General features: G+C 42.5%; 8 protein-coding genes and 1 long non-coding RNA gene across 11 annotated transcripts; 5 read left to right on the plus strand and 4 right to left on the minus strand.

The window, feature by feature from the left end:
• Nucleotides 1-542: 542 nt before the first annotated feature.
• On the minus strand, nucleotides 543-1,159 carry LOC128449289 (stathmin-like; the record flags this gene model as incomplete). The annotated part of the gene is made up of 3 exons (XM_053432365.1): nucleotides 543-563; nucleotides 665-856; nucleotides 977-1,159. Coding segments are annotated over 3 exons (396 nt in total), but the record flags the coding sequence as incomplete, so codon positions are not given.
• A 2,642-nt stretch (nucleotides 1,160-3,801) lies between these two features.
• On the minus strand, nucleotides 3,802-5,879 carry LOC128449290 (eukaryotic translation initiation factor 4 gamma 3). The gene is made up of 2 exons (XM_053432366.1): nucleotides 5,769-5,879; nucleotides 3,802-4,850 (listed from the first exon to the last, which is right to left on the minus strand). The coding sequence occupies exons 1-2, from the start codon at nucleotides 5,877-5,879 to the stop codon at nucleotides 4,311-4,313; spliced, it is 651 nt and encodes a 216-aa protein (XP_053288341.1). The 3' UTR covers nucleotides 3,802-4,310.
• A 6,428-nt stretch (nucleotides 5,880-12,307) lies between these two features.
• LOC128449917 (uncharacterized) lies at nucleotides 12,308-18,005 on the minus strand. Its single transcript, XR_008339924.1, has 3 exons — nucleotides 17,836-18,005; nucleotides 16,507-16,550; nucleotides 12,308-13,254 (listed from the first exon to the last, which is right to left on the minus strand). It is a non-coding gene; the product is annotated as an uncharacterized LOC128449917 (long non-coding RNA).
• Nucleotides 18,006-19,517: 1,512 nt separating this feature from the next.
• Nucleotides 19,518-23,055, minus strand: LOC128449918 (stathmin). Its single transcript, XM_053433274.1, has 5 exons — nucleotides 22,939-23,055; nucleotides 21,905-21,948; nucleotides 20,813-20,985; nucleotides 20,489-20,680; nucleotides 19,518-20,395 (listed from the first exon to the last, which is right to left on the minus strand). The coding sequence occupies exons 2-5, from the start codon at nucleotides 21,918-21,920 to the stop codon at nucleotides 20,336-20,338; spliced, it is 441 nt and encodes a 146-aa protein (XP_053289249.1). The 5' UTR covers nucleotides 21,921-21,948; nucleotides 22,939-23,055; the 3' UTR covers nucleotides 19,518-20,335.
• Nucleotides 23,056-28,077: 5,022 nt separating this feature from the next.
• Nucleotides 28,078-34,971, plus strand: serinc2l (serine incorporator 2, like). Its single transcript, XM_053433291.1, has 10 exons — nucleotides 28,078-28,214; nucleotides 29,541-29,702; nucleotides 29,944-30,131; nucleotides 30,216-30,295; nucleotides 30,459-30,596; nucleotides 30,767-30,936; nucleotides 31,934-32,024; nucleotides 32,352-32,502; nucleotides 32,625-32,834; nucleotides 33,256-34,971. The coding sequence occupies exons 1-10, from the start codon at nucleotides 28,176-28,178 to the stop codon at nucleotides 33,392-33,394; spliced, it is 1,368 nt and encodes a 455-aa protein (XP_053289266.1). The 5' UTR covers nucleotides 28,078-28,175; the 3' UTR covers nucleotides 33,395-34,971.
• Nucleotides 34,972-38,815: 3,844 nt separating this feature from the next.
• LOC128449932 (transcription factor HIVEP3) lies at nucleotides 38,816-80,163 on the plus strand. 3 transcript variants are annotated; one of them, XM_053433294.1, is made up of 10 exons: nucleotides 42,355-42,420; nucleotides 42,545-42,622; nucleotides 65,339-67,712; nucleotides 68,298-68,599; nucleotides 68,720-70,726; nucleotides 71,546-71,691; nucleotides 75,768-75,943; nucleotides 76,112-76,213; nucleotides 77,057-77,721; nucleotides 77,890-80,163. In XM_053433294.1, the coding sequence occupies exons 3-10, from the start codon at nucleotides 65,690-65,692 to the stop codon at nucleotides 78,550-78,552; spliced, it is 6,084 nt and encodes a 2,027-aa protein (XP_053289269.1). In that variant the 5' UTR covers nucleotides 42,355-42,420; nucleotides 42,545-42,622; nucleotides 65,339-65,689; the 3' UTR covers nucleotides 78,553-80,163. The 3 variants fall into 3 exon arrangements, with proteins under 3 accessions (XP_053289267.1, XP_053289269.1, XP_053289270.1); XM_053433292.1 differs by lacking the exons at nucleotides 42,355-42,420; nucleotides 42,545-42,622 and adding an exon at nucleotides 38,816-39,049; XM_053433295.1 differs by lacking the exons at nucleotides 42,355-42,420; nucleotides 42,545-42,622 and adding an exon at nucleotides 58,954-59,051.
• A 3,743-nt stretch (nucleotides 80,164-83,906) lies between these two features.
• On the plus strand, nucleotides 83,907-87,739 carry LOC128449763 (endothelin-2). Its single transcript, XM_053433060.1, has 5 exons — nucleotides 83,907-84,022; nucleotides 84,956-85,112; nucleotides 85,338-85,451; nucleotides 86,104-86,160; nucleotides 87,154-87,739. Exons 1-5 carry the CDS (start codon nucleotides 83,965-83,967, stop codon nucleotides 87,236-87,238), a joined length of 471 nt encoding a protein of 156 aa, XP_053289035.1. The 5' UTR covers nucleotides 83,907-83,964; the 3' UTR covers nucleotides 87,239-87,739.
• A 20,971-nt stretch (nucleotides 87,740-108,710) lies between these two features.
• phactr4b (phosphatase and actin regulator 4b) lies at nucleotides 108,711-124,466 on the plus strand. The gene is made up of 14 exons (XM_053433411.1): nucleotides 108,711-108,936; nucleotides 112,141-112,311; nucleotides 113,185-113,265; nucleotides 113,986-114,507; nucleotides 115,729-116,067; nucleotides 117,558-117,689; nucleotides 119,259-119,784; nucleotides 120,055-120,341; nucleotides 120,460-120,658; nucleotides 121,531-121,586; nucleotides 121,966-122,027; nucleotides 122,122-122,259; nucleotides 122,408-122,484; nucleotides 122,917-124,466. Exons 1-14 carry the CDS (start codon nucleotides 108,876-108,878, stop codon nucleotides 122,930-122,932), a joined length of 2,667 nt encoding a protein of 888 aa, XP_053289386.1. The 5' UTR covers nucleotides 108,711-108,875; the 3' UTR covers nucleotides 122,933-124,466.
• A 1,481-nt stretch (nucleotides 124,467-125,947) lies between these two features.
• Nucleotides 125,948-132,368, plus strand: rcc1 (regulator of chromosome condensation 1). The gene is made up of 10 exons (XM_053432441.1): nucleotides 125,948-126,048; nucleotides 127,429-127,514; nucleotides 127,811-127,998; nucleotides 128,105-128,284; nucleotides 130,000-130,096; nucleotides 130,189-130,311; nucleotides 130,474-130,614; nucleotides 130,795-130,914; nucleotides 131,165-131,317; nucleotides 131,608-132,368. The coding sequence occupies exons 2-10, from the start codon at nucleotides 127,439-127,441 to the stop codon at nucleotides 131,781-131,783; spliced, it is 1,254 nt and encodes a 417-aa protein (XP_053288416.1). The 5' UTR covers nucleotides 125,948-126,048; nucleotides 127,429-127,438; the 3' UTR covers nucleotides 131,784-132,368.
• The last annotated feature ends 10,719 nt before the right edge of the window (nucleotides 132,369-143,087 follow it).

Raw genomic sequence — 143,087 nt, forward strand, 5'->3', positions numbered from 1 at the left:
AGAGATTAATAAAGCCAGTAGACGTAATGATGATCATGAGAAAATAATCCAAAAGTCTAATGCAGGCTGGGAAAAGTGTCCTGGAGTCGGGCTGGTCTTTGTCCCCTGTGGCGTCAGAACTCTGCACAACAGGACGAGAGTCTTGTGGGCTTGTGAGCCAGCACTTTCCTCCAAGCACATGACAAGGAAAGGATTGTGCAGCTCTGTGGGTGGGTGTGACTGCAGAGCAATACAGACTCACACACAAGCGGCTGTGTACATTTCTACATGCCACGAATCATCAAATGTTATTTCACTGTAGCCACGAAGTATTCAACTACTGAGATAAGTCATGACATTAATACAATCTTGAAAATTGTGTCAGATTCGTTCTTTTAGTGGTTTTTGATGCAAACTGAGGGAAAAGGTTGATCCATGAGTTTAAGAGAGATGAGAAAGAATAGTAGTGAAAGCATCCGATAAAAAAATATCTTTGGAGAAATAAAGACTGTTTTCTAGGTTATATCAGATGAAAAGTCCTTCCTGCGCCTGCTTGTTCTTCTTCACTCATCCAGCGTCTTGTTCTGTTTTAGGTTTAAAAGACAAAATTATCATTATGTTGTTTTTTTCCAGACATTTAACATGAAGCTGGAATATGTTGGTAAACAGTAGGAGCTTCAGTTACTTTCTCATTGGACTTCTCTAGAAGAGCTGCCAGCCATGCGTTGCAGTTCTCATGATATGCCTCCACCTGCTGATTCATTTTCTCTCTCATCATCTTGTTGAAGTTGCAGTTTCCCTCGATGGCCTTCTGGACGACTTCCTTCCCGTGCTCTCGTTTCCCAGCCAAGTGGTTCAGCACTGCAGCGTCGCAGCTCTGACGAGTTACAAAAGTGAACCTCTCTAGTAAGTTAACAGAACCTGAACAATAATCCATGTTACACTTCAAACCCCATTTGGTGTTTTATTTTAAGTTTCATGTTACTTGGGCAGATACCTTGCGTCTCTTTTCAACAGCCTCCAGCTTCTTCTTAATATCAACCATTGGCGTTTCCTTCCTTTCAAGAAGGGATAGTGGAAAGTCCACCTTGGCGTCGGGAGTTGAAAGGCTCCGCATGACCTCAAACGCCTCACCTGGATTACGTTTCTTCAGCTCTTTCATTTCAATGTCTGTAAAACAGGAGATTTAAGTACACACTTGTATAAATGACCAACAATAGCAGTTTGTTTTTCCTTTTTGATTTCACAATACACTGAAAATCAACTGTTTGTTCAGTTAATGTGCAGTGGACAGAGACAGCTGATGAACCATATCTGCATGTGACTGTCATCCTAACATAGAACCTTTGGCTTGTTGTCTGTCAATCTGGAAATTAAATGGGGTTGAGTTGTTCTCAAATCCCGGTCTGGATGTGGATATAGGGGCAGGGGTGGACTGGCCATCTGGCATACCGGGCATCGTCCCGGTGGGCCGTTGACCCAATGTGGGACGGTCTTGTCCGCTCTGTTTTTTTTTTTCTCTTCTTCCTCTCTAAATTCCCTCCAATTGGGCCGGCCAATTGGCTACAGAGGGCTAGCAGTGTGTTGCAAACATCGACACATATTATTGGTCTATTGTTTGTCATTGTCAATCAATCATGGGCTGACAGGCTCAGAGAGCCCTGACAGTGCTGTCAATCACAACACAAACCAGGGTGGGGCGGGACCTCATGGCATTGGCGGGGGGAGTCGCGGGACGGGCTGCTGCTGAGACAGAAACTTAAAATGGATAATAAGAGTAAAAAGCGCCCGGGTGGCGCTGAGAAGCAACGAAAAGCTGAAGTCTCTGTGGGTGGAGGCTGCTAAATGTGCCAAACTGACGGAGCTATTTGGTGCCGGGTTCACCAGCCCAGCAGCAGCAGGTGCGCCGGGAGACGAGCGAGGAGGACTCGACAATGATGAGCGAGTGGAGGCAGACATGGTAAGTAACGTTGGCCTGGGGCTGGCTAGGCTACATTTTTGAGACATGTCCAAAACAAAGTAGAAAACGTTTTTGATTTTGTTTTAATATGCTAAATTGTGATATTATGGGTTATTATTGTTCAGATGATTTAGCTAAGCTAGCTAAGAGCTGCTAACGTCGTTTACTGTTGCCATAGCAACAGTAAACTTTCTGAGCTGTAAATAGAGATGCAGAATCAAGCTAATTCTTTTCAGAAGTTTTATTGTGCTTATGTGTTGATCCTTAATGGTGTGATCATGTACACTAAATGATCAATTATTCTCCATTACAGGTTGTTGTGATATATTTGAGGAGTCGTTCTCCCTCTGTTTTATATGTGGACATTTGGGACCACTGTTAGAATTTGGTAAGTTTATCATGTATTTTTTAATGTATAAATTCAAAATTATAATAATTTTCAAAAGGTTTTAAAAGAGACATACATCCAAAAAGTTCTCAACTCTAGGTTCAGGACAGAGGAAAACATTTTCTTTATTTTTCAGACATTATAATGTATCCATGTCCTTCTCCAGTTGACCACTTGACATGTGAGAGCCTGAGGAGTTGTTCACCCTCTGTCCATGTTCGAGGACTTGCTCTCTGTCTGCCTCCACTCCAGGGGCGTTTCTAGGATTGAAAGAAAGGGGGGACTTAGCCCCTAAGGATGCTGAACATTCAGAGGCTCATTTGGGGCTGCGGATATCCATGTTTCATACAGTTCATAGATTGGTTCAATCAGAAAGAGTGTGATTTTTCTCTGTATCTTTGCTTGCATTCATCCAGTATAAGATAACAGAAAAGACAGAATTTCAGGGTCATTGTGAAATTTGAAAACACAAATATGAACTGATTATAAACAACAACATTCTATAGGCACTGATATTATTGTTTTAAAATACTAGAGATAGATATTAATGCAAAGAATAGAGAGCTGTCGATAGTTATTTATTACATTTCAAATTTGCTCGTTCACACTCTTGCTCACTGGAGACATTTTCTAACAAAATAGCTAGCTAGCTAGCTTAGTGTTAACATAGCTCATTACAATATTCCCTTTCATTTGCCTCAAGTAAACCTAAATTGAAGCAGGTAACAATCATTAACAACTACAGATAGCCACATTCTGTAACTACCTGTACTTATCATTTCACTCCGTGCATCATTTACTATGAGCTAAACTCCTTGGCTGTAATCCTGCTGTCTTAACGAGAGACGTTACTTGGCAGAGTGAGAAAGCCAGCGCAGCAGCGATGCGGGCCCCAAGGTCCTAGTGCCTGGTATTTTATTGTTAAGTATGATGAGAGGCTAGCCTGGATGCCAGATGAACTTAGCCCCGCCCACAACATTTTAGGTCGGGCAGTTCGGTCTGGAGTCGCTCCGTTGAGGAAAAATTATGGCCTGACCGGGCCAATCAGATTGTCAGGGCGGGCTTTATACGATGATTGACAGATGATCAACGGTAACGTAATCAACCACGTCATCAAAGTGCCCTTGGGTTGAATTCGTTTTCAACAAACATGCCTGCCGCTGGCGAGCTGAGATGTGTAGATGCTGCCATTGAGTCTGTTTTAGAAGACATCGACAGCGCATTCATTTTGAAAGAGGAACACAGAACGTGGAGGCGACGCCAAAGCACCGCGCTAATCCCTATCGCCCCGGCGCTTGGCTGTTCACAACGGACACTGAAGCGACGCTGAACCGACGGGCAGCGCTAATAATATCACCCGTTGATCCAGTAGATCGCTGCACGGCTTTGTGCCAGTCACACCGGAGGCTGGAGCCCCGCGCTGCGCCAAGGCTGCCTCGCGGTGCTCCAGCCTCCGGTGTGACCGGCACAAAGTTTTAACATAGGAGTGGATGGGAGCCAGCTGTTATTTAAGGCTTGGCGCTGCGCTGAATCGTCCAGTGTGAACCCGGCGTTAGTAAATAACTCACAATGCATTGCTTAGCATACGTCACATACTACGTTGCTCTGATTGGTTGTAGGTCTATCCAATTGAGCGAAGAAGAATTTTACTTCCTGGTCAGTTGAAACAGGCCCCATAATCACAGCCCAATGGAGCGGTCTCAGACTCACATTCTGACTAGAATTGTGAGTCTGACAACGTCAGGCTAATGAGAGGCTATTGGATTGTAATTTGAAGGGGGAGAAAACATACAAACCAGAAACGCACTTACATATGTAGCATGTTAGAGTTATATATAACTTGTCCATGTGTAAAACAATAGTTTAATTAAAAAATTACAAATTACAAAAAAAATCCAAAAAAATCCCAATAATTATTTTGGGGGGCTGAAGAACATTTTAGGGGGGCCCTAAAAACAGGCCTAACGACGCCCCTGCTATCTATTATAGTATATTATATTCTAATTGTATTTTTAAATTGTTTTTATATTTCATTGCATTAGTAGAAAGTATTACATGTTCACTTATTATTACTTTTCTGGTGTCTATTTCTGACTGCCCCCTTTGCTGCTTTATCAAGGCAGAGGGTGTCGCTCCTTGTACAGGTTGTTGAGCCCTAAGAGGCAAAATGTGATTGATGAGCTGGAGGAGCTCACAGAGGCTCTCGAGAGACAGCCCGTCTCCATTTTGCAGCAGCCTCCTGATGCAGCAGTGCATGGCTTTCTCATCCAGAACCTTGGAGAGGAACAGCTCCCCAATAAACCGGATGGTATGTATGGAGCAACAGGAGGGTTTGGCGTTGTTTTTCTCTTCCCTCAGTCGATCAATAACCCTCACGTCCCTGACTGGCTCTAGGCAGGACCCCCCCTTCTGTGAAATGTCCTCCCTTTCAAAGTTCTTCTTAAACTCTGCCTGGCAGTGTTTGACCAGCAGGGACCTGAAGGAGACGCTGGCCGACCAGTCGGACAAGGATTGGAATTCCACCTGAAGAGTAGAAAACCATAAGGAAATATTAACACAAATATAACTCACATACTTAGGAATACATTGTGATTATTTATGTGTAAAGAATCAGTTTATACAGCAAACACCAAATGCAGTCAACAGTGATCAGTGTGTGCTGATTTTTATCCTCAACTCTAAATTAACTTATTATTTGATTAACCAAAGTTACGATTCATTTTGATTAATTTAGTATTTCAGGTATTCCTCAACTAACTTGTTTATGATCATCACAAATCCTTATTTTAATTTTTCCTTTCTTACTATTTGAAAAAAAAGTACTTTTTGTATCGCTACCCTTCTAATTCACAACATGGGTCAAAAATGACCTGTTTTAATTTCCTATGTTATTTCATGCATGGCATGAATGTTTCTTCGCTATATCTCTGAAATCCATTTATTTCTTCATTTAATATTCCAGACATCATTAGTTAACTTATTATTTGATTAACCAAAGTGACGATTCATTTTGATTAATTTAGTATTTCAGGTATTCCTCAATTATCTTGTTTTTGATTAACACAAATCATTATTTTCTTTTTTCCTTTCTTACCTTATGAACAAATGTAAATTATTATAAAGAGTTTCTTCACAATCCAATACTAGTGAGAAAGAGTAATATGTCCATTACAAAATATATGTTTGTTCATAAAGTAATAAAGGAAAAATAAAGATCAATATTTCTGGTAATCAAAAACTGGATATTTAATGAATACCTGGAATATTAAATGAAACGATACATTTATCTCAAAGATATGACCCATGGTGTGCATTAAGGGGTTAGCATAGCTTGTTTATCAAAGTGTTAAATGAATGTTACAACCTGGAAAAAAAGATCAACTTCTCAACTAAGTAAGAAACAGGATAAAAGTAGCTTCCAGTCATAGATGCATCACTTACTGTTGAGAGGCGCTGACACAGCTCCGCGAAGACTGCAGCAGAGTCTGGTTTCTGCACGGCCCTCTTGAAGACGAGCTCAACCGTTTCCTGCAGGCTCTCCTCACCGTCCATCTCCTCGTGACTTATGAACGCTTGAAAGTTGTCCGTGACACAGCTGCCGGTCTCCTCAGGCCGGACTTGCCCCTTCCTCACAGCTTCCTCCTCTGTCTTCTCGGTCCTCTGGATGGATGGAAAGCCAAAGGCGATGTTCACCTGCGGCTGATGCTCGTAGGAGGCAGCGTGGAGAAAGCCCACGGGCTTGGATGGAACGTGTCGAGCCCGGTCCCATCCGGACCGGACAGCGTTGTGTTCGTTGATTCGAGGTTCAGATGGGAAAGGCAATGATTAGACAAATTCAATGTTCAAAAGTTTCACAGTAACAAGTTTATTGTATAAGAACAATACTTACAGAGAGTCTCTGGGGTTCTGCCGGACACGTCACCAGGTTCACTGGATCATGTCGAGAAGAAGCCTCGTTCAATCCTAAGTCCACAGTATATATAATCAGACACAGGGTGGGCACAGAGGCGGTTCTTTTTCTTTGAGGGAATTCAGTTATTGGCCAGATGAATACTGTTTCCTCAAAATGCAGTTTTTTGCAAGCACATCACTTTCAGCTGACCAGGTGTCCCACCACTGTGGCCTTGGCAAACAGGGAGCTTGCTACAGTGGAGAGACCCAGCAGATTAGACATTTCAGGAGGATTTCATATCTTTTTCTCACCATGTTTCATGAAGCACCTCATTGTATTAGTTCTGGCACGTCCTCTCTCTTTTCTGAGCATCCGTGCTTTCATTATTTCAAATCTCAAGATGAACCTCCATCACACACTTTTCTCCGAATTATATTTTGGGTCAGATTGACATTCAGGTTGACACCAGAGTTCAAATAGATCTTAGTTGACTTCAAGTCAAATCCAAAGAACAGAGTTCAGGTGCAACCAGCCAAGTAGTCAGACGAGAACTGAGCGAAAAGTGAGAACTGGCGGTTTCTTAAGTAATCACAGACTTCAAAGGTACGACAGTCTTCAAAGGTATATACCTTTGAAGACTGTCGTCACTTGACTGTTGAGCTGTGGGGGGGGGGGGGGTACACATATACACACATAAATATACACACATACATACATCATACATACATACATACTCAAACACACATGTATGAATCTATTCACCTTATGTCTTCTGACCCTGATCAGAGAAGATTAGTGCAGTCACAAGGACAACAAGTCTATCTATCAGGGGCGTTTCTAGGATTGAAAGAAAGGGGGGGCTTAGCCCCTAAGGATGCTGAATGTTTGCGCGCGCAGCGGATATCCATGTTTCATACAGTTCATAGATTGGCTCAATCAGAAAGAGTGTGATTTTTCTCTGTATCTTTGCTTGCATTCATTCAGTATAAGATAACAGAAAAGACAGAATTTCAGGGTCATTGTGAAATTTGACAACACAAATATGAACTGATTATAAACAACATTCTATAGGCACTGATATTATTGTTTGAAAATACTAGAGATAGATATTAATTAGAGCTGTGAAAAATAACGCGTTAACGCGTTATGATTAAATTACAGGATTAATTCATTTTTTTTTTTAACGCATTTAACGCATGCGCAGAAGGACCTTCCAATTCCGCCGCCTCTGCACTAGTTGCCGCTCTAACGCCGGGTTCACACCGGACGCGGAAGCGACGCCAAAGCGAGGCGTAAGCGCAGCGCCAATCCTCTGGCTCCCATCCACTCCCATGTTAAACCGCAGCGCTGAACACACCGGAGGCTGAAGCGTAGCGTTGTGCCGCGGCTGCCTAGCGCCGTGAAGCGATCGTTTCGGCGTCGAGTCTATTTTTTCCGCTTGACACGAGCGTATCGCGACAGGAAACGCACTGAAAAATGATTTAAAACGATATAGATGACATATTTTATATGATATAAATGATCAAATATGCATCCCATACTTTGTATTCACGTTCTGTTGTCTGGGAGTTTTAATTTTACCACTTTTACCAACCACATTATTTAATGTCCCCCTCTGCCCATCCACTACAGCCACACAAGCAGTCATAAAGATAAAAAGAGAGAGGGGGGGGGGGGGGGGGGGGGGCTACGTATTCTCCACATAGGCTTGAGTGTTCAAGTGGAATGCGCCAAACCAGACTCACTCGCAGGACACATTGTGCAAAAGAAGCGGTCAGCTTTACTGTCAGAGAATTTGAACAAGTTAGTTTGCCTCACCAACTGGCTAAAGAACGAGTAGCTAAGAGGGCCTTTAGAGGCATTAGATTGTATCATGGTGTGGTTAATGGTTGTGTGACAAAAAATATAAAAAATGTCAACCATCCTATGGCTAAGAAGCTCAACTAATTTCTGTTTGATTTAAAAAAAAAAAGTTTTATTCAACCACACAATGGCTAAGGAGCCCGAATATTGTTTAGGATGAAGATTATATTAATGTTCCATATGGAAAAGCAATGATAACTGCTGAAGAACTGCTGAGTTGCAGCACAAAAGAAAAGTTAAATGTCATAAATCTTGTTTTCACAAAAATATTCCAAGAAAATCGGTAATGTGATTAATCATGATTAATCCATAGAAACCTGTGATTAATTTGATTAAAATTTTTAATCATTTCACAGCCCTAATATTAATGCAAAGAATAGAGAGCTGTCGATAGTTATTTCTTACATTTCAAATTTGCTCGTTCACACTCTTGCTCACTGGAGACATTTTCTAACAAAATAGCTAGCTAGCTAGCTTAGTGTTAACATAGATCATTACAATATTCCCTTTCATTTGCCTCAAGTAAACCTAAATTTAAGCAGGTAGCAATCGTTAACAACTACAGATAGCCACATTCTGTAACTACCTGTACTTACAATTTCACTCCGTGCATCATTTACTATGAGCTAAACTCCTTGGCTGTAATCCTGCTGTCTTAACGAGAGACGTTACTTGGCAGAGTGACGCCCCTGCTCCACTCTCTGCCTTCACTGTACCAAAGTTTGTCTGTTGAGTCTCCTCTAGTCTGGTGAGTTTATCATTTTTTATGTTTTATGAAATCATACTTAATTGTGATGACTAGAGACATTATAATGTATCCATGTCCTTCTCAGGTTGACCACTTGACATGTGAGAGCCTGAGGAGTTGTTTTCCAGACACAGGTAGAGCTGGCAAGGGCGTCGCCCTTTTGGGCTGGGCTTCAGCTGCAGATCTAAAGGCTGCTTCCAGGGGCATGGGGCCCTCAGCCTTTGTTTTTCTTTGCTTCTGCACCTTACAACATACATCACACCTTATTTTCACACATCCAAACACTGTTAACACCACTGACGCGTAACATATTTTACACATCCCACTACGTAGTTAGAGCTATCTTGATTTGGAGTTAAATAAATTTACTTTTGGCTTGAGAGGTTTGTGTGTGGCCTCCCTTCTTGTTGCCATCTTTGAGCTAGGTGGTAACAGTAGTATGCATGAGAGAAGACGCCGCGAGATTTGTGGACTTCTATGTGGTGTCCGCTGATAATGTAGTGGGCTGGTCTGGACAGACAATGCCAGGGCTGAATTTTTGTCCCAATCCACCCCTGATTCTGTGTATGTCTGAAGTGTAGTGTCGCTGTATGAAGAGATAAAACACATTGTTTAGCAGAGTTTCCAGACTGCCTGAAAATCTGTTCGATTAGAGCCTTAACACAGACTGAGTTTATGTGGAGCCGTGTATTGTGTGTTCTGGTTTAACATAAAGCCGATGGTAACGTCGCTCCTATATCTATGACGCCACAAGCCTCTGTTTCTACTTTGTTTTATTGGCGGGTGGCAACCAACGTCAAGGTGAATTACCGCCACCTACTGTTTAAATCATGTTTCACAAATATCTACATAGGCATATTAAAGGCAATAACAGACAGAATGTAGGCAAATATGGCTATGATCTAATTTGGCATCAAAGCCGGGGGTTCATTAAGATGTTTAGTGATATAGACACACACAAATCATTTCAGTCACATCAACCTATTGTGAGGAGCACTTGGTCAAAATCTTGCATAATTTCAGACATTTAACACTGTTTTTAAAGATTTTGACTTCTTACTCAAACAGCATCCTTGGATCAACCCTTTGGTAAGTAGATTATTTTCCACCTGACACTTGTTGAATTAAGCAGATTAAGTATGTTATTAATTATTAAAAAATATGTTGTTACAATTTGAGCTTGGGATAAAAGGTTGGGAAAAGATATTTGTATGTGCCATTAGTAGTTTTATCTTCATATATATATCTTATTTAGTATATAGTGTGGTCTTATTTTTATTGCGCACAATAAATATATTCATAGGAGTAGTATTAGTGATTGAAATAAGCAATATTTATTGGTCTGTAATGTATCTTAGTTTGAAGCAGTAGTTTTAGCCTTGGTGGATTTTCAAGATTAAATGACTGAGCTTGATGAAACTTCTGTAAACCTTTCTGCTACATCCCTGGGAACTGGCTGTGTGAGGGCATATGTGGCTTTTTGTCTAAATCCTGTCTTTCCTATTCTTCTGACAGATGCTAGAAATCAGTATGCCTGAAAATGAGTTTGAAATCATTGAAGGGGAACTGATCAATTCCCCCACTACAACATACGAGGCACAGAAATTCCTGGGCTGTGGGACCAATGGACTGGTCATCCAATGCAGGGATGTGAGAACCAATGACACAGTGGCAATAAAAATGTTTAAAAGGAAGACAGACATTGAGTTTGCGAAGGAAGAGGAGGAAATCTTAAGAGCCTTGGAGGACCTCCACTCAGAATGGTTCAACGTTGTCAGATTGAACAGCTCATTCACCTACAAGAGCCATTATTGTCTAGTGTTTGAGCTCCTAGACATGGATCTGCTGAAATTCATGAAGATCAATCCGGGTAAACGCCTTCAGCTGAAGGAAATCCGCCCCATTCTGCAGCAGGTTTGTTTTTTAAACTGAAGTTCTTCCACTGACTGCTTTGTAGGGTGAAGGCTGAACGAAAAGGTGTCTGTTACAGTATTTTATTTAAATAATGATAATTACAAAGATAAGTTAAATAATGTCCTTAAAGTCTAGAGATGGTGACTTGTGGAGGACACAAGGACACCTTCAGTTCTTCCAATCATCACATTTAGTGTGTACAATCACTAGTGCTATGTATGTTGGTCTATCTCCAAAAAAAATCGTATTAACCTGATCCTATAGTCGACTGTACGACTTTGGAATATCTGACTAATACTCAGTTGTTTCGTTTTTGGCTGCCATCAATGAATATATGTTGTTGATGAAATGAACTCAGTACTTCATGATTGTTATCATGTTATTCGTGATTTCAGCTGGCTACATCATTGGACTTTCTGAAAAGCGCAGGGGTCGTCCATTCAGATTTAAAGCCTGAAAACATTATGATGGTGGATCATATCAGGCAGCCACTGAAGGTGCAAGTCATTGACTTTGGCTTAGCCTGCAACAATCCTGAGGAAAAGATAGGACACACCCTCCAGACCTTGTATTACAGGTATGTAACTGACAGTACAGCTGTATACCTGGGACAGCTGTGTTTGCTAAACTAAACAATTACAATTAAAAAAGACCTGAAGTACTATATTTGTGTTTCTCGTCTTCTTCTAAGATCTCCTGAGATTCTGCAATGTGCACCTTTCGACGAGGCCATCGACGTTTGGTCGCTAGGCTGCATTGCTGCAGAATTGCTTATGGGCATGCCACTGTTCCCTGCCCAGGATGAGGACAGCTTGGTCAGTATCACCTCACTGCACTGCAAATACAACAAACAGGCCTATTTCTGCCGTGATGTTGATATATATCTATATACATATATATATAGATATATATTTATTCATTTTTAATCGTTGCACACTTGATTAGAATAGGGAGAGAGTTTTCAGTAGAAGATCACTACTTTCTACTGTTTTTTTAATGAGACAAACTAGAGACACTTCATCCATATGTCTCAGTAATATAAGGGCACTTGATGTACCTGATCAACACTGATGAGTTTGCAAACTTGAACTAAACTAATTCTCCCGACATTGTGTTTTCTCCACAGATGAGGCTAATTAGGTTAAGGAAGGATCTGCATGAGAGATACCTCACTCCATACTGGTTCTGGCCAATACACTTGATGGAAAGCAGATTTATGGTAAGAAATTAGTTAGCAGCACTTAGCTGTGTCTATAGCTCACTATTATAGTGTCTTTCCTTCAGTCTGTGTTTCTTTTCCCTTTTCATCCACTGCCTCGGGAGCAAACGATCTCAATGAAACTATTCTTCATTTCAGTCAATAGTTTCAATTCTCGTTTGGGATCAACAGCCTGGATGAATTTATAATGGCACAACATACCTTTTGAATAACATTTGGCTTCATAATCCAAACACATGTAACAAACAATGTTTTTTTCTCATCCTGTTAAAGCAGATTAATCAGTCCTCGGGAGAAGATGCCAAAGCTGAGAACTGTGACCTGGAGAGCTTTAACGATCTACTGGCACAGATGCTTATGACAAATCAGTTTGAAAGAATTGACCCAAGACTAATTCTCCAGCATCCATTCCTGTCGATGAGCCACCTTCAGGGACGGTTCAAAAACAGCCTCTAGTGAGTGTGTGCTTAAACGGTCTGTTTAAATCTGTGCTGACAGATAAAGGTAAAACAAACAAATTTGATGAAAGGAGACTAAGGTGTTTGGCCCAGCAACTTAATTTGTCTTCCAGTACGAAATCGTCTGAGGGTCTGATGGACATCTGCGAGGAACAGAGCTATGGCGATGGACCACATGTAGACAACATGGTCCTGCAAATGTCCCCGAAGGAGGACTCCTCAAGCAGCCCAGCCATGGAGGGCAGCCCTGCTGGGATGGGAGCGGAGAAGCATTCCTATTCCTTCTTGCAGAATTTCATCAGCAGTCGGAAAAAAGAAGAAATGAATGCAAAACTGAAAGCCGGGCAAAAGGTGGGTGTTTGAAATATCTCCCCGTCTTGAGCATTTTATATGGTAGAAGAAAAATTTAGCATTTTGGTAAATATTCTCTATTTTTGCCCAGATTTCAATGGGAAGAATGATAAAACTCTCATTAACTGTAGAGCTGCCGCCAAGAGCATTTTACAATGTGCATTTTTGTCAAATGTCAAACCGCTGCTTTGAGATCAAGAGTTAAAAAAAAATTATCCACTTCACAGACCAGTCAACTCCAATCCCAGATAAAAGGGCCCAAGTGGGAAAACGGGGCCACCACAGTCCCCAAGAAGAAGAAGAGGGACGACCCGACATCCTACTGCAACCCCGCAAAAAAGAGAAAAAGATGACCTTCAAAAAGAGCTGACGGACTGTCAGAGGCAGAACCATTTAGAAGCTGCCACCTCCAAATCAACCCAGGTGCATTCCCTTAAGAGCATGAAGAGGGACGAAGAAGAGTTGCCAGTGTTGGACAAAACCTGCCCAGAAAAGACAAAGAAATTGGTTGAAACGCGGTTAAAACAAGTCATCTGACAAACTAAACGCCAAAGCGTTTCCAGATAAGTTAGCACTTTCTGGTTGGAGGACGACTGTTCTCTTGTCATATATTGTAAAAATGTGGTGGTTTTGTTTGCCTATGTGGGATATGACAAGAAATAAAAATTGCTATACCTAAAAAAAATTGAAGAATTTAGTTTTTATAGCAGAGCAAATACTGTCCTGATGCTGCTAATACTGTCCTGAATGAGAAGTAAACCTACATACTCCTATAATCGATATTTATAAATTGATATACTTTATATCATATTTTTATAATTTAAGATTTTTAGATTTTTAGAAAAACAATAGTACTTCTGTCTTTAAGACTTAATCCTCTAGTTGATTCAGAAACCAGGGCGGATTTTTTTTAATTAAGAAAAATTATCTCGTCAATTCAGAAAAAAACTGGATTCATTTTGGTGGTGGTGGGGGTGGGGGGGGGGGCTTAAGGCCAATGTATGCTTCTCCGTTTTGACGGACACGGACAGATAGGACCGCCCTCTCCAACGTGGAACGCCCTCTCCGAGCTTTTCGTGCAGCTCTCATAAGGCCTCAAGGCCTCAGTATGCTTCTCCGAGTCCGTTTCGGAATGACGGACGGACGGATCGGACGGACCCTTTTTGATTTATAGTTCTACGAGCCTTTTTGTTGTGAAAACAATTCACCGCCAGAACAGTAGATGGCGAAACGGAAGTCAAGCTTAGACAAGCCTACCTCATGAGGTATATAGAAGAAGTCCACGCTGGTTTATTTACGTCCTCCCGGCTCCTCACACACAGTGAACGATGGTAACAGAAAAAGGATGTTGATGACGCGACAGTTTTTGCTGAATAAAGTGACACCCAGCGGGTCAAAATGCTTTTGTTTTCGTGTCTTAGCGCAGCGGTTCCCCGGTCTTGTTTCCAAACTGCGTTGCTAATACAACAGCTGCAACAGCTTGAAGCTACACGGAGGCAGCTAGCTCCCCCCAACTTCCACACACAGTCAGAACGGACACCCGATACTAGCTACTACCAAGTGTTTGCTTCTAACCTGACGGTGTTTGAGAAACAGTGTCATGAGCCGTGGGATTAAAGTCAGCGGGTTTTTGCGCTGTTCCCACCGCAGTTAGCATGGTGGCTAGCCCGCTACCCCCGTTATCAAAGTTCGTTATAACCGTATGTGACCGTACACACATGCTGTAAGTGCTCTAACCAGCCACCGTCAGCCGGACACACTTGTCACATTAATCATAGAGTCGTAGTTGTGATTTTGGTTTATTGTGATGTAGGGAATGGAACAGGAAGTTTCCATTCCGAAATGCTGGCGTTAGCGGACCAATCACAGCCAAGTGCTATCCGTGGGCTGTCCGTCATTTCGACGTGTAGTTAGAAAAATGAGAGCTGCACGAAAAGCTCTCCGAGGAGCCTCGGAGAGGCACGGAGAGGGCGTTCCACGTTGGAGAGGGCGGTCCTATCTGTCCGTGTCCGTCAAAACGGAGAAGCATACATTGGCCTTTACTCGTTAAACAGAGAATTTTGTTTCTCAACTGGATGCAATACGCTTCCGTAGAAGTGTCTTTTAATAAATATTAAAGCTCGGTAGTCACGTGTCTTCAGACTTTAGGGAAGTGCAGTGACCACTCCCCTGGATGCTTTTGTCTATTTAATAATGTTTTAACAACGAGGATGTCCCGTGAAGGCGGGGCCGTCGCTCGTCCAATCGCACGTCTCCGCTCGGCGTACCCCGCGTTGCAAAACTCCCCTCATATATTTTTTCATCAACTCATGCTGCATCGCATGTGGTTAGCTAACACACTGTCACTGGTGTGTATGGAAAGAGGGGGACCAGAGAATATCTGCTTCTTACATAATATAAAAATCAATGTTCAGGTTTCTTCAATAAGCTTCTTCAGCCAGGGAAAAATTTACATTACCAGATATTGGTGTGTTTGTGTTTTTCATTAAACAAGCTAGTAAAGCAATTGTTTTCAAAGCAATTCAAAAATTGAATTTTTGTTCAAGTAGTCCCTTAATCTATCAACTATTTTTCAGTTTCTTTTTTGAAATAATTTTTGGTTAGTGGATTAATCCGTCGTTATCCTAGCAATCAAAAACCATAACTTCCACAGTTAATGTTTTAATCGGGTTAAATGCCTGAAAAAGTTATGGGCCATTATTTCGAGATCTTGAATCAGCATATATGCGGGTACCTGGGACTGCGCACCTGCTATATTAAACTGCAGTACTGAGCTGTACCTAATAAATTGGTAACTAAGTGTATTCTGTGCAGGGGTGGACTGGCCCACTTTCTTTAACATTGGAGCATGGAGCATCGTGAATTCTGTTTTTAAGAATCAATGCTTATTTAGAGCTCTGAGATTTATGAGTGAGCATCACTAAGTTTTCTAGAAAGAATGATGATTCTGTGTTGATGATTTCATGACCATTTTTACGACCTAAATGTTTGATTCGTTTGTGTTAATAAATAAATAACTAGTTTTAATAGTATATGATACTATTTTGAGTTTACAATACTGTGTTAAGTTTACATCTATCGACCAGATACATATAGTCAAGAGTAAAATATGTCAAACCAATTTCATAATCACTGTTTATTTATTTAGGTTATCAGATTACTTTTATATTTTGGAGGTTACATGCACTGTACTGAGTGCCGTTCTAGTTTTAAAGGTCTTGAATTTACCTGTCAGGGTTTGGTTATAGTCGTGCAGTTGTGGTGTCCTGTCATTTTAGTTTGTTAATTTCAGTCTCCTCAGTGTATTTTCTGTTTCCTGTTTTATTTTGTAGTATCTGTCCCTTGTGTGTGGTTTCCATCTTCACTTCCTTTCGGTGATTGTCTTCCCAGTCCTCATGTGTTTCACCTGGGGTTAATTGTTCCTGCCTTCCCTCTGTGTCTTCTTAAGCCTCTGTGTTCCCCAAGCCCGGGGTCGGTTTGTACTAGTTGTTTTCTCCCCACGTCGTGAGAGATGGTTTGTTTGGTCCTGCTGTTTCGTCCAGCTTCTCCTGCTTCCTCGTTCCTTGTTCTCAGTGCGCCTTGTCGCCAGTGTTACTTTTGTTAGTGTTCTTGTTTTGTTTTTGTCTTGTTTAAACCCTTTTTATTAGATTAAATACCTTTTGTTTATAACCTCTGCATCCTGGGTCCATCACCTCCCGTCAAACCGTAACAGCAGTAACTGTTTCATAACTTACCACCAAAGTTTTCCATTTCAGCAGAAGTGTGGTCTTTAATACCACTATAGAAAAAAAGAGAAAAACATTTATCAATCAAAAGTCTTTGTTCAAATTAGAGGATGTGGTAGGTTTCATGGCAGCGGTAGCTCGTATAGATAGGCACTTTTTTTTGTCAACAGAAACTTTTTCTGATATGTGAAGGAACTGCCTTTGAGGCCACAGAGTTTGGGGGCAACTAGAGCCGTTCTGTCCTCTATTCAATAAGATATATATTGGTTTATGAAAGTACCATAGAGAGCACCATAGTAACCATTGGTCAAGCATGAAGCATGACTTCAAAGGAATAACAGTTTCCCCCAGCTTTCCCTCCTGTTTGAGCAATACAGAACCAAACCAGATATAATGTTGAGGTCACAAACACAAGTTAACCCAATTTAACTCAATATGCTGGACTAATAGGATGAGTGACCACACATGGCTGGATGCCATAGTTCACCTTCTCTGCAGGAATAAGAATTGCACAGCTATGGGTGGCTGCTCCATAATTGTACATTATACAATCACAACATTATATAACAGTGTGCTGTTACAGTTACAACGTGACATGACATGTACAGGTACAACAGGTTTTTTTCACCTCTCAGCTACAGAGGGAGGGTCTGAGATGAGATGAAGTGGGCGGGGCGTGGGTCACACATTCATGAAGGGGGTAATAAAAATGCTGCTGCACAACACATCATTAAAAACACACACAACTGAAAACAGAGGAAGAATCAATGAGGAAAGTGAATAGTCAATGTTTATAAAAATTGATGCCGACTGAGGGAAAACTTTGACCTTTGAATGTCTGAAAATGTTTTACATTGTGCTTCATCTAGACAGTTCAATTATCAGTATTTTTCAAATGATGAATGATACATGACAATCGAATACCTCTGCAGTTGTCACTTTAAATCATCAATCCTTTATGAAAAATGAACTGTTTATTATCAAATGTTACAATTTCTAATATATAAACCTGAAAATGTCATATCAGCATCCATTCAATACAATAACCATAAAAAAGTTAAAATTCTGATACTCAGAAATAAAAATAAGAACTATATGCTGAATGAGTGGACTCACAAGAAGAGAAAAACTTCATATGCTATATAATCAAACATGTCGAGCAGGCTTTGGAAAATTCAATGAGCGCATCCACACAACCCCTCTGCACTTGGCTGCGTGAGACATTTGGCTCTGTGTGACATTTCCAGCAGGGGCGACAGGATAGACATGGACTGCAAGCCTGTGCAAGATGTAAGCAAGTGCAAACAAACCCAGAAGTGCTGACAGGATAATACTTACACAAAACCACTGCAACACAACCGTGAGAACATGTCTGCGATCCTTAGCCTCTGCTGCAACAACTGAGAGTATTCAACACAGGCAACAGGTTTGTGTAAAAGAGCTGAAGAGGACTTGGGTTTGTGCTGCCATGCTCAAACTCTCCAGACTCATGTTCACTGCAAGAGTTGCTGACGACAACAGAGTTGCTGTGACAGCTTGTATCACTGAGTGCAGGGATCATGAGCTGCCTGTGCATGATGATATGATATCACTGCATGCAGGTGTAGTGTTACAGCTTTGTCTCCTGATACTCTTCTTGTGCTGAATAGAGCTGAATCGAGTCCAAATATATGGTGAATCTGAAACTGCATAATTTCCACAGGTGTACATGTGAGTGTTTATGGTGTTTCCCTGCATTTCCATTCATCTATGTTGGTTTATAGAACACAAAAATCCTTCCCGGCTATTTTCCTTTTCACACATGGCCGCACCCCTTGAGGTAAACTAATACCTACTTGTGTACTTCTTTAATACTGTTCTACAATAGCTTGGTTATATCAGTACACATACACACCCTTTTTAATATCCTATATCCTGTCTTCCACATATTTAATCCTTGTATTGCTTCAAAACTACCTCTTCCTATAAAGTTCCATGGGAACCATTTAAATAATGGTTAAAATGCTTTGCCTCTAGGTGTGACCATTCATGTATACAAATAAAAAGCTGGAAATTACTCACAAAAGTGAAAATAAACAGTAGTTTAATTATTAGAAGTTTAAGATTTGATTTTTCTTTTCATCATAAATTGGTCTAACTTGTACGATTTTATAGATCTGAACAGATACAGAATCAGCATATATCTTATATATAGTCATATTTATAAGAAAAATAAGAAAATTAAATGTATCACAGGTCCTTGGGCTTTTACATCATAAAAGCAGATCACCTTACTGCCACTAGGTGTCAGGAGTGTTTAATACACCCATTTTTATGATTTCAGAAACTTTATTTTATTTCTCTCCTGAACAAAAGCATTAAACATTTTTTTTTTTTTATCTTACTGCAAAATTTAGATTGTTTTTGACCCAGGTAATTATTAAAACCTAACACTACTGTAATTGCCTCTTTGTACTGGATTATCTGTTTAGTCTAAGAGAAATACAGCTTGCTCAAAGTGAACCCACTGCTTTAGACATGTTGTGACTATTGGATCGGGTTTTTCAGGCATTTTACTTGTGTATAAAACTTAACAGAGGTTTGTACCAGAGATGTTCTTTCATTTTATTGCTCCACAACATTTCTACAGTCCTCTACTACTTTCTTTTAAATGCTCTCGTGTACCAGTGAACCCACTTTTAGTTTGTATGCCTCCTAAACTGTGGAACAGACTGCTTCTGGATACTGGAACGATCATAATCTTAAAATATGTTCAAAAAGGAATTAAATGCGTAGAGTTAGAGTAATGTTAATATGGATTCATTCTAAATTAATTCTTTCACTTTATCTATAACTCTTTTTTTTTACCACTGACTGATGTCTATTCGTTTTATTCCATTAATCTAATATTGTGAACGTTTACTCATCATTTGACTTTTGTAGTGTTAATCTCGTGTGTTCAACTCTAATTGGACGAGAGGATGTGTCGGGTGAGGACTTTGTGTTCGATCTTCAATTACAACAATTGTGTTTTCAACAAATGCTACAAAAACAGCTTTTTATTTAAAAGAATAAAGAATAAACACATTCAATTGTGAAGGACAGAAACAGAATTTTAGGGAACAAACTTTAATGCTAAAGTCATGGTAACATACAGTATATTCCAACTAAAAGACTTTATCAACAGCTCAGAACAGTTGAAACCTTGATGCATTTTAACAGCATGAAGCATCAGGACCAATCAATGGCAATGAAAAGCCTGCTCATGAAAAAACGAAGTTCTTCTACAAGATAATATGAAATCAGCTGCCCAAGAGAAGTCTACAGGTAGAGAAAAAACCAGCTATTAGGGTTGCTTGATTAATCGAAATTTAATCGTGATTACGATTATGGGGTCAAACGATCTCCAAACTACTATAAATCGAGTTGAAACGATTATTTAGCATTTTTTTCGAAAGAGACGCGCATGCGCATTTCAGTCCTTCCCCCAAAGCATTCAGCTGCGCAGCTGACTGGTTTCACGGAGGAATAAGACACGCAGCCGTCCTTGGTGTTTACCGGAACCGGAAGTGATTAAAAAAATAAAGCATAGACTTCAGAATAAGGGCACATATTAATAATCGTTTGAATAATCGTGATTTTGATATTGTCCAAAATAATCGTGATTATGATTTTTTCCATAATCGAGCAGCCCTACCAGCTATATCCACACAAAACCTAAACTATGACCAACTAACAGTGTAACAGCATCAGTATCAACAGTGTATTCAAATCCAACAAAGAATAGTTGTGAAAGTATCAGATAAAAAAATATAGCAAAATCTTTGGAGAAGTCAAAACGGTTCTCGGTTATATCAAACTAAATTTCAACTTCTTTCTGCGCCCCCTTGTTCTTCCTCACTTCTTCCAGCTTCTTCTCCTGTTTGTGTTTAAAAGACAAAGTGATCATTATTGTTTTTTTTACCCCAACATTTAACACATATGTTAGAAAAACATGAGGAGCTTCAGTTACCTTCTCCTTGAACTTCTCGTTGAGAGCTGCCATCCGGGCGCTGCGGTTCTCCTCATAAGTTTCCATCTGTTGATTCAGTTTCTCTTCCACCATCTTGCTAAAGTTGCAGCTTCCCTCGATGGCCTTCTGGACAACTTCCTTTCCGTGCTCTCGTTTCTCAGCCAACTGTTTCAGCACTCCAGCCTCGTAGCTCTGCGGAGGGACAAAAGAGAACCTCTGTAGTGAGTTAACCGAACCTGAACACTAATCCATTTTACACTTCATACCACATTTGGTGTTTTTTTTTAAGGTTGATTATCAGTTCATGTTTTTTTATGCAGATACCTTGCGTCTCTCTTCAGCAGCCTCCAGCTTCTTCTTAATATCATCGATGGACATGTCTTTCTTTTTAAGAGGGGACAGTGGACATTCCACCTTGGCGTCGGGAGTTGAAGGGCTCAGGATGACTTCAAACGCCTGACCTGAATTACGCTTGTTCAGCTGTTTCACTTGGATATCTGTAAAACAGGAGATTTAAGTATATACAATATAAATTAACAATCATATCTGCACTTGACTGTCACCCTAACATAGAGCCTCTGGCTTGTATGTCTGTCCGTCTGGAAGATTAAAGGGGGTCGAGTTGGCCTCCCACTAACATTTCAGGGGTCACTGCTTTGTCAGAGAGGTCAAAGACGGACAATAACCCTGCTGCGAGGCACCACTGCTGTATTGTTAATTAAGTGTGTCATTCTGCAGAGACACAGCTGCTATTCTCTGCCCTACTTTTTCAAGCCCTTTTATGCAATTATAGATTAAAGTAAGCAATTACTTTGGAGGCTTATGCTGGCATGAAAGTCACATTAAGTTTATTACCTCCGTCTAGCGGGTTATGTTTATACCCAAGACTGTTTGTTTGTTGGTTTATTTGTCAGCAGATTTATACAATAACCCCAACTCCATCAAACTTGGTGGAGGAATGAGGGCTAGGTCTAGGAGGAACCAAATCAAATTCTGGTGTGGATGTGGATTTAGGGGTGGATGTTTTCCCATTTTCTTTAACATTGGATCACGGAGCATCATGAATCCTGTTTTAAAGAATCACGCATATTTAGAGTTCTGAGATGTATGAGTGAGCAGCCAGCACTAAGTTTTCTAGAAAGAATGATGATTCTGTGTTGATGATTTAAATGGGTTTCATATTTTAAGGACCTAAAGTTTTTTATTTGTTTGTTTCAATAAACATCTTACTAGTTTTAATAGTATATAATACTGTGTTGTTTACATCTATTGACCAGATACAAATAATCAAGAGGAAAATATCTCACATTGATTTCATAGAGTGCCACTCTAGTTTTCAAAGTTTTGAATTTAACTTTCAGGGCGAAGCCCTGAAAGTTAAATTGCACGAGTTGCAGTAACATTCTCATAACTTACCTCCACAGATTTCCATTTCAGCAGAAGTGTCGTCTTTAATACCACTGTAGAAAAAAGAGAAAGAAAATTAGTGACAAGCAATGCACGTCTCACAGTGGGAACGTGTCAAATGAGAGGATGTGGTAGGTTTTACAGTAAGGGCAAGCTCAACATAGGCATGTCCCTGCTATCCCTCAGGAGGAGGAGCAGTGCACCATAGTAGCAGCTCATGTTATGACAAGTTATTGGTCAAGCATGCAGCATGACTACAAAGGAATAACAGCTTTTCCCAACTTTCCCTCCTGTTTGAGCAATACAGAACCAAACTAGGTATTACTTTGAGGTCACAAACACTCAGTTAACCCAATTTAACTTAATATGTTGGACTAATATATTAGGATGAGGGATCACACACCGGTGGATCCCTCCACAGCCTTTAAATGTCTTCAGTAGCAGTCGTAACGTGACACAGCATGTACAGGTACAAGTTTTTCCACCTCTGAACTAAATAGAGAGGGGTCTAAGATGAGATGAAGTGGGTGGTGGGGGAGGGGGGGCAATAAAAATGCTGCTGCACAAAAATTCATTAAAAACACACACACAACTGAACACAGAGGAAGACTCAATGAGGAAAGTGAATAATCAGTATCATAAACAAGATTAACAATTATGTGAAGTATGTGTTTGCAAGGTCTGAAGCAAACATTGGGGGGGGGGGGGGGGGGGGGGGGGCTGCACAACTCGTTAAAAACAACCGCAACTGAAAAATGCACTTGGTGTATATCGGCTTCTTGGCTTACAGATTTTAAGATGTTAAAAAAATCAATATGCCTAAATGCAAAGCGCTTTCCAAAGATTTGTGCATTTTTATGTTTTGCAAACAGCTTCTGCCGAAGAGCCGCCACAACAACAAAGTCCCATAAACTATCATTAACTCCCGCAGTTGACTTCAGGGAGGAGGAGAAAGTTTAACAATGGCGAAGAAAGAGCCTGAGACTCCAGCAGCTCTCTGTCTGAAGCCTGATTAAACATTTACACAAAAGCTTTGTCCTCACCGTCAAGTGCTTCAGCGTGTAGATCCTCCTTCAGCTCTCCTTCTGTTTCAGACCTTCAGACCCACAGACCGCCAACATCTGCACCTTCGCGCAAAAACGACTGACATCACACAGGATGTTTGCATTCATTGGTCCGAGTCCACCAATCACAGCCAGCCTAGAGGCTGTGCGCGCCAGAAGCTGCGGATCAAATGACCAGAAAGAAACACACATGAGGCACGAGCTCATGGTGGTTAGAGGGAAAACAAGCATGTTCAACGACGGTTATGTAACTGGACTACTGCCAACTACTCACCAGACCGATGCGTGGTCATAGATATGTTATACAGGGCACTTTACCGTGAGACTGAGTGCAATGATAAAACAATAATAACACGAATGATTATAGTATAAACCTTATCCAGACCACTATACTGAACTTTTCAAAACACAGTTACAAAAATAGATAGATAGATAGATAGATAGATATGAATATAACTCCAATACTACCATTTATGTTAAGGTTTATTAACCTTATCCATACATTATGGATAAACCTTATCCATAATCATTACAAACAAAATAACACACAATTGTTGACAAAAACATGAAAGAACCAACAACAGGACCTTTTGCTGGGTTCAGTCAGGCTCAGCAGTTGAGGCCTCCATGCCTCACTAGCTTGCAGCAAACATGTCACCAGCTGGTTTGTGAAGAATGCTCACAATGCCTGTGGAGGGTTTTACAGTTAAGGTAAAATTGAGTTGAATTAGCATTTTCATTGACAGATATTACTCTCAGTTATGCAAAGACTTTTAGATTTTACTTGAATTTAACTTCCCTTCCCTGGATCCAGCAACCAGATTACATTTCATTTAGCTGACGCTTTTATCCAAAGCGACTTACAATAAGTTACAGATGCTTCTGTTGAACTATTGTAATGAGAATAACTCATAAACAGCTCATCTAGATTATGCTGCTGCTGCTGTTGCTGCTGCTGTGGTGGAAGATTGTCCTTCATGTTAAGACATGCAACATCAAATCAAATAGGGACTGTGTCCCAAAATGTCCCCTGTAATTGCGGTTTCTCCATTTCATGCTGTTGATATTACTTGTTGGCTACTTTAAAATGACCAGGTTGTGTGACCAGTATTTCTTCTGTGTCAAGAGTATGTTATATAATAACTATTACGTTTTTGTGTCACACCCATGAATAACACCGAGCCTAAACTCTCCTTCTTTTGTTGTAAAATTGTTCAAATGTGAACGTTTAGTGTATAAAAGCTCATAAATGCTGGTTCAATGCTGCGACCTAGTGGAGGACTGAGGAATTAGCATGACAACAACCACTTGATGTCTTTTTAATCAACATAAATATTGCAATTAAAAGTGAAATGTGATACATTGACAATATCATACAAATACTGTCACTTGTGATGAACAATATGTTGCAGAGATATATTTGTGTTTTATGGTTATATATAGAATGCCCAATATTCTAAGAGAAGGGACAAGAACTAGATGTTCTGATGTACTTGCCACCACCAAATATAATATTGTTTTTGAACTGAATGTGTTTAACATTGCATGACTCAGTGATATATCATGTGTGACCCAATTAATGGGTATAAATCACTGATGTACCTTCTTCAATTTTGGTTTCACTTTATCGTTTTGTGAATTGATCTGCAAGTATTGGATTACATCTCAGAGAGAGATACCTTGTTGGTGGCTTTTCTTTTCGTAATATATAAACACAATAAAACTTTGACTTATACAACAGTCCTACCTCCGGTTATATTAAATGAGTATTTGGCATTGAAATATTCAGGTTAAGTTTAAAAGGGTACTATTAATAGCCCAATCTCTGTTGGCTCCCTGCCATGTTGGTGCACTCCAACTGCAGGGGCTTTGAAGAGGCTCGTTCCAGCACCTGGCAGAGCCTCTCTCTTCATATCCCTGTAGTTTTAGACAACGGACAATGAAATCCTGAGATGCTGAATGAGCAGATGGTCCCCATATTTATCCATTGTATGCTGAGTACCAGTGTTGTGCAAGTTCACACCTCTTATGAACTAGTTCAAAGTTCAGTTCATACAAGTAAACATGAATAGTTAACGTTCATAGTTCACCATTTAAATTCTGAACTAGTTCATAGTTCAGTTCATTTCATAGTTTTAAGGTGGAAAGTGAGAATGAAAGACTTAACTTGTTAAAGAAAACCTTATCCATCACTACCCCTTGCCTTTAATGTCGGAATCTTTATCAGAGTGTGTGTAGAAATCCCTCAGATAATAATAAGGTGCATCGGATCTCGGATGTAGTTGCTGGGTCTGCGTCTCTGCTTTCTCTTGCCATCTGTATATGAGACCGAGAGCTGTTGTGGTGCAGGTATGGCCTGCCCCTTTAAGGAAAGTTTTTAGTATGTGACGTAGTGCACCTGGGTATTGTGGGTAAAGACGCTAAAAGTGTATGTATAACGAAAAGTGACGGACCAACTGGAGGTGATGCCAGTGTTGCTCCTGCTGTATATCCGAGAAATAGAGTGGCCGCATTCCAAGTAAAGAAACATCTCCTCCTCCTTATTCACGGAGGTGTCCGGACGGCTGGTTACCGGCCAGACAGCGAGCGAAGATAACCAGTGACAGGGGCGGCTCCTGGTACAGGCGACATAGGAGACGGATTTATTATGACGTGACACATGTAAAACAATACATTAACGTCAGACCATCATCCTCCAACCCCGGGACGCACCGGAGGTAGAAGCGCTGCGAAAAGCGGTCCGCTTCCTTTCCTCGCCCATGTTAAATACTTGGGCTGTTCGCACCGGCAGCGTAGTGCCGGGAAGAACCGGGAAGCTCCGCGGCCACACACACGCACATAATCTCCTGTTAAGACCAGCATCATTTACCCCTGAACCAGCGCGGAGAAATGATGATGATGATGAAAAATTAAATATAAAAAAATTAAATATAAAATTAAATATAAGCAAATTTAATTAAAATTAAATAAAATTAAATAAAAAATTTAAAAAATAAAACTGCGCGCGCACATCCTGCGCAGAAGCCCATTGCGCGCATGCTGCGCAGAAGCCTACTGCGCACATCCTGCGCAGAAACGCAGAAGCCTATTGCGCAGAAATTGCCCGCGCAGCTTTTTTTATTTTATTTTTTTCAATTAAATTTTTACCCTGTATTTATATTTAATTAAGTTAAATTTACATATTGTAAGATATTTTGCAATTAATAAGTGAAATCCTATGTAATTTAAGAGTTTTATATATTTCCAGCTTAAAGATGGGAAGGAGTGGGATTTGACCCCGGGTACTGCTTACTTAAGAACAGACGCTCTACCAACTAGGCCATACTGACTGATTACTACTGTAGGGAACTAAGCACAGTAACACGAGGGACAAATTATCATGTGTGTGTGTCCGTGTCATTTTATGCTGCTTTTGATAAACACTTCAGAGAAAATAGTTTGTACTTTACTACATATATTTGACAGCCTTACTTAAAAGTTACTTTTATATTTTTGCCTTTTAGATACTGGATGATTGTTAGAGAATAACCCAGTACGTTTTCCAACCTTGTCTTTGAAGCCTTACAAGAATCACAGTCTGCTGTGATGTCCTGAGGCTGCCCCCTGCTGGCTGCTGGGTTCCTCTGCTGCTCTAGCTCGGTTTGTGCAGCTTGTGATTAACTAAAGTTGTCCATAAAAGAAAATCTTTAATATCCTTCAAGGGCAATTTGATGTACAACCAGCAATCAGTGCACGACAAAAATAAACAAATATAAACAATGTAAATAAAACACAATATAAAGCCCCTATAGACTAAGTAGCAGGGGGAAATTAGCTTTTAAAAAATGAATTGATAAGTCGACCATCAGAATATTACCCGTCAACTATTTAGATATTCTCGAAACATTCTACTTTTAATTTCCGGTTGTGCTTCTAATAATTATTAATGTTGGTGACATTTCCTTGATAAATGACTGGAGGTTTTATTACCTCTGCTAAGGAGGTTATATTTTCATCTCTGATTTGTCAGTCAACAGGTTTATGTAATAAACTACTGGACCAATAACCACACAACTTGGTAGAAGCAAGCTGCATGTATCAGAGATGAACCTATACGGCTCTGTTGAGCTCTACTGAGTGCCAGTCTAGTGAATGAATCTGGAGTCTTCTTTAAAAAAACATTCCCCCCCATAGGGTTTGTAGTAGTGTAGAGTTTAATTTCACTTCACAATAGTTCCTCATAGCAGCATGATGCATACAAAGAGATGTGTAAAAACCTACTCATTTTGGCAGCATAGTAGAGGCATTTGCTGATGTCAACACCCGAGGCTCCGTGGACAGGCAAGCCAGCATCTAAAACATCCTCCAGGATGGCTCCCTGCCTGTGTTTGCATCTGTTTACAGTCCAAAAGTTATTGGGTAGGAGTGTCGGAGTTACGAACAAGAAGTGTGTCGTGTTCGCTGGACTTTAATAAAGTTACACATAAATAGAGAAGTTTCCTGTCGTCTACGCGAGGACGCTACAATATGAACGAGTTGCGTTCAGTTCATCGTTCTCATAAAAGTGAACGTGTTCAATGAACGCGTTCTTTTGCGTTCGTTCATGCACAACACTGCCGAGAACACACCAAGACCTCTTTTTTTAATTGAACAATGCGAGACAAGTTGAATCCATTTCCCTGACAAGGATGTACTATCATACTTAAAATGCAGCATGCTTTTATGTTCAATTCGATTTCATTTGCATAGCGCCAAATCAATACATACTGTACATTATCCCAAGTCACTTTACATATAAGGGAGAAACCTACGGAAGTTATAGTGAATCCCAACACTTCTCACATCAACTATCAGCACATTGCCGACTGTGGAAAGAGAAAAGACTCCCTTATTAACGGAAGATTTCCTACTGCGCAGGAGGTAAATAAAATAAAATAAAATAATAAAATAAAAAAAAATATATATATAATAGCAAAAAGACAATTAATTTGCCTGAAAAAATAAATAATAATAATAACCAGGATGCTCAACCCTTTGTTGTTTTCTTAATTTTCACGTGTTTTTATTCCCCCATTGTTTTCTAAATTGGCAGTGCGTTGAGTTTTATTTTGAAAACTCCTCCACCTGCCTCCTGTTTCTTGTGTTTCCTGTGTAGACAAACGATTTCCTCATTGTGTTTACCAGGACAGCGAAAGGCGTCTGTACATTTACACCGAATTCAACATTTAAATTTCAAAATGGGGGCTTGTATGGCCTTGTGCTCTTTGGCCAGCTGTGTAAGTACCTTTAATTAATACAAGTGTTACACGACACCGGAAGGCTGTAGTTTATTATTGTTGCCTTCACGTTAGCTGTTAGCTGTGGATGGGACGGCTAACCTGAGAGATAGTTGGGTTTTGCGACAACTAGGTGACAGCTAACCGGAGCTACTGTTATAACAACTAGCTGCGAAGCTAACCAGACAGGGTTATAAAGCTAGAAAACGTCAATAAAGGTGGTTTGGCTAGCAGGTGACTCACCGAGCTAAATAAAGAGGAAGTGTCAAAATAGACCAACGTCATAAATTTAGGGTTGTTTAGCAGGTGTAGTTACACCAACGCTGCTGAGCTATTGACACAACGCAACACACAAACAACAGTAGCGTTATTCTAGCATTAAATTGTTTAGCGTGTCACTGTAACACCCATATTAGTCAGAGGGCAGTTGTTCTCCACATTTACGTACTGGGATACCAATATAACATATAACAGTAGGTCTGTGTTAGTTTAGATTGTGTGATGCAAATAAGAGTCAGGTGATACTCATCCATTTGAATCCAGTAATGGAAAAGCACTTTAATAAATAATCATCTTTCCAATCCAGTATGCGTAATGGAGCCGTGAACATATGTGTGATTGTCAAAACAACTAGGGCAGGGCAATAATACATTATCATCAATAGCGATACGGTAGTAGTCCAGTAGCATACTTTGTTATTGCTTGTGCAGCGAGGAGGTTTGGACACATAAATGATCGACTGTCAGTGGTCATTCAACGTTTTTATGTTTAACAAGTGTTTTTTAGTCCCTGTCCTTAAAGAAGAGTTTAAAACCAAAACCTTGACTCAAGCCAAGTTACATTTTATTTATATAGCACGTCTAAAACTAATACCATAAACCAAAGTGCTTAAACAGGCTGAAAACGAGATAAAAATAATATTAAAGTATATATATAAAACTGAAAATATACAGAAAATAAAAAAGCATTAAAGCCTTAGACGTCATAAATAGTTGAATAGTAATCGAATTGAAAGCCACTGAGAAGAAGTGGATCTGAAACATTGACTTAAAGGTTTCAAGGGTCAGAGGGGTTGTAATATGAATAGTTAAGCTCTACATTCTCTGAAAATACCCCTACAACTTAAATGAAATATCAATGTGACATTTATGGTGATAATTATCGATATTGACTGACATGGAATTTTCTATCTTGATATTATTTTTGCCATATTGACTTATCCTAAAATCATGGGCCTAGATCCATTTAAACATTGCCTCATTTTTAAGTCTGTCTTGTGAAAAGCTGTTTCTTTGTTTTTCTCTCCCCCTCTGCACTTTCTCACAGGCCTCCTGTCTGTGTGGCTCAGCACCGTGTCTTCTGTGTGGCTGCTGTCCCTCCTCCAATAACTCCACCATCACACGGCTGGTTTTCTCCTTGTTTTTGCTGATGGGGACCATGGTGTCTGTCATCATGATTCTTCCTGGAATGGAAACCGAGCTCCGCAAAGTGAGATCACTGTAGATCAGTATGCAAATATAATTCACAAACATTTGATAGGAAGTAGAGGCATTGACATTTCTACGTTATTTTATTATACAGCTATGATAGATTCTGCTACTGCTCTCACTTTACATTTTAATATTTGCTTACAAAACCTGCTCTCATATAACTTTTGAGTATTTATACATGTTCTTGATTAAGGTTAGTTAGAAATTAATTTCATCTGACATGTTTTTCCTATTCATAGATCCCAGGATTTTGTCAAGGAGGCGCATCTATAACTGGTATCGATAACTTAGCTGACTGTGATGTCCTTGTGGGCTACAAGTCTGTGTACCGGATGTGCTTCGCTATGACCTGCTTCTTCTTTCTGTTCTGCCTCATAATGATTTGTGTCCGTAGCAGCAAAGACCCGCGTGCAGCTATTCAAAATGGGTAAGTGCTTGATGGAACACATTATTCAGGGATGGAGGCAGGTCTGCCTTACTGATGGTGCATTTGGAACTGTTTCTTTTCCAGGTTCTGGTTCTTTAAGTTTCTGATCCTGGTTGGGATAACAGTGGGAGCTTTTTTCATCCCCGATGGAACATTTCCTACTGGTACTAACATGCTCTGATCATTCTACAATTAAGGATAAAATGCTTCCTCAGGCTCTTAAGCATCACAAAGCTTTTATTTAGCATGATTTAATAGTGTTTAGGGTATGGTTATGAGTTTTGAAGAAGTACTATGACCTTTGTCTGTTTCCTTTTCTCTTTTCAGTGTGGTTTTACTTTGGATTGGTGGGATCCTTCATCTTCATCATCATCCAACTTATTCTCCTAATCGACTTTGCCCATTCCTGGAACAAGGTGTGGGTAGGAAATGGTGAAGATAGTGACAACAAGTGCTGGTATGCAGGTAAAGCATTTACTTGAAGAGATGCATTATCTTGTCATTATTTGTCAAATAGCTAATTGTCATAGATGGTTAGAAGGTAGATCGTCTTTGCCTTCCATGTCAATAAGTCATTTTTGTTATTACTTTGGTTTGAACATATTCCTGTTAATGTATAATTGTCTTAATTACAGGCCTGTTGACATTCACCTTACTCTTCTACACCTTGGCTTTTGCTGCTGTGGTACTTTTCTACGTGTACTACACACAGCCCGATGACTGCACCGAGCACAAGGTCTTTATCAGCCTCAACCTCATCTTCTGCATCATCATCTCCGTTGTCTCCATCCTTCCCAAGATACAGGTACTGTATCATGAACACAATAATTCAAATACATTCGAAAACTTATTTTTTCCCTGTTTGTTGTTTCAATCCAATAGTAGGCTCCTTTTTTTTATATATATATTCCCGATAATGCCTCTTGAATAGTCACCAGAATTTATATATCTAATAGCAATGAAGGGAAAACTTCAAGGGTCACCTTTCCTTATCTACAACTCACTTGTAATTTATTATAATAATTCAAATTAATAGGTAATGTCATCAATTTGTATTTATGTGGTAAGAAAGCTTTGCTGTAAATTATCTAGCTCTCATATATGTTTGCATTTAGCTGTACTGTGGTAAAAGGATAGTTCATCGGAAAAAGGAAAAAGCACTCATTATCTACACATCACTATGTCGAAAGAGGGGTGGGTGAAATGTTTGAGCCCACAAAACACTTTAGGAGTTTCAGGGGTAATCAGCGTTGCAGCCAAATCCAATACAATTGAAGTAACTGGTGACTCCCTCTGCAGACGCACTTAAATAATAACATAACATGCCTCCATACTGCTCAGGTGGTGTCATCCAAGTGTCTTTTAGCTCCGACATTCAAAATCAACTCGAGCTAGCATTGAGTACAGGGTTCTTAACTCTGTTACATTTACACCATGTTTAGAGCTCCAAGATCTCTAGCACTTCGTCCACCCCTCCACCGGCATATAAGTGAGTAGATAATCAGTGACCTATCCCCCCAACACAAAAACAGCCACAGGAATTAAATGTTATGCCACGATCTGACAACAAGGGGGCAGTGCATGCACATGATATAGTAATAGAGCAGGCTTTGACAAATAGCAGGTCACTTGACGTGTATGATACTGAGTAATGCTCTAATGATGCGCTACTCTCAGCAAGGTGACAGATACAGGCTAAATCAAAACTCAACATTTCACTAAGCAACAGGCACTAATATAATATAATATTACTGCATGAAACGTGTTGAATAGTGTGTAATTGTTTGACCTGTTTGTTGCAGGAAGCTCAGCCCCACTCTGGTTTGCTCCAGGCTTCTCTCATCTCCCTCTACACAATGTATGTCACCTGGTCTGCAATGACCAACAACCCAAGTGAGTCTCCTGTCTTGTGTTATTCCTCTGTAGCTTCTGGTATGTGCTCAGTCGAGATGCACTGATTTCTTCACATACATGTACTTGCTTTTTTAACTGCCTCAGCATTTTCATACAGGTGAGTTTTTTATGGCATTCTATAGGAAGAAAAATTTGCTGTTTCTGCTATTAGTTAGCACACCTCCTTGTCTTATTAGCTTTTGAGTATCCTGCTGACAGACAAACAAACAAACCTCCTTAACACAGGCAATAATATATTTTCTACATTTTTTAATAAATGTAATATATTGTCTAATGCTGTGTGTGTGTATTTGTATTTTGGTTTAGATCGGAAGTGTAACCCCAGCTTGTTGAGTCTCCTGTCGAACGTTAGCACCACTGAACCATCTGGTGACGGCACTCAGGAGCATGTGCAGTTGTGGGATGCTCAGAGCATTGTTGGTTTAGTCATCTTCCTCTTCTGCACTATCTATGCCAGGTAGGTTTAGCAGTTCCGAAAGTTTCATAAAATAATATTTTCTGCTCTTTTTATGTATTATTAAATTGTTTTATATACTTTTTTTACAACGTGTTTAAACTGTCCCTCTGTCTCTCCCCTAGTATTCGTTCGTCCAGTAACACCCAGGTAAACAAGCTGATGCAGACAGAAGAGGGCAGAGGGTCGGGTGGAGAAGGTGTGGTGGGAGAGGACGGCATACGCAGAGCCTTGGACAATGAGGAGGAGGGAGTCACTTACAACTACTCCTTCTTCCACTTCCACCTCTGTCTGGCTTCTCTGTACATCATGATGACTCTCACCAACTGGTACCAGTAAGTGTCTGTTGGCTGGTTTATTTGTTTGTAAGCATGATTAGGGGCAGGAGGCAGATCCATTTTCAAAATTAGGTTTGTGATTGAAGTGTATAGTCCCAATTATCATTTTGTTATCTGAATTTGTCAAAAGTCTGTTACTTGCTTCTAAGATACCCATATGTTTTGAAAAACACTAGGTTTTTAGGCATTGTAGGCCTCAGCTATGGACACTAGAGGGCACATTACTTCATCTTAAAGTTCTCTCACTGTTTTAGTTCAGCTTGAAAATCAGCTCATTTTATAAATAGATTAAAAAAACATCTACCACAGTTCTCTCATTAAAGATCTTTAGATGTAAGATATTGATAGATTAAGATTAATACCTATGTTATGTGGAGTTGGTTTTAAATTGCACTTCTCCCTCTGCGTCCTCCCTCAGACCCGACACCTCCACCCAGGCAATGCAGAGCACTATGCCGGCTGTGTGGGTGAAGATGTGTTCCAGCTGGCTGGGTCTTGGGCTTTACCTCTGGACCCTCATTGCCCCTCTCGTCTTCCCTGAGAGGGATTTCAACTGAGCACGGTTCGTCTTTGGGCTGTGTGGTTCCTTTTTTTGTTTGTTTATTCGATTTGATTATCTTATCCAGTACATCGAGCCGTGTAAAGGATGTTATAAAGGAAAACGGAAGGATATTATAAATGAAGGACTTAACATTTCTTTTAATTTGTATTTGAAGTAATTGTTAAATTAATAGATTTTGTGTTGCCACGGTTTCCCTGTGCATGTAATCACAATGTTTTAAAGTTTGGGTGGATTTTAAGTTAGTCTGTTTTGATGATTTTAACCACATAAGCCACTTTGATAGGCTAACCAGACTCTTCTTATCCTGTTGTGGTATGATTGGATAAGCTTCCTTATAATTTTGCTGAATCTAAGTTACTGAACTTTCCCAAAGACTTAGCAACAAGGCACTTTCTCAATACCTCAGATGTTTCCTTTACAGATTCCCTTTTTCGAGGCCTTTGAGTTCTCTGATTGGCCAAGTCTGAAGACCTCCTGATTAGCAGGACTCCTACAGTACTGGGACAACCAGGTTAGCCCTCCACAGGAGCCCCCAAGTGAGGCTGAGTGTGAGCGTAAGATAAGACTAGTAGGACACACCCCACAGATCATAACAGGGTTTCCCCTTTGCTGCTACGCTGTACTCAAAGCCATGTCACTGCACCTTGTGCCAGAGAGCCCTAATAATAAAACGGTCTAATCTCAGCTCTTCCTTGCCGACTACAGTCTAAGGTCATTTTTCTGCGGTGCTCTGCCTCTCCATGTCTGACAGTGTTCAGCCCTGTGCAGCCAAGGCATCAATCTGTTCATGTGTAGCTGCCTGTTTGCAGGAGAGAGACACGTATTGATCCAAAGCAGTCAGCATCATGCAATGTGCAGCGAAACGGTTGAGGAGGTGATGGCGTGAACTCCACATCACCTGTGCTCTCACGGATGCCATTATATCCAGAGTGCTGCTGAGCATGAGTTCAGAGACAAGAGATTTTTAATGTTGCAATGTAAAAAAACAACAACAAGAAAACATTTCAGAAATAATAAGTTGCTGTTAAATGGTATTGACCTTCATAATATGCTAATGGTTGTAATGGTGGTACGGTCATTTCATGCATTGTATAGTAGTAACCTCAATTTCAATATGAATGTACTGAAATAATTATTTGGTACGATCCTGAAAGTAGTAATCCTTTGTTTATGTAAAGTTGGTTTTCAACATTTCTACTCCCACACACACACACACACAAATGAGATTTCCTGTTTCTCTGGCTGCATGTGATTGTGCAAAGTGTTGTGATTAGTTCCTTTTTATGTTAATTTTGTTAATATGTATTGACAAGTATTTCACATTTTATATTATTGCCCCACTAAGAAATGTATTTGTGTCAGTTCATGACATATTTCAAAACACTATTAAGTGCCTTTTTGTAGTCCTGCATTCAAAAAACGAATATCACTAATGCTGATGTGTTTGTTTATGCCTTGCCTTATACATTGTGGTTAATCATTATATTGTATGCTGTAAGGAGGCATGAATTATTGCTACATTAATAAATGTATAATTATCTTTTTTAAATAAAGATGGCATCTTTCACTCAATCATTGTATTGATTTATTTTATCATTTTTGCATGAAAAATGTTAAATAAATGAATGAGGATAAAACCTACAAAATGAATTATTAAAAACATAAAAGTTACACTTGATCACATTTGACCAAATATATGATGAAATATTAATGTTTGTTTAAGGTGTTTTGAGTTTATTATACCAAACATCATCTTATTGGTCAATACAGATTACTATTAGACACTAAACCTGTACACTAAACCTGTAAAGCAGTAAATGGACATGTCCTGGCCCTTGTGCTGCTCCTGCAACAGACTTTACTAGTGCTTACAGCCTCCACTGTGTTATTTCCTTCTTGCCTGGCTGGTGCACACGACACGTTGATTTTGGCTCCTGAAGTCACTCAGTCCAGTTGGCACTGTCTGTAACCGTTCAGCACACACTGCCTCCTGTCGACTTCCACTCCCCCACAGCCCCCCCCCCCCCCCCCCCCCCTCTTTGCCTGTCTGTGACAAGCCTGATTCGATGGATTGTCTCACAGTGGAGTTGTGAAGCTGAAAAGGAAGACTTAGAAAAACACTAAATATTTGCCAGTAATGCACAATGTTGTGTCTCGAAAAAGGCTCCACTTAAAGAGGCAAAGCACTGATCAGAACATAATGAAACAGTCAGGTGTGCCATTACAAGCACTACTTATGTTTCGCCAATGAAAAGTTCGAGCCCAGTCTCTGTATAAACACTCGCACCGGACCTGTTGTGTAGCAAACACTCCACATCGCCGGAATGTTTTCGCAGAGATGAAGTTCTGGCTTGTGTCTTTGCACCAGTGACACTTGGTTTCACTTCACAGGGTCAGAGTCTTACAGAGGAAAAAGGGGGGGGGGGATCTTTAAATCTGTGCTGTTTTGTTATAGATTCTTATAATAAGTGTCCATCTTTACTCCTGAGAGAACTGTCCCTACTGTTGTAAATTCACCTCTCATTCCATCAAATCTCTACAATTGTTGTCAGCACTAAACCGAGTTTTAAGAGACTGAGGAACTCCTCTTTCAATATCTGAAATTTAACAGCCTCTGAACGCCGAGAACAAATTAGCCAAGAGTCATAAATCCCAACTGTATATTTCTCCTGTGGTGGATTTCAAACAGCCTCCATCTTTAGCTGGTCTTGGCCATTGGCTCAGGTGTCATAAATCCCACCTTCATTTCCTCTGTTATCAACAGATGCAATTTGTAGCTGTAATAAGAGATCAGAGGCTGTTATGTTCTGATTATGAACGGCTTAATGTGGCTCTACAGGTCAGACATCCCGAGATTTTTGATTGCAGAGTGACTGAAACCATAATTATCACTCCCAGTGTTTTATCCCTGATCGTAATCTCCACCTCACTTCCACCAGGTTAGCAGGGAAATGTCAGCACTTGGCTTCGTTCCATTGTCAAGAATAAGGTCACTCTCTTCATAGGTCATCACAATATTTCAGCTTTGACTTCATTGTGACAACAAAATGAATTGGAATGTTGCTGCTGTGGAGTCAGAACTGCTCCTGATGCCGATTTGGATCATTCTTTTTTTCCGGAGAGGATTGTTTGTTCATCCTTGGCCACCTATTTTAAAGAATGACTGGAAATGCCTGTCTGAGGTGTAATTGGGTTTTAGAAGTGGGATCCAGGCCCATTAAATTATGTGCTGCATGCAGGGGGAGCTAATTGAGTTTAGGCCCTGCTGGTATACTACACGTGCGCTGAAAAACTTTACCCAACATTAAGCCCCACTTAGGCATTTCAGGATGGGGGACTTGTTGCTGGATGATGGGAGGAGAAGACGCTGATGCCCGTCAGTCCCACATTCCTTATAGTCTCCGCATTTCTAAATAAACTGCTGAACTTCAACTGGACTTTTTCTCATTTCGCTCCACCCTGTCTCTTGCTGCAGTGCAATGCAGTCAGACTGTCCTAAGCTGAGAAAGTCTTAAAGTGTGTGTTTGTGAGTGTGTGAGGTGGTGGTTGTGGTGGTGGAGGGGGGTGCTGTCTTGTGCGCATGCTCTCGCCCAGCTCAGAGGAGCAGCTAATGCAGTTATATAACAGTCAGTGCAGCCCGGCGTCTGCTCTGAGCCAGGCCAGTCTGGTTACATAAGCCTGTCAGAGTCATATTGTGGCAGCACGGAGCGCTCACACCACAGCTTGTCCCTGCACTCCCTCCACCATGTCTCTCACTTCCTCCCACTGTCACTCCCCGCTCTCCTATCCTCTCCTCACCTTCCTCCCCTCGCACTTTCCCTTCCCTTCCTTTTCCTCCTTGCTGCGTCGCTGTTCTCAACACAGGGAACAAAGACTTATCGTGCTGGATGCAGATGCAGGCCTTAAAGTACGAGACACACAACAAAAGGTGGGAGTAGCTGTATGCTCATATGCAAGGAGGACAAAATGGCAATTATTACACAGAGGGGTTTCATCTGTAAAATATACAGAAAAATGGAATTCAGTAGCTGGCTGTTACAGTGTCCGGAGAGCTCTCTTCCTCCATGGGCTACCTGTGTGCCACGACAGTGATGTGAGCTGGAAAGAGGAGGCGTGCTGACAGTCGGCCACCACCTTCCAGCTCTGATGTCCACTGGCCTTTCGAGCCCCATTTGATCTCCAGGGTACTGAGGCCCACAGCAGCCCCGGCCACAATCCCAGCCACAGCCCGGCTCCTCTCGCTGACCTTTACTGCGTCTGACCCTCATCACTCAGGTGTGACGAGGTCAGACGGACAGGTTCGCTGGGTCAACAGGGAAATGTACTGAAACGTGTGCAAAAGAAAGATTGCAAAAACCCGGCGTGCGTCGGTTCACATGGTCATCCGGGGAAGTTAATAGATGTGTGGCCTCGGATCCTGACCTCCATTATATTTCTCCTGTATGTGACGCAATGTCAGCATCACCTTAAGGCTATGTTGTTCGGGTACAACAGGAGCAGAAGGGTGTTTGCTGGTAGAATACTTTAATAATAATAATAATAAACTTGATTTATATAGCACCTTTTAGAACATCCTTTACAAAGTGTTTCACATAGGGGACAAAGGAAAACAACAACAAACATTTAAACAAGCAAATTAATACTTCGAAGACAGCAAATTATATAACACAATATTATATACAATACTATTGTGAATTTACTATACAGTATATATAATTTTACTAAACATATAATATGCTATCATTAAGTGTAATATGGGGAATTTATATACATACATAAACATTTACACACACAAACATATATATATATATATATATATATATATATATACAAAGCTTTTTCTAGCCATATTATGGATACATCTATTTCAATAGCTCCTTTTACTAATGGACAAAAACAGTATACATCCTGTGCCATCGCACTTTCTCGACATACATTATATCTGCAGTGAAATGTGTATACAATATACACATTCTCTGTATTTATATTTCATGTATTTTTATTTTATTCTATTGGCTTTTTTATTCTCTTGTCTACCTGCTGCTGCTGTAACAAGTGTGGGATCAATTGAAGTTTCATCTTATCTCTTGTTTTGTCCTAAGATGTAAAAATGTAAAACACTGCTGCTTTAGTATTTGGAGTAACTCAGCTCATTGGCCTCATCACTCCTCTTCATTTAAGTCCCTGCATGAGGTTCCCTGGCTAATTGCGAACCAGCAGCATTAACCAGGAACTGATGACTCCAGCCAATCGCCGGCTCCGGCACCTCATGAATATTCACGCTGGGACTCGGCGCGTCACCCCACTGGTGGAGGCCGGGAGGAGGGGGGCGGCGCCCGGCGGGAGCTTTCGGTGCGGGGTGGTGCGGGGCGGCGGAGTGTGGCTTGCGTAGGGCGAGATGTTGTTGTGTTGTGGCGATCAGCTGAATGTGGCATCGCGGTCCGGTCTGACACAGCAGCGGGAAGCTCCCCGGGCCCCTCCGGCTCTCCTCCTCCCCGCCTCCAACACCTCCTCTCCGGCAGGAGCGCGGGCACCGAGGAGAGCGGCTCCATCCAGCAGCAGATCACCAGCACCATCCAGGAAATGCGGACTTCTTCTGGCCCTCTCGCTTCGGGATAAATGGCTGCAGCGGCCGCGGCGTATCAGGCTGGTAATTGTGCTTATTGATGGGACTGTTATTGTGTGTTTGCGGGTCGGTGTGTTGCGGTGGCTGTCAGAGCAGCTGAGCCGCGGCGTGAAGTTGAGCGCAGGAACGCAGCTCGCGTTTTCCCCACGAGAGCGAGTCGGGAAGTTCGGCTGCCTCCTCGTGTGATATCGTGATAAATGTAAATAAAGGAGGTGTAGATGGTCTCGTACAGATCCCAGTTACAGGTCGGAGGGGTGGGGGTGGTGTTGTCTCGCTGTAAACGACTGTATCTGACATCTGGAGGCTGCGCGTCCAGCTGACAGCGTAAGCTCCATCATCATGTAGCTCCATTCAGCCCGTGTGTCCTCAGCGACCAACCCGGGCAGAGGGGAGCAACAGTGCGGACTCGCACATGCTCGGATCCACGGTCAGGGCCCGGATGTGAAACTTTGAAATGTGACGGGCTACACCTACGCTATCACTTGCAGGATTGTTAGAGGATGACATCATGTCTCATTGTGCTCAGTAGCTCCTCTGATACGTGGTAGATGTTGGTGAAGTTGCTGTGAAACAGGTTTGTTTTCAGGTCAGCTACAATAGCAGGTATATATATTATATCTGCAGTGAAAGGTGTTTACACACATAATGGATCTGGCACGTATATAATGCAAATTATATGTGCTATATATAGATTCCATACCTACTTAACAACACAATAACAGGAAGTCCCCTTGAGTAAGTAGCTGGAGATTTTACTTTTCTATCTATCTTTCTATCTATCTATCTATCTATCTATCTATCTATCTATCTATCAATCTATCTATAAATCTATTTATCTATAATTTGCTTTTAAGTGTTGCCTATTGTTTGCCTTCATTTACAAAACACATTGTAACTGTGTTTTGTAAATTGCTATGAAAATAATTGTATTATTATTTTATATTTATTGAAAATTGTGTTCGTATAGATCACAACATACAGTAATATCAACACAATACATCTATCTATCTATCTATCTATCTATCTATCTTTGTAGAGTGATTAGGATCGTTCAGGTTGAAACAGCTTTCTACTCTATATATACACATGTGCACATATATATATACATATGCAGACATCAGTTGAGAGTCAATATGCAGATAAGTGCTACTCCCATCCAGTCCTGAGGAATGTGGATGTTTAACAATAGCAGCAGTGCTGCAGTGTCCTTCCCCCAGTTCTGGGTCTGTAAGCGTAACTTACAGCACAGGAGCACAGAAATACAGTGAAGTGTCAGACCATGGTGGTAAAAGGGGGGATGAATGGAGAGAGGCCAATATGCAATTATTTCTTATTGAATCAGCACAAAGTGGAAGCCCTACAGTGCTGCGCTCTGGCCTGGATCAAGACCACTTGTGGTGCTGGCTGAAGAAAAGGCTCTCGCTCAGCAGGCACCCAAGGAGAGAGAGCGCAGCTCCGTTTCCTTGCAAATTTCCGAGATAGTTTGACATCATGAAGCATTTGATTGTTGAGAAGAAAGAAACAGGTTTAAGGATTACTGCCATTTATGGTTTCAACACGGATTGGGATAAATTCTGCTAGTCAGACTCACTTTGATATTTTTTTACCATTGTAAGTTGACAGAAAGGTTAGAAGGTGGCTTGTTAAGAACTATGAACTATTAATTACTATGTTTTAGGGCTGCAAGTGAATGTGCTATTATCTGTTAAGCTGTAGAACCTGTTTTCATACCAGTCAACAGTTTAAGCAATACCAGCCCTTTGCAAAAAGCTTTGGTATTCGGTATCATGGATGAAGACTTATGCAATGGGTTTGTTGAGTTAAAATAAAAAGCCAACTTAACTGACTAATACTGATTACTGGAGGCCTCAGACAGTCAGTCTGGCAGGTCTGTGTGTGTTTATATCTCTGCCGCGCACAAGCAACACTCAGGATGGAAAAGGGCATTCTTCTGCCAATTAACACAGATTCACTCAACACCCCATACAACACTCTCTCTCTCTCTCTCTCTCTAACACACACATACACACTCACACACACACACTGAACCGACATACCCTCTTCACTTCTCCATAGCTCACAGATTGAGTCAGCCTTGCAGGTGGCAACGTGTTGATCTTAAACCATGAAATGCCATCGGCAGAGGGTCGTGTGGAGTTCCTACTAGGACCTTCAGACACGCCTCTGGTTTGATAACCATGGCAGCACTGGGAGCGGAGGCTCAGGTGATGATCTGCGGTTCTTTCTCTCGCAAGAGGGACAGCTTAGTCTGATCGCTTGATGTGAGAGCGGGAGGTGTTGCATGGACGGTGGGACGCCTGTGAGGCTGCAGAAAAAAACCAACAAGCATGTTTGTTTGCATTCTGTTCGGCTTTCACACATGACTACAACAACAGATCACACCAAGTATAACATGGCAAGTATGAGCATATTCAAGTTTTTTTTTTTCGTTGAGAGAGCATGTCAAAAAGATGGCATTATCAAAAAAAAAAAAACATTCACGTATGCACATAGTGAAACACACACACACACACATACACACACACACACACACACACACACACACACACACACACACACAGGCTGTAAAATCGTGGTGGCTGGTGGACACAACCTTTTCATGTCCCTGCTGCTGGTCATTAATCCTGTTCTCTGGAGCACCAGAGAAGAATAGATTCACTGTAGTGCTTGGAGACCAGAATGAACCAGGAAAAAGACCTTGGATACACATTCGCACAAATGCACTAACAAACACACACGGTAAAATGGAGGCCAGGAGTGCCAGTCTGGCAACTTCACAAATACCCCACTAGCCTAATAACCTTATAACATAATTGCGTTGCAATGCATTCTGAGTTGATATTTCAAGAGGACATTTTAACAGTTATTTAGTGTCACAGCCTTGTTTGTGTATTTGTGTTGTTTGGGTCAGCGTGTATGATAAGTGTGTGTGCGTGAGTGTGTTCGTCAGAGGGGGCGAGGTTGTCTATCAGTGTCTGGCTTCGACTCAACCTCTCACCCAGGACAGTGTGTTGGCTGCACCTTCAAATGGAGATCGAGTTTCCTTGTTTGCGAGTGAGCAAAGAGCCTGTACTGTGTGTTTGTGTGTGTGTGTGTGTGTTTGTGTGTGTGTGTGTGTGTGTGTGTGTGTGTGTCAGAGCGGCCGCCTGGTCTACTCTCATGCCCAGGTTATGTAACAGTGTATGTGGACATATGATGATGTTCACACGTACATGTTCAGCCGGGCAGGTTGTGCAGGGAGAGGATTTGCTCATTCAAACACTCCCTTCATACGAGTTAATCATTACCCACTTCGGCCCAGTTGGTGGCCAAGTGGAATGTCGAAGGGGGTTTCGCGGTTTGCAATGGAAATCCTCCCTCAGAAGAAGCCACAGGTTTATTATTACATCACAACAAACTCACCTTTTCATCAGACCATAATGTTAAATTTTTTTATGCGGTTGCTTCTCTAACATGTTTTGTTCTCTTATCAACACTGAGGGAATTTTTTGTCCACAGGTTCACTTTCCACAGTGGCCACCGTTGTGTAATAGCGATTGTTGTTGTGAGATTGTAAGCTCACCACAGGCATGTCTGGTAAGTTTGGTCAGAATGTCATTGCTGAGATTTGCAGAAACATTTGTGAGAAGCTGATGACTGCTTGAAAAAAATGAAGGATAATACTCATCGTGCAGTATACTCATCAATGATCGGATGTTTCGATTTGAATGATCGAATTTAAACCTCACCCTGCGTAGGTCAGGCACATGCATAACTCTCTGGTGAGGACTCTTTGTTGCGTTGAAAGATTAGCCGTGGATGCATGCTAGGGGTGTGTGGGTGTGTGGGTGTGTGGGTGTGTGTGTGTGTGTGTGTGTGTGTGTGTGTGTGTGTGTGTGTGTGTGTGTGTGTGTGTGTGTGTGTGTGTGTGTGTGTGTGTGCATTGATGGGTGGTGCATGTATCATATTACACGACTAAATATCTCTCCGCCTCTTCTAAATTTCTCGCTTTTCCCCAGGTCCCATGATACCTTACTGACCACACCCCATACCCCTCATCACATCCCAGTGTGTGTGTGTGTGTTTGTGAAGAGGCCTCCCTTTTCATTTCTCAGATATTAAGAACCAATTCTCGTTTAATTTTAGTGCTGGGCAATAAACCAAATATCAATAATAATATAAATTAAATTTCTATCAAAAGCAATATACATAAAGTCCAATATTTATTGGTGTATTTCTTATGCATTGCCCAGTGAAGGTTTGATCTACCTCAGCCAAAACCTTCCCCCAGGAACAAAAATCTTTTTTATACAAAGAAATAATAATGTGACGTTATCGTGATATTATCAACTGATATAGAAATTGTTATCTTGACATAATTTCTGGCAATATCGCCCAGCCTTATTTGGTCTCCTCTCCTCTCCTCTCCTCTCCTCTCCTCTCCTCTCTGTCCTTTGTCTCAGTATGTAAGTCATCCTTGCAGTAGCTGCGAGTGAGGATTTGAGGGGATTTCTGCTCGGTGGGAGGGTAAGAGGGCTTTGGCAGTGAGGGAAATCCTTCCAACACTGCCGTGGATCTGCTGAGCAAATCAAGGCAGCAGGCGTTGCTCCAGCACGTGTCACTGTCGCTGAGTGGTTGAGCTATAACCGCTGGACCCCGTCATTTAGCAGCACACTTTAACAACCCAGTGAAAGCTTTCAGTAGAATCCAGATGTGCTTGTCTCTCTCCGGGTGCTGTCAGTCTGCATTGTGTCATGTTCAGCCCTGAGAAACCCTCTTTCACCTGACGTGCCTTAATGGTATGAAGTGTGCTGACTCATGCAGACCTCTGGAGCATGCTCTTTTAGGTTGGAGCCTTTAGGGCAGGCACCCTCCATCACCCCGTATATTCTCCCGAAATTATCCAGAAGAGCTGTATGTGAGAACGCATATGTCAGTATTATGTCTGAAGAATTCATCGCGAGCGAGTTATTGACGTTTCTAACACGTGACGGATTCAAAACTGAAAAAGACGAAAATAATTGAAATATCTCTGGATGAGTAAGAGCCCATATACATAAAAAAAACACAGAGGTAGATGGCGACTTGCTGATGCTGGTGTGGATGTGCTGTAGACACAAACACGGGATCTCCACAGCAGAATGTCCACATCATGTCCCGCCTCCTTCTGCTATCCTGCAGCTGCCACCCCTCAGCAAAATGTTCCGGACATTTTCCTGTTGTTGTGAACGCTTCTGATCTGGAAAAATTCCGGCTACGCTCTTCATATGTAAAGTCAAAATCTGGAGACATTTTTTCGAGTTGATCTGTGAAAACGGCCTTCGTGCGCTGTGTGTTGCACACATGCCGAGTCCCTGTAGGCAAGCTGTGCCCTGACATTGTCAGGTAAGGTCATATAAAGAACACCTCATTTTAGATGCTGTTAATTATGCAGGAGTGTGGTCGACTGCCATCACTTGGGGAAGGTCATTTGCTCCTCACCCTATCAAAGAGCACAAAACTCCTCTGTTGTGTGTTTGTGTGTGTTATGTGAAGATATGACTGTTCATGTTTTTGTTGTGGTTTTGAGATGATGCTGCGCTGACATCCTGTTTGGGGCGGATCTGCCTCTTAAAGGGTTTTGCAGTTGTCTTCCATTTGATGTCAGTTGCAAATATAGGTGTATTTACACAAGATGTGTTTGTGCGCACTGTGCAGGTACGTCTCTGCATGTTGATGTATATTCTGAGGATGTTTATGTGTACAATATCTTTGCTGATGCCTCAATATTGCGGCCCCTAAGCGAGGGCGTCTGTTTCGTCTAATTGAAGGTCAATATTTGTGTGAGCATTCCTACAGACAACTTTCCTAGCTTGGCCTCAACAGGACACAGGTGACCACTGTACTTTATTAAAATCTGAGAGCCTGTCATATTCTAGTCCACCACTGCCAGACCTATCTCTCTGCACAACGTTTGTACTGGGCCAAAGCAGTGGGTAGGTCTCTCATAGCCTGCAATTATTCTGCAAGAGATGGGGAAAAAAAGCTTCCTTGTTTGATTTTGTTAAGTAATCAAAAGTTTGCAAAGCTCACAGACTCTCTAGATAAATACTGCTGGGGTCTGGTTCTGAGAAACATTTTCCCCGTGGCTAATTAAATTCAGCAAATGTGAGAATTTCCCTATTGGATTGAAAACGTTCAGATTTTATTACAGAGACAAGAGAAGAGTTTGAAAAGAGCAACGTTGACTGAACAGAAAGAAGAGGATGACAAACGGAGTAAACAGCCAGTGAGGTTCATTCCAGTCGTCCACATCTGTTGACTCGTCATAGTCTGGGTAGTTTGGCTCGACTGTGAGTCGCAATGGAGAGAGAGGAGTGTACTGTCACAGAAGGAAATTAATGAACCAATATCAGGACCATACTAGTGATTCGGCACATTTTCTCCAAACCAGCTATATTTGTAGTCGGTCATTTCTCACTGGTTTGCAGTACATGCACTTCTCTTTGCTGTGCCACTACTTCTTGCTGGTGCTCTATCCAGTCCTGTCCATATCAGGTCTCCCTGGTTTATCCATAATGTCCCTAGATAAACTGCATTACCCAAAGGGGCACTGTGTGAGGCTCACCTGTTCCCTGCTTTTCTCTGTTGGCGACGGGTTTATGTAACCTGACAGAGGGACAACTGGACAGAGAGCATATAGGGAGGGAGAGGTGTTCGGAAGTAACCGGGAATTTCAGTTGTCCTGTGGTAACACTGGGTGCAGCTTTTTCTCTGAAACTGTAAAAGGGACCTGCAGTAATTGAGCTAGGTAAAGTAAAGACCTGCTGCTGCACAGAGAGAATTTCACCTCTTTGTTTAAAGTTCGGCAAAGCTTGTCCAATACACAGAACACTGAAGTGGAGAGTCTGTTGTCGTGGATGTCACACACTGTTGTTGTGCTGCTACAGAGAGCTGGTCACCTGTTTATTCAAAGTTTATTTATAGTGATTGTATCATGTGTCCAAATCGCTCCAAATTCAACACTGCATTTCCTTGGACACTTAACAATACAAGTGTCAAGGCAATGAGATGATCGGTTTTCGAGAACGATGGATTGATAAGAAACTAAAGATTTCATTTAACATCATTTACTTTTACCACAAATTACTTTGTACCCTAATAATGATTTCAAATGATTAGCATAACAACAATTACTCTAACGTTATACAATGTGGTCGAAATAGTTTTCTCATCAAGCTCCACGATGGACTGCAGCCTCAGTGACAGAACCTCATGTCACATTTGTCTGTCTGCGATCATCAGCTGAAGATGAAGGATCAGCGACCGTGTTGCTCAGCATCACCGTGAGGAAGGTTGTGGATTGAAGGAGGAGAGAAGAGTTTGGGAGGTGTTCTGTCACACAGCATCTCTCTCTCCTCCTGCCTTGCTTCACTTCTTCATCATACAGGGTTGTTTCTTTTTCCAGCGGCATTCACATCATCTGTGACACGCTTTCCTCTAAAAACAGCAAAGGGCGCTCCGCTCCATCTCTCCATCACCTCCTGTCTCGTCTTGCCAGAGCAAAACGCCAAAGTCGCTGACACAGACTCAACAAATGTAATTGAGAAAATAAACATTGGTCACAGGGCTGCATGTTTATCCTCTGCTGCTGGATGTTAAGCCCAATGTTTTCATCACTTTCTGTGGAGCGGGGATGGATGACACGGGACGGACTGTGGGTGAAGTTGAGGAAAGAGGCAGAGGAAAGTGAAACGCATGAAAGTTAGATCCATTGCATCATTCCATTTTCCATACAGTAGCTGCTTATTCACCATATCCCAGCACATCTCGGGCGTGAGCCACTTAACATTAAATTTGAACTAAATTAAATATAACAGAGTTAACCTGACAGCCAATACTAAGACGCTAAAAGCTCTAAAAACAACTATACCCTGGTGTAAACTGACTTAATAATGTAACCATTCGAGAAATGGGATGTTGAAATATGATACATACATCACATACTATTCTTGTACGTTTTCCTTTCAAAATTCATCAACCCTGTTATGGAGCTGCTGGACTGGCAGACACGGAGATGTTCGTAAACGGAGATGTAGCCACTCACAACCCCTCGTTGATTGGAGGTCGCCTTTAGCTGATTCGTCGGGCGTCTACCACATGACCCTCTTCCAGAAGAGACATGGATAATCAATTACAAGCGTTTCTTTGCTAACAGCTGTTGTGCGGTTAAATTCTCAGACAATGATGAAACTGCTTACATGTGTAAGAGACAAACTATTGTTTCGAGCAATCTGTGACAATTCCGCAGCTAGCAACCGAAACCTTCCTGTGTTCACGTGCATGCCCAGTGTACCTGAGGGGTCATGTATATGTCTTTTCAAGTCAGTATTTGTGGACAGGGACAGTCGTGTGGACAGAGATCATTGGAAAACATAGTATTATGGATGTAGCCTGAGAGAGAAAAGCCGTGGATGCAGATGTTTTAGTTGAGAGGACAGAGAGTGCAGTAGGAAGCTCTTCCTCATTCTGAGGTGTTACAGATTTGTACTTTTTATCATTATGTAATCTTCCCGTCCTCAACAGCCTCAAACAGTCAGCAGGCCCAGTGCTTGCACCCAGGTAGTCCCCTGCTCCCCCCCCCCCCCCCCCCCTTCAGTTTTGCACTGTCAGCATAGTGTGCGGGAGCGACCACAGCTTAGCCACCTCAGACTTGGATTTTTCATCCACACTCTGCACCTCTGAAACAGAGGTCCCCCCCCCCCCAACCAACCAACCACTCCCCACCTGCGCTCTCCCAGGTGTCGATTGATTGACAGGTCGCCACCAACAAGGACTAAGCCGGAGGGGAGGAGAGAGAAAACGGGAAGGGTACGGCAGCCACATGGTGTATCCCTGGCCGACGGCGATAAGTCGTATTTCACGCTGACACCCACGCCCACAGGGAGACCGGGAGCTGCCCAGCTGGTAGCATGTGACCACGCCGAGGAGACAGAGGGATCGCCTTGTTCTCCAGGACCCTCTCTCTCTCTCTCGCTCTCTGCCTCGCTACCAAAAAACAGCAACACCGGGTTGTGGTAGTATGAGGGCGGCTGTATGAGAGGCTGATTGGGATTCTTTGTGAGTACAGTAGCTGGAGCCGCGGGGCTGCTTTCCCACTTAATGCCCCCAGAGTAGGGTGTCCATTACTGTGGGAGTGCATGAAATTACAGAGAAGAGGGAGATCAGGAGAAACCCCAGTGAGAGTTTTGGAGAGAGACGAGGAGGAGGAGGTGGAGGAGGGGTGGAGGGTGTAGAGTGGAGAAATCAATTTGTCTCTGAGCGAAGGAGCATGAGACACACACACACACACACACACACACACACACACACACACACACACACACACACGTAGTACCAGGGGGTAAAACAAGAATAAAGAAAGATGCCCTGTGTGTGTTAGATGGTTTTAAAATGAATGACAAAAACATGTTAAGAGATTTGTAAATTAATGTCCTGAGCGGGATTCCATGGGAGATTCTTTTGTCATGCGTGCGACACAATAACGTTTCTTGGTCGGTCGGTGGACGGACGGTCTCTGTGGTCTTGTGAGAGCGAGCTGTCCTGGTTGCTAGGCCAGCAACAGTCTGTCTTTCATTGGTCATAGTGTAGTTTTATTACTCGCATCATTGGCTCATTGTTGTTACTGGCATCACAGAGACACAAGTCGGAGGCTCGGTTGTTTGTTGTTGAGCAGGTCGGGAGCAGGCGAGGACGGAGAGAGAGAGAGCGCGCTTTCCCTGGACTCCGGCTTCAAACGTTTATTTCTCTTCTTGCTCAGGGGCCGCAGCAAAACTCACAGGCTGCAGTTTGCTTTGCAGAGAGTATCAAGGTTTCATCACATCAATCTATGTAATTCACTGTTTATTGCTTTTCTGTGTAACTAGGGTGTTATCGGATTATGGTCGGTGCAGTTTTTCATGGCAAACAGTGTGTTATATTGTATTCTGCCTCTCGTCTGCCAACTCGTTACTATCTTCTTCTGTGCCCTAAAAAAATAAGCTAAGATGTAGAGAAATGTTATCCTCTAGGCCAGTTGGACCTTAACCTTTTTTTTAGATAGATAAACTGGGTTTATCTATGTATTTATTCTTTATTAGTCATTGTGAGCTTTGGCACCTTGATTCTGTTGGCCCATCGCTTTGGCCCTGACTGAATTAGCCTTCAAATAATCTTTCTGGTTTAGTTGATACCTGGACCTTTCGTCCAGTGCCATCACGAGGTTGGCATTTAATTGCCTCCACACCGACACGATATCTCAAGAGCCCCACAGAATTTCCTCAAATTTGGTACAAACATTCATTTGGAGTCAAAGATGAATTGATTTGATTTTCGTGGTCAAAGGTCAAAGTCGCTGTGACCTTTTTTGCTTTGTGAACACGACATCTCAGGAACACCTCGAGGGGATTCCTTTCAGTATTGGTACAGATGTTCACTTAGACTCACGGATGAACTGATTTGAATCTGGTTGAAGGTCAAGGTAACGGTGTCATCACAATCCATGTTCTTGGCTTCTAACACATGATATCTCAAGACTTCTTAAAATTGCTATCGCTTGGAGTCAAAGATGACCGTGTTACATTTCAGTGCTCATGGTGACGTCATATGAGTCTGGTCGCCGGAGACACAGCCGAAGGACAATAATTCTAGTTGTCAATGTAATATAATACAGATCATGGAATTCTCCTAACCCAGATTATTGTGGGACATATGAATTCATTCTGAAAACTGAGAGAGGGTTTATGTTTATGTGCTGGTGAAGACGAGACCTGTCAGGCCTCCTTTGTACAGCCTATGTGAAATGGCGTCTTGCAACCAAACACCTGTTGAGCAAAATGAAAACCTGGGCTGGTAGGACCGGGTCTGCCAGGACCTGTTTGTGGCAGTTTGTTTTTGTAGTTTTTGCCAGTGTATTCATATATGTATCTGTTGTGCTTTAAAATCATAAAATCCACAGAGCGCTCTCATTGAATCTGATCCACACGTCCCCCTCTTCATCCTTAATCACAATCCTCAGCAGAGGATCTCACTCTTCATCCCACCTCTTTCACTCTGTGCGTTCATGCAGATGCTGTAAACTTGGTCTTCAGATTAGATTGAGGTTTTGGTCTAACAGCTCACTGGAGGCCTGCTGACCCCTGAAACTCTCCACGTTTCTCTTATATATTAGCTCTTTATGTAGTAAATCTACTCTTGTCTTGTTGGGGATCTTATTTAGTGTGAATGTAAAGTTCCAATTTTTTTTTTATTCTGAAGGAAATAAGACAAACTCTGACGCCTGAATAAAATTAAACCCTTTTACATTTTGATAAGCAAACTTTTTTTGTGTTCTCCTATAGGTGGGCAAACATTAGCGTTGTGTCCCTACCAATCAAAAAGCTGGTATTGAATTGAAGTTGTAAGTAATGTGAGTAAATTATGCTGTAAGTTGTAAAAGTTATATTATAAATTATATTTCAAAACCGACAAATATTTCTATTTGGTCATATAAGGAGTATATTTATTGTGTTTTGACTGATATCATAACAAGAGGCACAGCTGTAACAGCTGGTTCCCTGAGGAAACCTGGACGCTGCTGACAAAAGAGGAGGTGAATTCAAAGCATGTAAACTACTGAAATAAAATGACATAAAAAATTAAACCATATCATAAAACCTGGCCTGGGCTTCACAACAGGTTGTTCCTGTAAGCTGAATGTCTCCATGGTACAGAGAAGTAAATAACATGATGTTACATGAACTAGAGCTTTGTGCAACTTTACAGTTTTAGTTTCACTTTCCTGTGTCGAATTACATTATTGAGCATCACCTTGTCTTGCGAACTAAATGGTTTGATCCATTGTTTTAGTTCCACAGAAACTAATCAACTTTCCTTACTAGTCGTGTCATGTTGGTGAGTTTAGCAATTTTTTTGTAGATTTTCAGTGACAGTCTGTATTTAAACAATTAGATATCAGAGGCTGCGTGATACCTGACGATTGTGCTTTAGATTAAAGGTTTTGATCTGTAGCCAGTAACCTACAGACCCTCAAGTGTCTTGTGTCGGCGTAATATTCAATTTGTGGGTGTTCGGTACAGGTGTGCATTTCACTGGATAAATCAGAACCATTTCCAACATGTATCAACCAATCAGAACAGATCGTTAGAGCTTTTTCCTCTATAAAGGCCAATTCATCAGTAAACAGCTCGATAAGCCAATCTGCCGTCCCCGCGTGCCTGAGGTCACGCTGATATCGCAGAGTGATCTCGTAACCTGACATGACGGAGGGCTCTTACAGTACACATTCACTGAGGTAACATAATGATCCAGTGTGTGGGTGTATATATCCATACAGAGAAGGTTGTATATCCCACTTTAGAGCACGTTCGGGGACAGCGCTTCAACCTGTATTGGATGACAAGTCAACTGAGCGTAACCGAGCGAGAACTAACAGGAAATCAATGAATCCAGCCACCTGTCCCACATCGATGCAGCGTCTCACTTTCTCCACAGAAGTGCACTCATCCTGCCGTCTGTCTCCTTGGTCTGTCTCTCACTCTCTTTTTTTTTTTTTCTCTCTCTCAGCTTTCTGCTCAGTCTCTGCAGTGAGCTTCTTTGAAAGCCACCGCATCTCTATTTTAAGGACTCCTTTTGTTTCCCCTTCCTTGTTTTCAAATGATCGGCCCTCGCTGAGATTGAGGATGCGGCTCAGAGGATGAGAGGGACGCTGGGAGAGAGGAGGGACGAGAGGTGGCGAGCGGGCCCCGTGGGGTCCGGTTTCTCCCTAACCAGATCTTTTACGAGGCGATGACAGCTGGAGGAATGCACCGCTAATACCCCCTAATGTGGGTCACGTGACCTCCGGGCTTGGTTTCAGTCCAGAGCAATCTGAACGGTCTGGGTGGTCAGGGGAGAGAAAGAGGTGCATCCATAACGTGTGTGCGTCATATACTGTATATGCACTCACTGTGAGTTGATCTCATTCAGATGCAATGCGTGTTTGCAGGAATACAGGATTGCTATCGTGGAGACAGACTGCGTGGCTGTGTGTGGCCTTGCTTAGCGGACAGACTATAGACTGTACCACACAGTCAGTGACACATTTCTGCCTGTCTCATTACAAAGGTTGATTTGCATTAAAGTCGGCCCTGTTTGACTTTACCTTGTCATAGCGAGACGTTTTTTTCCCCAAGAGTTGTGGTAAAGAAATTGGACGCCAGCGAGTGTTTGCTTGTCACTGGCGCTTTGTTACCGAGCAGCGTGCAGGTATTGACATTGATCTTTTTTTATCCTTGCAGAAAGTTTAGGTTTTATTTGCCCGGGTTTTATGCCGCAAGTTTAACACAGTGGTTGTGAAGGAAATTATGTGTGTGGTGCCCAAAGCATCAGAATGCTACAGAGACCACTTTCAGCTGTGTCCCGATTCAGTTGTGCCTCTTTCGGAGGCTGCATTTGAAGACCACAGTCGAATGTCACAGTGGAATGACTAGGCTGCCTCATTTTCGAAGTCTCCTTCAAAAGCATCCTTCCGAAGCAGTGAAGGTTCCAACGGGGGGATCCTTCTAAGGCCGACATATCCCAGGATTCATTGCGCTTTGGTGACCAACCCTTTTTCAGAAAGATGATAATGGTGGCAAGTAAAGAGACCAAATATTTACACTAAATCTGAGTATCAGGCTTCAACTCAACCAAATGTTACACATGTTAAAAAATAAACAAAGGCCGTTAAAACTGTCCTTTGTTGTCCAACTGCAAGGGAACACACTGTCAGCAGTTTTAATGGGTACTTTTTTCTTTCTTTTTTTTCAGAAAGGACTTCTATGGATTATCCAGAGTAACTTTGATATTGTATCTGGACATATAGATTTTGATGTTGTTGATATATTTCGGTAACGTTTTTCATGAGAATGCCATTTACTTCCATTGATTTGGAGTGGAGGCAAAGTTGATATCCCAAAACTTTACCAATTGCGCTAAAACTATCAGCGAGACCAGAAACATCTGTGAGAAATGTGTTTCTTTTCACTGAAATGATCTGTTACGAGTCGGTTCAGAGGAAATGTTGGGAGAATTTTGGCATTTAGTGTTCTGAAATGAGGTACTGCGACAAAAGTCCCTCTTTTGTCAAGATGTCCATAATTATTTTGGAAAACACAAACACCTACAGCGTCTGTATGCACAAAGTGAGATTAATGGCTGACATGTATTTATGCATTCTGTATATTCAGCGTTTCACAGATCCTCACATGCACACACAGATTTACCAAGGGACTGTTTAAGCTGCACTTGATTGTCGTGTATGATTGATGTGATGTCTCATTCAGCCCCGGAGCTGCAGGCTCAAGATATAGAGGCTCGCACACCGCAAACACATTCGATAGCCTTTTATAAGATTGTCTCAGATGGCTGATAGAGTCACTCCCGTAGGTTGAAGCTCTGTTCTGAGGGACACAAGATAACAGTTTACAAGAGCTCTCTCTCTCCCTCTCTCTGTCTCTCTCCTACGCATTTGCGCCCCTGCCTCTGTCCTGTTATTCTTTGTCTTGCACTCTTTTGCCTCTCTCTCCCTGTCACAAACGCTCACAGACACACGCACACATTCAGAGATACAAACGCACTAACAGACATGGCACATGGCGTTTGCACACATGCATTGGGCTTGAAGTAGGCGTTGATGGAGAGGAGAGTCTCTGTCGACAGGCCACTGTAAGGCACCGTGGCACCGGGCAGCATGGGCAGCGGGGGCGCATAGGAGGCAGCATAAACTGCAATCCGACTCCGAGGCTGAATGGAGTTGTTTGTCACTGTGGGTAGCAATTACTCGGACTGGCCTGGCTTTGAGTAAACTCCCTGATCAGAAGGGTGCCCCTCTGCCAGGGCCGGGATATGAAGGCCGTGGGACGGAGGATGTGTTGCTACATTCTGCGGCCGGGTCCTTGTGTTTGAACACACTCAGGCTGAGCTTCCACCTGTTGACTCTTCCCCGTGTCTGTGTTTGTGCAGGCAGCTCCGAAAGCACCAGCAGCTCCCGCTTAACAGCTCAGATTAACACGGTCACAGGTTACTGAGATGCAGAGATAAGACATGGCACCGGGTCACGCATGGTGCTGCGGCCGTGCAGGATGCAGCTCAGCAGCTGCAGAGAGAGGAACGAGCACAGACTGAGGGGGAGTACACATGGGTGACTTGATAGAGAATGTAATAACGTCAGGAAAACAGATGTCATGGTTCCGTCATTGAGCAGCGTGTGGACGCAGATCTCTAATCCTGTGCTGAAGAAAATTGAAGAATATAAAATAAACTTTATTTTTTTCCTTTACGTACCATAAAAAAGAAAAAAGATATAGTGTTAATTTACTTAATGAAAGGTCCAGACCCTCAGGTGGATAATCATTTTTTTAACATGATAATGAGTATTTTCATGTGTTAGATTTATTACCAGCGAGCCGTGGGTTTGCCTCTGCAGTCAATTAGCTGAAGACGTTGCGTCTTATCGCAGGTTTGCCTCGATCACATTCTTTCTCGGCTGCACCGCGACTGAGAGCAAACACAGAGCAGTCGACTGTGAACGACGGGTACAGTAAGCTGCGTGGGAGAATGTGCACTGTGATCTTGACATCCACGCATCACTGAAACTTGTGGGCGCAGGGAGGGCAGCTTTTGAAAATGTCAGTTCCTCTTTCTATATTTATCTCACCCTCCCCACACCCTCCTCCTCCTCCTCCTCATCTCCCCCCGTGCTTTGTCACTCTTTTATTATTTTATTGATTTAAGACGGTAAATCAAACCTAATTCTTAAAACTCAAGAAAGGTATGAATACTGAATAACTACAATAGCTCAGTGTACGCTCCCATCGCAAATTGAAAATGACATATCTGCTCTGTATAATATATCACTAGCGAATCAGGGCCTTTACTCAGGGCCATAATCTTAATCCATAATCACCACCCAGAGAAACCTTGAATCGTGGTTTCCTGAAAGTCTTCCTCATAATGTATATATAATGTTTATTCTAACACACATAAAGACGATGGTGCTCATAAATGCTTCAGCACCGTGGAAAAGGAAAAGATAATGAGAGAGTGTCGCGAGGCTGAAATTGGGAACTGAGTGGAGAGAGAGAGTTGAGTGATGCTGTGTGGATCCGAAAGTGATGGATGGAAATAGAAAAAAAAACGACAGAGGCCAGTGCTCAGTGTGTCAGTGTCTCACAGGATCACATATCACATCTGCTGAGGATACTTATCGATTGGCATTAACAAAAGACTTGCATGCTGGACTCCATTAGCTGGCTGTTTGGTTGCGTGTCTAACACCACGCTCTATTCGCTGTTTTGTATCTGTTATTCTGAAAATAATAAAACACAGATATATTAGGGCTGTCACTTATTCCTAAATATTCAAAGTTCAAACAAAGTGCTCTTACCCCTCGTCCCGCATATTTTTACATATATATAACTGGTGACATTTTACGAGCTTAACTTTTCCCCCACGTTTTAACAAATAGTTGAATATGTGTAATTAATGCAGAATTTAAATTTGTACCCTATTTTACCTCATTATGCTAATTGGGATAATACAAAGGCATTTCCAGACCTGGTTGTTGATCCTACATACTTTAGATTTCCAAATAAATTGTCTATACTTAGATATTTTCTGATACAAACCATCTTTTTGGATCTTAACTCTAACCTAATTTCATCCCAAGTCTTGTATATTCAGTGACATTTTCTGAATTAAATTTGGTATATTCTGTTACTTTGAAAAAGGACTAAGAGTTCAATCTATGGCACCGTCATGAGAAAGACGATGATATAATATAGCCCAGTACCGGCACAGCCATAACAAGCATAAATTCTAGTCTGTGGATCCACATCATTATTGTAGACTGAGCATAAATGTCACAAAATGTAAGGATATCTACAGTTCGCTTGAAAAGTAATTAACAGATCTCTTCAGGATCAATAACAATATTAAACTTTCAGATGGGTCACTGTTGTATGGGTGTGAAATGCTTTATATGTTGAATACTCCTTTAAACACAGCAGCGCTTTGAGCTAAATGCTAACGTCAGCAGACACCAATGGGATTAAATGTGAATCAATAGTCTGAATAAGTAACTACCATGTAAACAGCATTACCTTAGCACAAATAAGTTCATACTCATAAACAATAATTTAATTAAGACATATCTGGTTATTGCTGTGTAACATGTAAACAGAATTATAAATAAAATATAAGTGACTCGTGTACATATCATAATCAAAATAGGGTCTTATTCAGAATGAGGTCAATAGTAAAATACCCTTTATAGATAAGTCACTAGTTATTATCTAATCAGCTTTGAATACAATTTACAGCTGAATTTGTGTACCAAACTTTATGTAAATACATTTAATAGTTGCTGAGATTCTTCTATCAGGACCAAAGGGTGAACCACCTGACCAACATCCAGAGAGCCGAATCAGAGATTCCTCAGCTCCACAGTTTACAGTTTATAACATCAGCTGCATCAGTGAGCACTTCAATACCTCAATAACACACACTCGTTGGTGTCTGTTCACTGGTGCCACTAACAGATGTTCCACTTCTCACTGGGATTCTTCAAACCACGTGTAGTAGCTGCACCACCCCACCACGGGTTGGACCTCATGTTACAGGGATAAGATGTGTTTAAGTTTTATGTGAGTTTTATTTTGAGGTGGAGGGTGAGAACGAAGTGATGAAGTGATGAAGTGGCTTTTATACACTAGGTGGGCTCCCCCCTTTTTAAATAGATCTTGTTTCTATCAAAACACCACAGTCATGTGTCCAGCGGGGGGGAGGTCAGTTTACAAGACCACACGTCTGGCATCGTCTGCCCTCAGAACAGAGACCCTCTCTGAGAACGCCCATATTTGCCCGTCTGACTGCCTGTGTCTGCAGTTTACGTGGGTGAAAGTCCAAAAATATTTCATGTGCATGGTTGTCTGTAAATGCTCAAACCGCTCGTTTGGTCTAAATTATAGTCTGTGGCTGCTGCAAAACAACTCAAAGTTTCTTATAAAGCTCAATGTTTGCATTTTAGGTGTTGCTGGCCTCTGCAACATATTGTATCGGTCGGTGTGTCATATATGTGAAATTGCCTCATGTGACCACCACACCACAGGAGAGCCCTTGTTTCCATTTACTGTAACTGAGAGCAGCTTTGCATAATTTGAGCCTGACAAGCTCATGGCCAGTGAGCAGCATATGGTTACAGGAAATCTCGCTTTCACACCATCACTGCTCTTCCCCTATTGATCCCAGTCTTCAAAATTAATATCGTCTCTGTTGTCGCTTGCAAAGCTGTTTGACTTAGCACCTCGCAGCTCCCTATAGCTTTCTAACCAGTGTGTCTGCGGTGTCCGGCCACGCTAATCATTGCGTCTGTGCAGCGCAACTTTCCTGTCAATCATCGGCACAGTGGCAGTCTTGTTCCCGAGCCTCCGCTGCCCTCGCCACCTTCCCGTCCGAACCCCTCAGTCTGAGGAACAGAGGACAAAGGGATGACGGATGGGCGAAGGTCCCTCGCAGGGAAGTACAGTATAGAAGGTGCGCGCTGTGAAGGGCGACAATGAGCGCATTCAGGCAGACACAATGCAGGGCCTCGGTCAGAGAAGCCAGCAGCCTGTGAGAGAAGCCCAGCATCAGGCCGCCGCAATCCCCTACAGCAGCCGGCCGGCCAGCAGCCACAGAGAGCCGGGGGTAATCACCAAGTCCTGAACAACACTCCTATTGAGTGGAAGCAAATAAACTAAGAGAGGAAACGCAGAGCAGAGGAACAAGGGGAAATCTACAGGAGGAGGACACGGGAAGAGGAAAACACAGAGTTGATTTTGAGATCGAATAAGTGGGTGAATGAGGAGAAAAACAAAACAGTGTAGTGAATGGAAGCAATTAGAGAGGGAGAGCCACATCTTCTCCTTTTGAGTCCACGCGTCCCACCAGGCCACCACGTGTCGCTGGCCTGTGAGGATCCCTGTTCCCTCTGCGTATCTTCTGATCGGCAGCCCAGCCATCCGCTCCGTTCTGTGTGCCGGCTTGTCACTGTGCGAGTGTGTTTATTTAGAGTGTGTGACTCACACTTCCTGTGCTCTGCCAGTGAGGCAAAGCTCTATGGAACAGCAGGACCTCCGCTCATTCTGAATTCTCTCTTTCTCTTTTTGTTTCTGTTTCTCTCCACCTCGCACTCCTTCTCGCTCGCTCGCGTTGCACTGCTGATTGGCCGAGCCCGAGTTCTGAGTAATGCGTGGGCTTGCTTGAATGGATGCAACTCTGGAATCCATTTACAGATGCGGCACGGTGGCAACCCGGCTGGAAGTGGAAGGTTTACGTAAAGAGACGTCCTCGTGTAGGTAGAGAGTTTGCCTTATAGGAACGAGGCTGCTGGGCTACTACAGTGAGATAACTTCGCTGATAAGGAGGTGATAGCTGCGAGGTATTGCCTTCCGGGTTCTGTGTTGTCGGGGAAAACCCGGTGTTAGACCTGTTTGTAATCCTATCCATCAGCAGGATGCCACCGCCGCTGAACGTGTGTGAGTGAGAGGAGCAGCAGCAGATGTTGACCGTCCTGCATGTGTATAGGTGCATGTCTTGGTTGGGCAGCATCCGTAATGAGAGACTTGGCGCTTGATGCTGTTACTTTGGTTTCACAGACGATGATGTGATTTTTTATAAAGATGTTACTCAGGCTCTCAGATTATGAGTCGCTTTTAGTTTCCACACCTCCCCCCCTCATCCCTCCCTTACTGTACATTTGTGCTGTGGAAACGTTCATTTAGCTCGTTCCCCTCTCTCTACTTCTCTCTCCATGATTCCTCTTTTTTTGCCTCACCTCCAGCCCCTCTCTCTCTCTCTCTTTCTCTCTCTGTTTCTCTCTCTCCATCCCTCTGTCTCTGCAACACACCCACTCAAACAGTCATATCCGCTCTCGCTCTCTGGCTCTCCCTGCTTGTCTCACAGTGCCTGTGAAGCGTCTCTAAGGGGGAAGACCAGACTGCTCTGTCAGGTAATCTAAACTCTGCCTGTTTCTCACTCCCTCTGCGCCTCCCTCGCCTCCTCCTGTCTCACTCTCTCCTCCCCCTCTTTCTCTCTTCTCTGTCCCTCATTGTATTTACTTTGCTTGTCCGGTACAGCAAGCTAGTCATTAAGTTACTTTGTATTTTGTGAAAACATTTTATATATCTTCATCATAAATTTGCTATTTGGTACCTTATAATCTAGCACCTTAGTACATAGAGGAGTATGTTGTTGGCTTAAGAGTTTAAGCTTGTCTTTTCTTCACTGCAGGATAATGTGCCTGAGATGTTTCAGTATGTGACAGTGCTCTTATGATCCGTATGGATATTATAGATTCAAATTCACTGGTTATATAAAAGTTGGGAAACATCAGCAGGGTCAACTGGGCGACACTTATTGTATTGTATTGTTGCTCTCTAATCAGAGTTAAAAACCTTCTGCTGTATATTGCACATGTAATTCAAATTGACAATCTAAGTGGCTACAATAATGATAATTTCCAACTGCAAAGTTTTCGGCCAGAAATAAAATGACAACCTGCACTTTAGTCCAGGTTGTGGCCAGTTTGTTTTTAGTTCATTATGTCACCGCAGGATCAGATTTCCCTCTGGCAGGGGTATTATTAAAAAACTCCTGAGTGCAATCCCTCTCCTGTCATGGAGGTGCGCATTACCCCAGCTTTGCCTCGCCACTCGCCTCTGATTCAAAGGCCAGTTATTGACCCGCGGTTCACTGGCTCGTGTTTAATCAAAGTGAACAACAGTGCAACAGACGTGAGCTGCCAATCTTATCACAGCCCTGTGAAATCTCTCTGTCTCGCCTCAGAGGTGCAACGATCCCTGCACGCATCCCGCACAGAGCCGAGGGAGCGAGTGAGTGAGGGCTGTGGTATGTGGTGTTTTTGCAGACAGCGTCCTCCTTAGCGCGCTGCTCCGGCTGACAGCAGAGGTATTCCTGGGTGAGTGTGAGTCTTGATGACTCGAGGTCTTATGCTCTGTTGTCTGGTTTCCCCCCCCGCCGCCCAGTCTTTCGAGCAAACCGTTGTGTTTCACCTCTTGGTTCTGTGATTGCTTTAGGTTCATCCTTATGATTTGAGGCCCGAGTCTGACTGACAGCGTTGTTTATTTGCTGGTGCTGTCTGAAAGTGTGTGAGCTAACTTACACTCTGATAATACTGCAGAGCTTCTTCCACAGCATCAAACATTTGTTCATTGTGTTACTTCGTTGAAATTCTGAGCTGTCAGGTGTCCCAGTGTGTATTTATCTGCTGTGACATCAACCCCTCGTCACTCAAAGGAGGTTAGATATCAAGGGTCATGCCAGCTTGTCAACACAAGCAGAAACCAAGCATTTCCCCTCTTCACTTCCTGCTGCCAGTGTGCGTCTGTAGTCAGAGAGGATGCTGGGAGATAAATTTAGACCTCCAGCTCCCTCTCCATCTGCTGTTGCTCAGAGTAGGCTGGTTTCCATAGGAACCTGCACCGGGCTACAGCCAGTGAGAAAAAATTGGGGATGTGTGTCTGTGTGAGTGTGTGTGTGTGTGCATGTGTGTGCATGCATTTGGAGGGGCGGTACAGTATGACAGCAGATTTTTTTTTAAACACTTAAGAGGGTTTATCTATTCTCAGGGCACAAAGTAATTTAATGTTTAGCCCATATTTGTATCCGTCATTACCAGCTGCACCTCCACTTCTTGGTATTGATGAGGAAATGAAAACTGACTCTGCCGGCTGAACCCTCCTGTGCATGATAATGAAGCTTTAACTGTAAGAGTGCCGCCGAGCTCCCGAGCCGCTTATTGAGCTGGAGATGAGCTAAATGTTTGTTTTATAGGATTTACACACTTTTGGAAGTGCAGAAACAACAGAGATGATGGAAGCAGAGAGAGAGAGAGACGGAGCGAGACAGAGAGAGAAAGAGAGTGGGTGTGTGTGTTTTTGTGGTCCAGGTATTACTCATGTTGTGAGGACCTAAATTTGTTTACACAGTCACATTATGGGAACTCATCTTCCTTATGGGGACAAACAATAAATTCCCATAATGTTGATTGTTAAATTTAAGGTGAAGACGTCTTAATGTTATACGTACCTTTGGTTTAGCTTATGGTTATTGTTAGGCAAGTAGTAACTATGGTTAAGGTTATTTTATGTCTAAAGGTTTAAATAAAGGTTATTTTATTTTATGTTATTTTAAGGAAATAAAAGACAATGTAATGCCCTGTGAAGACATAGAGACACAACTGTGTGTGTGGGTGTGTGGGTGTGTGTGTGGGTATGTGTGTGAGTGGGTGTGTGGGTGTGGGTGTGTGTGTGGACATCGTGTGAGCTCTTCCGTGTGTCAGGGCTCCCATGGGAGCAGAAACATCAGTGCCTGCTTCTGCTGACAAAGCCCCTTTGCGTGTCCATACACACACACACACACACACTCATGTGTCTTGTCCGCACACATTCCTCACTCATCCTGTCTTCTCCTCTCACAGAACCAGTCGTTAATCACATTTTCCTCACAGACACCAGAACGAAGTTCACACAACAAATCACTGCATGCACCACACGAGGCTGTTGTGTGAATTATCATACGGTGGCTTGAGTCAGACTGGAACTGGGCAACACGCTCCTGTGCTCACTGTTTGCCGTTTAGCAAACTGCTACTAATATTAGCTTTGTGGTTTTGAACCGACGCCTGCAGTCAAAAGAACATTACACTGTATAACAGCTGCATCAGTGGCTTCCTGCTCGCACCTCAGCCTAAAAATAGCACTGAGGGAAGAACGCCCTTTCCCCGCCCTCATCAATGAGGTTAGACAAATTCACACGTCCTGTGTGTTTTATCTTATATGACTGTAATATCCTCATGCTACAGTCAAATCATTGTGTCCCCTGGTGCACTGAAGTGTTGCGTGTCATAGGCAACACTGATAGCAAGTCATCCCCGTGGAATGAGGATGATGAGAAAGGAAAACCCCTCGTCGAACAGCAGGAGGATCGGCTGAGTACTACCAGGGCAGGTCACCTCAGGGCGCTGCAGCTGATTGGCTGGTCAGAGCTGTCAGAGCAGATTTGGCTTTGCTTTGCGCTGTTGGGTATTTCTCTGGAGAGAGTTGTACTGTACGCTGTATGTGTGCTGTAGGGTGTGCGCGTGTGTGTTTTGGCTCAACGTAGCCTCGACGCTGGCATTCCTTCCCCTCATCTTCCTGGCCAGGCCCTGACTGTGTGTTTCCCCCTTCTCAGAGCTGGCAGTCTAGACGGCCATGAATAATGTAGGCAGTGCTCTTCCTCAACCTTAAACCCTTCTAATCGCCCTGTTTAAGGGCTGCATCAACAGCCATGCCAGAGATCATTAAAACTTACACACTCTTAAACGACCACACGAACAACGACATTCATTACAGGGAGGTCGAGGCAGACGATTTGTCGAGCTTAACTCCCTCTCTAGTTCTGTTTTTCTATGCACAGCATCATCCTGCTTCACACCCGGTCCCTCTCGTATCTTACCGGTCCTTACCCACACCCACCCCTCATGCATCTGTTTTTATTGTCACGTCACTTTTCTCTGTGTGTGAGGAGCTGCACTCCTCTCTTCGGTAAGCTCCATTCCCCCCTGATCTAACTTCTCCACATGGACCTCCAGAGAGTAATGTGTCCCTCGCAACAGATCAAGACAGACAAATCTTTGGCTGTCACCACATACGCGAGTCCTCCCTCTGCAGCCGAGACTGAAGAAGTGAATTTTAATGGTGTTGATTCGGTTTGTTATGCTGCCTAATTGCCAAGCGCTGATGGTATAAGTCTGCTGTAATCAAAGCGTTGGTCTGCTCGGAGAAAACGCACACTAAACAGATGATCGGCCCTAACAGATGTGTGTGTGTGAGTGTGTGTGTGTGTGTGTGTGTGTGGGGGGATATGGAGCCGAGAATCTGTCAAGTTGTTTCCAATAGGAAGAGTGATTCTCTTTCCTTGTTTTTCCACTGTAAACTGACTGTAATGAAGGCTGACTGTGCCGTGTGTGTTTTTTAGACATATGAATGGAGCGAGTGTGGCTCATTAAAAAAAGAAACTGTCACTGCCGCCTCGCCACCTTAAGCTGCAGTCGTCAGCTGAGCCTGTTTATTCAGCCACTGCATCGCTGCTTCAGTCAATTCTCTCTCCCCCACGTCATATAACTTTCTCTTTCTTACTCCCACTTCAAATGCATTTAGATATAATGTTATAGAACATCTGTGCATTTTCTGTATCTCACCCCTTTAAAGTCAGTTTCTGCATTTGTTCCGCATCGGTGCAAAGCCTTTTCTTGCTGTCCTCTTTCCTGGTATGTTCCTCGAGCTGTCAGAGGTGGTGCACACTGCCTGCACCATCACAGAGCGCTACGACTGTGAGGTGAACATACACAGTGTCCTCCTTCTGCAAGCAGTGATCTCCAGAGTCTGACAGAGTCAGGGGGTGGGGGGGATCGCGAGCAGCATCAACCTCCTCGACGATGATTGATACCCTGGATGAGCCTGTGCTGGGACTGTCAGTGGTCAGGCATGGCTGCTCAGTGAAAATGTTATGATTGGCCCCATCCATTCCCAGAAAGTGTTTTGATTGGCTGCGGCACAAGAATCCTGTGTCTCCAGTTGAGACAGAGTGCAGGATTTGTAGTAAGTGGGAAGTATTACAGAACATACATCTTGATAAAAGAGGAGATTTCATTGTAGCCTCATCTCTTAGTCCTCATGATCATCTATACTCATAAACGCAGCCTTCCAGCGGGGTGTGAGCAGGCACTATTTCAATAGATCCATTTTAATAAAAGCTTATCACGCAACCCTTTTACAACAGATGAGCAACCGCTCCCGTCATGGCCCCTCATAAACACTGCACCCTGCTGGTTGAGGTAGAGGCTGAGACCTAGTTACTGTCAAGTCCTCTTATCTACTAGAAAACAGCCCCCCTCCATATACCCCCTTTAGCTCCAGTGCCAGATCAGATAAGCACAGGCTATATTTCCCATGTTTGTTTTGACTCTCTGCCCTGACAATGGTTCTAGTCTGTTGGTGCATGTGCTGTGGCTGTTGTCTGGTTGGTCCAGCTCTGACTCCTGCAGAGCATGGGCCAGTTGTGGGTAGTGATGAAACGGTATGACAGTATTGCAACCAAAATTAGCAGTAGCTTGCTTACCCACCCACAACTTCACATTCACACAGTCTATCTTTGTATGCTGTATTTGAATGTATTCAGCGTCCCCATGCACAACTTACATCCACACAAATGGTGATTGCCATCATTTCTTATTTTGGAGTCTATAGTGTTTCTCCCATAGTCTGTATATAAAGATGGACCACATTAATGCTCCCCAAAAGTGAAGCCAAAGTGTGTTGATCACCACCGGATGGCTGACTCAAGTATACGTCATAACACCTATCCGATACATGTTATGTAATCTCCTACATGTTAGTGGATGGGACATGGACCAAACTAAAAGTCAAAATACAGATGGTACACTCATTGAAGGAGGCTAAAATATGTCCATTGTCCTCACTGCCTTCTGCCATGTTTTCATTGATGCAAATCAAACCCATGTTGCATGGTGGACCTGCATCTAGGATTTTGTTGCTAATTTTGTATTTCATCATGAAGTGTGCGTCTGATTTGAGTGGAGGTGGAAAGAGATCACAACTGTTGAATCAAGAGAGTCACGATTATTATGCCTTTTAAAAGTATTACTATAGCAAATATATCTGTACCTAACATTTCTTAATAGATTTACACTAGGTGTGTCCCTGTCTCAAGAATCACTGCACACTGTTCATAATGAGGTGAAGTCAGGACAGATGAGAGCAATAACATGTTGCTGATGCAGTTACCTCGCTGATGTTCTCATTACAGCACTGACCTCAGTCAACATTACTCCAGGAAACTTAACGCTGTTTGTCAATAACGATATGAGGGAGCAATTTTCAATTAAGTATTTGATAATATGACACTACGATTTTTCCCACCCTCACTTTTCTAGGCAGTATGGCAGACCCTATGAAATCCCTTTGGATATCATCTTGTGTTTGTTCTATTTCTGAGTGTGTAGTAATGAGCCCCGACTTTGACTGAAGTCAACAGAGCAGGACCTTACTTTATCATGGTTTTAATTGTGTTTCTGGTTTCTTTTGCAAAGGGAAAAGGAAAACTTGGGGATGTTTATTATAATTTTAATGCAGAGACAAAACCTTGTTTAGATAATCTAACACATAAGATGTCAACACTTTTGTGACTCGAACCTTCTTTTTCTGTTGTCCCTTAGACCCCGTCAGAAGCTGAACGACTGACACACTCGTCATCCAACAAAGAAGATGCAGAGAAGACCTTGCGATTGCTGTTAGAATGGCTGAGGCTGGATGGAAGCAGAGCTCCTTTGTACAGAGAAATGGTCCAAGTTTACCTGCATCCATGCAGCTCCAGGGCACATTTTAATGATGCCTCATTTGGTCATCTGGAATAACTTTTGGCCCACATTGAGAAAGGCCCTCCGTTTTGATTTACAACTCAGTCTGTCAATGTTCCCCGGCCTTTGACCTTTCTGCTGCCTGGCGGTGAGCCCCATGAGGCTCCAAGAGCCCTTCCTTGCGTGTCTGTAAGGCCTCCTGCCCACTCTATGGAGGCTGAGCCCAGCCGTCCGGCTGATGGGCAGCGCTCTGGAGGGCAAGAGCAGCAGCATGTGACAGCTGAATCCTCAGTAGGATCTTGTCCACCTCAGCAGCCCCAGCAGCCTCCTAATCCTCGTCCTGTGCACAGAGCCTTGGGCCGCCTGCAAAATCGCCAACCCAAACGCACTGACCTTCGGCTACAGCAGCAGCAAGCGCTAGCATGGCAGCTTTCAGACAACCCAGGTCCCTCAGGAGGCAGCTTCTTCTCTCCAACGTCCCCTTCAACCTCAACCCTCCATTCTACTTCCTCCACCCGGGGTGAGCATGGTCATGGGGTCCCATCTCAGTCCAGCCAAGAGGGCCAAGAAGGGGTCAGCTCTCCCAGAAAAGGGGAGAAGAAACCCCAGAAACCAGGGAAATATGTGTGCACTTACTGTGGCCGTCCATGTGCCAAGCCAAGCGTTCTTCAGAAACACATTCGCTCCCATACAGGAGAAAGACCCTACCCTTGTGCTCCCTGTGGCTTTTCTTTCAAGACCAAGAGCAACCTGTACAAGCACCGCAAGTCCCATGCCCATCGCATTAAAGCAGGATTGGCATCCAGTCGTGATGAGCCCAGTTTGAGTGGACCAGAGGGCAGTGGTGCCGGAGAAGACCCAGAGGAACACACAGAAGGAGAAAGCACTGAGTCAGAGGAAGAGACAGGCCAACACAGGCTTCAGGGTAAGGTTTCCTCGAAAGTGATGTTGGGACAGCAGAGGAAAGGTGGTAAGGAAGTGCTGGTAGGCTCAGAGGAGAGCCAGAGGCCTGAAGACTCCCAGGCTGTCAAGCAAAGGTTGGCACTGAGACTAAGTGAAAGGAAGCGTGGACCCAAGGCTTCTTCGGATGACCCTTCCTCTTCCTCCCTCTCCACCTCATCTTCCTCTCAAGGCCCTGGCAGTAAAGGCAGCACAGAGTCTGGCTACTTTTCCGGATCAGGCAGCACTGACCTGTCTCAAGTTAGTCCCCCCAGTGCTAGTGCCAAAACCTATGCAGAAATTATTCTGGGGAAATATGGACGACTGGGGGGGCAGCAGCGCAGTCCCCATCATCAGCAACCTCATTCCTCACTCTCCTCATCCTCAGGAACAGAGGAAAAGAGCATTCCCTTCACTGTACCCAAAACCCAAGTAATAGAACACATTACAAAGCTCATCACTATCAATGAAGCAGTAGTAGACACTAGTGAGATTGACAGCGTGAAGCCCAGACGCTCCTCTCTGTCCAGGAAGAGCAGCATGGAGTCACCTAAATTTACTGCTCCTAAAGATCCCAGCACATTTGATCCCAAATCAGAAACCCCCGGACCCAGTGGTTTGAGGTATCTCCACAATCCTGAGGCAGATCCACCTGGTACCCAGGAGCTGTCATCAGTGCCTATGATTAGAAGCCACTCCATGCCTTCCTCCACCAGCCAAAAGGAGCCCTCAACCTCTGGCCCCATGTCTCCCAGGCGTTACCGTCTCTGCCAATCATTTGATGAGCAGCAAGCTGTGGTAGCGGAGATGAGGGCTGGTCATGTTCAGCGTATGCTCAAGCGCCAACCTGCCATAGAGGTGCCCCTGGGAGCTGAGGTGATGCTGGATGGGGCCAGTCCCACCACCAGCTTAGCCAGAGGTAGGGAACTAGCCAGGCAGCCGCAGCCGCAGCCGCAGCAACAGCAACAGAAAAAGAGTCCCAGCCTGTTTGAATGTGAAGCATGTGGCACTCACTTCCAATACAGGGAAGGCTATGAGGCCCACATAGGCGTCTGCCCAGGACACCAGACGCTGGAACAAGAGAGCAGGGATGTGAGAAAAACATGCAGGGAGGATCGCCCCCCGATGATGATGCACTATAAGTTCCGGGCACTGGCTATGGCTGTGAGAAAGAGGAGGAAAGAGGAGAGCCTGGAGGAGGACCCTCCCAGCCCTGGATCTGTAGCTGTGTCAGGCAGCTCTGCAGGCCTCATTCCAGTGCCAAGCGGACAGGAACACGGCCAGGCCCTCTCAGGTCTGTTTATGTATTCCAGCTGATAAAAATTATAACCCTTATCCTGTATGAGTAATAATTTCCTATTCAGCCAGCTCTTTCTATCCTCTTTTAACAACTGAGTAACCCAAATAGGTTTGATTTGACAATATCTACATTCACATAATTCATGTAAAGCAAAGAAAACAGAATTTAACTAGAATGGAACTAGCGCATACCTTTTCAGCAAGATCCATTCATTATTCTTTGGAAATTAACGTAAATGTTAATAAAACATGCTTTGTTACTATGTTAAATAAAGTAAATAGATCTAGATCTGCCCCCTGATTCAGATCCACACCAAAATTGTATATTCTTCCCTGAGCATCCTTCCACTAAGTTTTGTAGCAATCTGTCTGGTAGTTTTTGCGTAATCCTGCTAAGTGAGACACAAACAAGTGCAGATGAAAACATAAGCTCCTTGGAGGAGGTACAAATTACTGCATTAAATAAAAACTACAGATTAGGCCCAGAAATTCACTAAATAGTAAATATCATAATTCAAAAAGCAGTACATCAGTATGATATAATGACAGTTTTTATGTTGTTTATGCTATATGTGTTTAGGTGTTTCTTTAGCGACAGAGCCAAAAGAACAGCAGCAGCAACAGCAGCAGCAGGACAGGAAGGGTGTGTCCGTCATCCAACACACAAGCTCTTTTGAGAAGCAGGAGAGTATATCCATGGAAAGTCAGGAACCAGACCTCAGAGAGAGTCAGCAAACACAACAACCCGAGCCAAAACCATCACCCTCTACATCTCGCCTTATCCGTCAGTCAAACATCCAAGTGCCAGAGATACTTGTAACTGTGGAGCCTGATGCTGACATGCCACCTGTGTCACCGCCAGTGATAGCATCCTCATCCAAGGTACATGATTATTTAAAGGAGTACTGTGTTTTTTTATGTATTTATGTATTTATGTATGACTGACTGCCTTTCTTGCCAACTCTTTCTATATGATAAATTAATAAACTCTATCTGTCCTAGGAGACAGAGAGAATAGAGGAGTTCCAGTGGCCCCAGCGTAGCCAGAGTCTGGCCCAGCTCCCTGCAGAGAAGCTGCCACCAAAGAAGAAGAGACTTCGTCTCGCAGAAGCAGCCCAGTCGTCTGGGGAGTCCAGCTTTGAATCTGTGTCTCTGTCTCGCACCCCCAGTCAAGAGAGCAACATCTCCCACACGTCAAGCCTTTCTGCTTCTTGTGAAGACACATTGAGATCAGAGCCTGTTGTCTGGGCTGTCAGTAGCCAAAGCTCCCAGATGTTGATGGTGCCATCTCTTTCCCACCAACACCATCAAAGCCACAAGGAGATGAGGCGTTCTGCCTCAGAGCAGACCCCAGCCAGCCCCCAGCAAACTGAGCAGATCTCAGACACCAGAAGCAAATCTTTTGACTATGGGTCTCTGTCCACTCAGCAGTCAACGTCCTCCTGGAAAGAAAGAAGAAAGTGTCTGCTGGTGAAGCACGCCACCTTAGGGGAACCTGAACAAGAGGAAGGGGCCAGCATGAGTCAGTTGTCTCGAGTAGAGAGTTCAAAGCCTGGGCCATCCTCCTCCGTCCTCCCTCCACTCTGTTCAACTGAGTCAAACCCCCGGTTCAATCTGGAGGCCACAGGGAAGGCTGTGCAGCTGTTCCAGCCGCGAATCTTCCCACCCCATAAGGATGTGCTGCCTCTGCAGCCTGGAAGCCAACAGGCCTTTCCCCCAGGATCGCTATCTCAGCTACTCCCTTGCACCACAGCCATCTCTGAAGTGCTGTCCACCCAGATCATCCACAGAGCCTTCTTACATTCACAGTCAGGACCTCCACACATACCAATACACCCAACACAGATCCACATGTCAGAACATTTGGGTATACCACTGCATCAGCTTCCATTAGGTCCTCTCCAGTTCTCTTCCAGTACCAGACCTAGTCAGTCTATATACTTACCTGTTCCTCCAAGACTTACCATACATGTTCCAGTAGACAGCAGACCCTCTATGTCTTCTGACCTCATCCGTCAATCCCTTGTAACAATCTCCCACCGTCCCATGCAGCCAGTCATTGCCACATGCCTGGCACAGCTTACACCAGTCGTGTCCCTTGTGGTTCCAGTGCGCCTCCAGACACAAATGCCTACCTATGCCAGTGCCATGTATACCACCCTATCCCAGATCCTGGCCTGCACACGCTCACAGGAACCCATCTCTTGCACAGCTATGGTCATCATGGGTCAGGTTGAGCGAGAAAAGCTGCAGCGGTCCTACCTGAAGGTCCCTTCTCCAGACATCGTTCTTCCTCTGTCCCTGCCTCCCGAGCTGGCCTCAGGGTCTGGGGAGGGATACAGTCCTCTGGGGGCTGGAGGAAGTAAACGGATGCTTTCTCCTGCAGCCAGTCTTGAACTCAGCACAGAGGCTCAGCGTCACCAGAAAAGGGTAAAAGAGGAAGAGGAGGGTGAGCATAAGGCAGGAGATGAGGAGGAGGAAGATGAAGAACAGAAAGTAAGAGAGGAGGAAGAAAGTAAAGCTACTGGGAGAAAACTGGATGAGGGAGAGAAGAATCAACCGGAGAGGGTGGAGGTGACAACTGTGAAAGTGGAGAGAGAGCAGGAGAAGGTGTCCAGGAAACATAACAGGGAGGAAGCGAAGGAGGAGGAGTCGACTGTCAAGACAGGTCAAAAAAAGGAAGAGGTGCCGGTTGTGGAGGAGGAAGTGGCGAGAGGGAGCACCCCATCATACCCCAGCCTCCACACCACCACCTCTGTCAACTGGTGCTACCTGAATTATGTCAAACCCAACCCATCTGTCCAGAGGGATGCCCGCACCTCAGTTTACTCTACCTGGAGCATAAGTGCTCACAACCCCAACCTGCCGGGCATCAGCACTAAGATGGTCTTGTCTCTGCTGTGCTCCAAACAAAAGCACAGCGCAGAGACGTACACCATGGCCACAGCATCAAGTCCGGCCAAAGGCAAACTGGCCACTGCCAATAGCAGGACCCCGCTTGTGTCAGAGGTAAACATAACCACAATACATCCTCACTGAATGTTTATGTAGATCAGTCTGACAAACACTGAACAGACTGTTTTGCTGTTATCTTTTTATATGTCCGTTTTACATAAAACCACATTAAGGGGAAGTTAAAGGGAAGCTGCTCTTATACACTGTTTTCAGGTTTTGAGCATATATTGTATATAAAGATGATATGACAGCTCCCCAAAAGCCAAAGCGTCTTGCATGCCACCTGGTGGCTGGATGCAGTATAGATCATAAACCCTACTTCCTCCATGTTGATCAATTGGACATAGACTAAAAAACGTTTCTGTCATTTTAGTTAGTTCTCATTACTGTGATGTTTGGTTTTGATTAGTAATTTGATGCTATAAAAACAGGGTGAATCGTCATGATTGACAGCTGAGACTGATACAAATATTGATTTTGTGTGAGTATCAGTGAGACTTCGCTACCACGGCTCCATTCCCCATCGCTACAGACTCTCGCTCAAAATGCGCAAGATGGCGACGTTGGTATCTCTGATATTTTGGCTTCATTTCTGCTTAGTGAGAGGAAGTAGAAACATGTCATCCATCCTCATACACAGCCTATGGTCTTGTCAAGAAACTACTTCTGTATTTTTGAAATAAGTTAATTTAGGAACTTTCCAAAATCAGAACTAAGGCCTACAAATTAGCAAAGTAGCTTGAATTACAAGTTTGAAAATGATAAATAGGGAATGTTGATTTAGGCTGTTTCGGTTGATCTAGTTTGATTTTGGAAACAGTCAAGATTTTATTTTAAATTGTTTTGAATATTTCTGTGTGTCTTTGAGTGTAGCTACATGCCACCCCAGCCAGCACCGTCACTGAAGTAAAGGATCAGCAGCAGCATGAGAAGGATGAGCCTAAAGAGATGAGAGAAGAGGAGGAACCCTCCACTTCCAAACAGAGTGAGCCCCCTCGTGTTCGCATCTTCGAAGGCGGGTAAGAGCTACAAGAGCGACACTGTCAAAATGCACATCATGTTATTCAATATTAATATTTAGGAATAATGGCACCGCCTCATTACACATGTAATCTGTTATTCAGTCACAAACCAATGCTTGGTGACAGTGAAACAGCAACTATGAGAAGCTGATGAGAGCGTGCAGAGAACGACAGTAACAGATGGGAGGCAGCAGAGCCAGCAGGGACTTCATTTGAACCTGCAGCCAAGCTTTTTCCTTGTGCTGTTGGCATGAAAGTCTACATTTAGAAGTGCTAATTTGGAGAGATAGAAGCATGTGTGTGTGTTAGTGCGCGCGTGTGTGTGTGTGTTTGTGTGTGTGTGTGTGTTATGTTTTTACTTCACTACATTCACATATTTGTGCTTTCCATAAATTTCTGATTGATTTTTACCAGTGCAGCCTGTCCTCTTTCCCAGGTTTATTGTGCTGGGAACAGAATTTCGAAATTCTGCATTGTCTGTAACATTCAAAGTGTCTCGATCGCCTCCTGGTGGATGGCTGCAGTTAAAGGTCATAAGTGCTGCCCCCTCTATGTTAGTGCATGGGATGTGGACCAAACTATCAAATCATTCTGTCATTTTCTGTATTTCAAACACTGATGTATGTGTTAGGTTTGGTTTTTGATGCTTCGAAAATAGGATAAAACGTCATGATTGATAGCTGAGACTTACTTATGATTGGTCGAGCCCAAATATCAACGAGACCTCGCTGCTGCTGAGCCATCCCTGGTCGCTACTTTGCAGAATCTGGCTCCAACTGTGCAAGATGGAGTTTGTATCTGGACATTTTGGGTTTTATTTCTGGATAGTGGGAGGAAGTGAAGACGCGTCAACCATCTTTATATCGAGTCTATGGTCTGTATAGTTCAGTTTATACAGATACAAATTGTTGTAATAGATAATTAATAGACAATTAACTAAAAGAACATACTGGTTTTCCTTTTGATGGGCATTTTTATAAAATGTTTAGAGGTGATGTTAGAGATTTGTGTGTGTGTTTTTTCTGTTTGTGTATGACAACACTTGCACTTAAAGGCACACACATTGAGCCTGAATGAATTGTGTGCTTAACCATAGATAAGGCACTAATTACCAGTCAAATTATCATTTGCAGGCACACATTACACACATTCAAGAAGTGTGTTTTTGTTAAAGCCCACAGCTTTCCTCCTTCTACACCCTGTCTGTCTCCATTATCCTTCTCCCTCTACTGGCTCTGCCTGTTTCACTTTGGGAGGTCCTCCAGTTTTACTTTTCCATGTATTATATTCTGGTCATTCACTGTCAACCTCCCATGTCTCCTCTCTGGGTGTATTTACACCCCTTGATGTCCGGCTGTATTTTTACCGTGCATGCAAATACACTGCAGCTACTCACTCAACATCACAGGTGAGTGTTTTGCACGCTGACTCTGTTAGGACTCATTACGCCTTCATGCCTTTTGTCAACACTTTGAAATCATGACTGTGCACCTCTCATTTTATCTCACAGAATTACACTGTTTTTAGGAAAATGCATCATGCAGCTTTGTTTTCATTCCAATGACTTGAACAATTTCATTTTGATCCGACGTCAGAGATCCTTTAAGGAAAGAGAAGTGACACGGTTTAGTTTATTAACATCACAGACCTAAGAAACATATTTGGGATGAGGCAGCTTTCTCTTATTAACACATCTCTTCAATTAAGTAAACATAAGCTGCTTTCAGATGAGCAATGAACTCTGGAAATATTCCCCCAAAATTCCAGAGGGTCTAAATGTGAGGATGAAAATGACCATGTCAGTTGCTCCAGCCATTTTCTGGAACTTTACCTGCTAGCCCCATAGTAAAATGACCAGGAAATATCTAGTGAGCCTGAATGAGAATACGGCAGAAAAATGTCAACACGAAATGGATGCAAAACACAGATGAAAATTTCAACTTGGAAAGACATTTGTGACGACATTCTTGGCTCTTTAGTGATAAGGGCTGATGTCGATGTGCTGTGAACGAAAACAAGCAAATTTTGCAGCAGAATGTAAATGTTGTTTCCTTCCTCCTGCATGCTCCATGACGCCATCCCTCACCTGATTATTCCAGACATTATCCTGCTGAGTTCTTCATGAATGAAAGACAAATACAATTTCTGAAAAATTGGGTACAGACATTTTCATGTCTGAAAATAGCTCTAGTTGTTCCTTCTTGTTGGCAGTGGAAGTCTCCGGTATGTGAGCTTCAATTCCTGTTAGTGCGCTCAAGCTGTTTCCTTCTGCTTGTCTAAAGATGCAGATTGATTTCGGTGGTGGAAGCGGTCACGCTGCCGATTTGCCTTGACACTGGTGACCACACTGGGGACATGGTCATTATTATTTCTGAGTAGAGTTTGTGTCAGAAAGCTTCAGATTGTCACTGAAGAATGTTTTATTGTTTGCTGTGTTGAAATTCACATTCGGCCTCATCAATTAATCACAACCTCCACCGATCTAGCTACGGCAAGAGCAGGAACGGATTGACGGTCGACTTTACTGAGAGACGTGCTGCTGATTTAACGTTCGATGCGTGAAGTGCAACTGCCTGCCTTGTGGGTGTTTATTTTTAGCAGTAGGAAGAAATGCTGCGTGCCAGTAAACAGTAGCCAGCCACTGAATGAAGACAACATAATGCTACTGCTGAGACTGTTTTACAGATTTGTTATAAATTGCAGTGGCTGGTTCTGTTATACAACAAGGAGCATTCACACTGCCTGGGTTCTTGTCGATGAGCTGCATATCCAGTAATTAAACACACTGGATATTCACCAATAGGAAAGAATTGTGCGTCTCTTCATGAGTGGCGAGAGCGGATGAGTATTTCATAGAGGACAATTCATTCCGGTTGAGAACGTCTGCGGTCCAATGTGCACATAAATAACCTCTCGGTAAACACCAAGATGGAGTATAAACAATGTTTTTATAGACTAGAACTAAATGTGTAACTAGATTTTTATATATAGCATCTATTTTAGCTTTTTGGCCAGAGCCCGGCCTCCCTTCAACCTCTGTAGCTGCTGCTGTTGTTGGCAGGGCCACCTGATCGCAGCAGAATAGCTGCTATTTTCTTGTGTGCCCAGGGTGTAGCAGAAGAAACAGCCCAGGGTGCTACTGGGGTTTTGGTGGGGCTTTCCCAAACTGCCTCCATAAAGAAAGCCTTGTAATGTATGTGTGTGTGTGTGTGTGTGTGTGTGTGTGTGTTGTGTGTTGTGTGCATGTACGTGTACGCTGCACAAACACTGCTACAGCTACATTCACAATCAACATTAAAGCTGCAATAATCAGTAGTTTTTGCTTGAACAGCTCAAACGACTGTGTCAGCCAGAGATTAATCACACAACTCTGAAGTTCGTCCACAGCCCCTTTTTGGGTGTTTAACGTCTTTAAGAACATTGTTTTGTTACTTTAAGACGCAAATTTATCAACCTTGTTTCTTCCAGCTGCAAGTTTGCATTTAATTCATAGACTGGATATAAAGATGTATGTCATGACGGCTCCCCAAAAGTTGAAGCCAAAGCATCTTGATCGCCCTCTGGTGGCTGGCTACATTATAGGTCATAGATCCTGCCTCCTCCATGTTCGTGGACCAAACTAAAAAGTAAATGCCAAATAAAAAATGTCTCAAAGATGGATTATTTCATTTATGATAGTTCTTATCGCAGTGATGTTGTGTTTATTTTCTGTTAAGTTTGATATTTGATCCTTTACAAATGGGTTGAAACGTCATGATTGACAGCTTAGTCTGGCTTGTGATTGGTCGAGCATGTGTATCGACGGCACCTTACTGTTGTGGCTCCTGCACAGTGCCACTCATCTACTTCTCATCACTGCACAGACTCTGGCATTTGTGATTAGTGGGAAGAAGTGGAACCCAATCGTTCATGTTTAAGTCTATAATGTAACTGGTCAACAGAGTGTAAGGTGTTGTGCTATGGTGTTGGTATTTTTGGTGGTGTGCACCAAAAAGCTGCTAATGCATTGAGTGGTTTTATATGAAGTTAATCCCAAATTGTGACTTTCTGTTTCTCTTTCTTTTGTCTCTTAGGTATAAGTCCATTGAAGACTATGTTTACGTGCGAGGTCGCGGCAGGGGGAAGTACATATGTGGAGAGTGCGGCATCCGCTGCAAGAAGCCCAGTATGCTTAAAAAGCACATCCGAACGCACACCGATGTCCGTCCGTACACTTGCAAACACTGCAACTTTGCCTTCAAAACCAAAGGTAAGGAAAAGTATGAAGTTGCTTCGATAACACAAACGGGGCTTCTGTTGTTGTTACATCATGTTATGCCTGGTGATCACATTTTACCTTTGCTGCTGAAACGTCCTCGCTTTGCCCTGTGCAAGTCGAGGGCAATTCTCTAATGCGCTTTCCTTGTTCCTTTCCCAGGAAACCTTACCAAACACATGAAGTCAAAGGCTCATGGGAAAAAATGCCAGGCGATGGGGGTATCTGAGTCATCACTGGACGAGCCAGAGAGCGAGGAAACAGGTACTTAAGAGGGGATGGGGGGAGGCATCTTGCATGTTTCCCCACCGCTGTAGAGAAATATTGGTACACAGCTGGATGAGCGCCCGTGAAGAATTATAGTCGCTCCGACAGCTTACGTAACACCATGTTTTATTCTCCACCATTCGGCCTTGCATAAGAAATAGTATGAAAAAGTATCCGATAAATAAATAAGCTGGCAGCAGTCTTCCAAGCATACTTTGTTCTCATCCACGTGTCCCTAGAATATGATGATAACCACTCCCCCAATTCTGACATCTGCCCCTGTCAACGCCACCTCATTGTTTCCTTCCTAACCTTCCTCTGCTACCCCTCGTGATGACGTCTCCTTCTAGCTGACAGACTCCACTCAACACAGCCAAGGACGCGCCATTTCAACCGCCTTTCCATTCAAAAGACTTTTTGAGATATTTTGTGAATAGAAGCATATTCATTTAGACTCCGGTCTTTTCATCCTGAGTTGATTTATGAAATTGGTTCAATGGGTGGTGGTTGAGGTTTGTCAGAAAGATGCAGTATGATGTCCTGTAAATGCTCACGTTTCTTTCTCTCTTATACTTCTTTTACACCGAAATTAGTGGGTATACGCACGTTCACCCTGGTGTCACATTTCAATCACTTGACCAAACTCGCGTCTACTGCAGACCAATTTGACCCGGAGGAGTGAGGGCCGATTGTATCCATTCCCATTGCAAAAGCCAGTTTTAGCGGAAGTTAGTGAGATGAATAACTGTGTAAATTCAGTGCATTAAGTTTAGAGTTCAGTGGTTCTAAACAGATACGACACTAACAATGTGTATGTTTTGTATGTGTCTGCACAAACAGCTGGAAGTGAGGAACGTGTTTGTGGCTCAGAGGATAAGGAGACACATCAGTTTTCCGACGTGGAGGACTCTGACTCTGACGACGACGACGACAATGACGATGAGGAAGAGGAGTCCGTGTCCCATGATGACCAACCGTCCTCCTGTTCCTCGGACACACACCAATCAACAGGAGGGCGCTCCAGCAGCAGTAGGCCCTCTCAACAGGGTACCCCCGACCCCGAGGCCCCCGCAGGCCCCAGCCCCAGCCCCAGCCCCAGTCAGGAGCACTCGCCGAGGGGAGTGTGGCTCCGCAGACGAGCCGCCTCACCCGGGAGCAGGAGAGCTCTGTTCTCCCGGCGGGGCTGGAAGGCATCACCGAGAGCCTTCTCCCCCAGGAGTGAGAGCTGCTCCCCCAGCCGCAGCCTCTCCCCCCGTCTGGAGCTGTCCTCACCCATCCACAGCCTCTCCCCCAGGACTGAGCTGTCCTCACCCAGCCGACATGTCTCACCTTCACCTGAAAGGGGACCATCTCCCATCAGACCCCTCTCTCCGCTTCGTCCCATTTCGACCAGCTGCTACAGGTCACGAGCCCGGACCCCTCCTTGGCCGCTCTGGTTACAGCACAGGACTCCTGGATACCTGCCGTGGGAGAGTCCCAGCACACAGGGTAGTCAGGTCCAACTGGTGAGTCTCTTTTTTTTTTTAAATAGGTGTGCCTTGAAATTTGAACTGAGAAATCGGCCACTGTGTATTTCCTCTGCACTTTTCCTCTTCCTATGTCAGATTAAGCACCTGTGTAAAAGCAGAGCAAGTGCATGAAGTATAATGATGAATTGTTTGCTCCCTCTACAGGATAAAAGAGTTACAGCAGTTGGTGGAGCGACACCATCACCTGAAACCAGCTTATTTCCTGCTGCTTTTCGTCTTTCTACATGTGAAAGTTATCCCGCCCTCCAAGCAGCAGACAACATCTTCAGCCATCTTCCCATGCACTCCCAACAAGCCAAGGTCCCCTATCTGATGATCTCCATCGGAGGAATCCAAATGGTACAGGCCAGACCCAGGTCCCACCCGACCACCCCCTCATCCCCAACATCTCCCCCCATGGAGGGGATGTCACTGGCCAGGTTCGAATCACACTGGGGCGGGAACCCCAGAACTCAAGGGCTTAGGACTCCTGGAGACCACTGGTCAGAGCACCAGGCAGCAGGAACCAGCCAGTCCGGGCGGTGCGGTCTCAGCTCAGCTCCGGCACGTTCCAAACCGGAGTTGGAGACCACAGACTCAAAGCAATATGGCAGCTCACACAGCTCCGCCCACACTCGCCGGTCTGCCACTGAGACCAAGGAACCCGGTCTCAGAGACAGTCGTTTGATGACACCCTTCAGTCCAGCAGCCGCCGTAGCCTCGCGTCTCATTAGACAGCAGCCAGAGGGGGAGGAGCCACCATCCAGTAGTGATCCAGTTGAGGGAGGAGCTAAAGGAGGCTCTGCCAGAACAGACCAGAGCACTTAACAGTGTCGACATCTTGATGCATCATGCATCCCATTTTGCTTTATTGGTTGCTACACTAGTCTTGTTTTTTTATTGCTTTGTTTTTATACAGTTTTCAATACTATTGTTAACTTAAATGTTTGTTCCTTGGCAACATTCAGGTTTGTTATAAACAACTGCACTTTTTTCTTTGTGAAAATGTTTCTGTAAATCTATATATAAATTATATATATATATAAATATATATGTATATATGGTCAAAAGTTTTATAACACCTGCATTTTTCCAGTTGTTACTGAAATTTACAGTGTGATGTCTCAGTGTCTCTGAAATTAAAGCACAGAACAATTAAAATAAAGATTAAAAAGGATTAATGGAATCACAAATCTTAAATTGAATCCACATTTTCTGACTCTTTCAGCAACTGAACTGACTCGTGATATTTTTCTTACAGTGATAATGAAATATTGTTCATCTCGACATCTGTGTCTTTGCTTTCCACTTCAGTTCAGTTCATCATAAACCATCATTCTTTTCTGATATTCCAGCTCATTATGTCGCTGTAGGATGAACCTCTGACCAACTCTGTCTTCCTCTGTTACCTGTTTGTTTTCCAATCTGATGGAAATATACAGTTCTTCCTCCTGCAGCACACTGTTGTTGTCGTAATGTATCAGACGGTGTAGCTTGTTCCAACACTGCCTTTCTATAGACAGGGTTTTAAGACATCAACAAAAAATCGAGAAACTTGTTAGAATATTCAAATTCATCTTAATTTATTTCATAACTGTCAACCATGGAATTTACAAAATTTTTAATGTTGTGTGAGGTTAAATAGCTGGATGTGACCTGGTTACATTTCAATAAAAACTGGAAAAATTTGGGTTTATACACATTTGTTTTGACATTCACATATATATATATATGCAGTTAATATCCTTCCTTTATCTCTTGATACTGGTAATTTGCTTAATATCTGTTTAAGTATATGACAAAGGAACATGAATACATTTGTAAATGACCAAAATCTTGAAAGACAAATAATTTTTTTTCTGTTTGTCCAGTATTACTCAAACTATAGTTACTTGTGCCTTTTCTGTCCAGGTTTGTATTTTTGACATGTACAGTACAGCCACACAAAGAGGAGGCTGTGAAATTTTATATATTTTTTGTGTTGTTCAGGAGGGTTCATATTTGATTGTTTTTTGTTCTAAAGGCCATTGCTTTAACGCCAGGGTAACCAAGAATAACACAGTGGAAATATTTGAAGGAGCATCAAAAAAACGTGTCAGAGGAAATGCACTGAAGATCTATTTTTTATTACAAAAGATTTTAGATTAAGATATATCTCTGTACAGGGAAGAGAGCTCTTTATTTATTGTTATTTGATGATAAGGATGATCATTGTTTCAAGGTCTTTTTTTGGTTTTGTTTTGTTTTTTACTTTTTTTTAACGGAAAAAAATGACTTTGTTATTCATCTGTGTGTTTTTCATGATGCTCTTGTGTCTTGAATTGGTGATAAAGAAGCAAGATGGAGTGGCTGGTGCCGGAGGATCAAGTGCCCTGCAGATTTCCCACACAGCAAAATTTCTAGTCATTGAGGAAATAAAAAAATACACCAAAAGCCCTATAGGTTGTGTCTTTCTTTCATTTTACCACAGCTACAAAGTTTGAACCAATTCCCTTTAAATACAGTGCAGGGGAAGTATAGGACAAAATACATTTCTTTGAACTATATCGAAGTCATGAAGTTGGAAGATGAAGAAAGAACACATCAAAACTACATAATGAAAAGCCGTGATAGTGTCGAACTGAGACTTCATTTTAGAAGAACAGCAGCAGTTGTTGCTCAGAGTGTGGCTGCGGTTGGAGAAAAAAAAATACATTTTCATACAGCATTGTTTGTGGTACTTGTTTGATGAGGTTGCCTTTGATATCATGTACCAGCTTGTTTTACAACTTGTGGCTCTATGTGCTTCTTTGTGGCTTTGTCTTGTTGCTTGTGATGTTTGTGATGCTAGGCCCTGTGAAGGGAAATATGGCGGAAGAGGGAATGGAGTTTTTTCTGGAGGCCTAAAAATAAGACAATGCATTTTAAGAGAAAGGGAATAAACTGAATCCACAAAAAAGCCCTAAACCATAAAAAAAAAGTCTTAACAAGCCTAATTTTCTAGTTTGAGGTGATACGTAGCTACCGTCACTTTAAAGTATATTTGCCCTGTCTTAAAGAAACTTGCATTTTTGTTTGTTCGATAACAAGATGTTTTTGTGAGAATTTCAAATTTGACTTTTCTGTAATATTTCTAGGAAATACAGTTTACTTGAAGGTCAGAGAAAATCTCTGAAGAGAGATAATATAAAATCCATTGTGGCAGAGATGCAGTCTGTTGGGCTGCCACAAGTTGCCAGACCAATAGATATTCCAATTGATTTTCTTCTACATAACATTTCGCCCCTGGTTGTTCAGCTGGGTTGAGTTCTGGTGAGTGTTACAGCCTTCAATCGTCAATTTCCTACCGATCTCTAAACCTTCTCTACATTATAATCATACTGAAATACTGACTTTCTTGTGGGAGCAACAATTGTGTATACTCTGCCTATGACCACTAGGGGTCATTACTGTGTCAGGTTTCGATGAACAGTTAATTTCTCATCTACACTATTAAGATGTTAGAAATAATGCGTTCTCAAGACAGAGTCTCTAGATGTTACCTAACAGAGGACACACACACCTTTCAGAGGGGATCACTTTATCACCTGTGACGCAACAACAACATCTAACAAAAATGACATGCCTGTGAATTCCAGGAGCTGTGGTTACATGTGTGCGTTAACAGTGGATTAATTCTGTAACTCTGCTGCCTGAACACACACACACACACCTTTATTCTGCAGGCAGATCATTAATCAGCTCTAAAGGTTTACTCTGATTGGACAGGGATTACTCTGTAGTTTATTATCGCATCTCATGCTAATCAATAGAGGCCTTGTTTTCTTGGTCAATTCGAAGGCTCCAGTCGTGTTGCAACACTTGTTGGAGCATAAAACATTATCTGCACATAAAACTATCTTCACATAAAGTGAATCCTTACGCTTACGTCAGTGCTTCTCTTTCATCCTCACATGTTCTTGGCTCAACAATATTTAACTGCACAGCGAGACGTGGATTATGTAAAGCCCTCTTAGGCGCAGCAGGCCGAGTGTGTTGTTGTGACTCGACCTTCCATAGAAAACTTTTCAAAAGGAGGCACAAAGTAGTTTTAGACGGGGTCTGTGGATCTAAGTAGTTTGCAGTGAGTGATTCTTTCCCCTCCAGAGCCAAGAACACGCTGACAACAACAGAGCCAGAAGGGTTTGTCGGAAATGATATGTTTTTAAGGAGGCATCTGAGGAGGAGACGTTGCTAATTAAAAAGAAACATGCGGAGAGAAGTCAGCAAAGACATTGAGGTGTAGCTGATTAGAAAGAGATGCTCTGGCTTTTCCTACCACGTGCATCCGTCACTGTCACTTTCTAATAATTTGTGCTGAAGATCATCAGAGTCGTGTGATGTGATGCAATGCCTGTGCAGAGGGACACATCTGTGCTCCTGAGGGAACTGAACTTATACCCTCTTGTGCAAGAATGTTTAAAAAATCTGTTGGTGCGGCGTGTGTGCACATTCCACACGTCTTTACATGTGAAGGCAGTGTTGTCGCCCTCACCTACAGAAGTCTGGGAGATGAGAATTAGAAATGGAAAAATCCAAAGTGGCTGATTGTTTTCCATATGTTCAGGTCTCATGGAAAACGCATTAGAGGAACTCAAAGTCAACACCTTCTGTTGATGGATTCATCAACAGATTCAATTTCAGTAAAATTTTTAAAAAATTGATCATGTCCAAGTGTCAGGTTTCATGGAAAATGCATAAAAAAGGTATTATAAACAAATGGGTGGAAAAAAATTTTTATTTTATAAATTGATCTGCCCTTATGTAATCACATAAATCATTTAAAAGTGATTACAAATGTATCCATAATGGATAATGTTCCCCGATACATTGCCTGCTTTACATGGCTTGGACGGGAAGTCATTAAAGGTTAGAGAGGTGAAAAACAGACATGATACTCCACATTTTCCTACTCCATTGTCCAATGCTGACAGCAGTGAAGATACTGTGCATGCTACTCATCTGAACCTACTGTATTTACATGGGTGAAGGCTGGCATTTGGTTATCTGCATGACACTGGCATGGCTGACCTGCTCCCTGGGCACCATGTGGGTGGGACATGACGGAAGTAGCCCTGTTACCAGTGGGTAGGAAGGAGCAGTCTGCTTATCTGCGTGTGTGTGTGTGTGTGTGTTTGTGTATGTGTGTATGTGTGTGGTCCTTCACCAGCCATCATTAAGGCATCAGTTCAGTAAACGCTGGAATTTTTAGAGTGACAACTGATCGTCAATCCAAACTACAACTAGCTCAACTAATTACAAATACCTCTAGCGAGGCCCAACAGCCCCCCTTAATACATGGAACACTTCTGAAAACAAGAACACAAGAGCCAGACTCGCCGTGAAGCTCAGTGAACCTGCAGGGAGCTGCAAGTTCACATGATGATTATCTTTGAATTCATGACAACGAGTGACCTTTCACATTGTTACATGTTCTCATGATACACTGCTTTAAAACATTGATTACAGCTGCTTTAAAAGTTTAAATTCAGTCATGAATTATTTTTGCCTGAGCAGCTCACAACCAAATTGTATGATTTATCTTGAAATGTCAGAAAGTAAAGCAACATTTTGATCATTACAGTGCACTCTTTAAAACTATATTTAGCTATTATTGCTCAAAGTAAGAGGCTATATCATTCATTCCAATGTGTCACAACGTATATTAAAGGTCACGATCACATGACATAGTGTTTGTCTTTGGATCAGGTGCCTAAAATTGTTTAATACCCAAAATGAAAAACATCTGCTTCTGGATATCAGTCATGAACCTGTATTTTGTACATTTACATTTATTTTGCGCCAGTAGAAAAATATTTGCTTTGGGGATAAACCACATTGAAATATTTATTTGACATACCACATGTCCTCCATCACTTTGAAGAACATATTCAGGATTCATTAGCCTCATGCATGGCCAGAGGAAACTGTCTCTTATTCGGAACAAACTGCAGACATCAGTGTTTCTCAGCAGGTGTCAGCAGAGGCAGTGAGAGGATTCAAAGCAGCAGATATTCCTGGAATGTGTCACAGGTACCAACACCCCGGGGGTTTGACCCTGTGGCTCCATGGCGAGCAGCCGGGGGTGGGGCTTCCATCATGACATCATGGGAGATAACGTTTAAGAGGCAGAGCTCAGGCACCTGCAGCACATTGACAACACAGCTGCAAGAGCAAAAGGGAACAGTCACTCCGAGAAGCTCCATCCATCTGCTGTCAGCTATGTCTGCTCACACCAGCGTTCTTCTCTTCATCACCCTCTGGGCCTCCATGCAGGATGGTGAGTCCAATTTTTAAACACTGTGAAGTGATTAGAACAAAACAGCAACTTTATATTCTCCTCTCAGGGGATTTGCATGACTTTAGGAGCTGGCTCATGCATCTGTATCTCAACCTAAAAAACCTTCTTGGTTGTGCTGAAAGGGAATTTATAGAAAGACTTTTGGTTATGGTTTGCTTTGAAAAGCTCAGAAGTTCATAACAGGAAGAATTTTACATGATAACAGCTCATTTGATCTCAAGAAGATTTTTGCTGTGGCTAAATCTTGATGTGCATGGTGTAGTTCATTTCAATAATAACTTCAAATAGAAGGAGAATGGTACAATTTCTCTCTTTTTTAATCCAAAACAATAAATAAGAAATATTGAGTTTGTTTGTGTGACTTTGATATTTAGATTTTTTTTGACTGAAATGATCTCAGACAAAACCAAGGATTTCATACTTTTGCATCCTGTAAATATGTTTTTGCTCAGAAACTCTGATAAACGTTCATATTAATAAAGACACATTTGCGAAGAACTGTTTTTATGTCATCGTACAAGGTGGCATTGGTCCCAGATGAGATATGATTGGTCCCTGAAATGCCCTTGTCCTGTCAGTAGTCTTTCAAAAAAACGAATCCCTTACTATCAATACCAACAATAATAGGACAATTTGTTAAGAAGATTAATTATGTACGTTTTTTGAACAACACAATATGAAAAAATCTCAATATATATTGAAGTATGTGTGGCTAAGGAATGACTTAAGACTTAAAAATTGTGGCGCCTTCTTGGCCCCTGATTTAGAAAAATCCTGGATCCTGCATCATATCCATGTCTTTAGTATTGAACAAGTGAAGAGTAGTTAAGGGGAGTCAGAGCCACTGAGGAGCTGTTTTGGTTTAACTGGTCTTGATTTTCACGCAGCGAGTGTCTCTTTATGTTCGAACAGGTTTGAGTCTTCCTGTAAACGAGCAGCTGAAAGAGGAGGCTGCCGATATGATCCCAACACAAAGAGTGAGGTCCAGGCGCTGTGCCTGCAGCAGCCGGCTGGACTCAGAGTGCCACTACTTCTGCCACCTGGATATCATCTGGGTCAATACGCCCAGGTGAGCAAGATAACACACACAGACAAACACACAGATGTATTCATATTCAGGTACATATACAATCAGCCACATGTTGGCAAATAATTCAAGTCACAGCACAAAGGTTACTGTGCATTTAACTCGTAATCTGCAGGATAAACAAACTATCATTATACATAAGAGCATGAAGTATCAAAGACCAAAGTCTGATCTCTGTTTATACTGAGTCGCTCCTTCTCTTTGTAGTAAGACGACAGTTTATGGTCTGGGCAGCGCTCTGTCCCGGCGCCGGAGGTCCATTGGTCGCTGCAGCTGTGCCAAACCCGACGACCAATCCTGTACCAGCTTCTGCCGTCACAGGTGAGTCAGGGGCTGCAGCATTCCATGCACAACCACAGAAACACTGTCGAGCATCAGTCACAGGCCAATGTGAGCTGAGAGGTGTTTGCAGAGCCAGGTGTTGAGGCCCTTTGAGGAGGATGAGGAGTGGTGCAGTCTGAGGAGCATCTCATTTCTCTGAGGTGCATCTAGTAGAATGTTTATGTGCGGGATCCTCAAAACAATAAGGAAGAGTCTCATATTATTCATATATATATATATATTTTATTTTCTATTTTAAATTTGTGATATTCTATTTTATACTATTTAATTTTTGGGTTGTAATTACTTGAGCATTGCAAGAAGAGAGCCTGTGACTCAAGCATTTCATTGCCAGCGACTTTTTAATGTTATTGTTGTGCATTTGATAATAAACACTTGAAACTTGAAACTTAAGGTTTAAACCTCCACAGGGATGATTACTAATGAGTGTGGGTTTGGTTTTCTTGCAACATAGTGAGCCTGTAAAGATAAGAGTTTTTTTAGGATACTGAGAATAAAACAGTAACTATGTCAGGTGCTCCCATGCCAGTGGGGGTGTCCCTCAACTAAAGCAATATCAATAAAGTAATTAGAGTGACTTTAAAGGAATTTAGGACCCATTTTCCTAACCATACTGTTTACTCTTTTGCAGCCCTGAAATTAAATCTGAGAAGAGGCGTCTGCTCAACAACACACTCCGAATCCTCAGGTGAGTTTTTGCATCACTCAAACGTTTATGAGTAGGATGAACATCTTGAGATGAACAAGTTCCTCAGTGATGACAAGTTATATACAATGACTATAAAGTAAATACACACAAAAGGTATACACGTACCTATGTAAAGTTTTCCATGTATGTTAACACGGACATGCAACTTTACATCAGGAATTAATACTTTCAAAATCTTAATGCACAGAATAGAAGTGGTAGATTATTAGCTAGATGCAAGAGCAGGTTGTTTAAAGATGAATAAAAAGAGATAATTAAAAGTAATGTAAAGAGGTTAAAGATCTGAGAGAGCAGCAGATTGTTCCAGTCTGAGGGAGATTCAAGTTTTAGATAGATAGATAGATAGATAGATAGATTACTTTATTCATCCCCGAGAGGAAATTAAGTCGTCATAGCAGCCGGTACATTTGAATACAACAAAATACAATACAATAGAATAAAATATAAAATATAATATATTGCAGTAGAAAGAATAAAAACAGAAACACAAGATAAAATAGGTAGATAAGGTGCAGTGGCAGATGATGGTAATAGTACTGATGATATGATGGTAATGTTATTGTTAGACAGTATATAAAAGATAGTACACTATATATAGTATATAATATATATTTATATATGATAGTAATTATACCAATATAATAGCAGTATATAGTAATAATAGCAGCAACAGTATATATAATAATAATAATAGTAAAATATAATAATAATAACATGTACACATGTATAAATAAAATATGTGTATATAGACTTATATATACAAAGAATATACAAAGAGTATGATATAATATATGATATATAGTACAGGTATCAATATAAGTATTTGGCGATACAATAGATAATATAATGCATGGCTCATCGCTAAATTTTTTGTCTTCTATATTTAGGTGTTAACCAATTCGTTGACTCAATTAACAGCGAAACATGAACTCTCAGAATTTCTTTTACATTTTGATGTTTTTCGTCCCACAGAGCTTTAGCCAGCAGGCCCAAGAAGACTCCTCCCTCACACAGAGGCGGATCTCCAGAGGCTCAGAGTCGGAAAACTAAACGCTAAAAAAAAAGAAGAAGCTGTTGAGCAGCAAGTGAAGGAGAGAAAGAGGGCAGCGAGCACCTGAACACATGTCACTCCTTTGATAGAGGAGGGAGAGAAGGGGCCACTGACAGACGTGTCTGATGCAGGAAGGCCAAAGGGCCAGAGAGACGTCAGTTTGCACCGGGAAACAGACGCTGGAAAACACAGCAGAGCTCTGCAGGTCGCAGCATTTACACCAGACGTGATGGATACCAATACTGTATCAGGACATGAGTGCTGTGCCTGTCTGAGTGGGACTGTCAGGTCGACAGGAGCTGTGCAGACAGACCAGCAGCGCTGAAGAAAGAGAGGGAAAAGGACATGCATAGTGGGCATTACATTCTATTATCAAATACTTATCAAACACAGTCTCTATTATCATGAGACTGTGTGGATGCTAAATGAAAATGACGTGTGTGAATTATATTTCCTTAAGACACCTTTGAATCTGTATCAAACATTTATTGTGTGCATATTAAATCTGAATCACCACAACCTTCCCCTCTTTCATTCTTCAGTATCTGTTCATCAATTAAACATTTTCGGTTGTAAAGATAAATGTAAATTTTAAATGAAGAACTTTCTCCAGCTCTTATCATGCTTTGTCTCACACTTCAAATACACGGCCTTCTTTGTTTGCTTTACTAAAGTGCACTTTGTAAATACAGCGACCAACGTAAAGAAACCGTATGCAAAGAGTCATTTGAAAGAAAAGAAATCCTCTTAGGCGGCATGTGTGATTCAATTGTGTGTCAAGCAAACACATTTCTGAGTTCAAACGAGCGGCGCGAGATGGATGAATGGTCCCGGAATTCAAGGCTCTCAAAAATAATAAGTTCACCAGGTATTCAAAGGCAGCGCGGCCCCTGTTTTCACAGGGATCTGTGGAAAGAATGCAGCGTTTGGTAACTTTGCTCAAGGGGAAAGAGAGAGGTGCAAAATGCCCTGTCACCCTGTGTTCCTCGCTGACTGCCTGCACTGTACATACAGTCCACGCACACCTGAATATGCAAAGAGAAGGCGGTAGACAGGGGCTGGAGCTGAAGGAAACAATCACATCACACGATTCATTGACTAATGATAAATGATATGGTGGTGAGCGTTTGTTTTGTCCGATCAAATAACTGCATGAGAACACTCAAGTGTTAATGTGGCTCTAATTTCATATTGTAGGTTTCGCTGCTCCGTCGCATTTCATTTATTTTACTCCTGTCATACTTCTCTTTCGGGGGTTTCTTTTTTATGGAGCGACCCCCCGCAGCCATCTTTTCCAAACAGGCCCGAGCACGGACAGATAGACAAACTGTTCAGATAGTGTACGGAAGAAAGGATTCATGTAAAGCAACTGTTGATGCATGTAGAGGAGTTATTTTTAGAGAAATTGACTATTGCCTCCTGATGAGTCATAACAAGAGAGAGGTTGTGATGATTTTGAATCTGACTTAGAGTCCCTTATTACATGACCCACTAATATTTTACACAAAAAATGTTCATATACATGCTCCGTCACTTGAACTATATCGCCAACTGATATCATCAAAATAAGAGCTTGCTTCTCTATCACCTCTGAAAACGTCAAACATGTTGCTGTAATTCATCGGAGATTGCACAACTTAGAAACTGAAACCCAATCTAGTTACACTTTAGTTTAATTCCCCCTATTTAACATTTAACAACAGCATATAAAGATTTAATAAATGGTTTACAACACATGAAAATGTGATTGCAAGCAGATATATGGACATTTTTGGAGATACAGCTCAGTTTTAAAGTGTTCAAATCAATTCATTTCCTGATTACAAATGATAGACAGTGGGATTCAAAGTGAAATATTACCAGCAATCTACTTGAGCAAGTCAACAAGTCTAGAAGCATTAACTAATGCTTAAAAATGTCAAAAGAAACAGTTGTTCTACTAAATAAACTACGGTGCACATAATAACATATCTAAATGTCTTATTTCCCTCCTTGGTTTTTGTTAATGATAATTTAACAAAGGATATTCTGCACAAATAATGTTTAGTTTCACATCTTTCTGTGTGAATATGAAAAGGGAAAGTGAAAAATGCCTTTTAAAGGCTGCTCATTTATTGTTAATAACCAAATATGCTTTTACTTCAGCCATCCAACACAGTTAATGACTAACATATTATTTCATAATCATACCCTGTCATTAAATTAAGTTGTAATTTAAATTGTTCACCTCCGCTTAAAAACAACAGATTTTCATTGATATTGAGGCATGACCACTGGTTCGATTCACAGGTTTGTGTTTCAGAATCAGAGGGTTGTGTAAAGTATTGTTTTGTTATTATTTTTCTCATGTCAACCTACAGTATCTGAGAACATTCAAACAATGCTCAAAATCACTGGTATACTTTTATTCCCGTTCAAACTCCTCTACTCTGATCTCTTTGGTTTTAAATGTGGATCTGTTTCCTCCACATCAAAACAGGAAACATTTTCAACCTTTCTATCGGTCCCAAGAAGAGAGAGATGTAATGACAGGAAGTTGAGGCCCGTGTCACGTCACTCACCGGAATTCATATAGAGGTCAAAGACATGATGATTATATTCAACTCTCAAGCTCCAGTTGCCAATAACAGAACTAAACAGTAAAACTGACTATTCCAGAGAACATCTTATCAACAAAGATCACAATTTAAAAAAAGAAATTTTAAAATCTTATCTATGATTTGCTGATTCATGACTCCGCCTGCAGACCAGTGTGTCAGCCGGCCTTTAAGAAGTCCCAGCTTCCGAGGCAGAACTCTGTCCATGGTGCTGGAGCAGGAAACATCCCAGTGACCCACTTGCTTGTTTCCATCAGGGAGTGTTTTCCGAAAATCTGTTTTCAGTCAGCTGTGAGTCAGTTCTCGCCTTGTATCGTTGTTACCAGCTCTAACAATATCTCCAATTCCAATACAGGAGCAGAGTGATACAGGTGGCACGGTGGTGCAGTGGGTAGTACTGTCGCCTCACAGCTAAGAGAGTTCAAGGTTCAAATTCCACTTGATGGGCATGGACTTTACATTTTCCGTTTGTGCCTGGCCTGTGTGTTCCCATAATCCCAAAACATGCAGATTGGAGTTAGGTTAAGTGAGAATTCTCAATTGACTGAAGGTGGGTGTGAACGGTTGTTATGTCTGTGTGGTGGCCCTGTGATATGCTGGTAATGTGTGTAGGGTAAACCCCGCCTCTTGCCCAAAGGCAGCAGGGCTTCAACCTCCTGCAAACCTCAATAGATAATAGAGAACAGACGGATGGTTGAGTCATTCATCAATTAGGTTTAAAGACTGACTCCCAGTGAATACAGAAAATGTGAAACTCATTGATCCATGTGAAAAATGAAGTTCCAATAAATCATAATGAAATGTCGTTGCATGTTTCAGAATTTTTTTTTTTTCCAAGTATCACGTTATAATGGGCATTAATTTAAGTTTTACAGTAAAAAAAGAAAGATATCTTGAAAATCCAAAGTTGCACTGTGGTCTATGCACAATACGGTGACATTGAAAACTAGTTACTATTGGTGATAATGCACCTATGACATTTTTTAAATGCCTGTTAATCATGTAGCTTATAAATAATTTTACATGACGTTGGGTATCTTACAATCATGAACAACGTAGTTATTCAAAAAGATAGTGGCCTACAGTAAAGCACTGACCCTTTTCACAGTACACATCATGTGTCATGTTACATTTTCTGCTGCAGTAAAAGGAAACATGTATCTGATTAGACAGCAGTTGGAGAAATGTCATACTTGTCACTGAGCACTAAATAAGTAAAACAAAGTTGTATTATAACAAGATTACAGGCTTTGTATTTATAATGTTTTAGAGGTTAGAAGTTTAAGTCAAAGTAAAATAACTTTTTAACATTGCTGAGTATGTGGATTGGGTTTTTAACAACACACTTTCTATCTTGCTTTATAAACTAAAAAAGATGGAGTTCTATTGTGTACCTGCTTTCGACTTTACTTCCTTCCGACCAAGCTATTGTGTCCACTTCGGGCGGTTCAGCTCCAGAAACAGGAAGTGCTTCTTCCCCACACAAACAAACAAGCAAACTCTCACCTTTACTCCTGCTCATTTCTCTTCGATGAGTTCCCCTCTCCGCCATTGTCCAACCAACTCTCTCCACCCGCAACTCTCTTGGGGCTCGTTGTGTTGTGTCTGGCATTGTGTCGTTTGGCTCCTCCAGCGACCTTACGTGACTGCAGACTTGATCCATGGGGACTGACAGTTGGAAATGATGGTTCCAGTGGCTGATAAACGAAAAAAAAAACTATGAGTTTTTAGGTGATTTCGAACGACATAGCGAATATGACTTTTTTAACATATTTTGGACGACCTACAAAACTGTTAGTTTTTAGTCCAAAGTTTGAGGTTAGGGTTAATTTGAGACTCTTAATTGGAGGATTGTGAGTTAGAATGGTTTAAGTCTCTGTATGTGATTTACTGGGGTGCTGTCCAGGCTGGATGGAATCATTGGACAATCCAATGATTCAACTCAGTTGTGTTAAACCATTCAGTGTCCTCTGGGCCCAGTGATGAAGACACACACTTTGAATGTCTCCACTTTGATTCAACCTCATCTTCAGACCTTTGTTTCATGACATTGACCCCCCACCCACTGACTAATTATCATAGAAATATGGCTGTAATCTTCAAGCAGAGGCCAAAATTATCTCTCCGTGTTTGAGTATGTGTACTACAAAACTATAAACTATACTATAACTATAAAACGCTGATTTTTGAACCCACACGACCTGCATTAAAGGCTTACTTTGTCTTACATTTTACTTTCCTATTTTTTGCTCCCCTAATCTTATCATATGAGATGCTATCATTAGACACTGATGATTTATTAAGTCACAACTAAATATCTATCAAGAATAAAAGCTTCAATGAACTACAATGTCTGCCTGCACACACTCATGAATATCAGTCCCCTACAAATGTTGCAACACGCAGATTTGAATTCACTGCAGTTGAGAGGTCATGCAGAGATTTGTTTTTCAGTGAAGCAGACAGACGGCTGACACTGGCCCAAAGTCGTCTCTGAGGATGCAGGTGCAGGATCAGCAACATCTGGTGCTGATGTGAAATATCTAGTGTGTCTGTGTATCTGTGTGTGTGTATTTTTTCCATTGGGACGAAGTCACCATGCTCTAATTGGCATCTGCTCCCCCAAAACCCAGCTGGGGAGAGGGAGGATAATGCTCTTATGCTCTGGTATGCACAATCTCATTTACGCACACAGTGAGCGTGACACAGTTAAACAGCACCAAATCCTTTAAATGACTCGTATACCTTATCAGCGCCGACCCCGGTGATATATTTAGCTTCATATGGTCACACCACATTAAACACAGCCCCTTTCTCTGCATTCACAAGTGTTAGTAATTGGATGATAGAGATTAATGATTCCACACACATTTTTAAAAAGCGTCCGATCAAAGGCGGCTCAGGGTGAGAAATGTGTCAAAGCAAAGACGGGGATCTGCTGTTACAACAACCGTGATGCAGCCAGTGGTCAAATACTCCACAGCTGTTCCCCAAGAATGTGCAGTGCTGCAAGAGCCCAGTGTCCCAGCCGCCTCCACACACACACACACACAGACACACACACACACACACACACACACACACACACAAGCACACACATACACATACACATACACATGCACATACACAAACACAAACACAGAACCTTGTATTTGTATTTTAGTGGGGACACTCATCACTGGCATAATGCATTTCCTGGCCCCTTACCCTAACCTTAACTATAACAACACCAACCCTAAATCTAACCCTAACATTAAGTCTTAACCTTCAAAAGAGAAGACCAGCAAAAATATCCTCGCTCCGGAAGTTCTAGGCTCAAAATGGTCCATCACAAAGATACACACACACACACACGCACACAAACAGTTGTGTCTCCAGGACTTTACAGGACATCATATTAACTTATATTGACTTCCTGGAGACTTACTTTCGTGTTACCCATAGTTAGTTCTTGCCTACCCATAACCCTTTTAACCTAATGTAACCTCAAAACATGACCTTAAAATGTAAAGCACACAATTCCCCATGATTTGACTTTGTAAACAGATATCAGTAATACCTGCACCACACACACACACACAGGTGTAGGTCCAGTTCGGACACTGCAGTGTGAACAGCTTAACAAAAAAAACTTATCCCTAACCTCAACCATGACAAGTTCATGACCCCTCACCTAACCACGATTCACATCTTAACCCGATCCTTAACTACCTCAGAAAGTATGCTCTGCCTCGTGAGGACCTCGCTTTGGTCCCCATGTTTGTTAATGCTAGAGATGGTCCTATACAGAGGCAACAAAAACAAGCACACACACACACACACACACACACACACACACACACACACACACACACACACACACACACACACTGTATCCACATAAACACACACGCGATCATGCAGTGTCTTGCGAAGACCAGCAGACATTGACGTCAAAAACATAAACGAACCCTTCCAGCAGAACAAGTGTGTGTTTTACCCTCTACTGTGCATCGCAATGATTCTTTACCACCAAGGCTCAGGATCATGTTTCTTTACGTAGGCGGAGACAGCTGCCTGTCCTCCACTCGTGTCAACATCCGAACCACTGTGCCCATGCAGGAACTGGCCATACTGCGCAGCACTGTGTGGGCACTGAGCTGTTTTTTCCAACTGACTGAGGAGCTGTGACTAACAAAGTATAGGACAAAGTGCAGATGCTCATTATATAACCCTTGAAGACTATCACTGTGATCGAGACATATATCTAAAACATATCGTCACTCCCCGGAAGAAAACCAATAAATGCTTTTGTTGGGTGTTTCTGAGGAAAGTGCTAAACATATTTGTTTATGGTCATTTTATTAATCATAATCAAATTCTGTCAGAGATACGAGTCATGCTTTCGCAATATCTGCTGATAACAGAACATAAAAAAATATGATATGGAATAACCACTACCTTTCATATCCTGCATTTGGCATTTCTTCTCTTCTTCTATCGGTGTTAGTCGGTCAAGGAGGTTCCACCAGTTTCTGTTTGTCATTTATTCAGGATTTTACACTCGGTTTAGCGACGGAGCCTGAAAAGAAACCATAACATATTTTGGGCTGATGGTGATGGACTGGCGGGTGTAGGCTTTTTCCAACTTTTTTTAACAATGATTTATGACAAATACATAATTTAGGTCATCAGACCACTTCCTTATTCCTTTTTTATACCTACTATGAGAACAAGCCAAGTGGGTGTATTGTAGGCTTGTGCGAGTCTCGCTCTAGTAAGAGTCTGCTTTCAAATATGATGCCTTAAACATTTTATTTTGCTTATCAATGAACTTCATACAAAAAGCAAATAAGAAAACAAACTAAATCTAATCACTTTTGCTGTGAAAACACTTTGTCTTGAAAACACCACCGTGCCTCAAGGAGTACATGTTTGTGAAGAGATTTTGCAGATAGGATGTTAGAAACATCTTGGAGAAGTAGCCACAGGCTCCTCTGTGGACTCAGGATGTGTCTGTGTCTTCTGACTGTCCATAGAATACCAGACTGACTCCATGATATTGAGATCAGGTCTGAGGCAGCCGCACAATCTGTGTCGGATCAGGCCAAACCATCTGCTGGGACTCTGGTTGTGTTTAGGGTCCTTGTAATAGTGTGGAATGAATTTTGGACCAATCAAAAGCCTTCTTAAGAAACCAAGCAGGAAACAAACAGGTGCCAAGAATCTCTGAACTGTGGTGTATATTCCATAAAAAAAATACTTTGTTACTATAACATCAGAAATAAAGATGAATTTAACTGAGTTTATTGTACTCATCTCAGTTATTATTTGAATATGTCTTATCTGTTCAGACTTTTGGTGTTACGGTACTGATTGTTTTATCTATTTGAAAAGTTTTTTTTATCAAAAAAGAACTGTAATCCTCATGTAACAACTTTTAAATGTCCACGTATCTATTACCACCCCAGATATATGTGGTACCTTCAGTGCCTGCACTTTACCTGACACGGCTTTGTATCTCAGACATGAGGGAAATTGTGGATTATTGGTGTCTGATAAACCTTTGAACCAGGAATATTAAAGATTTGCTGTTGTTTGAATATGGTATCAGCTTGTTTTTTTGGAGAAGTTAATAAATGATTTTAAAATGTGGGTCAGAGTAGATCAAAATGCTTCCTTGTGGGTTATGATATCTGAAAATGCCTTGAATTATTATTATTCATCTGGTGATTATGATTGTTAAAATACGTCCCAAGTCCAGATTTTTTTTTTTAAGATTAAGCAAAAGTCGTGCACACGTATAGTTTTCTTCCTCAGATATCACCATGCTGTCACTCTAGTTGGCCAGTAGGTGGCCCCTGACTACCATAAACTCAGACCACAGGAGGCTACAGGGTACTCGAGTTAAAAAGTTCAGCCCGATGACGTCATTGATCCACATTATCGACACATTACCTCAAGTCTAATTTACATCTGTGAGAAACTTTAATTTAGCTACTTTGATATTCACCATCCAGTTGGAACAGAAAAGCTAAATGTTTTGTTCAGGGACTATGCGTTAAAAAAGTTCTCCCATGCTTTTAAATGTCCTTAAGTTGTTTATATCCCAATTATAGCATTTTGTTGTATTTTACTTTATGGTTGTCCACGTTATTTATATTTTTTATGTAGGATATTTGCCATTGTGTGTTTTTTAGATATAAATTTACTTTTCCGACTCGACTTTGAAATCAAGAAGTTTTATTTACAAATTAATTTAATTAACTTGAGCTTTCCTTATTGTTTGAAACAATAAGGAATAAACTTGACATACCCTTTAAATAACCTTTCTGTGACATTATTCATCTTATTCAAGAATCTTTTGTTTTCTCATCTCAAACCAAATTGATGATGTTTTCAGCGATGATGTCACCGTTCCATGATGTCTTCTTCTTCCTTCATTCCTTATTTATTTATAGATAGACTTTGTCTAGTCTAAGGTTGGACATTAAGTCTTTTGTTACTTTCTGTCCTTACTTCCTTTTCTTATTTATTTGTTTTCTAACAGTTGTGGTTTATCTTATTGTCGCTTTTACTGTTTAGTTTGAAAATGTCTGTGAAAACGAGATGATACATGTCGATCGGTTTTATCCCATGACATTAACACTTTTACTGAAATATTTTATAAGCCTTTAACGTTATTAATTCATAAAACTGAAAAAAGTTGTACATTGAATGCCATTATATTTGTCTCTGTATCTGCAAAAAAGAATTCACTGAGACCTAGTTGTATATAAATCATGTAGAAAAATCCTTTCAAGAAAATATAGCCTTCATTTCAGCTGTATCTTTTTATGTGACTGTTCAAACATCATTTATGATGTGAAGTTAATAAAGTGTCATGTGGGATGAATCATTTTAACAAATCCTATCACTATCTGGAAGATATCTTTTTTTTACTACTCATTGATTTAATAATAACTAAATAAATAAACCCATACTATACATTCTTTATTATCAGAAGCTGCGTAACATAACGGTATGCTGCTCCACCCCCCCCCCCCCCCCCCCCCCCCCCCCCCCCACCCCCTCCTCCTGGTCACCCCTGATCAATGCACTGCAAAGCCTGTCGGGTATTGAAGTCTTCACCACACAAAGAGGGCTCGTGTTTGCAGTGCCCGCGGAGGAGCTGCAGCCTCACCAGAGAACTACCGGTACCGAGATGCCCGCGGCCCCGGTGGCGATGGTTTCCGGTAAGTGCGTAAAAATGTGTTTGGAGCCCGGCGCTGCTGGAAGGAGAAGAGAGAGATGAGAGGAGAGGAGGAGATGACCGGCCTGCTATTCTTACATCTGCTGTAACAGATCTGAGAGGAGGAGGAGGGTAAGTCAGAGGGGAGGAGGGTGATCCCATGTGGGAAAGAGAACCAGAGTTTGGAGGGAAGGAGATCTGTGCGCACACAATGCGCTGAAGTTCTGCTCTAACTTGGCTGCTGCAGGGAGCAGACACCCCCACTGATGTGCACGGGGTCGATGCCTGTGTCTGAATATGTTGGATTCGCTGCTGCGTGTTCCTACTGCGTGTGCATGCGGAAACACTGCTGCAGCTTCTCCACCTGGAATCTCCATTTTCCACGGATGCTCTGCAGCAGCAGCGGAGGCGTCCACGCACAACAAAGGATGCGTGTGTGACATCCGGGATGTAGCTGGTGTGTGTCGATGTTCGCACCTCCAGGCTACATGTCGATTTCCCTCTACTATTGCGTGTTGCATTTAATTATACAAACACATTCTCTAAACCTATATATGAACGAGTTTCTCTGTTTATGTTATTACATCGGCATGTTGTCAGATAATGATGCCGCTCGCATCTGGGGGAAAAAAACGAGTTTCTGTACATGTGGAATTCGTACTTTTGAATGATACTACAAGGGGAGGATCCAGGGAAGGACAGGGTGATCTGACTGGCCCTCCAAGTGGCCCAGTCCTATCACTAGTCTGTTTTAAGTCCCTTAATAACAAGACTTACTACAATCATTTTTATTTTCCAAGCTGCTTTTAGAGTCCACATTTGCTTGAATAAAAAACATGGTTCGAAATATGTTTTTGTTTGAAAGTACATCAACTCTGCTACAGATACGTCCAGTATCCAAATCACTGTGGAGTGATAGAGCTGCTGAAACAGAGAAGTTTGGAAAAGGGTTGTGTTTAAGTCCGGGGCTGCATTTTATTTTGAAAGTCCGTGGCTGCGTTTTAGTCTAGACTGACAGAAACTGAGATATATGGAAACAATGACGTTGACACCCACGGCCACCTGCTTATTGGGTCTTTTAGGTCACGACGTAGCCTGTGCTGAAAAACAAACCAGCAATAGCATCGCTGTCTAGTGTAGAATGCAGCATGGATAATCAAATACGATCTATTGTGCAGTTAAAGTTTACATTTTACAATGATACATCTGTTTACATGCAGTGGAGATGAGCTATTATTCCACATGCACATACCTGGCTTATTACACGGGTACATGCATGCCCTGTGTACATGAGTGGTCATGTGATGCGTTTTCAGGTGTGTTATTATGGATTAATTATGTATGGAGTATCAGTATTGAGTGGGATTAAAACTGATATGGAGCCCCAATGCTTGTGTTAACGAGATTGTTTTAGTTTGAAAATGATGTGGACATATAATCAACATCCTTATCTGATGACAGATGTCTGTGTAAATTTATGTTCTCTGATTTAGAAAAATCCTTGTACCGCCACTGAAAACTGCTTTTTGAATTGAAGTTTTACAGCTTTATTTTTAGGTGCAGAATTTTTCACATGGCTTCATTTAAAGAAAGCCGCTCAAACCATCTATTGAAGTAATAATCATCTAATTAGACATGAACTTTGGGGTTTAAATGCATGCAGCTAGATTACGTGATTAACACATCAGGAACAATGATAGATCCATGTAAAGGAAACACCTCTTTATTTACTTTACACATTAATTGTGGTATTTTGCAACAAAATATTACATTGTGGGTGCACAGCTCTGGAAAAGATAGGAGGCCCCTCCAGATTTGTCTTAAATCTGCATCTCTTCAAAGCTGCTTTCAAACAGGCACCGAACTCATGATAATCTTCTGAGTTTCTCCTGCCAGCCCCTTAGTAAAAACTCCCATGTGAGATCCTCTGGAGGAGCTTTTCGTGATAAGGCCGGACACTAGTGTTGATATCCTTTGAGCAAAAACTTGTGATCTCCGCAGCAGAATTTACAGCCTGGTCATACATATGAATATATTTCAGAGGCACAGTTCCAAAGGAGATGATTAAAACATCCCTTCCGTGGCTAGTCAAATCGCAGGGTGGCTTTGCTTAAAGTTCAACTCTGGGAACTTTGACCTGCAATATTAGCTCCGTGGTCTTGTTTGTGGGACCATACCTCATCCGTCACATCCTGCTTCTGCCGGCTGCCCCCGTCCCTCACTGTTGTTGCGAACCACGTCTGCAGAGAATCAGTTATTATAATGATAAATTATTATTCTTCAAAATAATAATGGCAATTATAATAATAATGTTAAACAATAAACAGAGAAATTGATAATCCCACAGTGGCCTCAAATTATTTTCCATAGCTGTACGTTTGACCGTACTTTATTTTGAAATTCGTGACCGGAAAGCGTCGTGTCCTCTTACGCTGATTTTACGGGGATCTCCCTTTCACTCATCAGCAGCATCTTGAGTCGGTCCGGAGGTAGAGAGACATAGCGACACACAGTGACAGAGAGAGAGAGAGAGAGCGGGAGAGAGAGAGAGGGGGGTGTCCTCCTGCACCGGGACTAAAACGACTCTTTTATTCTGAAGCTCTTCTCGCCGTAGACTCGGGTCCAGCTCGCAGGTAAATGTTGTTTCAGCACAGGCGGAGTAATACCGGTACCGTTAATGTAAAACAGCGCTCCTTCTAGATCTACTAATTAGGACGTGTCGGATTGTTGGGGCAAAGATGGAAGACGTGATCTCTCTCCTCCTCCTCTTCTTCATCTTCTCTCTGCGCCTGCATGGCTGTGGTACTTAAGTGTCATATGAGAGATGGTTAATGTATTTTTTATTTAATATAAGCAGAGAATGATAATTTTTTTCTATTCAAGGACAACATAAGATTATGGAGATATATAGTCATTAATTTGGTGTCAATTAAAGAGCAGTTTCTGTGGTGGAGGATTTACAACAGGCTTTAAAAAGTGTGTTTGCACTCATTACTTTATAATATCTAAATTTTTCATATTGTATTTCCTATATTCACATTATTACGCATTGTGAGATTTTCTAAAACAGCAGAAAAATGTTTTTCCTCTTCAAGGACATATTTGATGAGCATGTGTTTTTTTTTTCAACAGGTTTAAAAAGTGTTTTTATCTGTGTATCTCTTTTTTAATATCTCCATCTCTTTTTTATTATTTTATTGTGTCTATTCTCCGCTCCTATACCATAACATCCATCCATAACAGCCCCTTCAAGAGCCGGTGGTGTAATCCTTCCTCCACAAGTAAATGCTCTCCTCTGGTTAAAAAGAAGAGAGAAAAAAAATGCTGCCTCATGTTTCCTCTTCCCATTGGAAGCCTCCCACTCCTCTGTAATGGGCCATTAGGAGGCAACCAGGATGGTTAAGCTGTCAGCCGGGCCTGATTGATTTGGTTAAACCACAGATGAGACGGATCCATGCCTGAGATTCCTCCGGAGTTCTCAGCCAAGCCGTCCCTCCTCCACCCCCCCACCCTCCCTCAGGCGGAGGAGTCAGAGGTGGACATCCCAGCTTCCTTCGAGCTGGAAGCGCTGAATGTAAAGCGCGTGGTGTGGTGGAGCTGCACTGTGTTGTACAGTGACAGGCCCCGCTCCCCCCCCCCCCGCAGTTGCAGTCCTGCTCTCACAGGTGGAGGAAGAGAAAAAGTTTTACAAAGGCAAGGGGGGGAGGCTTGTTTTGGGCTCCTTTTTTTGTAAAAGTGGGCCAGCGGTCCCTGCGGTGAGCGGTGCTTTTCTGGGGCAGGCTCGGTGATGACGCTCACCCGGCCCGGATCGGGAACACACACCCCCGTCCGTCCATTTCTGAGAGTGGGAGCGGAAACTGTGCGGCTCGGATACAAACTGCAGAAAGCAGACTAACAGTGCTCGTCTGACCTCCCCCCCCCCATCTACAAATCTCCGAGTGGTCCCTCTCTGGAGCAGGCCTGTAAGTATGGTTCAGGTCCGGCCACTCGCTCAGGTAGTAAATCACCATTTTTCTTAGTAAGAACGTTGATTGTCAGTTTCAGACAGAGCTCTCGAGTGTTGGGTTGATGATTTTTTTTTTTATCCACTTCCTTGGCGGCTTTCTGTGCCCAAAACCCAGGCGCTGGCTGGAGCGAGGAGCAAACTGCTATTTAAAGATGGCATAACCCAGCCAGCTGCTGCCGTTTCCACTGCTGGTGTAATTGAATCAGCGCTAGTTGTGCTGCGCCAGTGCAGAGGGTGTGTTTGCGCGCCCCACAGAAGATTATACAGTCGGGACTTGTCGGCGGGCTGGAACGACCACTCTCAAGTACCTGATTGGATGCTCCTATTCCTGGTGAGTGCAAGTCTGTGTGACAGGAAGCTGGGAAAGGAGGGAACGTACCAGCCGGTATCATCCGTCCTCAAACTATCACCCAGCAGGAGGATGTGGGTTCTTAATGTGGATTTCTAACAAGGTGGTTGGTGCTGATTGTGGAGTTGTGACGAGACAGTACTATGTGTAGTGACGGCTGAAACTGAGGTTACTTATTGCTCTGTCTCCACGTTGAAGCTCTAACCTGGTGTGTTTGTTAGTAATGGCTTGTGTTCGTCCAGGACAGTGAAGTTGACAGAGGTCCTGCACATTTTGGACAGAATCATCACTTCCATATTGATCCGCTCCGCTCTGCCGGGAGAGGGTTAACAACTCAAAAAGGGAACTAGGCCATCAACGTCCTTTTTTTCACGGGCACATTCTGAGACTGGCTGGGAGCCTGACACCAACGGCAAGTGAAACAGGGCAATATTTGATTGTGGAATGCATCTTCCTCAGCCAGCTCTTCTCTTTCTTTCCCTCCGTCCCCTCCCCTTTGCACCGTGTGTGTTATAGTTGACATGCAGCGAGGGGAGCAAGTGTTGTGCATACATAACGTGTGACGCAGCGACTGAAACGCTGGAAAGATTCTCCGTGTGTTTGCAGCTCGGCCCCCTCGATGCCTCAGAAACCCACTCCTATATACCTTTCAGCCGCTGAAGATATTTACTCCTCCCGCTCAGCTCGATCATTTTTGAGTCATGCAGCCAAGGCTGTGGCGGGAGTGTAAAAAAATTCATCTCCGACCACGGATACATCTGACTCCTCTCAGCGGTGCGAGGGTTTTCCTCCAGTCGGTTTATTGGAGCACAAGAAACATCAACGCTTTAAAGGCCATTTCTATGTGGCCCAAGTGTTGTTGTTAACGCTTCTTCTTTTGATAGGGAAGTTCACCTTTGACCCTGCCAGTAAATCGTCCTGCAAGAGGAACATAGAAGAATACAGAAACGCGGAAAATGATTGTACGGGTAGGAAACTGAGTTTTACAAACCTGACTTGTGTGTGACAATGCCGTGCAGACGTGCATGTGCCTCACAGACAGAGCTTTGATTCATGGCGGGATATTGATCACTGATTACATCACTAGTTTAGTGATGCGGCCCTCCCTTGGCTTCAACCTCGGAAACATCATGGAGTCTAAAGGGGCTTCTGCTCTTATCTCTGCGTTCATTGGAAACAACATTAGCCTGCGAGACGCTGCAGTTAGTTCGATCTGTAATTGACTCAAATGTCGGATGTAGAGAGAGAGAGAGGAGCTGGAGGAATTCAGTGGTGTTGTTAATGGTTGGGGTTTGGGTCACTTATTTATTTTTTACTGGTGCATAAAAAAGCATTTTCTTTTTTCTCACAATTCTCTGCTTGTTTTTTTTCAACTGGCCCAAAAGATCTGGTTTTCATTGTGTGGCAGTTTTTTTATTGTCAACAAGGGATCATTAACTGTCCAGTGTGTAATGATTCTGCCAAGTGTAGAATTTAGAGCTGCAACTAGTAATTATTTTAATAACATTTTCTTTCACTTGATTTATTTTTTATTATGGTATTCATATTTTCTGTAAATGATTGGTAAGTATGAGTAGATTAAAATTCATACAATTCCCTCAAGCCCAAGTTGCAAAAACATTTTACAGTGAGTAAAAACATAGACTATAAAAAAAGATGGCCATGCATGCAGCATAATCTTGATCGCCCCCTTGGTGGCTGGTGTAGGTATAGCACAGATCAGTAGTATAGGTCCTAAACCCAGCGTCCTCCATCTTAGCCTTTAAGGTTGAGTATGGCTGACAGGTTTTAATTAGTAATTAGGTGCTGTATAAATAGGGTGTCATTATTGACAGCTGATACTGATTCTTGATTGGTCGAGTGCGTATATAGGCGGGACCTTGATACCGCGGCTACACTGCTGCGCAGACTCCACAGAAATAAAACAGATCTGAGAACTGTACATTTACTCATTCGACAGATGCTTTTATCCAAAGTGAAGGAAGGACAAGAATAAAGAAAAGTTATAACTTTTGAATTTAACTGAATGAATTACTTCAGTGATTGAACGGCGACCAACATTGTTTCCAATTTATGGATAAATAGACTACAGGTATAAACTAGAGCTGGGATTAATGATTATTTTCATTATTGAAACATCTGTCAATCCTCTTTATTGATTATCTGTCTTTAAGATGTAAGTGGACGTCTCTACATGTCCTGTTTTTTATTCTTATCAGCTGTCAAAAAACAAGTACACAGACGTTAAGTTTAAAATCATGAATAACAAATAAATGCTTAATTTCTTTACGTTTGAGGAGAGAAAACCAAGACAATATTAGTTTTTTTCTTAAAAGTAACGAAAAACATTTATAGTAGCTGTGGAATAATTTTCAGTCGATTGACTAATAAATGTGTGTGTGAAGTCTCAGCACTAAAAGAAATGGCTCATCTGCTGCTTTGAGTTGTCTTTCCATCTGACCTCATTAAAATGCATACCCCCCCCCCTTTTTTTTTCTCTTTATAAATGAGCAGAGCAGATATTGATATTTCCATCCTTTAAAATGAAGTAGGTCCAACATGTGCAGCATGAAGTAAAGTCTGCTAAGTTGCCTCATTTATTTTATGAGAAGCGTTTTGTGTTCCAGTCTGAGACGGGCACTGGAGGTTCTGCTCAGGACAGCCTCTGTCTGTTGGTGCCAAGCTCGGTCTCGTCTCTGAACTGAGTCAAATCGCAGCTGACTCTGTTTCCTCCTGCTCGGCTGCTCTCTGCCCCGGGGCTCTCTGTCTGCCCTGCCTTTCTGACACGGCCATCCAAACACAGGAAAATCATCTGCCTGCGTATTAACCTTAACCTGTAGTCAATTAACTTATGTGTTCGTGAGTAGCATGCAACCAGTCTCCTGCAACATAGACTATAGTTGTATCTTGAATCCCAAGATAATCTAATAATCCTGATCAAACAGATATGGTGCATTTGTGTGGTGCTTCTCCACATCTACAACTTCAACCACAAGTCACATTCATCCAATCACACCAAGCTTCTATATGCGTCTAAATTCTATCGACACAGCCGTCAGGTACAATTTGTGGTTCAGCATCTTGCAAGAGGAGAATTGACAGAATGGAGGAGACGGGTATCGAACCACTGGTTAGTGGAAACCCTCTTTACCTCCAGTTGTTAGAAATAATTGTTAGTTGTGGTGGCACATTCTGCACGGTTAAGAGTTACAGTTGTCCGGAATTGGTTCATAGCTGCATGTCAATATCACAATAGCCGGTTTCCAATGAATTCCTTTGTTATTTACTCAAAGTTTCTCAGGAATTTGCTTCACCAGAATAGTCGATAACAAAAGTAATGAATAAATGATCCACTTCAGGGTTTTAAAAGGTTTAGCGTGTGGTTATGAAGTGATGCAGTTAATTATGTTGCTGAAGTGTCTCGAGGAGAGTGCTTAGACGTTTTGAGTAGTTTCAACATTGTCTGAGTGCTGATTTTAACTTGAGCACCAGTATGACGTCCTTTATTGTCCCTCGTGAAATAAAAATAGTGTTAACACCAGAACTGCTCAAGTTAGGGACACTATAAAAGAAGTAGCAGGGTTTGATGTTGTCCCTCTGGCTGTGGGACCCATACACATCACTGCAGGTAAAGTTTGAGCCTGAGTCCTTCTGGCCTCTCAGCACAGTTGTAACACAGCAGCTCTGCTACATGACAGATTGAGAGGGTGGATGGTTTTGTCAGCGTCTTAAACTGAAGCTTGATGTCATCATTATGCTGCAGGCTTTTACAGCCCATTTACACCTTGTAGTTAGCTCTCTTCACATTCGATCATCGTGCACATCACACTTGATGTCCGGTTTAAATGGGGTCTTCGTCTTCAAGCCAAGACTTTATCATTGAGATATGTTTTTTTTTTTATTCTGGCAGAGATGCATCCAAGTTTCTGGGAATCCATGGTTGCCCATTAATCTTTAATCGTCTTCTTGGCAATTCTCTTGGTTTATGACTAACTATGATCTCATCTTTTTTTGTTTTTCTTCACCAGAGGGGTCACGATGGATGGAGCTGCCGTCATCATCAGGAGATCTGAATGAGAGCTGCTATACCGCTACCACCCCAACCCCATCCATGACTTTATACTGTGTATGTATGCACCTTACATATACATGTATATATATATATATATATATTAAATTTCATCAAATTCAGCGTAACAAAAATCCAAATACATATTGATCTATTTCTTATGCATTGTAAGGTTGCTGTGGTAGCCAGTGTTACCAGTGTTATATAATGTTCAGGCACATGCTAAAGTCACTCAGGAGCAAAAATCTGACTTTAAACTCAAATAATATTGTGCCGTTTATTGCAATAATTATTGTTATCGATTGATATGACCATTTGTATCTTGATTTTATTTTTGATCACATCTCCCAGCCCTGTGTCCCAAACCAAGAGTCTAAAATTATCCTTACTTGACTTGGTAGATGAAAGAAAAAGCTCAGACTTTTTTAATGAGCAAAAGAAAAAAGATGAGCATCACCTGCAATCTTTCTATCATAACCACGGTTTTGAATTCAAATAAATTGGCATAAACTGTATGCGTGAATCCAAACTTTCAGCTTATGTCAAAAGAGCAGTTAATCTTGTACAACAAGAATATGTGATTTCTTCAGCTAAATGATGGGACTACGTGTGGTTTGACTTTTAATTGACTTGACAGTGGCGGAGAATTCCTGGGTTTATCTTTGGATGCTTTACATGCTTATGTACAAGGCAAAGATTAATTAGGGCTTTTAAGGAAATTTTAATGAAAACATTTAACTCTAAATATCTCAAGACTCTGAGTTAAAACTAACTGACCACTGCGACTCCACTGCTTTGACAGAAAGCGTCTCCGCTCTCACTCTGAACTGGCGCTGATTTCTCAAACATTTTTTTTCTTTCAGGAACCGTCGACTTGTGTGCCTCAAACTCTGTAATGGAAAATCGTGGTGAGTACCAAGTTGCTCGTTGTGGTTTGTTAAGTGCAGTGTTAATGCTGCGGGCAGAGCTGTAGATCCACTCATCTCGCTGTACATTTCACTGTGTTTATGGGCTCCCTCCGGCCTCGCCTTACAGCCTATGTTGTTTATGAGCCGTTCAGGACTACAGCCATACATCTTCTCAACCTCCGAGTCTGACTGCGGATCAGTTTCCCCCGCTCGCTGGCTTAGCGAGCGTGTGTATATATATATATAATTGGTTGTACTTGTTTTTCATTTAGAGTTATTTATATATTTAAGTTTTTATGTAACTGTAAAGTCTCAAACCTCAATTGCATTTATTTGTCTTAAGGACTTTATAACGACATATTTTAATAGCAAAAATATTATTTATTTTAATATATTGACCATCTGTATCGAAAATTTCTTACTCCCTATTATTGGAATCGGCATAATAATCCATCTTGGTCAGCCTCTAGTTTCTGGTTAAAACCACCTGCAGCTCTTCAGTGAGAAAGTTTCCTTTTGTAAAATTGATCTGCCAAAATACTAGGTAAATATGCCAAAATGTGTTTTTTATGCTAAGCCATCATTGTGGTCGTCACTATCAATCATAATGCTTCCTGCGGCTTCTTCACAATAAAAGCTTTACACAACGCTAAACATGACAAAGCTGTGGAAAACATCTACAGGTATGTTGTGTGGGAATTGCAGCAGCAGAATGTGGCAAGTGTGTAAATGTACCACTTATTTGCTTTACCATCAACAAACTGATTGTTCTCCCTCTTGTCTGACTCACTTCATCCTTTGACGCCTTATCACAATCAAAGAAAATGCCCTTATACATGTTAAAACTCTAAGCATATACATAAATATGTATCATCCTGTATTTAAAAACATGTGTGAGAAAGGCCTGATTTTCTGCCATGAGTTAGACTCATACGTTTGTGATCACCTGGCTCAGATTGTCTGCCTGCCGAAGTGGCCTGGCCCAGTCTCTTATCCAGGTCAGGCCAACAGGTTCTGGACTCGTGTGGATTGGCTCAGCTCTCTTTGGAAGGCGGCCCGATCTGAAGGCTGTATGTGGGGCACGAGGAAGAGGAAAAGGAACGCTGCCGAACCCACAAGCACACACAAGCTCTCCGTTTTTATAAACAGCTTGAGATGCAGCCAAACGCTCGGAAAACTCGGATCTATCCAGGCGTAATGACACAGCTTGATTCTGTGGATTCCTCCGAGGCAGAGTCGGACAAGGAGTTCTGAAGACCCTCGAGGCCTCCAAAGAAATGGAAGCACTAATTCAGGGGGTCCAGGACACACACTGCCGGTGTCTAGTTTAGAGAAAGTGGTCTCGCTTTTTGTTTCTTGCTTTCCCGTTTCCAAAAGGGGCAGCTTTCCTTGGCAAACATGTTTCAAATTCGTGCTAATGCTACCAATGACTGCTCATATTATGATAAGCGACTTGGAGATGTGCATGAAATGGTGTCTGGAGACAGGAAGGGAGGTGAGCAGCATGATAAACACTGAACAACACTAGTGTGTATTGATCTGAATACAGGATATCAAAACACCAGATTGACCTTGTGATCCTTCTTTTCACCTTTCACAAGTTGTCAAGGTAGCGGCTGCAGTGCTGCGATTGGTCCGTGTGTGTTGTTCACGCTCACATGTAGCGATGGGGAAGCATCCCTGCCACACTTGACCTTTACGCTGCTCCGCTAAAAGGTCACGTCCCTGATCTCGTGCAGTATTTCTCCTGATCGAGGCCGTTGATTGAAATCCCTCCAGTTTTTTTGTTTTCCTCCTCAATCCTTCACAAACTTTACTTATTCAAGAGTGGATTCTTCAGATGCCATCTTTATCTCTATCATCTGTTCTCCTTGTCAGCTCCATGAAGAGAAGAAATACTGTTAACAGTGTGTTAGACACATAAAAGTTTTCAGGCCAAACAATGTGGTCTCAGCTCTTGTTTTTCCGAGGTGGTTTGGTCCTTCTATTGTTTTTCTGGTTTGGCCTGAATCATTGTTGTGATCATTCGAGCCCTTGTTCTCCGGAGACCCAATACCCCATCATAGCCCGATCACATCGTACATGATTGGATGTATCAGGACGTACACATTGCACCACATACTGCAGTACACACATGAAATTGAAAACATACTGTAACTCGTCTTTCCCCCTGGAATGGTAGGCATCCCTCTCTCGGTGAGCGCTGACCTGTGCTGTGAGCCAAGGAGGGAGGGTCAGGGAGAGAGGGGCGAGTCCGGCTCCTAGAGAGGGAGGGAAGGTCTTAAGGAGATTGCGAGAGGGAGGGGCCGAGGATCGTCTGAAGTGAAAATCGTAGAAGAAGGGCAGACGAGAGGAACGGAGAGGGGAAAACAAGAGATAAACGGACAGGGGACAGTGTGGAAGAAGGAGGGGGAGGAGGAGGGCAGGTGTCGCTGCTGATCCGCCCGGTGCAGTGTGCACATATTTGGGTGCAGGACAGGTCGAGGCCCCACAGGGGCTGGATCATGGGACAGAGCCTTCGTGTGGAGACTCCAGCTCAGGACCCACAGAAACACAACGATGGCGGTGAGTTCCTGGACTCACTGATGGACACTTACACATTCCATTCCTATTCATTTTGAGCTTTTCAGGGCTTTTTAACCTTAAGGAGAAATTAGGTTTTGGAGATTACATAATCAACTTTGCACAGTCTCCTCTCCCACTCTCTACCCCCTTCACTTTCACCACCACAAGGAATGTTAAATCACCAGGATCACGTGGATGAATCTCAGCTGTGTTTTCACACTCTCATGCTCTTATTTTCTTATCTTAAAGCACAGGAAATTGGATTTAGGTGCTGGATAGACGTTTTATTTAAGGAATTGGGGATTTAAACTGAAATGTTCAAGTTGTAAACAGACCCACTTCATCTTTGATCAGAGGTCATGACTTAGTGAGGAAGTGAATTCACAATGTTTTGACATTGAGTAACACACTATAATTGGATTTATTTGACTTAGTGGTAAACGATCAACTGGTTTTCGGGCCCACAAGATTTCACAAGGACCAATCACGCAGATTAAAAAACTGTGTGCAGTCAATAAAATGGATTAAATTTCATAATCTGCACAAGATTAGGGTTATAATAGGTTGTGTTTCCCAACCATTGCTACCCAGGGAAGCAGGTTTCTTATGTAAATGATGGGGATTGGAGCGGCTTGCAGATTGGATCCTTTTTAAAACAACGGTTTTCTTTGACCACGTGCTCACCTGACCGCCCAGCCGTGACTCATCGTGTCATGAGGTCAGAGGGGAATCTGGCCTCTCTGGGACATGTTTGAGAGGGTGAACGGTGGGCGTGGCTTCAGGATGCGGCTACGTCAGAGGACCGACACGAGCTCAGTGTCACGCACCCCCGTGTTTCCTGACTGGTATGCCTTATCTTGGCAGGCCTCCTGATTACCGAGCATGACTCCTAGGAATCTGGTTGTGGATTTGTTCTGAATGGAAACCTGTTACATCATCGGTGAGAATATGATTTAGTTTCTCTGGCGTCACAGTGTCGTACCTTTCAGCACTGTGTTTTCCAGGAGCTGTACAGTTGACTGTGTTATCGAGTGCGAGAGGAAGAGGTTGTCTTTGTTCTCGGTCACAGAATCAGGGTGGAGTGCTGTTTCCTCCCAGTGTTTCCAGGCTGACCCCCCCCCCCCCCCCCCCCCCCCATTTCCATGAGTCCTGTACTTTTTCACTCTTTTATAGTTTTTTTTAAACCCGTTCCCACAGTGACGCACAGCTGTAGTGCCACCACACACCAGACCTCCTCTCACCACAGCTGAAACAATGACATGTTGGAGAGAGTGTCTCTTTGTGTCTGTGAAGAATCGTTTTCAGTGGATCCACAGCTCTGTTGAATGTGATAATTGAGTTGGATGTACTGTACTTAGTGACTTTGTGTGTGTGTGTGTGTGTGTCTGTGTGTGTCGGGGGATTGACACGTTTTACAATCGGACAACACTGGCTGATGTACAAATCTTCTGAGGATACAATCAGTCATCGTTTTTCAAGCGGACGCCTGCTGCCCTGGCTGAGCCGGTTGCGATGGTCATATCTGCAGTGGCTCTCGGAGCGTGCGGGCCTGGCACAGTCGGCTCTTATCCTGCCTCACTGGCTTCAGCTGAGCCGCAGTCTGCTGTGTGAGAACCTCAGACTCTGGAATCGCCGGGAAGCTGCCTTAAAGCAACGCTTAATCTGGATGTTATGGCAGCTGGACTGAATCCCAAGATCTATACCTTGCCAAGATAAGCTGGATGTCCATGGTGCAGACGTGTTTCTTGAGCCCGGACCCTTTCCGATGTTGTTTCCTGCCACTCGACCCGCTGGGATTTCTCTTCCTTGATGATTTGATTGTTGGGATTCATACAGGACAGTTGGTTATTTGGGGTTGACAAATGCTCCCTGCTTTCCCATGGCATGCTGTTTAAAGTCCCGCCACCATGCAAGCTGGACGCTTAACACCCCTCTTCCAGGTAGACGAGTACATTTTTTTACTTTTCTGGTATTTCAGAGAAAATCTGTTCTAAATTGGCAGCAATAGATGAACTTGTGTATTTGAGGTTTTACAGACGGTCGAGTTTCTAAACACTATGTAAGCATTTGGGTCAAATTCTACCCTGCCTGCAGCCCTGAGGTAGCCGTGTGCAGAAGCGGTAAAAGACTCTGTCCTGCAGCTGCAAAAATAGGTTTGAATCCTGTGTGAGCTGCCGTTCACCAGGCTGAAAAGTCCCCCAGCGAGATCCTGAAACCCTGCCCGCTCTAACTTCCCCTGTGTGCGTCAAACAACGAGTCGGTCAAGGACCAGGGAATGTTGTTGTGTTGTTATGTTCCTGTGTTCTTTATTGCACTGCTAAATAAGCCGTATCAGTATTGTTGGCGTTGTGTGAGGAGAATATTGTTGTGGGAAAGACATCCTGTTTGTGTGTGTGTGTGTGTGTGTGTGTTTGTGTGTGTGTTTCTGTGTGTGCGTGGTGTGTGTGTGTTTGTGTGTGACTACAGGAGTCTGGATGTTTTGAATCGGACCCTATTCTCCCTCCACTGGTAAATATTATGTCTGCAGAACACAGCAGCTGCAGCCTGGAGAGAGAGAGACAGAGTTAATGTTTGAAACCCGGTGACCTCAGCACCCTGTCAGTTGGCCTGTCAATTACATAACCAGGAACCAGCCAATTTAATGGAGTACTTCAAGTCGTAACGGCGTCTCATAATGATCAGGTCTTTTTTAAAAGGTTCTCCCACACACTGGTTAGCCGTATGTATGTAACAGGATTGACAGTTCTTTTTTCCCCCTGATGTGCGATGGCATTTGTGTGTGTGAGTGTGTGCGCCTCCTCTCCTCTCTGAGCTGAATAGCTGATAAGGCACAAGTCTCCATCCAGCCAAGGAATGTGAGCACTTGACAGAGGGAGAGAGAGAGAGAGAGAGAGAAAGAGAGAGAGAGATCGTGGCTTAACGCCAGCTTCAGACCTCTCCTGTAACTGTGGATGTGTGGAGGAGTCCATGAGCGCTCAGCATCCCCCTGCCAAAGCACAGTCAGTCCCCGAGAACTGATGTCCAAAGATAATAAGACCCTTAATGAGCACGGCACCTCTTTTCAAAGGCAGCAGATGAGCTCAGTAAGAAGAGAAAGGCCTCCGTCAGCCTATTGTGACAGCCGATGGATCGATGCTCTTACTTGCCAGGTCCCTGTCTCCCCCCCATTTTAAAATGTTTATAAGGTTCTCTCTGTTTCTTCAGATGATGAAGCCGAGCAGCACCACAGCACAATGGTGGGAGAGGGGGGCAGCACGGGGGACAGCACCCCTCCCCCAAAGCGTAAGGGCAAGTTCTCTACCATTGGCAAGATCTTCAAGCCGTGGAAATGGCGGAAGAAGAAAAGCAGCGACCAGTTCAAGGAAACTTCGGAAGGTTTGTGATTTGAACCCATTGTTCACTTCACACACACACACACACACACACACACATACACACACACACCTCCTTTCTCACTGCTCATATTGATTCATATCAGTTACATTCAGCTTCCACCAGAATTCCTTGATGCCTGTGTTCCTACCTGAATGTTACAGAACTCTTGGTTTCTCTATGAAAAGTCCTCAAATGTCGTAAAAGACATTTTACAGATAAAAGGCATTAAAAAGTATTAAATTGTCTTTTTAAGTCTGATTTGATGTGTTAAATTCACCACCAATTTCAATGCGAAAATGCCTGTTCTCTGCCAGACCGAAGAAGAATTATAAGTTCTGGTATCAATTGGGCAATTATTGTGTTTGTGGGCAAGTTTATACGTTTAACTAATGTCTTCCTATCCAGCCTGCTGGCTCGTTTATGAACATGGGGTTAAAGCAAGTTTAACGTTAAGGGGCTTGAGAATGACGAGTTCTTGCTGGTTAAAGCCAGTGCCTGTAGGAGCTTATGAAAAGTCCACTGTGTGTCGAAAGTCTTTTCAACTTTGAACAATGGGGATCAAGGTGGTGAGTCTAACAGACAGAAATGTGTTCACTTGGAAAAAGCAGAGTTTCACTATCGGTGGGTATTTACATTTCAAGTGTCTTATATGTAATTTCAAGTGGTATAAGAAAGGTCCTGTGTTTAGCTGCAGACTAACTGTGTGTTCATGCTATCAGTCCACTTGCATAAAACTAAGCTGCTGACAAAACATCTAAACATACATTTTTGAATTCTGCATCATGAGGTCACACGTGATTTTACCGAAATACTACTTTTCCTTGTGGAGATCTTGAATCTGCATTTAACTGAAATTCTACGTATTTGTGACAGAGCTGGAGAGAAAGATGTCGACGAGGCGCACGAGGCAGGAGCTCATAGAGCAGGGCGTGCTGAAAGAGGTCCCGGACAACGGTAAGAGAGCTCCTGTGGTTCATCTGATCTCACTGCACAGCGACGTGTGCGTCTTGACAGCAGCAGCAGCAGCAGCCCCGAGGCTGTCACACCCACACAGACAGTAGTGTTAAGTCATCACTACATTATGGCAGGAACACTGTCCTCCTGTTCAGCACCAGTCTCAGACATGTTGATTTAAAAAAAGGTAGCTTTACTCTCACCTTCATTAAAGTAATGTAATGTCTATTTAAAATGGCATGTTACTCTCCAGAGCTGAGGGAAAGTGGAACGGATTGTGCCCTGCAGCTAAACAGCTTTGAGAGGGTGTGTGCATGTGTTCTGCAGCCGGCCCCGCTGTCGCAGGAGCCCATTTATAAAACCTACAGCTGCTCCTTCATCACACCAACAAACACAGACTCTGTCCACAGGCCTGGAGTTTATTATTTTATTCATTTTTCTGAACCAGTCAGTATCAAAGTTGTTCCTTTGTAATGTTTTGTGAATCACAATGTGGATTAATCCACTAATCCTAATGTGAATCACATCTAGAGTCAGCGAGGGAAGGAACAGTAAATGACATGAATATTCTACATCATCAAACATGACGCTGCCTGTGGTAAACATGAATATTTTAGATTGAGTGGATGTTTAGTGTCTCATTTCCAACTCAATGACTCAGAATAGTGATGGATCCTCTCACTTTTATGTTTGTTTACCAAAGGCTTGTGTTCTTTCAAGGTACAGATAAACACACCCTGAAGCACCCCTATGTGAAGAACGGTCACACTCTCCCTGTGAGCGCCGGGGTTGGAGGTGGAGGTGCAGGAGTCGTCAGCAGCGCCAGGAGCCCGTGCAGCCAGGGCAAACTCACCCCTGAGTCAGACTTTAGGATGAACCAGGCCTGGCTCGCCCAGCCGGACGACCGCAGGGTCCGCCCTCCCTCCTCGGATGGAGATCGCCGGGGAGCTCCATGTTCGAGGGTTACAGGACTGCATGAGGACGTGCGCAGAGGTGGAGGGATGGGTCCACGTGTGCACGTCGAGGGCGAGTGGAAGCCTAACTTGGTCTGGCAGGGCCAGATTCACGGCCAGATGGAGGACTGCCGACGTGGAGGCCGACTTCACCCCGAGGACAATCAGAGGAGGCCTGGGCTGCAGAAGGCCCCGTCGGAGGATGGCAGGCGGAGCAGGCCTGTGGAAACGGACTGGAAACCAGCTCTTCCTCGACACGCATCAGCTGAGGAGGGAAGGGCCCACAGAGGTGAGTCACCTGAGATCTTCCAACAACAAACTTATTTAATAAGTGTAGGTAATAAGCGTTTCTCCAGTCCATGTATTTTCCTCCCTCCCTCTTGCTGTCACTTTCCTGCATGTGTGCTGTCCTCCCAGATATAGACAGGCTCCTGGCGGCTCCCAAGGGCCCTGCTCCAGCTCCGCTTCTTATTCAGGCACATGAGGGAATAGCTCGTCCTCTCTTCTCCTCTCCTAATTAATGTGTCACGATCACTAAACCCATTATTGCCCTTTAACGCTAACTCTGTCACTTCGGTGATAATTGGTGGAGCCACAGCTCACTGAATCCACTGAGCACTTTGGGAAATGATGGTGTTTTGGACTCTTTTCAGACTTTAAATTGTCCAATGTGTCTGACACATGACCCACTGTCATATTGTCACATTGTAAATGCCATAATAGCTCCTATGCGTCGCTTCTTCTCTCTCTCTCTCTCTCTCTCTCTCTCTCTCTCTCTCTCTCTCTCTCTCTCACTCTTTCTCTCTCTCTCTCTCTCTCTCTCTCTCTCTTTGCCTTTTTCTAACTCCTCTCTGATGCTGCTTCTCTCTCCCACTCTTTCTATCTTTATCACAACCCCTGCTCTCTGTCCTCCTTTTCTATCTCTACCTCTCTCCTCTCCGTTGTTCACAATCACTTCCTCCTTCCCTCTTGATTATTTCCTCGTTGGCCGTGTGGCGTCACCGTTTTAAAGGCTCGGCTGTAAATAAATAACCCTCAACTTCAGAGCTTTGAGGAATGGCGTGGGAGCAGCAGCTGTAGCAGCAGCAGCAGTGCGGGGGCCGCCCGGGGGTGTGGTGCAGTCGGATGGGCATGGGGAGGGAGGGTGGCTCTTTGGTGGTAATTGCGGCCGCCTACTCTGTTTATCTTCACAGCTGATCCCTGGATAATGCAATTCTCAAACAAGTGCTATCGCAGAGAGCTTGGAGTGGTGAAGCGGCAGAAAATGGCTCAGTGCTCTGTGCAGGAACTGAAACCTTTCTAAAGATGTTTTTTATAATGAGATGTGGCTAATTCAATAAAGCAAAAGATAAATACGCTCTTTGCAAATGCCTGCTGTGTAGAATATTGTGTATGCACCACAGTTGGACACTGATTTGGAAGTGTCCCTGGCATTTTGTTGTTTATTTTGTTAATCTTGGTTGGCTGCCAACTAATTCAACTAATAAACTTGTTTAAAACTGTGTTTCAGAGTCAGACAGCCACTTTGTCCCTGATGCTGAAGCCCTGAGGAACACCCTGCGTGAACCTCTTCCACCCAAACAGCCCGTCATGGCTCCAAAGTGGCTGATGAGCTCCGCCCCCGAACCCGACAGCGAGGGTTCGCCCCGCACCTCCTGCAACCACCCCGCGTCCCAGTACTCCTCTCCCTCCGGCCCCCCGGCTGCAGCACCCAAGCCCGTGCGGAGCGTCACCTCTGCTGGTGTGTCCACGCAGCAGTCCGGGGCCCCAACCTCCACCTCTCAGGTCCCCAAGCAGCCTCCTGTGCCTCCGCCCAAGCCGGTGAACAGGAACAACACCGCCATGATGGGTAAGTTCTGGGGAAAATGGAGGGCGTGTACCCTGCATCAGCAGTCCCAAATGTGCATTAAGAACACTCGAATGTCTGCTCAGTCAACGTGGCATTTTCCCACTGGTGAGTTCAGTGTGTACATTTATGAGTCAGTGCACAAGTGATGGCGCAGAGAAGCCTTCAACACACTTGCAAACCCATTCACACACACATCCTGGTAATGATGTTATCTGAACAGCTTGAGGGAGCTTTTCCCCAGCTAATGACGTATTACGCCTGGACTGTTCTAGCTGCCACTTTTCCAGCATTTTGGACTCTGAAGATAACAGGGACTCTTGTGGCTGCGGGCCGCTGCTCACACAGACGCAGTGTAGTGGTTGTTGTTGTTGTTGTTGTTGTTTACTGTGGGTCCGTCTCATCAGGGATCTTGCCGTAATTGGCAAAGCTTTCTCATTTTTATCTCATCAGCAGATCCGATGACTTTGGAACCGAACAAGTTGTGATCGCATTATGCAAAGTTGATTTCGGTAATGATATGACGCGTGAGGTGCTTTCTATTTCTCCCCTGTGTATCAGTCATGTAGTCCAATAATGACAAATAATACTACGTGAAGACCTGCTTGAGGTTATTTTGGTTATTTGCATTAGGAGCACATCGCAACTCACTTGGGATTTAACAGCAGTTTTAGCCTCACAAAATTTGGCCTATTGAGAGCAGGCCAACCAGAAATAGAACAAAAACCTGTTGATGCTGTTGTTGGCACTGGCAGTTTACTGAGACTTTGCCTTTCACCATATACAAATTTCGAACAATGCTGCAAATCTCCTCTTTCCCAGTTGACTTATTTTTCGGCATCTCCCTCCTGTATGACACCTCTTATTTAATCCTGAGATATTTGTATCGTTGCCGTTTTTCCTGCTTTGCGTCCGTTAACCCCCCCACCTTGCTTGTGGTGAATTCTCTGGACATAATCCTGCTGTATTCGCAAACTGGCTCACTGGTTTTTACTAAGGGGCTCGGGGGAAAACTCCAGAGATGTGCGCAGCAACTGACTCATGTCTCAAAGCAGCTTAACTGTTTTTAAATTAATATTATGATGTTTTAGGAGATATCTTTGCATCCTTGTTGAGGAAATCAGCACCACAGATCTGTGTGTTAAATATAAATCTAAAAGGAAGGGACACGTTGGTTTTGTACAGATATCCCTCCAGGCTGTCTCCCCCCTCCTCCCAGTCCTGATACATAAGCTCCTCCTGGTTGTATCTTAATATTTAACACACAGACATGAGCGTTGTGTTAATCTTCTAATCCAACTCTCAGCTCCAAACGAAATAAGCACATTTCCCTACTGTTCCTTTGCGAGTAGGAAACAAGTAAGAGTGTGGATAAAATTGTGCTGATCAAATGAGGCACAACGAGCCTTTAGCGTACAAAACACCCCACAGAACACCATGTAGCCTCATTCATTAAAAACACCAGCTGAAGGCCTCCGTCTCCTCCCTGTTAGTCTCCGCCCTGCAGGGGGGAGAGAACGCTCAGCTTCCCCTCTACTGGTCCTGCTGGAAGCGAGAGTGCGACTATGACGTCTACCTGTCCCTGCCCGTGTACCTGTGCCGACGGGCTGGAGGCCTGCGCTCAGGTAAAAAGAGGCCGTCTGGTTCTCTCTGCTGCCGGGCTGCCCGTGTGTGGAATGCCCTCCTTCAGCGTCTGCGTTCTTCATCTTGTTGCGTCCTTTATAAGCCGCCATCATATTCCCCGCCCCTTCAGATGCCTTCACCCTGCTGATTGGCCTTGATTGCTTCTTTTTGGGTGTGGCATCTAAGAGTCGCATGCACATTAACGAGCTGATAATGAGCGTGCTGGGTGCTCTGTGAGGGTGGGAGACGACTTCTGTGTGCGTGAGTGTTTTCAGTGCTGGTCTCTCCTGTTTGGCATGTGAATGAGGAAGAGGATGAGGAAGAGGCTTTTGCAGGCTCCAGCTGTGGCTAATCCACTCAGCTTGTGCTCCACAGGGATGGATGGATGAATCTGCCTGGATGAATGGATGAGTGGAGGGTTTGAAAGGGTTCTAACATAAACATGTAAACTAGTTCAGTGAAGTCCACTGCATGGCAACACTGATGTTCTATAGCACGGCTGTGGCTTTTAAGATCAATATTTTAAGAATTTTAAGGTAAATATACAAATGTGCATGTAAATTAATGGTTTGCGTTTGAGCTTTTTGTTTAGGAGCTTTCTGCACCAATAAGATAAACACCAGGTTTAGAAGCTTGCTGTGTAGAGCATGTTTAGAATCTGTCTCTGACCTGAGGCACATGCTGAACACTGGGTTGTGCATTCATGTTGAAACGATCATGTGATCCAACTCACTGTATGTGAGCAATGATGCTCGGTCAGACATGTAATCCCGGTATTTATATTTGTTCATGTGTGTTTTGTCGTGTTGGGTACATCATACATGTTAGGCTGATGTATTGTGGGTCTTGTTTTCCTATCTTCATTCGAGCGTGGTCTTTCCAATTGAGAGCAGGAATTAATAATTTCACACACACACAGAATGCTTTCACTCAAAACACTGCACTTGCACTCAAATAGCCCCTTGCTTCAGCTCACCATGCGCTCAAACTTACACTCCTTACATTTCCTGCGCTTCAGCTCTTTTTCTGCTCATGCTGCTTATATACACATGTGAAACATCTGTAGAAGGGTCGTAGTGGTGACGTTTGAAATTGTCCTGCCCTCATTGTTGGTGCATTGTGGGTACTGCAACAGTGTTCCCACAGCTTAAAAAAAACATATGTTGCTTGATTTTGCCACTCCATGCGGACCAGCATGGACTCACTGTTATTTTTCAATCAAACGGGAAGCAGGTGTAATAACAAAGCCATGGAGAGCATGAGTGCATGAACCCAGTTTAAGTAACTGCACATACAGGACTCACAAACATGTAAAGCCAAGGCACTCACTGTGAGGGCGGGACAATTTAATTTGTCAACACGTACACTCTGTATTCTATTGTTCAGCGTTACAAAATCCGAATGCGAAAAAAATCTGCCAGTCCTGCTCCTGAATGAAGAAATGAAAAACTTTAAAATGTCTGTGGAAAACTAGACTAACCACTGTGAAAGCTTTTGGTAGCAGCTCACTGTCAGGACTTATCTTCAGCTTTTAACCCTTGAATGAATTAACTATATCATCTCATTTGCAGGTGACTTCACTCAAGCCACTGGGGGCGCCAGTCTTGTGCCGGCCAAGCCGTCTCCGCCCATGCCCCCCAAGAGGACCACCCCCGTCACCAAACGCACCCCAGAGGACTGTTCTGCTTCAAGCCATCCCATCATCCCCTCGCCTCTCTCTCTGGACGACCACAGCAGCCTCTCTGTGGGCTTTCAGCTCCCTCAGCCACCCCCCTCCCCTCCCCTCCCAACTCACAAACCACCCTCTCCGCCCCGCCAACACATCCACTCCCACCACCTCCACCATCAGCACTCCTACCCCCACCCGCTGCCCCAGCCCATACCCATGCTGTTTGACCCGCCGAGCCCGGTCGAGTCTCCCCAGCGTCCGGCTCCCATCCCGCTGCACATCATGATCCAGCGAGCCTTGTCCAGTCCCGGCCCGGCTCAGCCGCATCCAGACGGGTCACAGCGTGCGCACGCCCTGCTTTTTGAAACTCCTTCAGAGTACCAAGGAGGAGGTCGCCCCTTGCCCGTCAGCATCCAACCACTAAAGCTGTGAGTCCCTCTGCACATTCTGAAACCAAAATTATAAGTTCGTAAAAAGCAAGGTTAGCAGGCACAAGAAACCTTGAGTGGCACATCCATTTTAAGCCTTTTGCATGTTGTAGTAGATTATTCAGTTTAGATCTGGAAAATCTTATATATTCATCGATGCAGAGTCAGCTTTCGCTATAAGGTTGGGAGTGGGATATGTCTCCAAGTATATGTGTTTGAGTTTATGTGTTTCTAATATGTATATATTTATTTATTTTCTCTTCCCACTAGATCTGAAGATGATTACTCAGATGAGGAAGAGTTAGAGGAGGAAGATGATGAAGAAGAAGAAGAATACGATGGGGAGATTCCCCAGCCGGAGCTGGAGCCAAGGAGTCGGCGATGCATGGTCGGTGATGCTGGGGTTGGTGGTATCCCAGGAGAAAACAGCAGTGAAGAAGAGGAAGAAGACGAAGAGGAGGATGAAGAGTATGACAGGCACAGACAGGACAGCGACTCAGACGGTCCTGTGCTTCATAAAGAGGAAGACTCGGACGATGAAGACGAGCCTCCTATAAGTGAGTACGACCGAAGTTTATGAAAACGCTTAAACATAATTTTGAGTTTTTAGTTTCAAGACTGTAACTACAGTGATTTGTAAACATGATTAAATCTGTCTGCTTGGTTTTGATCCAGGTGCCCTCGCCAGCAGGGTGAAGAGGAGGGACACCCTGGCTCTGAAGCTGAGTAACCGTCCCTCTGCTCCAAACAGGGAGCGGTTCCTACAGGAGAGGAGCTGCAGAGACGACAAGCCCCCCGGACAGGCCGGCCTCACCTGGCAGAGCAGGGAGCAGTGGGAGGCCATACGCGCACAGATCGGCACTGCACTCACAAGGTAGTCCACGCACCGGATTCACACTCTGGATTAAGAGTCCATCTCATTACCAGAAATAATGAGAGCTACACACTGAAAATGTTCAGGGTTTGAGGAAGAGTTCTGAAATTACAAAAGCTGCTTTCAGACACACACTGAAGTCCAGATATTTTGTGGCTGTATGTGAGAATGAAAACGTCTGAGTCAGTTGCTCCAGAAATTATTCAGAACATTTCCTGCTAACACTCGAGTAAAATATGCAGAAAAGTGTCTGATAGAGTCCATGTGACAATACAGCAGAAACATGTCCAGAAAATTCCCAGCGATTTTAACTCCTGCCTCCAGGTGTAAACCCTCAACTGAATGTCTGAGTTGGACAATCTCCTGCTGCGTTGAAAGTCAAACTTTTCTGGACAATTTCCGGAGTTCATGTCTGAAAATAGCTTTAGTCGACATGAATGTTTATTTTTAGGGCATTTTCTTTGTGGGGGATTTGTTATCTTTCATTTGATTTTAATTGAACTTTAATGACAGTGATTGCCCCCCCCCCAAGGGGCAAATGTTCCACCGAAACAAGTTACCCCCTCCTCGACACTGTTTTCCATCCTGGGCTCAGTGGCGCCTGAGACAATTTAAGAAATTAAAGCAAGTCAGAGTGTCTTTTTTTCCCCCGTACAGCAGAAACCATTCTCCAGAGCTGACACAAGACATCATGTCTTCCTTGTGTTCTTGTTCCATCACCTTTTTATCCTTGAAAATGATAAGAGTGAATGTGCATTTCCTGAAGAAAGCAGGTGATCATTTCTTAGATCTTTGTCCTACTTATTGCCCGAATGACAAAGTGACGGAAAAGTGTAAAAATAGTGCTGCTCTTCTTTCTTTTTTAATTTCAGACGACTGAGCCAGAGACCCACAGCTGAGGAGCTGGAGCAAAGAAACATCCTTCAGCGTCAGTATCAAATCTTACCTTCCTTTTCTCCTTTTTTATTCATTTCTAAATCTAATAAAGCCACAGCTGAAATTTAAATCAGTTACTTCTTGATAGAGACCAGAACAAAAAACACATCTCTGTACAATATTACAGTAATATAAAAAGCTAAATTTTAACATTCTTAAGCCATTTCATTATAATCCGATCTACACACCACACCCGAAGACAAGAGTTTACACTTGAAACAATTTGTCTGACACATGGATCACACTTAAGATGTCTAATTTAGGAAACAGCTTTACTCTACTTTTCCTGCACATCAAACCAGGCTTTCAAACCCGAAGTCTAAATAAAGCTCTTCTGATTTTTTTCTCCTCCTCCTTCATTCTTTCTTCAGCCAAAAACCACGCTGACAGACAGGCGGAGGTTCGCGAGATCAAGCGGCGGTTGACCAGGAAGGTGAGGCACCGCATCCTGCACAGACATCCAAGTGTCAAACTATCATGTATTTACAGGATATGAAACTGAAACGTAAACTCCTGCTTTATTGTAGCTGAGTCAAAGACCCACAGTCGCAGAACTACAGGAGAGAAAGATCCTGCGGTTCCACGAGTACGTGGAAGTTACAGACGCCCAGGACTACGACCGGAGAGCCGAGAAGCCGTGGACCAAGCTGACGCCTGCTGATAAGGTACGCATTCAAAATGTCCTCTCCATCGACCCAGTAAATGCACCCAACTACTTTCCATATAGAAAAACAGTGTTCAGCATCATATTAACTTAGCGATACGAAGATCCCTTTTATCTGACAATCTCTTTCCTTCTTTTTGTTTGTCTAGGCGGCGATCAGGAAGGAGCTCAACGATTATAAGAGCACTGAAATGGAGGTTCATGAAGAGAGCAGAATTTACACAAGGTAGCGGTTGGTTCCTTCAACAACACTCCTGGTTGACCCCTGCGATTCCAGTGCATCAAATACACCTCGTTACTACAGGCTACATGTCTGAACCATGACAGAACTAGAATGACATTTAGTAGAACGCATATAATCAAGATCCGACAAATGTCACACACTCATAGATATCAGTCTCCTTTGAGAAACAGTGACTGTAGCCTTGGACTACACGCATGCATTGCTTCCTATGAGCGACTCCCCCGAGTGTGAAAGAACACGTCTGTATGGAGATGTAATTACAGAATGTATACACATTGAATGGCTCCTGCTGAAAATTTGTGGAGCATAAATAGCAACAAAGGCAGGGGTGTGATCCATAGAATTACTACTATAAAAAGAAAGTGATCCCTTGTTTATACCTCATGTTCTCTCTGTTTGTTTCGTTTCATTCAGGTTTCATCGGCCTTAGCGTCTCCCCCCCCTCTCTTTGTGGATGATGAAGCACTTACGAGCTCAGCGGCAGGAGGCTGCTCCCTGTGGAGACCGACGGCCCTTTACGTTTCCTGAATGTACTGTACAGATAATCAGGGAAAGCCTGGAACTGACTCTGAACAAGAACGCTTGGCGCTTGCCCTCCATCGGCCTCTCACTACATTGCTTTTTCACTAAAACCGAGGTGGTGGAGGGCGCCGGGCCAGATGCAGTATTTCTCCCAGACAACAGGGGGAGCCACGTGCCAACAAGGCGGCAAAGTGGCGGCGGACCTACAGCACTCACATTCACTCTGCTGTCCTCTGGTACCCCTCAGGGACTCTGAGCTAGTTACAACCTTCAACGCGGCCTCATTCTGTGTTGCCTTTTTTTTTCTCCTTTACCGCATATGGAAAAGCTAATTCATCTTGTTAATGTAATAACATACAATAATAACGGTAATAATAAATGATGACGACTTGTAATTCTCCACACAGTAATAATAGACAACAGAGACGAATGGCGGCAGCGTGCGCAGGCTGGAGGATGAAGACTGGGAGATTCTGTTGTAGGACTGGACATCTCTGGGATATTGTATGTGTTTTATATTAACTGTGTACAGACTGCTATTGTGATACCTTAGAATGAAACCTGGAGAGATCTAATTACAAAAATAATCTGTAATGCACAAGATATTTTATATTGTTATTTGGACCACATGAGTAGTGACAGCTTTTATTTGAGCCTTTTTTTTTATTTGGCTTGCCTGTATTTATGGTTGTGACGTGAGGTGGCCATTTAAGCGTCAGTCTAGTTTTAGAAAAAGTTGCGGATCGGAAGCCTGGTCTGTTTTTTGTTCGTGCCAATCCACCCAATGCCCAAAGGACTATAGGATGCTGGTTTTCATATCACTTGATTTCTGCAATCCACTGCATGAGCCAACGCCGAATCCAGCGCCTCTGGATCTGGATGATCTCTCTTCATTTATACATTTTTTAATGAGTTTTTGTACTTCCCTTTAAAGATCAACAACCATGCAATGCATTCTGTAGCCATTTTGAATAAGGTCATGCTAGTAGTGTCTATACTAAGAGTTTAAATGTAAGTTGCTGTGAGTTTAGATCAGGGATTTATCAAAAAATCTGAAAATGTATAAACGGTCAACAGGGAGTCACTTTGTCAGGAGCCTTCTGGAAACGCAGAAGTGTTTTTATCTGGTATTGCCGTCTGGCCAGTAGCTTACAGGGTTCTCTATGCTGTGTACAGGTTGATATGCCGTAGGTTTAACTGATGCTTGTGTATATCTTGTCTTCCTTTTAATTTGAAAAGAAATTTTAAATATAAAGTTATTATAGGTTGCTATTTTTTTAAGCACAGAATATGAGTTAATGATTAAATGCAACAAGAATGGGAATATGAAAGTGTACCTTTTCTGTAAAACTAAGGTCATTTTTAATTGAATGTGGAATTGTATGGACAGACAGTTTTTTTTTTTTCTTTTTAATTGTAAATAGCTGCCTATGGATCTAATTAAAACTCTTGCAATTCCTTGAACTGCCTGTGCACTGACTCTGCCCTAAAATCAAATGATCTGTCTTACCTGTTGATCTTTGGGGGGAATTTTAAACTGTAACTTCACAAGCGAGGAGTCACAAAACAATAACAAAAGACCTACTTTGATGATGCCATGAAGCAGCGCAGGATCATGGGAGTTGTTGTTTTTACCACCATTGCCATTTTCAGACATGAACTCCAGAAACTCCTGAAAATTGGGTCAGCTCTCACAGGCAAAAGCTATCAAAACTCGTTGACTTTTCAATTTGACATTTTTATATGTATCTTCTATGTGTATGGAAACATGTCAGGAAAATGTACTGACATATTTAAAGGAACTAGATCTAAATTGTTAATTGGATCTGCACTAAATTTAACGCACTCAAAAATATCAGTCCTCTTAACATGACTGACTTTTGGAATCATGATCCATAAATCATTTTCTGAGCAAACAATGACAATTTCTTACTGATGAAATATGGACCACCGTAATTTTCAGGTAACTCAAAGGAAATGGAGATAATGTAAAACAATATGAGGCTGCACTGACACCTGGTGGCAGGTAAGTGTTAGGTCGATTATCATGAGGAGCCAAACCTGGATTTATGGCTCTAGATGCAATATGCATAATGAAGGTGCCTATCTGAAACTTATAGTATAAACCAGAGGTTTAAAGTAATATTTTGTCAATATTATTGGCAATGTCATGATAAGGCAAGATGGAAGGGTCATAAAGTAGCAGTAGCAGAATGGATATGTGTCTGCATACTTCTTCCCCTATGCTTTATAGTACTTTAACCTCAGTATATATTCTCAGTCACAGAACCTTTACTTCAGTAAATGATAAAAGTAAATATTCTACACAGGTCACAGTACTTTAAATTATAATAGTAACTATTCATCACAGGTTTACAGTATTTTTTACTTCAGTAAATGATAATTCCTCCACGCAGGTTCACATAACTTTTACATTAGTAAATGATAATAGTAATTCCTCCTAACAGGTTCACAGTACTTTTACTTCAGTAAATGGTAATAGTAATTCCTCCATACAGTATCACATCACTTTTACTTCAGTAAATCATAATAGTAATTCCTCCTCACAGGTTCACAGTACTTTTACTTTTGTAAATGATAATAATAGTTCCTCTTCACAGGTTCACAGTATTTTTACTTCATTAAATGATAATAGTAATTCCTCTTTACAGGTTCACAGTACTTTTACTTCAGTAAATCATAATAGTGACTCCTCCACACATGTTCTCAGTACTTTTACTTTAGTAAATGATAATAATAGTTCCTCCTCACAGGTTCACAGTACTTTTACTTCAGTAAATGATAATAGTAATTCCTCCTCACAGGATCATATAAATTCTACTTTAGTAAATGATAATAGTAATTCCTCCTCACAGGTTCACAGTACTTTCACTTGCGGTCTGGGTGCTCCTGTCTCTTTAAGGTTGGGCAGCCAGTGGCGTCACGCGTGCGGAGCGTGCTGAAGACCGGGAACAGGCAGAGCTCGTTGACTTCCAGCAAACTACAGACTTCCACTTTTCTCAGGTTTGTACGTCATCAGCCCATAAACATCGGGCAAATATTCAATCAGTGATAAACGCTACTTCATCGATGTGTTTGCGGTTCATTCAACTCACTGTGTCACCGCGGTTCATTCATTTAGTGTCATGTTAGCGCCGCTAGCTCGTTAGCTAGCTCACGTTCTGTGCGTGGACTAGCGGTACATGGAAGCGAGGCTGCTAACAGGGACCGGGTGGAAGTGAACTCTGGAGTTAGTGGATTCTGTTTATCCTGTGTCGGCGGCCACATGTGCCAGGTTCACCTGTGATGAAGAACTTGACTGAAGAGCCGCAGCCTGATGCTAACGCTCGGGAACATGGGGCATGTTAGCAAGGACACATGGGGACAGGCGGCGGTGGATCATGCTGCTTATTTTACACTGTGCGTTCAGGCTAAATGTCAACGTAGCCCCAGCTCCGTCTAAACACGTCCTCCCCAACATGGCGGTTCAGTCACAGTTCAGATTGTTGCACAGGTGTCAGCTCGCATGGCTGCCAGGCTCCTCCAGCTGTCTGTAGTGATGGAGGCTCACACGGTGCCAGCCATTCAAACGAGCCTCTGACAGCTGTTCAGCCCCATCAGCTTCTGCTCCATCAAAATGCAGATTTATTCATTCAAACGTGTGTCCACTTGTTTCCTTGTGAGTGTATGAGAGTGTCCACCACTTCACATAGGTCACAGCTGCACTCAAGGCCACACAACATTGTTGTTCAATAAATCTTTCTTTATTAGTTTTTATCTTTCTTAATAACTTTGATGAAAAAGTGTTGTCCAGTCTTTCACCCATCAGTCCAGAGTATTTGAAAGTCCTCACAAGTGGGTGGTTTTAATGACCTGATACTCTGCTAACTTGAAACTGTAAAATAGTAGTACCTGACTAAAAAACTACCATTAACAACTGCTCATTTTGTCTTACCGATCACAAAAGGTAGAGAATGCCTCATGTTTCTTATGATAGAACCAGGAAAACGCCAGGTTTGCTTTGATAAGTCACTAAATCAATCATCAGAATGTTGAATGGTTTGATAAATTCTCTCTGGATCAATTTACTCAAGCACTCTGTGCAGAATCTTCAACTTACTGACATGTGTTAAGATCATCTATTGCTTTTTATGAACTATGAAGTAACCCATATTATATATGTATATATTATCCATCATGTGTCTTTGTTCACGGGCCTTGCAAGAAAAGGTGAAGCCCCCAGTGTTTGTTAAGACTGAGCCCTTATGATGAAATTGTTTTATTTGAGACTTCAGTCTGGCTGAAGTCTCGGACTACACCACCACCAGCTTTCCAGCTCAGTGACTCATACTCATATTGCATTATTAAACTCTTACACCAATATTTTCTGATGTTTTTCAAAAGTGTTCCCATCATGCCTGCGAAAAGGAGCATCACCAAGAGGAAGTCCGAGGTTGTTGTGGAGGAGGGAGATGTCAAGAAAGTGAAAGGCAAGTTCATCTCTGTTTTGAAAGGGACATGATAAAGGCTTGAGTTGACCCATGTCTCTGTTCATGGACAACAAAACTGTGTCTTTTGTGTGTCTTTGTAAATGGTTAACTTGAGACTGAAGCTGAGACTCAATTTAAAAATACTTTATAGATGTATTTTTTTACTTGAAGAATCAAATGAAATGTTAAGACAATAATATTTACCTGTTTGGCAACGGTCATCAGTTTCTCACCAACACTACCCAAGCACAAATTAAATCTGAAATTATTTGTGTATGTGTGTGTATTTGTACCAGTTTCCCACAGGAGTCATGGTAAGGAGGCAGGCCAGGTTCTCGTCCTGGGCCAGGGAGACGTTGGACAGTTGGGTTTAGGCGAGAGCATCATCGAGAGGAAGAAGCCGGCACTTGTGACCTTGCCGGACAAAACTGTGCAAGTGATAGCTGGAGGCATGCACACAGTGTGCCTCAGCGACACTGGTCATGTAAGTGACCTGAATCTCTTGATTCCTTTAAAATTGTTTCCTGCTAACATCTTTACAACATGTCTTTAGTTTCCCAAATAAACAGCATTTTTATTTGTCCCCCCAGGTCTATACGTTTGGCTGTAATGACGAAGGGGCACTTGGTCGCGACACAACAGAGGAGGGGTCGGAGATGGTTCCAGGAAAGGTGACACTGGACGAGAAGGTGGTGCAGGTGTCGGCAGGAGACAGCCACACAGCCGCACTCACAGAGGACGGGACACTTTACATCTGGGGCTCCTTCAGGGTGAGTTTGCTGCTGAGTTTTTATGTTTGTGTGAGTTTTTCCTTTATTTCGTGACTCTTATTTCATTTTTTTAACACACAGAAACTCTCTCTGGATGATATCTATTATTTTGTCCTGCATGCCTCCAAGATGTTGTATTATTAGATATTGGAACAAGCATGATGCATGCTTATTGGAATCTAAATTTTGTACAAAATGAAAGGTGTTTTTTAGTTAGTGTCATAAAAATCCTTTTCTCTATTACTTTACACCCTGTTAATCTTTTAATTATTTTTAGATTATTTGTTCCATCTCAGTTGTATCCTGAGACTCATGTTCCTTTCAGCCGAATTTAATGTGGGACCCAACATTAAAAATAATTTAAAAGGTGTTCACGATTACTCTTGACTGGAGCTCAAGCAGATCCCAGAACATCCCGCTGACAAATTAATTTAAACACTCATAGGCTCGTTAACACAGAGCTCAAGTCAGAAGAAAATAATGTTTCCCAAGGTTCGTTCATCTCAACACTGTACAACGTCAACAGTACAGCAAAGTGTATTTATCCACTTTCCCTGCAGGCACTAAGCAAAATAACAATGATTACTGGGATAACCCGATCCAAATCTTTCTGTCTTTCTCTGATTTCCAACCCATTGTTTTCAAACATCGATCTTCATTTATACAAACATATATTCTTTAGCTTTTCATTTCACCAGTACTTTTCTTTTTTTGTCCATCATTGTAGTTCATGCAAGAAAAAAGTGAGTGGATGCATTCTGCTACCGTTAAATTAGTTTTCATGCCCTCACAGTTTCCTCTCGCAACACTTATCACTCCTGCTGCCACATCACTCATCAGTTTGTCATTATTAATACTCAATGGCACACTGGCAATTACATTCCTATTACCTCTGCCTACCTTCTAATTTCCCCCTTGATGTCTGATGGTGCTGGTATTAACTGTGTGAAACAGTATGTAACCTTTGCTTTAAAAAGAAAAAAACTATTTATTGTTATTTCAGATCCCATTAACAAATTGAATTTAATGTTCTTAAAACATTTGGGAAATGTAATGTTGCACTGTTTTTATTGTTTAACTCTGTAGTATCTCTATATCTGACTGCCTAAGGAGAAAGTCCTGTTTTTTTAAATCATTATCATCAGTAGAAATCAAGTCTATTATTAATAGAAATAGAGTACAGCTTGACAAAACAAAATCTTCCACAATCCCAAGTCACAAATAAAGCATGATTGAACTGGTCCGACACACATCCTAGTAATCGTTTGAAATACAATAAATAAACATGGATTTACAGGTTAGGACGGTTATGCCGTTAACAAATGTTTGTGAATGTTTAAAGACAAATCAGCCAACACTGTCACAGAATTGACCACTGCTCACAGAAACGACTTCAATGTGACTTTCATTCAAACGTGTTTCACCTCTAGTTGCTTCGTGTTTGCTCAGTTATCTTGATTCAAGACAAGATATTCACTTAAGATATTCCTTCAGCGAACCAGCACCTAGTCACCAATACCAGCTGTATAAAGGGAGCTATGTACACAGGCATTAAAGTGTAAAGGACTTATGTGATTACCGAATACGTAAGTCTGATTTCCCTCAACGCAGACTTGCATTAATTCACTACTCAATAACCACCACTACAACCGATGCACCATCGAAGGGAATGGATATTTTGAATGGAATCATTAATGTGCTGGAGTTTCTCTCAGGATAACAATGGTGTTATTGGTCTCCTGGAGCCCATGAAGACCGCTCCTTTTCCGGTCAAAGTCCCCATGTCGGAGACTGTAGTGAAAATTGCTTCAGGTAAGAGACATTCAACCCAAGCATAATGTTTTGTTAGCTTCATTTTCATTTCTAATAGTGTTTCTGTGTGATTTCTGTGAATGCCTCAACAGGCAATGATCACCTGGTGCTGGTGACACTCGAAGGAAATGTTTACACATCAGGCACAGCAGAGCAGGGGCAGCTGGGACGAGTGCCGGAGCATTTCTCAAACCGAGGCGGCAGGAAAGGCCTCGGTACGTAACAAGTCTCTAGTGTTTTAATGGAAAGAAGATCCGATATATAACAGTTACATTTCTCTCTAATTAATCATTACATGTGTTGTGTGATATTACATGTGTTTTGTGAAGTGTAGATTACCGCAGTGTGCTTGCTGACTGCGTGTCCTGTGATTTCAGAACGGCTGCTGGTCCCACAGGTGGTAAAAGTCAAAGGCAAAGTTCACTTCATCGATGCCTTCTGCGGCGCGTACTTCACCTTCGCTGTTTCTAAAGAAGGAAACGTGTATGGATTTGGCCTCTCCAACTACCACCAGCTGGGTCAGTATGGCACATCATTGTATCCTCTCATAATGTGCAAGAAGTTTAACTGCAGTGGCATCTTACATTACTTTATGGTAACTAAGATGTCAGTTCCTCACACTCTTGCTCTAATTACAGCAGATGTTATGAGGTTATTGTTTGTGTCCTTACACCTTTTTTTTTTATCCATCTAACCAGGCACTAAAACACCAAAGCTGTGTTTTGTCCCTGTGAAACTCTCATGCTTCAAGAACTCTACCATCTCCTGGGTTGACTTCTCTGGAGGACAACATCACACTGTCTGCCTTGATACTGAAGGTAAACTGCAACTAGCGGACCACATCGGATCCAGATTTTCTACTGTGTGCCTGTTAAAAACAAATCTGTTCAAGTATTAGTTTCAAATATGGAAATCATATCAGAGGTCAAGGCGGTTTAAAGAGAGAGGTAATATATAAAGCAAAATATCAGTGTAAGGGAATATAAGAAGTAATGTTTAAAATGTCAAATTTAATTGAATCATCAATGGAAAAGGTTTGTTTTGTTAAACCAACTCTGACTCTTTCAGGACAGGTTTACAGCCTGGGGAGAGCCGAGTACGGTCGTCTTGGTCTGGGTGAAGGGGCGGAGGAGAAGAATGAGCCCACACCTGTGACGGGGATGGAGCCGGCCAGCGGCGTGACGTCTGGGGCGTCTGTCAGCTACGCCGTCACCAGGGAAGGTGAGAAATGATGCAATAAAAAAGATATTTGATTGGTCGTGAGAATAGGGTTGGACATATTTGGCCCAATTTTCCGTACAACCATTCCCAGTGAACGATTCTCCAAACCGGTTTTAAATTTTTTGCTATTTACAGACGATTAACATTAATCACTTGATTTCAAAATACTCCTTTACAGGGCAACACACATTTAGGTGTAGTAACACATGGTTACTGCAAAGTCTCTTCATTGCTAGTTTATATGAATTCCATTTTTCCATCTGTAATTTTTTTTGATCTGCTTCCTCCAGGATCTGTGTACGCCTGGGGCATGGGCACCAACCTGCAGCTTGGCACGGGAGAGGAGGATGACGAGTGGAAACCCGTTAAGATGACAGGCAAGCAACTGGAAAACCGTACAGTACTCATGGCCTCCAGCGGAGGGCAGCACACAGTCCTTTTGGTCAAAGACATGCAGGAGAGCTGATGTCCAACTGTGCCAGAGAAATTATGAGGGATCTGATTCAAGATGGGGCCTAGCCTATTTGCAGGGAAGGGGTTGATCTGTATGTGGCTTACTGTGCTTAGCTGTGGGGAGGGGAGAGGTTCAGCCCCTTTTACCAGTGCTCCGCTCTACGTAGCTGTGGGGGGGGCATTTTTGTGGATGTTTGGAAGATCATGAGAGACTATTTTTTTAAATCCAGTTTTTGATGTTCACTTTGATCTCATTAGAAGTCATCAGAATGACTGTCAAGTGGCATATGTGATGTTTGTGAATGTGACTGCATGTACATAAAGGAAATGAGAGTGCAGAGGTTTTAATGATTTTCCCCCCACATTAGTCTTTTTAATGTCTCTTTGTTTTCTTATCTTCAAAGCAATAATTCAGTTGACCTTGGTTCAGCCTGGACATTTATACTCAATGGGTTTAATATGTGAGACTACTGTTCGTTTTGCTTACAGGGCAAACAAAATGGTTGTGGCTATTTGGACTTTTGGAAACGTGTCATAATGTATTCTGCATTTTGTTGGTTTCCCAGACTGAAAATAAAGATAACAATTTTAAAATGGATACGGACAACTTTTTAACTTTTCAACTTTTCCCCTTCTGCTTCCAAGTTGGCACCATTTCCATTACCAGTATTGTGCATGAACGAACGCAAAAGAACGCGTTCATTGAACACGTTCACTTTTATGAGAACGATGAACTGAACGCAACTCAATGACAAATAATTAATTTGAGCGGTGAACATGTTCATATTGTAGCGTCCTTGCGTATAGACCTCAGGAAACTTCTCTCTTTATGTGTAACTTTATTAAAGTCCAGCGAACACGACACACTTCTTGTTCGTAACGCCGACACTCCTCTCATCCACCACTGTATTCTTCACTCCCCTTCCTCATTCACCTTTGATACGCCAACTCATCTGCCAATGAGAGCCTGCCATCCCACAAAACCCTACAGCCATTGGCCTAGAACTGTCACGTCCCCTACCTGTTCACTGACCCTCAGTGCAGTTCAATACTTTCTCCTCAGGTGGGACGCTGTATAAATCGAATGCTTTCACCATGTCGTTGCTAAGTGCCCGTAAAATGTCTGTGATGTAGCCTAACCTAAACCAACTAACTCGACTTCGCTACCCATCACTGATGTAGACCAAACAAGCAACGTATTCCAAGTGTTTTCTTCTCTGGCCAGTGTCTCGGCTCCGAACCGTAGTTGGGAGCTCAGCTCACATTGCCATGGCAATGTTGGCGCCCTAGGCGAGATTTTAAATTGGCACCCCCCAACATACACACGCAAACTGTCATGCATCCCCAAGAAGTTTTGGACTGTAAACAGATGCAAACACAGGCAGACAAATTTGTAAGCTATAAAAACAATAAAAATATATAATAAAAAATATAAAAAGAGTCCTTTACTGATAGCATATCATGTCATGTCGACACAAATAAACATAAATGATTTCCACAATCGGGGTGATTCTTACCTCTATTGTATTCTGTGCGAGCCGCCGCCTGACTGTTCACACAGGGAGCCATCCTGGAGGATGTTTTAGATGCTGGCTTGCCTGTCCATGGAGCCACGAGTGGTGACATCAGCAAATGTCCCTACTATGCTGCCAAAAGGAGTAGGTTTTTATACATCTCTTTATATGCATCATGCTTCTATGAGGAACTGTTGTGAAGTGAAATGAAGCTCTCTTCTTTTTTTTCTGCTCATGCTGAAATAAAGTGGATTCACTTGGTCTGACGTTTATGATCACATCTTTATAAAACACCTCATTAGCTTCCCACTACAAACCCTATGGGGGGGAAATATTTTTTGAGAGGAGATTCCAGTTTCAGTCACTAGACTGGCACTCAGTAGAGCTCAACAGAGCCGTATAGGTTCATCTCTGATCCATGCAGCTTCCTTCTACCAAGTTGTGTGGTTATTGGTCCAGTAGTTTATTACATAAACCTGTTGACTGACAAATCAGAGATGAAAACATAACCTCCTTAGCAGAGGTAATAAAACCTCGACCCATTTATCAAGGAAATGTGACCCAACATGAATAATTATTAGAATCACAACAGGAAATTAAAACTAGAATGAAATGTTTCAAGAATATCTAAATAGTTGACGGCTAATTTTCTGTTGGTCGACTTATCAATTAATTTATTAAAAGCTAATTTCCCCCTGCTACTTAGTCTATAGGGGCTTTATATTGTGTTTTATTTACATTGTTTATTTTTGTTGTGCACTGATTGCTGGTTGTAGATCAAATTGCCCTTGAAGGATATTAAAGATTTTCTTTTATGGACAACTTTAGTTAATCACAAGCTGCACAAACCGAGCTAGAGCAGCAGAGGAACCCAGCAGCCAGCAGGGGGCAGCCTCAGGACATCACAGCAGACTGTGATTCTTGTAAGGCTTCAAAGACAAGGTTGGAAAACGTACTGGGTTATTCTCTAACAATCATCCAGTATCTAAAAGGCAAAAATATAAAAGTAACTTTTAAGTAAGGCTGTCAAATATATGTAGTTAAGTACAAAATATTTTCTCTGAAGTGTTTATCAAAACCAGCATAAAATGACACGGACACACGCACATGATAATTTGTCCATCTTGTTATGGTGCTTAGTTCCTCACAGCAATTATCAGGCGGTGTGGCTTAGTTGGTAGAGCGTCCCTTCTCCAACAATAAGGACCCGGGTTTGAATCCTACTTCTTCCCATCTTTAAGCTGGATATATATTTAACTCTTAAATTGGTAGGATTTCTCTTATTAATTGCAAAATATCTTACACTATGTAAATTTAACTTAATTCAATTTTTCGTCATCATCAACTAGCTGGTTCAGGGGTAAATGATGCTGGTCTTAACAGGAGATTATGTGCGTATGTGTGGCCGCGGAGCTTCCCGGTTCTTCCCGGCACTACACCGCTGGTGCGAACAGCCCAAGTATTTAACATGGGCGAGGAAAGGAAGCGGACCGCTTTTCGCAGCGCTTCTACCTCCGGTGCGTCCCCGGGGTTAAGAGAATGATGGTGTGACTTAATGTATTGTTTAACATTGCATGTGTCACGTCATGATAAATCCGTCTCCTATGTCGCCTGTACCAGGAGCCGCCCCTGTCACTGGTTATCTTGGCTCGCTGTCTGGCCGGTAACCAGCTGTCCGGACCGCTCCGTGAAGAAGGAGGAGGAGATGTTTCTTTACTTGGAATGCGGCCACTCTATTTCTCGGTTATACAGCAGGAGCAACACTCGCATCACCTCCAGGTGGTCCGTCACTTCTCGTTATACACACACTTTTAGCGTCTTTACCCACAATACCCAGGTGCACTACGTCACACACTACAAACTTTCCTTAAAGGGACAGGCCATACCTGCAACACATCAGCTCTCGGTCTCATATACAGATGGCAAGAGAAAGCAGAGACGCAGACTCAGCAACTACATCCGAGATCCGATGCACCTTATTATTATCTGAGAGATTTTTACACACACTCTGATAAAGATTCCGACATTAAAGGCAAGGGGTAGTGATGGATAAGGTTTTCTTTAACAAGTTAAGTCTTTCATTCTCACTTTCCACCTTAAAACTATGAAATGAACTGAACTATGAACTAGTTCAGAATTTAAATGGTGAACTATGAACGTGAACTATTCATGTTTACTTGTATGAACTGAACTTTGAACTAGTTCATGAGAGGTGTGAACTTGCACAACACTGTCCATTACCGATGACTTAAGGCTAAATTAAGTCACTGTCCTTTCTTTCTTGGTTGAGCAACGGCAAACTCACTCTCTTTGTGCCGAAGCCTTGACTTTTAAACTTGGTTTAAATGGCCCCAGTTTTTAATTGAAATTGAATGATGAACACTGGTTTCTGGCATGTAGACAAAATAGTCAGTAGTTATGATGACTCAAAAAGAATAGTCTGCAGATGGATCAGTAATTAAAATCTGTCACTGCGGCTCCGCTATGCACAGACGTGCTTAATCCAATACCGATTGAAAAAGGAAAAATCCACCATAAAACAAAATCTAATTCAGATTATTTTTAAGGTTTGACATTTTAGTCAATCTGTAAAACATTTGTCAGTTATTAAAAAATGTGGAAACATTTTCTCCATCATAACTTCTAATACATTTTCATTTTTTCTCTCATAACTTAAGTACCATAATGAAAAAAGCTTTAAAAATGGCTCCTCCTGAATGTTGGAACTATTGCTGCAGGGAAAGAGCAAAATGTGGCAATTGCATTTCTGTCCAATCTGATTATAAGCACCCTTCATCTTCGCAAGTGAACAAACTCAATTTAGTGAGACAGTTATATCCACAGTACTGTAGGTCATCATCAGCACCAGTTCTGCCCAACAGCATCTTCACCCTGTTTCCCTAATGCCTATTAAGGAGGTAAACACCACATCCTTGCACATGAAGTCATGAATTTAAATCAGAAACACTTGAGGATGCAAATGACGGCACGAGTACATACATCAAAGCTACATGCCTTTTGTTTTTTATGTGGGGGGAAATGTGCGTGGTCCTCTCTTTCATCTGACCAAAAAGACAGATGATGAAGTATATAAGGGTTGAATCCTGTAAAGAGCTGTCATGGCGAAAAAGCTTTGAAATGCTAAAGTATCTTTCACAAGCAGTTAATTCATCACTGCGAACCCTTGTTTCTATTGCTTCGCTGTTTGTTCCTGCGTCAGGGCAGAAATATGAGGAATACATTTGCTGGGTAGTTACTGTTGTACCGTGGCTAAAAGGCTTTATCAGAAAAAACAAGATTGATGATTGCCCTAACTGTTTTTCAAGGTCTCTGTTCTACGTGGGCGTGAACTCTACAATATGAAACGAATTCTGGGTATTATGTGAAGCTCGGCTTTCTCTTTTACAGCGAGAATTTCTATTCAAAATGCTTTTTTGAAGAAATTTCTTAAATGTATTTTAAAAGGAAAATTGTTATGCCTTCTAGAAATGACAGCAGCAACCCTGGGCATAGTGTTGGGGTCTTTACATCCATTTCTGCAAACTGTATAGATGCAATTAGCATGAATGTGATGTCTAAGGAAATTTGGTTGCACTAATTCTATTTCAATGGTCAAAGTTCAATGTCACTGTGACCTCACAAAATATGTCAATAGCCTATACTGTAATTATTGCAGATGCTAACAAGTAGGAGAAAGAGGCAAAGTGAGATTTTATATGCAAACAGTCAGCTTCATTGTTATAGTCTTCTGTAGAAACCCTTTTCTGATCATTATTCAACAGAGGGGGAGGTTGGGAACATATTTGACTGCTTTACTTTTTCACACAACTGAAGTGATTCATAGATTATGGACCTGTGTGTGTGTGTGTGTGTTAGAGAGAGAGAGAGAGAAGCAGCTTTTTTTTAACAGTCAAGATCAATTTGATCTAAATATTCATCTATGACAAATTAATTAATGTTATTCTATACATTTCAAAGTTTTCAGTACATATGGATGTAAACTTTGTATTAAACGGTTATACAGTACTTACTAAACATAACAGCTTTTGGCATCCAGACAAATGCAGACCCATCACACTGGCTGTATTTTCTTACATAATTTCCGACCAGGAAAGAAAACCGTCTGGTTTGGTAGTGACGCATAAGAAAAGAGAACATTATTCTGACTGCAGTTCTGAAATATATAATACTGAATAACAACTTCATATTTTACCAGATAAAACATTTTCTCATGAATTTTTGCCTCAGGTCAGTGATGAACTGCTACAATGTGAAGCTATGTAAAATATTTAGAGGTATTATGAGGATAAAAAAAACCTTGAGACACTCTCTCCTCAATGTTTCTGAAATGTAAATCAATCATTTTCTTTTTGGACACCTTTATTGAAACCTCCAGACTGTGTTCTATTTCTCAAGTGTAGTTTAATTGCCTGGTTCTGAACCTTCCAGACCTTCAGGTCTCTCGCTGTATTCTTTAAAAACACCTGTGCTAACCTAATTGAACTGATTAAACCTGAAAGCGTCTGTTAGCAGCTGCACAGATGCTAAAGATGAAGCACTCCACTGTCTCATAATGCTCAGAAACTCCATCCATTCCCAGGAGAAAGGAGACACATCCACAGAGGAGTTCAGTGGAGACATCCTGTGATTAATTCTTTTGACTCGTAGAAACTTTAACAGGATTTTTCGTAATGCATGTGGTGTCTAATCTTCCTCTTGAAAAGCTAATCACAGAGGAGGCCGAGGAGTCTCAGGCACCTGCTCCGCCACACATTCACTCTCATTATAGAGAGAGAGGAATGAATCACTTCTATTGGCTGCTCCACTGTGAGCGGCGCACCAGGCTTTCAGCAGCTTTTGTTTTCGGTGACTCTGTCTTTGCGTGAATCTTTACACGATACTGCTGTAACAGGCTCGTGTCAGGCGGCGCATTTTGCCTCATTTAGCTCCGTCTTAATTGGGATGTGGCAGTTCTTGAGCCCTTGCTGCTTTTTTTAATTAACTCATAGTTCATTTGATTGAGTCCTGCCTCTCAAGTATGTCTTCATCAAGACATCCAGAGCGTTATGAGGGGGCGATGCTCTGGAGACATCTCATTCAGGGTTGTCAAGTGGGAAGTGTTGAATATGACACAGCAGGAAGGATTTATCCAAATTATTATTATTATAATTTTTTCAAGTTCCATCTCACATATACAGGAAAACTTTCTTTCGTAAAAAGAAAAAGCTCTAATGCATCCATGTATGTGGAACTTGTAGATAAAATGAGGCGAATTGATTGAGAGCAAATGTGGCCACAAACTAGAAAGGCATCAGTAGAGTGTATATTCGTGTACCTATAAAGTACATTTAAAGTCAAAAGATCCCCATTTGTATTTAGATCTGGTCCCAACACTCATATCAGTCCCTTAAACATGATTTTCATCAATCTCCATGAAGTATTCTCTAATGAAATCAAGGAAATGTTGAAACAAAATCTCGCAATGTTAAAGAAAAGTTAAAAAAAATCACCAAAATTGAATGAGTTCTCCCTCGTCCAGTAGTTTCTGTGTAATCGGTCTGAGTAATGTCAAAGGCCAAAGTCGCTGTCAACATGAACTCCCATGACCTCTCATGAGTTAACAATCAACACAATACCTGCCAAAAAATTGACATCTGTTTACTGTTCTGATGAAGCATCCATCCCAGTCCTCTCTTTCACCATAGAGGTTATAAAACATGTGCTTTGTTTAATCAGCTTTGTTTTTGATGGCGGAGATTGACATGTGACTAGGGTTGCAAAATTCCGGGAATATTCAAAGCTGGAAACTTTCCATGGGAATTAACGGGAATATACGGGAATAAACTGGAAATTGTGTGGGTAATTTACACTAACTGTATTTACCTTGTCATATGCAGACATAAATATAAACATTTGGTTTGTCATGCACTTGACTATATGCTTCTGCATCTTTGTGTCATTCTTAACATCGGTCTTTGCACAGTATTTGCAAATGTACAAAGCCTTTCCTTCCAAATTGGCTGGGGTGAAATGTCTCCACACATGAGATAGTGCACTAGGCAATGATCTGTAGAATAAGATGAGAAAAAAGCTTGTAAAAAAACACTAAAGCAATGCCAGAGATATAAATAGTTGGCCAATTGGAATCGTCTTTAAAAATATTTTACAATTGATGGATAAATGAATAGAAATAGGCTAGATGAACAGATGAACAATCCTCAATCAGCATGTTAATATATTTTCCCCAGTAATATCATTGAAACTTACCTGACTAGTCTGCACACTACAGCAGTCCTCAATAGCTCTGCTGTAGTGTGCAGGATGCTTGGAATTATCTGTGCATGTGATGGAGAAATGCACAGTGGAGGGTTGAAATTCAACGTGCCGCGTGTGTTGCATTCAATACATCCTTAAAATAGAGTGTTTCTTTTTCAAAATTCCCCAAATTCCCGAGCTGAATATTCCCATGGAAAGTTTCTGAAAATTTTCTGGAAATTTGCCGCCCCTTTGCAACCCTACATGTGACCCTTCAAACCTTTTAAAAATACAAATCTCTGTAACATTACCTTAAAGCTAGCACATTATTCTTTCTAGTGCCGTTACCCTCCCTGTGTTTTACTGCCTGGATGGATTTGACATGAAGAAGCCCTCCTTTGCAGCAGTCCAACAACAACAACAACAACACATGCCCCCTGCCTGCTCCTGATGCATTAAGAGCCGTATGAAATGCTAAATGTTGCCATGGGAGAGGAGCGGTTGAAGCCTCTTGAAAGCTCTAACAGGAGAATTGTTTACTCTGAGAAAAACGGTATTTTCCGGGACTGTGTGCGCATGTAGCATACAGGGTATTATCAACAAATGAATATCTGTCTTGTTGTTAAGCAAGTGGCTCTCCAGACCCGCAGACCTCACTCAGTGATTACTGGAGATTGCCTTGATAGGCTCCTTGTCCGTTGGTTTGAGGGCTTCTCGTGAGCCGTGCAGTGGAGGACCAGCAGCAGGGGCTGGTGAGAATTAAGGCCCCATCTCCTCATCATGTTCATGTTCATAGATCTTTTATGTTGACTGAATGACACTAAGCATTAAAGAATGTTAATGAAGCACCATAAGGGGGGGGGGGGGGGCTTTAATGGACCTTTCCTGTTATTTACTTGACACCGGTGTCATATTGATCCAGTGCTGATTACTCACAGAAGTCTGTGTAAAAACTATGATCTTATAAATCACCTGTATCGATGGCAGCTTGAGAGATGCAGCGGATTGATGCTTTGAAACTAGATATGTTTGCCTGCATGGAGTTTTTAGGGACTGTACGTAAATTATTGCTGCATGGGGACCACACCTTGTTTGGTCCTGATCCACAAACTCTTCAGTTCAGTCTGAGCCACAGTGTGAAAGCCACCCCAGACCAATGGGTCAAACTGTAGTCTGACCAAAAGAGATCGAAACTGATCTAAGTTAAACTAAACTATGATTCTGTTCATTTACGGTGTGGATAGCTCAGTCTACCCAGAGGCGAAGTACAGTGGACTGCACATCAGAAGCACCGGGAAATTGTGTATTGTCGTTCTGGTCATCCTTGAACGGGCAACCTGACCAGCAAATAATATAGCAAACAGGAATGAGTTGACAGACACCTCAAATACACTTATCTGAGATATACTGACGCAATCCGTTCCCATGGTCTCATAGCAGCCAAAATTTTTAACAGCTCCATCTAAAATCTTTGTTGCAGCTGTGAACCCACTTCTGATAACATTAGACAAGTCGCCCGTGAAATGGATGGTTGTGGTAAGAAGAAAAGGGAAAGGTGGAGCAGAGAGGGAGAGAACTGAGAGAGAAAAGCTCTTGCCACAGATGCAGCTAAATACTGCAAAAATAATAATATAATAGCACGTATCAAAACAACTTGATTCACAAATATGAATCAAATCAAAAATCAAATATTCAATTCAAATAAGTCACATCTTTGCTAGGAAGGGTCACTTGAGGGGCATAACTTGAACACTCAGTATTCAATATAGAGTACTTCAGTCCCAAATTGAGGTATTTTGTCATTGGATGACCTTGCTCCTCCCCAATGAACATAGTGGCCAAATTTTGTCTGGTATATGAATAGCAGCCAATATAGCTGATGATGTACATATGTCATACAAAATGATTTAGTGCACTCTCTAAATGAAGTATGAAACCATAACTAACTGGTTCAAATGTTTACAATGGAACAGAACATGAGGAGTGGTTCAGACCTCGGTGAGAACGTCCTTTTATACTTCAAATGCAGGAGGCCGTTATTATCGGTTAGCCTGGAGCAAAGACTATCTGAGAAGGTTTAAGAGCCCCTCTCCCCTAACGACTCAGATGGCAGATGGCGCCCAGTTTGAATCCCATCATCGCTCCTCAGCAGGGAACCCCCCAAGTCATTGGGTCTCTTGTGAAAATCAAGAAATTCCTTTTTACCCTTCTCACCTTGGTGCAAAAACATCAAGGAAACTGAATGACAATCTATGACAGAGAACCACAGGCCAAAGGGATTATCTAAATCTCTGCATTATCATTACCTGATTCATTTTGGACCTTCCGTTTTGGATTACATAACCCAGCACTGGCAGGGTGAGCACTGGCAGACAAGTATGAACGTTGAACGAATTGCACGGTTGCAGAACTGTGTGCAGGAGATACGATGGAGCAAATCTGTCTTTGCTGTGTTAGTGAGGAGCAAGACACCTCCCTTATTCCCTCTCTGTAGATCTCTTCACGGTCTCCTTCACAGATCAATGAGCGGGAGAACACGTGTAATCCAGATGAAAAAGAAATGACAATGATGCTTCAAAACTACTGGACTAGTTTAAGCGTTTAATGCACTGAGAGCTGTTATAGATGCTTCAGCAAGATGGTCTCTCCGTTCTCCCTCCGTTAATTTGTTTGAGTGCATGTGCAACCATTGGCTGGGGTTAGATGGAAGCTTTTAATAATGTTGTTGTCACAAGCTGGAACTGCTCTACAGTATTTGAGTGTGTTTGTTTGCGCATGTTTGATAGCATCGGTTTTAGAGCCCAAACACAGCTACACTAGAGTTTGAGTTCTCAGACAGGACAGTATAGAGCCGTAGATCCATCTGCTCTGTTGAATAAAGCACTTCACTGGTCATATTTCAAAACGGCCAGCGAGCAGTTTAGTTGAGTCGGGAGCCAGCTCATGTTGGACTAAATTATAAATTTTGTTGCTTTTTCATTTGTCTTTTACACAGCGAGCATATAGGCATGTATATTTCATAGAGAACATGCAACAGTATATGCTCTGCAGCACAAAGGAAATCTACAGCTCACACACACACACACACACACACACCCCTTGCTGTCACAAATGTCACTTTCTGTCTGCTTGCCTGACGATAGCTTTGCCATGTTAAATAAAGGGAATTTCTGAGATGTTTGCACTGATCCTGTCTGGTCGCAGAAACTCGAGCTGTTCAACAATCTCACTTTCACTTCTCTCAGAGACCATCAGTCGTTCAGCAGAGACAGATTTCAGCCCTTTAATGTGTGCAACAACTTCAGTGAAACGCCAATTGAAGATGTAATCCGTGGACAACAACACAGCACGGCCAATGATCTGTGATGTTCTACACACCGCCCTGTGAGCCTGCACTGGCAGTGACATCAAGAATGTTTCATATGAGTGTTAACTCCTTCTCTAATAACAACACGATGGGTATTGACCGATCCTGACTGCACTCGACTGGCACTCTAATGCAACCCATGGAGTTAAGTGTGCACATCCCTATTGAATGAAAACTCATT

Source organism: Pleuronectes platessa, chromosome 10, assembly GCF_947347685.1.
Source record: "Pleuronectes platessa chromosome 10, fPlePla1.1, whole genome shotgun sequence".
Classification (NCBI taxonomy): Eukaryota; Metazoa; Chordata; class Actinopteri; order Pleuronectiformes; family Pleuronectidae; genus Pleuronectes; species Pleuronectes platessa.

Bases quoted from the DNA above. Each gene is read 5' to 3' on its own strand.
- LOC128449290 (XM_053432366.1), bottom strand. From the start codon at position 5,879: ATGGACGGTGAGGAGAGCCTGCAGGAAACGGTTGAGCTCGTCTTCAAG. The intron at 4,851-5,768 runs GTAAGTGATGCA...TCTACTCTTCAG, and splicing joins TGTGTCAGCGCCTCTCAACA to GTGGAATTCCAATCCTTGTC.
- LOC128449918 (XM_053433274.1), bottom strand. The intron at 20,681-20,812 runs GTATCTGCATAA...GTCCCTCCGCAG, and splicing joins CTGCTGAAGAGAGACGCAAG to AGCTACGAGGCTGGAGTGCT. The intron at 20,396-20,488 runs GTAACTGAAGCT...AAACACAAACAG, and splicing joins ACGAGAAGTTCAAGGAGAAG to GAGAAGAAGCTGGAAGAAGT.
- serinc2l (XM_053433291.1), top strand. From the start codon at position 28,176: ATGGGGGCTTGTATGGCCTTGTGCTCTTTGGCCAGCTGT. The intron at 28,215-29,540 runs GTAAGTACCTTT...ACTTTCTCACAG, and splicing joins TGTGCTCTTTGGCCAGCTGT to GCCTCCTGTCTGTGTGGCTC. The intron at 30,597-30,766 runs GTAAAGCATTTA...TCTTAATTACAG, and splicing joins CAACAAGTGCTGGTATGCAG to GCCTGTTGACATTCACCTTA.
- LOC128449932 (XM_053433292.1), top strand. From the start codon at position 65,690: ATGGAGGCTGAGCCCAGCCGTCCGGCTGATGGGCAGCGCTCTGGAGGG. The intron at 68,600-68,719 runs GTACATGATTAT...TATCTGTCCTAG, and splicing joins TGATAGCATCCTCATCCAAG to GAGACAGAGAGAATAGAGGA. The intron at 76,214-77,056 runs GTACTTAAGAGG...CTGCACAAACAG, and splicing joins GCCAGAGAGCGAGGAAACAG to CTGGAAGTGAGGAACGTGTT.
- LOC128449763 (XM_053433060.1), top strand. From the start codon at position 83,965: ATGTCTGCTCACACCAGCGTTCTTCTCTTCATCACCCTCTGGGCCTCC. The intron at 84,023-84,955 runs GTGAGTCCAATT...ATGTTCGAACAG, and splicing joins CTGGGCCTCCATGCAGGATG to GTTTGAGTCTTCCTGTAAAC. The intron at 85,113-85,337 runs GTGAGCAAGATA...TTCTCTTTGTAG, and splicing joins ATCTGGGTCAATACGCCCAG to TAAGACGACAGTTTATGGTC.
- phactr4b (XM_053433411.1), top strand. From the start codon at position 108,876: ATGGGACAGAGCCTTCGTGTGGAGACTCCAGCTCAGGACCCACAGAAA. The intron at 116,068-117,557 runs GTAAGTTCTGGG...CCTCCCTGTTAG, and splicing joins GAACAACACCGCCATGATGG to TCTCCGCCCTGCAGGGGGGA. The intron at 121,587-121,965 runs GTCAGTATCAAA...TTCTTTCTTCAG, and splicing joins GCAAAGAAACATCCTTCAGC to CCAAAAACCACGCTGACAGA.
- rcc1 (XM_053432441.1), top strand. From the start codon at position 127,439: ATGCCTGCGAAAAGGAGCATCACCAAGAGGAAGTCCGAGGTTGTTGTG. The intron at 127,999-128,104 runs GTAAGTGACCTG...TTGTCCCCCCAG, and splicing joins GCCTCAGCGACACTGGTCAT to GTCTATACGTTTGGCTGTAA. The intron at 131,318-131,607 runs GTGAGAAATGAT...TGCTTCCTCCAG, and splicing joins CTACGCCGTCACCAGGGAAG to GATCTGTGTACGCCTGGGGC.